This window comes from Amblyraja radiata, chromosome 10, assembly GCF_010909765.2.
Source record: "Amblyraja radiata isolate CabotCenter1 chromosome 10, sAmbRad1.1.pri, whole genome shotgun sequence".
Lineage (NCBI taxonomy): Eukaryota > Metazoa > Chordata > Chondrichthyes > Rajiformes > Rajidae > Amblyraja > Amblyraja radiata.
Window position 1 is genome coordinate 48,840,816 of NC_045965.1, and position 144,179 is coordinate 48,984,994.

The following is a 144,179-nucleotide window of genomic DNA, read 5'->3' on the forward strand; positions in this document are numbered from 1 at the left end:
TGTTTCAATAAGAGAGTCTAACCAACCATTAATTTACACATAGGGTGATAGATGTCTTGAGTGCGCTTCTAGGAGAAGTGGTAGAAGTACACTACATCTTAATTTTAACAGATCTCCTTACAACAGATTTTGGTTATAGCGACTGACCTGCTACTCGCACCATCAACGGTTAGTATCGCCTCTCCTGCTGCTGGAACATCGGCTGCCCGTGCCACCCCCGTCTTGCACCATTTCCAGGCCAGACTGCTTCTGCCACCACTGCTGGCCCACAGTTTCCTTGGCCACTTGCAGGCTGTGCCTGCTGCTGATCCTCACTTGCGTTCCCGCTGCCTGCGGGCCGTGACCATTGACACCACCAATTCTCGCCGCTTACCCTGGCTGCGATTGGGGCCGTCAACTCGCCTAGATTCTAGGTCCAGTTTCGGAACTGAAACTTTACCTACCCATGTTCTTCAGAGATGCTGCCTGACCTGCTGGTTTCATCCAGCACATTGTGTCCTTTGGTTTATTAACCAGCATCTGCAGTCGTTTGTTTCTACTACTCATACAATGATACCTTACTCGGTTGTAGTGGACAACTGGCAATAACAGACACCAATCCCCCCCCCCCCCCCCCCCCCCCCCCCCCCCCCCCAGGTCCATTATAGTGAGGGTTTACTGTAGATGCATTTGGATAATCATGTAAATAGGCAGGAAATAGCGAGATACAGACTACGTGCAGGCAGATGGGATTAGTTAGTTTGACATTATTGGCCGTGCAGACATGGTGTGCCGTTCTATGTTCTGGTTACTCTGACAGCACTTCCCAAACACCTGAATTCTATTATCAAGAAGAACAAAAGCAACATTGTTTTGGCCACCACGTTATCGGAAAGATGTTGCCAAGCTGGAAGAGTGCAGAGATGATATACGAGGATGAACAGGCTAGGACTTTATTCCTTGGAGCGTAGGAGGATGTGTACTTAGTGCCTGTGAATTTCTTCCTGCTTGTGGAATTCTTTGCCACAGAAGGCTGTGGAGGCCAAGTCAATGGATATTTTTAAGGCAGAGAATGACAGATTCTTGATTAGTAAGGGTGTCGGGTTGTGGGGCAAAGGCAGGAGAATGGGGTTGAGAGGGAAAGATAATCACTACATTTAAATAGCAGAGTAGACAATGAGCCGAATGGCCCAATTCTGCTCCTATCACATGAACTAGGAGCATAGATTTCAAAGTATTCAAAGGTTTTTATTAGTCACATTCACATACACTGAGGTGTAATGAAGTGAAATGCTTTTTGCCATTTTGCAGCACACAAAAAAAGAATACAGACATAACACCAATGAGAGTCTTAAACACAAAGAACATCCCCCCACAATGGCTCCCACCATGAGGGAAGGCACAAAGTCCAGTCCCCAACCCCAGTTCACCCATAGTCGGGCCTATTGAGGCCCGATGTTCCTGGCCGTTCTTGCCGGGTGGTGGTGCTCCAGCGTCGGGAGAGTCCTCACAGCGGCATGGGAACCCTGGAACGGCCGCCTCCGTACTGGAGGTCGCGGCTTCCGAAGCCGACAAGGGCCGCGCCGGATGGAGCTCCACAACTGGCGATCTCGTCACGAGATCCCAGGCTCCCGGTGTAAAGTTCGGCGCCGCCGCCCGCAGCTGGCCGCTCCACAGTCTCGCAGCTCCGCGATGTTGTTCCCGGTGGTCTCAGCTCACCGGAGCTCCAGCGCGGCGACCCAGGCAAGGCATCGCCCGCTCCACGATAGCGCTCCAGCGCTGTGTCGCCGCCGAAGCCGAGGTTCTGGGCGGTCCGCGACAGGAAACGCCGCTCCAGGCCCGCTGGTAGGCCGCGAGGACGGGTCGAAGCTGCAGCCCAGAGAAAAGCTGCCTCTCCGACCAGGTAGGGACCCTGAAAGGCAGTTTCCCCTTCCCCCCCCACACAAAAAAGTCTAGACCTCCAAACAAAACACTTTAACTAACTAAAAATAAAAATAAAATGGTGAAAAGACAGACAACTGCTGGCAGTTGTTTAAAGTGATTAATAATATTTGTTTCCCCTAGCTGTGGGACTCAACTCCCTTAAAAGGAGACAGTGGTGTGATATAAATCTAGTTTCCCTTTATATTCTCATTTCACCAGCCACTTGTGTAAGTGTTGTGACCCAGAAGCGCACTCGCCTGCAGTACTTCCTGCCTGGGAATACGGTCTTTCAGAGCATATTCAGGTTCACTCCAACCTCATCTGTAGTATCTGTTGTTGCAGATATGGACGTTTAGACATCAGCGAGACCAAACGTAGACTGGGCAATCGTTTTCCTGACAGACCTCTGCTCAGTCCGCCTGGGCCTAAGTGTGCTCTCGGTTGCCAAATACTTAACTCCCCTTCCCACACTGATCTTTCTGTCCTGGGCCTCCTCCATTGTCAGAGTGAGGCCAAATGCAAATTGGAGGAACAGTACCTCATATTTCACTTGGGCAGTTATGAATATTGATTTCTCTAACTTCAAGTAACCCTTGCCTCTCTCCCTCGTTCTCCAACCATTCTGACTGTTCTGAGTACAGAAGTTGGGATGTAATGTTAAAATTGTACAAGGCATTGATAGATAGATCCTTTATTGTCATTCAGACCTTTCGGTCTGAACGAAATTATGATGAGGCCAACTCTGGAGTATGGTGTACAATTTTGGTCGCCTAATTATAGGAAGGATGTCAACAGAATAGAGAGAGTACAGAGGAGATTTACTAGAATGTTGCCTGGGTTTCAGCAACTAAGTTACAGAGAAAGGTTGATCAAGTTAGGTCTTTATTCTTTGGAGCGCAGAAGGTTAAGGGGGGACTTGATAGAGGTCTTTAAAATGATTTGAGGGATGGACAGAGTTGACGTGGATAAGCTTTTTCCACTGAGAGTAGGAAAGATTCAAACAAGAGGACATGACTTGAGAATTAAGGGACAGAAGTTTAGGGGTAACATGAGGGGGAACTTCTTTACTCAGAGAGTGGTAGCTGTGTGGAATGAGCTTCCAGTGGAGGTGGTGGAGGCAGGTTCGATTTTATAATTTAAAAATAAATTGGATAGTTATATGGACGGGAAAGGAATGGAGGGTTATGGTCTGAGTGCAGGTAGATGGGACTAGGGGAGAATAAGTGTTCGGCACGGACTAGAAGGGCAGAGATGCCCTGTTATATGGTTATATGGTTCCCCTGATTTAATGTTATATCTGTATGCTTCATTGTCGTTTTCTCCTCGTTAACCATGATCTATTTTACTTTTTCCTTGGCCACATCCTCTTTGATGTCTCGTTTTCACACCTAACACTTCCTTCTCTCTGTGTACTTCTCCCCTGAGTCTGAAGAAGGGTGTCGTCTCGAAACGTCACCCATTCTTTCTCCCCCAGAGACGCTGCCAGTCCCGCTGATTTACACCAGCATTTTGTGTCTACCCACTCTGTGACATAAATCCGGTTTCCAATTGAATATTCTCATTTCACCACCCGCTTGTGCTAGTGCTGTGACCCGGAAGCGCACTCGCCCGCAGTACTTCCTGTCCGGGAATACGGTCTATTCGGAGCGCGATCATCCGGGGGCCTTGAAGGAGGTCGGCGGTGCGGGCACGTTGCGCAGGCGCAGTGGCGTTGCCGAGGGTCGGAGCCATGGGTGTGGAGAACAGAGAGATGGTGAACAACGGAGAGCCCGAGGTGAGGCTGCCCCAGGGCGGGTGGGCGGGCAGGAGAGGTGGCGGGCGGGGGGAGACAGGGGAACGACCACCTGGCGGGGATGGAGGCCTGTTGTCAACCCCCCCGGCCGTGTCGCCGAGGCTGGGCCTGGGCGGAGAACCAAGGGCAAACCAAGGCCGCCAGCTCGGCGCCGCGGCGGGACTGAGGAGGAGGACGCGGGGGAGGGAGATGGTGGACGAGGAGGGGGAATAGAGACGAGGAGAAGGTGTAGGAGGGAGAGGGACGAGGAGGAGGTCAGACGGGGGTCGACCAGCTGTAGTGTGGGCAACGCCGGTTAAAGGGAGAAGGGCGAGAGGGTTTAATCTGACCGTTAGTGCTCCACATTTTCCCCATAAGGTCATTCCACTCCAAGGAGACTGCGTTCCTCCCAGGTACACAAAAATGCCGGAGAAACTCAGCGGGTGCAGCAGCATCTATGGAGCGAAGGAAATAACCCTTCTTCAGACTGCGTTCCTCCCATCCTCACCATGCTGAGTGACCCACACACAACAAAAGTGCCGGAGTAACAGCGGCTCGGGCAACATCTGTGGGGGTCAGGGATAGGCATCGTTTTGTTGTACTCCAGCCCTTTGTGGGGTTTTTTTTATTGTCAACCAGTTGTTCTTTGTGTCAACGTTCTGAATGACCTGCCTTCAGTATTGAGCGTCGCAGTTTCCACCTTCCACCAAACCTGTACTTGCTAAGCGTTGCTCAGCGTCTTGTGCCAACAAACGACATTTTCAAATTATGATCTGCTTTCAGTTGTCGTACGATGCTTCTGCGATGTGAACACGCCAGTCAAAATTAGAGGGTTCCATCCCAAATCTTAAAACAATAGGATTAATACGACACCGAGATTGCTGGGTTCGCTGACTGGCTGTTAAATGTTAAAAGTATACGGTGGGATAGCGATCAGCTACGGAAATGGATAGAGAAATGCAGATGGAGTTAAATCCAAGCAAGCGTGAGGTGTTGCACTTTTGGAGGTCAGATTAAAATGGAAAAACATAGAATTGATGGCACGATTCTTAACAGAATTGATGTACAGAGAGAATCATAGGGTTCAAGTCCACAACTCCTTTAAAGTGCCACCATGAGCAGAGAAAGTGGTAAGTGGTCGAAGTAAAGGTCAGGAAGTCACGATGCGGCTTTATTGAACTTTGGGTAGGCTGTATTTGGAGTTTTGCCTGCAGTTCTGGTTGCCCCATTACAGGTATAATGTGGAGACTTTTGAAAGTATGCAGAAGAAGTTTACCAGAATTATGCCTGGGTTTGGGGCTTTTTTCCCAGTGTGGAAAATCAAATACTGGAGTGCATAGCTTTAAGGTGAGAGGGGCAAACTTTAAAGGAGGTGTGAGGGACAAGTTTTTATTTACCCAGTATTGTTAGTGGCTGGAATGTGCCGCCTGGGGTGGTGCTTAAGGCAGAGGTGGTAGTGGCTTTTAAAAGACTTGGATAGACATATGGATATCCAGGGAATGGAGAGAAATGAATTGTGTACAAGCAGGTAAGAATTAGTCTTGGCATCATGGGCAGTGCAAACATTGTGGGCTGAGAGGTCTGTTCTAGTGTTGACTATGTTCCATGCACAGTTAATTGAAAGAGGCAGGACAGGCTAAGAAAGTAGTTTAAAATGCACATAGAACCCTAGATTTTATAAAGAGAGACATAGAATACAAGAGCAAGGAAATAACAATGAACTATTATGAAACCATAATTTGGCCTCAGTTGGAAATTTCTCTTATTCTGAAAACATGCTTTCAAAAAGAGGTATGGACTTTAGAGGTGTCGTGGAAGTCCAGGGATGAGAGAAGTTATGTGAATAGACTTAATAAACCAGGATATCTATTTATTTTATCGTACACGTGAGTTAATATGTTCCTTTGAGCCAGACCCACACTGGCTCATGAGGACTTGTGCAGAATTTTCACCATTTTGGTACCTATTCGATTAGCTTAATTACCTGTGGTGAATAAAGTTTTACCTTGAAAATATGAACTTGCCCATTATGGAAAGCTGCGGCTCCTGCACTTCATTTAGTTCTTATCCAAGTGTTTAAATTCCTCCAAGTTTGAACTTCTCAGTTCCTCCACTGTTGAATGTCCTTTCCCTAAATTTCTGCTTTGGTCAATTGCCCACCATTTTAAGCCACGCATGTAATAGCTCAGGCACAATTTGAAGGGACTTAAATATAAGGCATTCACTTGCAGAATTTATCCATCTCTGGATGTCACATTTTGTTTGTGTCCATGTTTTCTTGGTGAAACTTGCTCCTTGGTGAGATTTGCTACATGAATGCAAATAACAATACTGAATCAATTTCTTGCATTTCTTATTTATACTTGCTAATCCAAGTTTTTTCTCTACTTAGGAGGAAGAGGAGGAGGAGGAAGATGTGGTGGTAAGGCTTTCAGCGTAAATTATAGATAGATGGAAGCTTTCATTTGGTTTTTATTTTGAGGTGGTGTCTTTATTTATTGGATATCTGCTTTATTAGACTGAAATGCTTGCTCCTTTACATGTTGCCGTTCCTCTGCTGCAGTTGCTCCAGCAATTTGTGTTTTTCTTATGTGCACCCTGAATCTTGTTCAATATGAGGAATTGGGAGGTTAACCTGTTTTGTTAAGTGCCAAACCTCTGCCAAATCTTCCAAATATGGGAGATATTATGACTAACCCCAGTTATTTTTTTGTCACTTGTGGCCCTGGATGTTCATAGCAGAGGACTTGACGTGACCTAATTATTCCATCATATGACAATTTATTACTTCTTCATCGGGTGAGATAAGTGTAAAATGCTTTTTCTCCAGTTGCCAACTTTTGGTCTTATTGCTTTTTAATCAATCTATCTGCTGTGCTGCGAATGAACCAAAGTATAATAAGTAAATGCAATTTTTTTCTGCTGTCATCTCGGTATTTTCATTTTTCTGCTTGATCACCACAAGGCAAATTTAACAATATTACAAAGCAGTGATCTGATACTTCATTAAAATGACAACATAACTGAATTGAATATTACCATTGGTATTGGGGGCAATTGGAGAATATAGATTTGGTCTGATTGCAATCTGATTCTGGCTTAGTGAAAACAGCTTTGTGCTAAATCTTATTTTCCTTTTGCTACCCTCACAAACATTGTAAACTACTGTCAGTGCATACAAGAAAGGTTTTCGGGCATCTACCTTTGCTGATATTGTGCTCTCAAGTTAAGTGTAAAATCTAAGATTGTAAGTGGCAAATGCTTATTAATGTTAAAACATCTCTGTGTGCTATTGACGTGCATTTTGATTATTTTAAACATTTGACTTGATGTAGGATCCTATGATAGACATCAGAGAGCAATGTGAGCAGAATGAAAAGTGTATGCAACTGCGGTCACGCCTGGACGAGTGCACAGACCGAGTGAACTCGAGATCGCAAACAGAAGAGACATGCACCGAGGAGCTGTTTGACTTCCTGCATGCCCGTGACCACTGTGTAAGCACTTAATTCTTCACATTGGGGTCCAAAAAGAGATCCAATTTACTCATTGAGTGTTGTTCACCCTCTTGTGTTTTTGTTTTGGGAAAAGTGTCCCTGTGGCTGGCTCAACTCTAATGTTCCTACTTGTAGTACTAGTCAGTAATGCTTTCTCTTTTATTCTTCCTAAAAAAATCCTCCTCGAATCCATTTTGGAGTTCATCAAGCAAATGTTTCCTCTTTTATTGGACGTTACTATAAATACCAGAATTTTGCTGTTTTTAATGGCCAGTGCTTATGTTGAAGAAGGACAAATTATAACAAAACTGCTAGTAATTTCAGAGATTAGGATTGAACATCTGGGGAAATTACATGGTCTGAATACATTCTAAAGAGTTAGCATTTTGTTTTCTAGATCTGGTGTCAACAAAATAAAACATTACAAAGGGAGTTTGACTGTCCTGTCTGTCAGATCTTGAATAACTGAGCAATGTTGTCTGTTACAATCTTTTTAAAGAACAGTTAATAAATGCACATGTTTCACAACTATAACAGCATATTGAATAAAGCGTAATTTTTTTTTTTTCCCCAGGTGGCTGAAAAAATCTTCAGTAAGTTGAAGTGAAATCCAATTCCGAAGAAAGTGCTGGGATTCGTACTAGTTGTGAATTGAGTTTATTCACTGATTTCTGATTGTATATACAGCATAATAATCTTGTGGTCCACTGCACAGTGATTCGGGTATTGCTTTTATGTATTTACAATTGAGTTTGGTGCCACCAACTGTTGGTCGTTAATAAATTTATTGAACTTGAATATGTGTCATTTGTTTTTCATTTCATATATATTTCAACTGTTCACGATTGTGATGGTTCATCCCTCTGCAAATGAATTATTTTACCTTTGCCCTTTTAAAATTGTTAATTTACAAAATTAGGATTCCTTTATATGTCTTTGGATTTTGACTGATTTATATCAACTTAATTTAACTGTCTTTGTTACATTCCATTTTTAACATCAGGAAAGGAAAATTATGTAGTTCAATCTGCTGAGCATTTTTATCCATTCAAGTTAAACAAGTGTATTAAAACACTGCATAAACCTCCAAATAGTACAATGATTTATTTGTTACCGTTTATTTAAATGTCAGTTGTTTAAGGCAGCAACATAATTTCTGTGACATTGGTATTTAGTATGCATAATGACTCTCCTGCAAATCAGGTTATAACATAAATACACACGATTAGAATGTTGCTGCTTAAGTTGCATTACGCTGCTCCCTGCTGTTTCTGCTTTTGTCAAATTTGCTTTGAATTGGTATTGTGTTACTTGGAGTCCAACTGGGCCACATTTTCACAGCCAACTGGCTCATCATCCAGATTTGGTTCATCTCGAGTCAGGAACATTTGATCTCAATGATCACTGGTTAAAATTAGTGATTTTAAACATCTGAACACACATTGGTTTAACAAACCTCTACAATGGTTCCTGTCTCGATCTGTGTGATCCTGACTCACTAGGTAAGCATTCTTGCATCATTATTTTATTTGAAACTATTCTCTCTAATTAGTGTCATAATTACTTCAACGTCCATTATCAGGTGATGTATAGGAATTGATGAACCTATTTTGATCCTGAGAAACCACACCTGCAATAGGTGTCCGCTGCTCAAAGAATTTTCGCTCAAAATTGATGAGCTTGGTGTCCAAGCCTCAGAAAAGGGGAAAGTTGCCCTGTACCAGACAGGCAGATATTATCTTTAAGTTGAGTGCTAGAATTAGTTAGGCTAGAGGATCAGATAATTATTGTTTTAGGCAGGTATGGGATACAGAAGGTACCTTTACTGGCATATCTAACCCTCTAGCCTTGTCTAACAAATACAAGGTGCTGGCGACGCAAGAAAATGCAAATGCTGGTTTACAAATAACTGGAGTAACTTAGCAAGTCTGGCAACATCTCTGGAGAACTTGAATAGGTGAATCAGTCTGAAGAAGGCCCGAAACATCGCCTATTTCCTTCGCTCCATAGATGCTGCTGCACCCGCTGAGTTTCTCCAGCATTTTTGTGTACCTTTGAATAGGTGACGTTCGGTTTGGAACCCTTCTTCAGATTGATTAAGTGCAAGGTTATTGTAGCCAGTGTGGATAAGAGTGGAGACTGTACCATGGAATAGGAAGTGTAAAGGAACAGAGTGGTAGTACTGGTCACTGTATAGCTAGGACAGACATTCTCACGGATGCGAGTGAGACTGGATTGTCTGCCCAGTAAGTACCAAGTTAAAGGAAATCACAGGATTATGGAGTGTGATTAAACAAGGGAAACAATGACATGGAACAAATCAGGGTCTGGTGAAGGAATATAATTTGCGTACAAAGTAGAAAGAACAGATGTCATGGACAGCCACATTGAATTTATAGCCAAGAAAGTACACCATTGCATTTATCTCAAGGCAAATGAAGCTCGCCATAGCTCCAACGACTCTCGCCATTTTCTCCAGAAGGACTGCAGAACGCATCCTAAAGGGATATGAAGAAGGGTCTCGACCCGAAACGTCACCCATTCCTTCTCTCCAGAGATGCTGCCTGTCCCGCGGAGTTACTCCAGCATTTTGTGTCTACCTTCGATTTAAACCAGCATCTGCAGTTCTTTCCTACACCAAATGGATACATCGCAGCTTGGTTTAGCAACAGCTTTGCCCGAGACTAAGAAATTGAGTAGAGTGTTGGATGTCGCACAGCCATTCACACCAACGAGTCTCTTCCCCTCTCCGCTCTCATTACATCAACCAGCCTCTTCCCCTCGCTTTCTTACTTTAACTCAGAGGGACAAGCAGCATCTCTGCAGAGAAGGAATGGGATCACAATGATCATTGGAACAATAACAACAGACAGTTATGTCCTCAAGCATAGTTTCAGTAGCTTGTACTTTGCTATGGTTTACTGACTGCGAAACCACAACTATACCAGTCACTTGTACACAAACTCTAGCATTCTTGAATCTTTTCTATTGACACGGCAAAATGTGTTCATATTATCTGTCCATCCACAAATCTTGAGTCACTGAAAATTCAAAGTTGCCGCCTGCCTTCACTTTCGAGCGGCGGCGGAACGTTTGCGGTGGGAGCGAGTTTCTTGCGGACCGATGTGGGCGGCGCTCAGGAATGGCGGCACTCAGGGGTTGCAGTCTCCGCCTGAAGACTTTATGCGAGCGGCTGGGCGAATGGCGGCGGCCGCCCCGGAGAGACGCTCACAAGAAGAAATGGGTGAGTGTGTTTGAGCGCTGGGGCGACCGGTTGAAGCGGGCACCCGATTGATGGCGTGAAGGAGGGAACTGCAGATGCTGGTGGTTTACACCGAAGATACAAAAAGCTGGAGTAACTCAGCGGGACAGGCAGCATCTCTGGAGAGAAGGAATCGGTGACGTTTCGGGTCGAAACCCATATTCAGACTGGAAATCAAGGGTGGGGGGGAGGGGTGGGGGGGGGGAAGGGAGACACAGATATAAGGTAAAGATGTGAGAACGAGACATCAAAGGGTGTGGAGATCAAGGAAAATGTAGAATAGATAATTATTAGCTGGGAGAAGAATACAACAAAGCAAACAGATAAAATGGAATCAGGGTGGTCGGAGAACTGGGAAGGGAGAGGGATGGAGAGAGAGGGAAAGCAAGGATTACTTGCAGTTAGAGAAGTCAGCGCGTCGTCAACAGAGCGGAGAGGATCATCGGGACAGAGCTACCAGCCTTGGAGGGCATCTACCACACGCGGTGCCTCAGGAAGGCCCTCAGCATCCATAAGGACTCATCACACCCCTGCCACGGTCTGTTTCAACTACTTCCCTCCGGCAGACGTTACAAGGCCTTCTACACCCGAACCTCTAGACTCAGCAACAGTTTTATCCCAAGAGCTATAGCGGCTCTGAACCGGCCCTAATGAGTGTCCCCCACCCACTCCCTTTGGACAGTCTCCCTCGGATGGTCACGTCAATCAATTCAGCTTGCTTATTTATGTATTGTATTTATTTACCTTTCTTGTACATCAGTGGAGCTGCACACTAAATCTCGTTGCACTGACGTGCAATGACAATAAAAGATATATTATTATTATTATTATTATTCATACTGGTGGGGTGTAAGCTGCCCAAGCGAGATATAACATGCTGTTCCTCCAGTTTGCTCTGGGCGTCACTCTGACAATGGAGGAGGCCCAGGAAAGAAAGGTCAGTGTGGGAATGGGAGGGGGAATTAAAGTGTTTAGCAACCGGGAGATCAGGTAGGTTTAGGCGGACTGAGCGGAGGTGTCAATTGATGGTGTCTTCTTTCTGCCCGAAGGCTTCGTTCCGGCCCAGTGTCCGTGGCGCTGAGCTGGCACTGCAGAACCTGGACATGAGCTGCGGCCCGCAGCTCGGCGACCTCTGGCCCTCCGTCCGCGTTGGCCTCCTCTGTGAGCAGAAGTACGGGGCTCTGCTCAATGGTTTCGAGGACGTGGAAAAGGTGATCCGACAGATGGAACTGCAGCAGGCCAAAGACTTTGTGTACGGCGGCGGGGACAGCCAGGGGCCGGGCAGCACGCCGAAGGCAGGCTGCAAACCATGCGAAATCCAGGATTTACCTCAAGACTTGCAAATGCCTGAATCTCAAGATTTGCAAACGTCTGAATCTTGTCCTGATTTTTTGCTGGCTGGTGGTGACTCGGGACGAGAATCCCCATCTTCCCTGGAAACGAAACAGTGTCTATCCGTTAGCCCAAACCTTAAATGTTTCACATTTCCAAGAGGAGACACCACACGTTTTAAACCTGCAAGGTATTTTAATGACTACCTATCTAGGTTCTCCAGGGCTACCTGACCTACTAAGTTACTCCAGCACATTGTCATTTTTTTGTAAACCAACATCTGCAGTTCCTTGTATCCAAATTAATGGCTAGTCCATGGAACACTTGTGGCCCAATTGTTGAATGCAACAGGATTAAGAGATGGAGGCACAGTGATTGTAATGAAGGAATGATCTCCGTTTTGAGGCACGCTACGTTGAAGCCAGCACTTCTCTGGAGGGCATTTAGTGGAAAAATATGATTGTTTCCATCCAGTCTTTTATGGTCCCTTATAATGTGGATATAGAATTACTGCAGTTACTTCCTAAACATTACTCCAGGCGTCTGTGCAAACATTGCTATGCCTTTTCCAATATTATTGGTTCCTCTCCAAAACATTTGTTTGGTTATTTTTCTTTTTAAACTTGACCCAGTTATATTTCCTGAAGCTAGGGAGACAACTGATAACTTGCCAGTCCTTGCATTATTGCACCTATGTGTAAACTGCATGCTCCTAATCGGTTAGTTGTTACAACATGAAACAAATTCATCATTACTCTTCGTTGAAGTGCCATCCTCCTTGTATAGTCAGAACTGATGGGCAGATCCAGGGTATAGAGTTCACTGCACAGATTCAACCTCTTCCTGTGGATTGTCAACCAATTCACATTTTCTGCTCCATCCTGCACATATTTATAGCGTCCACATTCTTTGGAAAAAGATTGCTGTAAACTGTACAACCCCCGTATGTTCAAGATGTACGATTCCTGTTCTAAAATGTAGCAGTTCCTTTAAACGGAAAAGCATACTGATAAATACTTACCCGGTGCAGATTTCTGATACCTTTACTTCATGCATCAGTGATTGGGCTCCAACTACTTTAGTATACACCATTTTCAATTCTGAACTTAATAAATCAATTGGATTAGTTGTGCAGACTTAAACCTCTCTCAACTTTCCTCTATCCCAAGCATCAATCATCTTCTGCCAGTAGATACCCACTCCTGTCAGAATATCACCCAGTCATTCTTTTGGCTCAAATTTTATGTTATGTTGAAATGTTTCAAAATACAGGTAATGGAGGGTAGAATGTCAGATGTGGTGTTAGGAATTGTCAATTCCTGGATTTTTTTTAAATGGTGAAGATGAATACCAAATAAAACAGAAGACTTGTTTAAAATTAGCCATTGGCCTGAAAGCTTTACATCAGTTTTGAAAATGTTAGAAATGGAATCTTCCTTTCCTCTCCCTTATAGAAAGGCGATTTTAAAAATTGATTGGCATTATATATTTTCAATGTTATATTGTTTCATTTCAGACAAGGAAGCTTAAGAATGCTTGAATATTATCTAATGGATGCTGCATCACTCCTTCCTGTACTCATTCTGAATGTTCAGCCAGGTCACACTGTCCTCGACCTCTGCGCAGCACCTGGTGGGAAGACTTTGGCACTGTTGCAGACTGAATGCTGTCGTAAGTTATCATTTTCACTGGTAATCATTGTAAGACTTTAAACACAGTATAATAAAAGTATATTCTCCAATAAATTGGAGAAACAAGGAACTGCAAATGTTGGTCTGCAAAAAACCCCCCAAAGTGCTGGAGTAACTTAGAGGTCAGGCAGCATCTCTGAAGAACATGGATAGGTGACGTTTCGGGTCAAGATCCTTCTTTAGACTTGCACTTTAGGTTGGGACCCTTCCTCAAAATGAAGAAGGATCCCGATCTGAAAAGTACCACCTATCCTTGTTCTCCAGAGGTACTCAGCCTGACCTGCTGAGTTTCTCCAACATTTTGTGTAATATTTATTGGGCTATTAAGATATATACAAAGTAAGACGGAAGGAATTAACATTTTAAATTAGTCATTAGCCTTAAAGCAATGCATCAGTTTTGAAGTTTGATAGTTGGGTCATTGTCCAGAAGGATGGATGGATGAAGATGTGTTTAAGTGCTGATATTTGGCCACTGCATAAACAAGAGTCAGATTTTCAGTATCTGCTGCTTTAATTTTCTTACTGTTAAATGTTGCTGTTGTTCTTGTCTTTTGGAGCAGGACATCTTGCTATCAATGATATATCCTCATCTCGCCTAAGTCGGTTACGTAAAATTCTTCACAATTATGTCCCAAAGAATCTTTGTACGGAAGATAGACTACGCATCACGTCATTTGATGGCAGGCTCTGTGGAGAAATAGAGAGGGATACCTTTGATAGGGTGAGTACATTATTACATGGCAAGTCTCATGAAAAAAGTGCTTCAATTACCATACACCATATGCCATATTTCCTCACAACACAGAAGGAAATAAAATATATAAAATTCTGAGGTAAGGTGGATAGTCAGTCTTTATCCAAGGGTGAAAATGTCAAATACAAGAGTGCACAGCTTTAAGGTGAGAGGGGGAAAGCTTAAAGAAGACTCAATTGGCATTTATTTTTACACAGAGAGTGGTAGGTGCCTGGAATGTGCAGCTTAGATTCCATTTCTAACATTTTCAAAAATGGTGGAAACAGATATGATAGTAATGTGTAAAATATATTTATGCAGACATATAAACAAGCAGGGAATGGAGATCTATAACCCATGTACAGATCGAATTAGCATTATGGTCCGCAAGATTGTGGACCAAAGCTGTACTGTTCTATGAACCCATTTTGTCTCATTGAGTCCATGCCATCTTACAGAGCATTCCCATTCCCCACTAACCTATTCTCCCCACATTTCTATCATCCCCTCCCAGATTTTACCACTCACCTGCACATAAAGGATAATTAACCTGTGTTGAACAAAGGAGGAAGAGAGTGTGGAAAAGTTTATTGCCATCCATCCATCCAAACTTTCTAGTAATAAAAATATCAATAATAAAGTTGTTTATATTGATTGTCATTGCAGGTGTTGGTTGATGCTCCTTGTACAACAGATAGGCATTCAGTACTTGAAGAAGACAACAACATCTTCAGCCGGTTGCGGATCAAAGAACGGCAAATGCTGCCTCTATTACAGATCCAGCTATTGGTGTGAGTATTTTAATCATTTCACTCTATTTGCCACCCAAACTGATCATCCTTCTCCCCCCCCACCACCCTCCCCCTCCTCTTTATTGCGAAAATTGATTTTTATTTTCTACGTTGCCTCTCTGCACCCTCCCTGTGGTGATATGTTCCTTGTCCAATCCAAAATTACTAGAGGTGAGCGGCAATCTATATTATTAGATGTGGGTATGATATTCACAGGTAACTGCTTATTTAGTATGAAAGTTGTGAATATAGTAGAGGAGCCAGAAAATCAGTTTGAAATAAAAAAAGATGAAAGATCAAAGGGAATCTAAACACTGTTTCTCTTATTACAAATGACAAATGCTGCCTTAACTGATAAATATTTGTAGCATATTCTATTATTTCTGTATTCCAGCATTTCTACGATTATACTTTTGCAACAGAGCGAGTTAATTTGCTATAGAAATCGTTTGAGTTCCATCCCTGAATTGTTCTGAGTTTATTGGTCTTGGTTTATGCAAGAATTGTACTATTAGTTTGCTTCCCCTCTCTCCCCCACCCCCTAAAGATGGGCATAGTTAAGAAGAATCAGTTACATTTTTGTTACCGGTCATTATCCAAAATTGCAAAATGACATATGCCTGTGGGAACATCAGGTGAACTCAATATTAGGTTTTTATTAAATATTTTGTCTTTCCCCACTCATTCAAAGAACAAAACAAAGAGCTGGGGGAACTCAGCAGGCCAGGCAACATCTATGGAGGGAAATTGACTGACAATGTATCTACCCATTTCCCTCAATAGATGCTCCTGGGACTACTGTGTTCCACTGGTAGATATTTCAATCCTACTTTGGTAATAAACAATAATAAAATGCCTGGCTATTTGACCCCCCCCTTTGTTTTCTACCAATGTGTCAGATTATCCAATTTCATTTCAAGATTAATGACAAACAATATTGCCAGAGAATTGTTTGTTGATTTTTTTCCTTCTCTTTCCCAGTTCTGGTATTCTTGCCACAAAGCCTGGTGGGTCTATTGTGTACTCAACATGTAGCTTATCCCAGTTGCAAAATGAGTGTGTGGTGGAGAGGGCTGTACAAATGGCAGAGACAGAACATGGTATGGAGCTGCATCCGGAGGACCTGACTGACGTCCGGACACACTATAGAGAGACATTTAATTTCTACGGTCGCTGTAGAGTTGGTGAATTAGTTCTTCCACATCTTACTGCAAATTACGGGCCAATGTATTTCTGTAAGCTGCACAAAATACATTAAAAGTGTTTATTATTTAATTTTGTGGAAGAGTGGCTGGTTTTATTTTCCTTTTGGGAATGTAACTTGAATTTCAGTTGCTGCTGTCTTGATCAAGTGACCTATCCTTTGATATCTTTTGGCAAGTTACTACTTTCATCTTCAATGTAGAGTATGTTATTTCAGAAAATAAAGATGTGGGTAGAGTCAAATAGCATCATGAGACAAAAGTGTTGGTGGGAGTTATCCACAGGCTTACAAACAGTACTGGTGAAGCAGGGGGTACCATCAAAGAGGAAATTAGAAATGCATGCAGCAAGGGTGCTGCAGTAAACATAAGTGATCTTTACATTTGCATACATTCCAGATTAACTAAATCAGGAGGAAGAAATCCTGGAGTATTTTTATGGATTTTATTTTGTTTTGGACCAGTATGTTGGGCAGCTGACCATAGAACACACTATCCTGGACTAGTAGGGTTGCCAACTTTCTAACTCCCAAATAAGGGACAAAAGAACAAAATAAGGGACAAAATCCAGACGGCAATTCGTTGACCGACTCGGCCGTGGCTGGGTGAATGATGAGTTGGCACGGTGCTGGCCTGCACACAAAGCCCAGCTGGCGGGCCATCTGAGGACTTGTGCCTCAGAACTCCTCAGCTGGCCTGCCGGCTGGGCTTTGTGTTCTGCTGCACGCAAAGTCCAGCACCCCATCCAACTCATGAACCGATGATCGGCCATAAGAAGGAGGGGTGGTGGTGTCGACGGTAAGCGAAGGTCCGAAGTTCGGACAGCTGGCCAGGCGGCCGATCGACAGGGCCACCGGCGAGGCGCTACTGCTGTACTCCATGGGCTGCACTTCGACCGGGACGGGTGAGGCGGGGCCGGATGCATCGCTCCGACCCGACAGTCCCCTCGACCCGAGTAGTAGCAGTCAAATACGGGACAAGAGCGGTCCCGTATGGGACAAACCAATTTAGCCCAATATATGGGATATCCCGGCTAATACGGGACAGTTGGCAACCCTCTGGACTAGGCATGTGGCAATTAACAAGCAATATTTGAGAAAAGTGAGGAGGTAAAGGAAATTAGTATTAGTACGGAAATAGAGCTGGTGAAGTCAATGGCATTGAAAGCCAATAAATCCCCAGGGCCTGATAATTTGCAAACCAGTGTCCTTAAGGTGCTAGCAATGGACACGGCTGTGCTGCTGAACATACAATCTAATTAGAACGAAAGCAACTACTTCTAATATTTTTAAAGATGTCACGGGAGTACTGAATTGAATTGAGAACACACTCCCTTTTGATTGCTCCAAGATAAACTGCTAAAACCATCAGTGCCATTCATACACCGTGATTGAACACTGAATGAAACGATCAGTCATCAAGGTACTTTTTAGTAACCATCTCTAAATATGCCCACTTGATGTGTTTTTGGTTTTGCAGCACAGCAATAGCTAGGGACCTGGCTATCACTGGCAAGGCCAACATGTATTGCTATTAACTAACTGACTTGAGATTGTGGTAGTGAGCCTTGAAACTGCTGGAGTCCTCTTCGCCAAGATACTTGGGTGAGATGTTCCAGAATTTACAATGAAGAACAGGCAATTGTATTTCCACATCAGTGTAGGACTTGGAGAAGAACCTACAGGTGCTAATGATTTGATTTGGCAGTTTCTCCTTTGTTGTCTGGATGGTAGAAGCTGTAGATTTTTGGATGTGCTGTTGGAGAGGCCTGGGTGTAGGTATGTTACAATACTTACCTTCAGCGACGCTGCAGTTCTGCCACTGGCCGTGTGCGCGATTTTTGCCCCTTTGAGGGGGGGGGGCGGGGTTAAAATGCGGGTTTCTCCTACCTTGTCCTGGATTATATTTAGTTGGAGTGCAAGCTTTTGCTGAAGAAGCGTTCCGACGGGCGTTCTGTGTATTTCTTTTTAAAAATCTTCCGACAAGTTCAGCGTGGAGTAATTTTAAAATCAGCTTCGAAACGCCGGGGAAAGATTTCACGTACGGAACAGGTAAAGGAAAGACGTTTATTTTATGTATAAAAGTGTTCCTTAAGATGCCTTTAATTCACAACTTACGTTGCGAAACGGTGATTTTTTCCACATACGAACCGGCAGTATTTTTCCTGCCGATATGCGGTTTAAATTCACCGCAACCGCAACGTTCCAAATGATCGCGTTCCAGAAAAACCCACCCGCAAGATGATTTAAATGGCCATTAATTTACAGGTATTAAACATTAAATTACTTCCATTTGGCCTATAAATCCATGTCAATGAGATTTTAAAATTATGTTATATTGTGAATTCTTGTGTGAATGTTATTTGGACACTTAGGCTATTTAAAAATGTTAATCTTCTTAAGAAATTGATAGATGTTTAGATCTAGTAATTTTGTAACTAGCTACAATTAGGTAACTAACTAATTATGTGCTTTAATTTCAAGTCATCTAAGTAAGATTGTTTCATATTTGTTTCAGAATGCTTCAATCTACAATAACTGAACATTTCTTTCAGTTCTCTTAATTTTTAAGAAAGTTATGGGCTTTTGACTGTCCTCGATCACAGCTTTTGAGTTAAGTCAATGGAAAAGCAATAGGGAACATGATGCTAATTTCCGAGTATGATAATGGCCATAACTTTTTTAATACTGAAGTTATGAAAGTGAATTAGGTGTCAAATTAAACTTCCTTTTGTGCTTTATCTGATGGGATAAATTGCAGACTTGATTTTTTAAATCTCAAAATGTTGTAACATTGCTACTGGGTGGGTAACTACCATGCATTCTGCAGATAGTTCACCCTGATGTCACACTCAGTCAACTGTGCTCCAGTAATGGGGGGGAAATGGATGTTTAAGGTGGTAGAGTAGTTTCAACCACCTGAATTCAACCTGGACACCAGCCCTCCAAGATGGAAAGAGGTAGAGAACACTGTCCGGCGAGCAAGAGCAGCATCAGCTCCGGGGCCAAATGGAGTACCATACAAGCTCTACAAGAACGCACCGGATGTGTTACGCTTTCTATGGAAGCTCATGAGGGTGGTGTGGAAGAAGCAAACAATACCTAAGGCGTGGCGAAGGGCCGGCGGCGTGCTAATACCTAAAGAAAAGGATGCGTCAGACATCAGCCAATTCCGGCCAATATGTCTCCTCAACGTCGAGGGAAAAATCTTTTTCAGCATTGTATCACAAAGGCTGTCCACCTATCTGGTAACAAACAAGTACATTGATACATCTGTACAGAAAGCAGGAATTCCAGGATTTTCGGGCTGCTTGGAGCATACAAGCATGATCTGGCACCAGATCCAAGCAGCTAAGAAGGAGAAGAGAGACCTACATGTGATCTTCCTCGATCTGGCCAATGCATTTGGTTCAGTTCCCCATGAACTCCTTTGGGAATCTTTTGCCTTTTTCCATGTACCAGAGCTCATCACCACACTGGTCAAGAGCTATTTCCAAGACCTGCAGCTGTGCTTCACAACAGCTGACTTCAGTACAACATGGCAGCGCTTGGAAGTAGGCATCATGGCAGGCTGCACAGTCTCACCCTTGGCCTTTACAATGGCCATGGAAGTCATCATCAGGGCCTCAAAATGGGTGGTGGGCGGTGAACGAACCAGGGCTGGGCTCCGTCTGCCACCCATCAGGGCATACATGGACGACATGACCACACTAACCACTACTGCAGCATGCACCAAGCGGCTACTTGGAAAGCTGCAGGAGAACATCAAGTGGGCCCGAATGAAAATCAAACCAAGTAAATCTCGAAGCATCTCCATAGTCAAGGGGGTGCTTAGAGACACAAGGTTCTGTATCGGTGACGACCCAATACCAACAGTGTCTGAACAGCCAGTTAAAAGCCTGGGCAGATGGTACAACGCAAGTCTCAAGGACAAAGAGCAGGTGCAACAACTAAGGCAAGAAATTGTCAACGGCCTGGAGAACATCAATCAGACCCTACTGCCTGGGAAACTGAAGCTCTGGTGCCTACAGTTTGGACTCCTTCCTCGGACAATGTGGCCACTGACCATTTATGAAGCCCCAATAACAACTGTGGAGAAGATGGAGCGAACCATAACTTCATACGCGAAGAAATGGCTCGGGGTCCCACGATGTCTAACTAACATCGGCCTATATGGCAAAGGGGTCCTGGAACTACCTCTCACTAGTCTAACAGAGGAATACAAGTGTTCTAAAGTAAGACTTCAGATGACACTGAGGGACTCTAGAGACAAGACCATCAGTGCTGTTGCGCCGCCTCTAGTAACTGGCCGGAAGTGGACACCATCTGATGCAGTACAGCAAGCTTCATCAGCCCTGAGACACAAAGACATCGTGGGGCAAGTCCAGCAGGGAAGAGGAGGCTTTGGCCTTACGACAAGTAAACCAACTTGGCGAAAGGCCACAACATCAGAGCGGAGGACATTGGTGGTCGAGGAGGTGCGGCGACAAGAGGAGGCCGCAAGAAGTGCAAAGGCGGTCTCTCTTGCCAAACAGGGGCAATGGATGCAGTGGGAAGGTGTGGAGCGGAGGAAGATCAGCTGGAAAGAACTATGGGAAATGGAAGCAAGCAAGATCAGCTTCATCATCAGAGCGACTTATGACGTGCTTCACCAAAGAACCTCCATCAGTGGTACGGCGAGGATCCAACCTGTGCCCTCTGCCCAACTCCAGCGACCCTCAAACACATCATGGTAGGCTGCAAGACCAGCCTCACGCAAGGGAGATACACGTGGCGGCATAATCAGGTACTAAAAAGCCTGGCATCAGCCCTTGAGAACAGGCGGTGTGTGACCAACTCCTTGCCTCCGAGAGCAAGCAACAACCTTTGTCCGAGAAGGACAGAAAACATCTAAACATCCTTCCACCAGATCAGAAGAAGGAAACCTATGCAGGGCCCGCGACTGGAGGATGCTGGCGGACATCGGCCGACAACTAGTTTTTCCACCTGAAATTGCTTCCACCAACCTCAGGCCAGACTTGGTGTTCTGGTCCCCTCCACAGAAGACTGCTTACATCATAGAGCTCACAGTTCCATGGGAGAACTCTGTTGAGGAGGCCTATGAGCGTAAGAAGCTGCGTTACGCAGAGCTTGCAGCAGAGGCAACGCAGCGTGGCTGGAACACCAAAGTCTATCCAGTTGAAGTGGGATGCAGAGGATTTGTTGCGTCATCTACCATCAGACTGCTGAAGGAGCTTGGAATCCACGGTCAGGCTCTGCGGAAGACCATAAGATCACTCTCAGAGGCGGCTGAAAGAAGCAGCCGGTGGATTTGGCTCAAGCGGAAAGACCCATGCTGGGCCCCAAGTATTTCAGGGTGAATCTTTGGGACGGTTTGACACGGGACACGCGCTGAGGGCTGATCATCCTGCAGCGGGCCGCCCTTGTGGAGGGTGTATAGTGTTAAAAGGCCGAAACACCCAGTGATGCAAGGGTACACTACTGATGATGTGTCCTGTGCCCAACTGTCCTGAAGGTTACCCAGGCCAAGATATACGTATCCACTCCCCCCCCCCCCCCCCCCCCCGCCCCCCCACCGATGTTGAGCGTCTACCACTCTCAACAATCAACGAATGTCGTGAAATGCTCCCCACCTATTGGCACAAGGGACTTCTTAACATCTTGTCCTGTGTATTTGATTCAGTTGGGCAGTGCTATCATGTCAAGATTCTTAAAGGTTTTGGAGCTACCAGGCATGCGCAGGGCATTCCATGACACATCGGATATGTGCTATGTAGATGTGAGAAGGTATTGGGAGCATCAGAATCTACGCATAAGCAGTTTTAGACGAGTAGCACCATTGGTGATGGCTTCCATCACTATTGGTTGCGAGTTGACCGATTGGGCAGGTAATCAATCTGATTGGATTGGTTATGCTTTTTGTGGCAACATTGCACTTTGTTACATGGATGTCAGTGTTGTAAACATTGAAACAAACTGTCTAGGGGCACTCACAGGTAGACACAAAATGCTGGAGTAACTCAGCGGGGACAGGCAATATCTCTGGAGGAAGGAATGGGTGATGTTTCGGGTCAAGACCCTTCTTCAGACTGATTCTAGAGGCACTGTCAGTTCTGTGTACAGCTTTTCAGGACTGTAATGCTGTTTTGTCACTGCTGTGTCCTGTTTTGTCAACCGTTTAATGATACCAAATAGAGTGAATCAAATTAGCTGGAGACTGTTGTGGGTACATGGGAGCAAGTGAAGGTGAATCATCTACTCCGCAGTTCTGGCAGAATGTCATTTTATAATATTAAAATTATGTGCACGGGTCTGATTATGTTGAGGTGCCAGTGAGCAATGAAGTTGAGCCATAGTTTTCGTGCATTTACAAGGTAAATGATTCATTGTTCATCCAGATGTGTCTTCAGATGAGACAAGGCCATGCAGGCAGCTCAAGCCCTAAATGGGTCATTCAAGACTGGATCAGAATCGAGGCCTTAGCATTATTAAACATTTCTAATGAAGAACGGACTGCAACTGAACACAACCTACCTGCTTCAACAAAGATTTCTCGAGGAACGTCGTGGGAACATTTTACCGGCCCAATGGCGCAAATATTGCCATGTTTTAGACAAAGAAACCAGTCAGTTGGAAGTTTGGAACATTGGTGTTTGAAGCAGTTGGGTTCTAGAACACAATATAAAGGTACAAAAAGTTGAGAATGTGGCAGTTTAGACTGTTGAAATTGTGCAATCGGCAATAAAATCTAGAGAGAGGAGAAGCAGAAGTGGCAGAAATGTTGCTAGGCAAATCGAGAAGGTAACAAGAGCTAAACTGGTAAGAAGTAAGATAACACCCACAGAATAAGCAAAAGAAAATCAAAAGAAAGTGGATATAACAGGATTTTTTATGAAAATTAAGATCCATAAAACTGTCAAGATAGAGGTGAGTTATTAAACCTCCAGAAATACTAACACGTAGATTTAATACCATAAAAATTAAGAATATGTGTAGGTGAATAGAAAAATATATTTAATACAACCAACAAACAATGCCTGATGCAGGTGGCAAATATGGCTGCCTCTGATCCTCTCGATGTGGCCTACTCTACAATGGTGAGATGAAGAGTAGACCAGTCCATCACTTTGCAAAACATTTGTGATTTGTCCACCAGAGCCTATTGGAGATCCTGGTTACAAGCCACTTTAATTTCCCTTCCCTTTCCCATAACAACCTGTCTTTGTTTGGACTCCTCCACTGCCATAGTGAGGTCACCTGCAAACTGGAAGAAAAGCACCTCATATTCCTCTTTGACAGCTTACAACCCAACAGCATGAGCATTGAATTTTCCAATTTCATGTAGACGCCGACCCTCCCCAAATCTTCTCACCTATCCAGCTCTGCCCATCGCACACATCATTCTTTCCACGTAATGAGCACCATTTCGCAGATGGAAAATATGTGGATTAGTCTGTTAATTGTTGTGATTCAATCATGCCTGTGCATTTGAATTACAATCTAATTCTTTCTCTTGAGCCAATTTGAAGTGTGGAAGTTCTGATCAAAGGTTGAAAGATAAAAATATAAAAATTGGTCAACAAAGGTTGCAAAAATATTGAATATATGTTTCAGTATATGTTTCATTTTGTGAGATGTTGCCAAGTTCAGCTAGTCCACGGTTTCTTCTATAATTGATGGACAATATTGAATAGTCATTGATAGAGTATTGCTGATGTGTGGGAAAAAGAATGGAAATATTAACAACCGTCTTAGTTTCAGAGTAATTTTATTTCCCTCTAGGTCATCTCTATTATTGTCATCTCCATTGTCCTATCTTTGAAGTTGATGAGATGGCTGGAGAAAAGGCACTATCATCAAGTGATTTTGAAAGTTCGCTCGAAGAGGGAAAAATCATTAAATGACATGAAACAGGTTATGGATGTGATTAAAACGATGGTAAGTGCTAGGACTTCCTGCTTCTTTCAACTGGATGCTAGCAAAAAAATTCTGTTTGGATTTGGGCATTTTCCCATGTGTATACTATAAAACCTAATGCTTAACCCAGCATTTCCTGAGCTGAACTTTTGAATAATAGTGGAAGAGGATCCAAAAATACAGTTTTTCAACTGAGTCTGTGGATTGATTACCAAGGTGTGGAGTAAACCGATTTTGGGATGGAACTCTTGCACTTTGTCTCCCAGCCACTTGGAGTGTGCTGGGATTTCATGACGTTTTAGAAGAAGGTGAAGCTTTAGTTTCTCCTTCCCGTCTCATGATGACGTTGACAATAACTTTGCCTTTATTTGGCAGGATTACTCTGGAATGTTATATATTTATAAGGGGTCACAGTTTAAGGATAAGGGGGAAATCTTTTAGGACCGAGATGAGAAAAACATTTTTCACACAGAGAGTGGTGAATCTCTGGAATTCTCTGCCACTGAAGGTAGTTGAGGCCAGTTCATTGGCTATATTTAAGAGGGAGTTAGATGTGGCCCTTGTGGCTAAAGGGATCAGGGGGTATGGAGAGAAGGCAGGTACAGGATATTGAGTTGGATGATCAGCCATGATCATATTGAATGGAGGTGCAGGCTCGAAGGGCCGAATGGCCTACTCCTGCTCCTATTTTCTATGTTTCTATATTTGCATGGAGTGGATATTATAACACTAGTCAGGACTAATCCCAAATCCAAATGCTGAAAGATCAACATTTATCAAATTACCAAAATTTAGTGGGAAAAAAAGGGTTTTATATTAGATTGCTTCAATATCCATACTACCGAGCAGCTATGCAAAGTATATAATTATTTGTTTAGAGATACAAAGTGGAAACAGGCCCTTCGGTCTACCGAGTCCGCACCGACCAACGATTCCCGCACACTAAACACTATCCTACGCACATAAGGGGCAATTTACACTTCTACCAAGTATACAAACCCAAGCCAATTAACCTACAAACCTGTACGTATTTGGAGTGTGGGAGGAAACTGAAGATCTCGGGGAAAACCCACGCAGTCACGGGGAGAACGTACAAACTCCGTACAGACAGGACCCGTAGTCGGGATCGAACCCAGGTCTCCGGCGCTGCAGGCACTGTAAGGCAGCAACTCTACCGCTGTGCCGCCCTGATTATGATCACTTTAAACCATGGAGTCGCTGCTCCCAGTTACCTCCACAGTGTTGTTCTTGAAGTTGAAATCACTCGCTGTGTGGAAATGTCCCTGAGCACAAAGAAATGCCAGGGAGCATTAACACCATTTATTCTAAAAAGCAAATCGCCAACAATTCCTACTAAACTCCTGAACTCCATTATTGCCATGGTTAGGGTTTAGCGTATCTTTGATTTTATAAATTTATAGACATATAAAAGTAGCTTTATTACTCAAAAAATAAATAATTAGCTTTTTGCAATTGCTAAATGCTTAGCAAACAATGAACATATAACCAAACTGGTTACTGTCAGTTCTGACAACATGGACAACATAATTGTTCGGCGCAGACTTGTAGGGCGTTTCCGTGCTGTAATTGTTATATGGTTATATGGTTATATGGTCAATGGAATTGCGACCAAAGGAGAGTTTTGTTCCTACATCTAAATCTGATTTCCGTTTTATTAATTGACCGGAGCTATATGTGGTACAGGGTAATGTGCTTGAAATGATTAGAGTTGCGTGAAACAACTTTCTTTGGTAAATTACAATACTGAGGCATGAACTCATTGCGGGCTAGCTGGTGCCAATTTGTTGATATGCTAGCACTTGAGCCAGAAGGTTATGGGCTCAGCTCTAACTCCAGATACTTAAGCAGGTGAAATCAAGACCTTTCTGCTGACTCAAGTGGACACCACAATATGCCATTCTGAAGGTTCATGGAAACATAGAAAATCGGTGCAGGAGTAGGCCATTCGGCCCTTCAAGCCAAGTTCAATATGATCATGGCTGATAATCCAAAATCAGTACTCCGTTCCTGCTTTTTCCCTATATCCCTTGATTCCGTTAGCACTGAGAGCTAAATCTAACTCTCTCTTGAAAACATCTGATATTTTTCAGCATGTATGTTTTTTTCTTTATGATCTAGTGCATTAATTCTGAGAATTGTTGGATCAGTTTCATAATGTTGCCGGTACTGTACAGCACCTCTAACCCTGTTTCTGCACCTTCAGTCTATCACTTGTCCTTCTGAGGATAAAAGAGAGTGATGGAAAATGGTTACAAATTACCTGAATTTTTGTTTGTACTATAACCAATGTTATTCTCTCCTCTCTTTAGGGCACTTTTCAAACAAAAATTGACCATGAACTCCTTCTCTCACTCCGTGACCTCTGTAAATCAATAAAGAATGGGGATGTGTCAGCAAGTTACATACTGCATGCCTACATGGACAAAGTAAGAGAACAGCCACGTTTCATTCTAGGTTACATGTTATGGAGCCCCACTCCATTCCGACGGTATTCGCCTTGTCTCTCTTAAAGTGACTGGCAGCCACTGCACATGTGATCCTTTCAAGTACTTTCATGTATTATACAGATGGTGAAGGTTTCCTCGAAAGATTTATCGACCTACAGAGCCGGCAGCAATTTAATTATCGAACAGAGATGCAACAACTCTCCTTATACCTCCTTCCTCGACTCCATCCAGGGACCCTGGCGGTCCTTTCAGATGCGGCGGAGGTTGACTGGCACCTCCTCCAACCTCATCTACTGTATCCGTTGCTCCCGATGTGGGCTCTTGTATATATTAGTGAGACCAAGCTTTGACTGGGCGATCATTCAGTCCGCCTTGTCCCACACAATCTCCTGGTTGCCAAACATTTTAACTCCCCCTCCCACTCCCATATTAACCTTTTTGTGCTGGGTGAGGCCACATGCAAATTGGAAGAACAGCACCTCATATTTCACTTGGGCAGTTTACAACCCAAAGGTGAATGAATGATGATTTCCCTAATTTCAAGTCATTCCTACATTCCCAACCTTCCCCCCCCCCCCCCCCCCCCCCCCCCCCGTTCACCCCCCCTCCTCCACTCCTCCACTCTAGTCATCCTACCATTGTGTCCACATCTTTGTATCCCTCTTGTTAGCACGTCTTCCCCAGTCAACAATGGGCCATTATGGACTCTACCATTCCTGAGGTCGGCTGTTGCTAACCCTGATTTGCTCTGGCCTTATCTCCCCACCAGTTCTCCCCCACCCCATACCTCTATCTTTCAGTCTGAAGAAGTGTTACCTATTCCTTTTCTTCAGAGATGAAACATTACCTATTGCTGTTTGACCCGCTGAGTCATTCCAGGATTAGCATTCTGGCTAATAAAGTTACAAAGTATCCCATGCCAGGTCCTCCTTTGTTCAGTGGGCGAATCGAGCACCAGAGGACATAGGTTTAAGGTGAAGGGTTAAGAAAAGATTTAATAGGGATCTGTGGGGTAACTTTTTCACACAAAGGGTGATGGGTGTATGGAACAAGCTGCCAGAGGAGGTAGTTGAAGCAGGGACTATCTCAACATTTAAGAATCACTTAGACCAGTACATTGGTAAGACAGGTTTGGAGGGATATGGAGCAAATGCGGGAAGGTGGGACGAGTGTAGCTGGGACTTGTTGGCCGAATGTGGGCAAGTTGGGCCGAACGGCCAGTTTCCACACTATGATTCCCTGACTCCATTCAATTCTGCGCCAGTTTAGTAAGGGCATGAACTGATGTATGACCTGCAGGAAGATGGTGAAGCAGCTCACCATCCACCATGCTGAATGATCTGTATAATCAAGAACATCACATAATATGGTAAAATAGTTTAAAAAAAGAAACAATTTAAAACAGTTACCTTCTGGGACATGCAAACTGCAGTTTGGTCAGTAACGTTTCATCCAAGAACTGCATGAAGTTTTACATGTTGCCAACGCTAATTTACAATCACTGTCCTCAGTTTATTTTTTGATATTACTTTCCTCACAGGCTTTGGAAGCCACCAAAAAATTCAACTGCATCACAGAATTTCTTCCAGAATGCCAAATGGGGCTTTTAAAACTGCATCCAATGAATAAGGGCCTACTGTATGGGATCCCCATCAGCATCAAGGATAACATTAACTGCAAGGTAGAACATTTTGTCAAAAATGCATTATGATAGATATTAAGTGCTGTAGATTCTTTGGAATTGGTTGAGATTTTGCATGAATAATTTACTTTGATTTAAGTTTTAAATGTTCGGAGGCCCTTTAAAATTAAAGAGAACAATCACAATTCATCTCTTTGTCAATGCTATTTGTCGATTTTATTTTCTGTTTTTCACCATGAAGATACACGAGGATGTTGCCAAGACACGGGCACCTAAGGTTTGGGGACTAGGGCTTTGGAACATAGGACGCTCAGGGGTAATCTGATAGAGGTGTATAAAATCATGAGGGGAATAGATAGACTGAATCCACAGAATCTTTTTCCCAGAGTAGAGGACTAAAGAGGTTTTATAGGAACTATAGGGGATTAACGTGAAAAGGGAAAGATTTAATAGGAACATCAGGGGCAACGTTTTCACTCAATTTTATCCAGAAAGCCAAGGTAGAGCAAGCCTATATTTTACATTTTAATCAATGATCAATGTAAACCAATGACAGCAAACTAAATCGAAAGTAGACAAAATGCTGGAAAAACTCAGTGGGTGAGGCAGCATCTAAGGAGCGAATAGGTGACGTTTTGGGTAGAGACCCTTCTTCAATCTGAAAAAAAGTCTCGACCCGAAAAGCCACCTATTCCTTCGCTCCATAGATGCTGCCTCACCCGCTGAGTTTCTGCAGCATTTTTGTCTATGCTCGATTTTTCCTGCATCTGCAGTTCTTTCTTAAACAGCAAACTAAATAAAAGGTTGTAAAATTATTTTAATGCAGGGCCATGCTTCAACTTGTGGACTGAAGAAATTTCTAAATAAGATTGTCGATGAAGACTGTGTAATAGTTCAGGTATTGAAGAAACAAGGAGCAATTCCATTTGTGAAAACCAATGTTCCTCAGACATTATTCAGGTACTTTTAAATAAATTGCAATTGGAAAAAATGTTGGCATGTTCTTCAAGGGCTAAGAAAACTTTGTGGATTGTGTTGCGAGCAGAAAATTGGGTGAATATTGGACCAAAGAGTTAACCTTACCTTTTTCTTCTTCTTAGGAACAGTCCTTGTAAAAGAGATAATGGTGAATGCAGAATGTTCTGGGTTTCATCCTGCAGCCCAGGTTTAGTCCTGTTGTCTGTGTGGAGTTTGTATGTGTTCTTTGTGACCACATCTGTTTATCCCGGGCGCACTGGCCCTATTTCCCTCACATTTGAAAAATTGAACTATTTTACATCCAAATTGATCCAAATACAATTTGGATGTATGTAAGAAGGGTCTCAAACCGAAACGTCACCCATTCGTTCTCTCCAGAGATGTCGCCTGTCCTGCTGAGTTACTCCAGCTTTTTGTGCCTATCTACAATTTGGATGTATCCAAATTACATCCAAAGCTTGTGTACTCTCTCAGCGTAATCTACTATTCCTTCACTCTTGTTCATAAGTATGTGGCAGTCCCTTTGAATGGGGTGAGAAAGTTTTTTTCAGGTTTTCCATCAACTGACCATCCACACGGGAATGCTTTATTTCTCGCTACAGCTATGAGTGCAGTAATCCCATTTATGGTCAAACTGTCAACCCACTCGACACCAAGCGGACATGTGGAGGGTCATCTGGTGGGGAGGCTGCCCTGATCGCAGCGGGCGGCTCCATCCTTGGCATCGGGACAGATGTGGGTGGCAGCATACGCTTTCCAGCTGCCTTCTGTGGAATCTGTGGCTTCAAGCCAACGGCAAGCCGATTGAGGTGAGATATTATATTTACATGATATATAAGTTGTTTAAATGAGTTGGGCAAGACAACTCAGAGTATTTTAGGAGGTTAGCCTTCGAAGATAATTTACCAGATTGCTGAGGAAATAATTTGATGGAGGCAAAGAGATTGGTTAAGCTATGAATATTTATGATGAAACTTTCATAGAAATGTAGAAACATAGAAAATAGGTGCAGGAGTAGGCCATTCGGCCCTTCGAGCCTGCACCGCCATTCGATATGATCATGGCTGATCATCCAACTCGGTATCCCATCCCTGCCTTCTCTCCATACCCCCTGATCCCTTTAGCCACAAGGGCCACATCTAACTCCCTCTTAAATATAGCCAATGAACTGGCCTCAACTACCTTCTGTGGCAGAGAATTCCACAGATTCACCACCCTCTGTGTAAAAAATGAGTTTCTCATCTCGGTCCTAAAAGACTTCCCTCTTATCAAACTGTAACTCCTAGTTCTGGACTTCCCCAACATCGGGAATAATCTTCCTGCACCTAGCCTGTCCAACCCCTTAAGAATTTTGTAAGTTTCTATAAGATCCCCCCTCAATCTTCTAAATTCTAGCGTGTACAAGCCGAGTTTATCCAGTCTTTCTTCATATGAAAGTCCTGCCATCCGAGGAATCAGTCTGGTGAACCTTCTCTGTACTCCCTCTATGGCAAGAATGTCTTTCCTCAGATTAGGAGACCAAAACTGTACGCAATACTCCAGGTGTGGTCTTACCAAGACCCTGTGCAACTGCAGTAGAACCTCCCTGCTCTTATACTCAAATCCTTTTGCGATGAATGCTAACATACCATTTGCTTTCTTCACTGCCTACTGCACCTGCATTCCTACTTTCAATGACTGGTGTACCATGACACCCAGGTCTCGTTGCATCTCCCCTTTTCCTAATCGGCCACCATTCAGATAATAGTCTACTTTCCTGTTTTTGCCACCAAAGTGGATAACCTCACATTTATCCACATTATACTGCATCTGCCATGCATTTGCCCACTCACCTAACCTATCCAAGTCACCTTGCAGCCTCCTAGCATCCTCCTCACAGCTAACACTGCCCCCCAGCTTCGTGTCATCCGCAAACTTGGAGATGTTGCATTCAATTCCCTCATCCAGATCATTAATATATATTGTAAATAGCTGGGGTCCCAGCACTGAGCCTTGCGGTACCCCACTAGTCACTGCCTGCCATTCTGAAAAGGACCCGTTTACTCCTAATCTTTGCTTCCTGTCTGCCAGCCAGTTCCCTATCCACATCAGTACTGAACCCCCAATACCGTCTGCTTTAAGTTTGTATTCTAATCTCTTATGTCCATTATATACATTCATCATTTGAAGAAATAATATATTTTTTCTTTCATGCAGCAAAAAGGGGTTGACAGTTAATACAACTGGACAGAGAACAGGTGAGTTTTTTCTCTGCATGAATACTCTACAATTAGAACTATGTGCCAAATTTAACCAGTTATTCTTAAGATTGGGATTCCACACACAAAGCTTTCTATCAAACCAAGCTTCTTCAAACAACAACCAACATAATCCCAAAGTCCTTGTAAATATTGAAAGTAACACCTATCCATTATATACATTCATCATTTATTCAAAGGACACGGGGTTCAGATACACGATGTTGCTTCAGAACAGAAAAGTAATTTTTACTTGGTCTCTTGCTAGAAAACACATGACAGCAATCAGCAGTGTGTTTCATTTCAGTGTAAAGATACAAAGATATCCAGATTACAAAGGCTCTGAAAAAGCATGAAAAGTTTGTGGTTTTCTCCACAGAACATTTAAAGTTAAGGGGAGATTTACAGTGCCATTCAGAACCATGAAGGAATGGATTACACAGGGAGAATTTGTTTGGGGTGGTTGAAGTGTCATTAGCCTGGAGGCATATATTTCTGATTTGTAACCAAATCTATGACATATTTTGCTTTGCATGTTTTGATCTGGATCTTAGCCTTTGGTCGAGAATGCAAGGCTAAAAGGATAGGGCATAGATTTAGACTAACCTCCAAACCTTTTCTTGAAGGGGAAACATTTTCAGGAGCATGAGTAAAGATCCAGGGAACAGGACTATTTGGAAATCTCTTTCAAATTTGAAGCACAGGCAGTTGGCATCTTGTGTGTGTCCTTCCATTATTATATAATGTATGTGTTCATTCACGTTCATGATACTAGCAGGTTGTAGCTGACTGTTAATCTCTTTCATATTATCTAGTTTAAAATGTAGCCACAGTCTCTTGTCATTTGCATCATAAATTGTAATTGAGTGGTATTATTTCCATAAATTTCTTATATTTTTAGTCCTGGCCACTCAATAATTTTAAGGGAGAAACTTTCATCTTTGTTTCAATGTTGATGAAAAGCTGTTGAGTTAAAGCACTTTCTATCACTGACATAATGGTCATTCTAATAACTTTGTTCCTTAAAAGTTGGTTTTTCTGAAGTTCAGCTGTGAGAATCTCACGGATATGTGGGGACATGTGGGAAGTCGTTTAAAATGAGACTGATTACTGTGCAAAAAGTTAACTGGCATTGCAAACTTCCATTGCTTCCAGTGGATTGGTTTATTATCATATACACCTAGACGCAATGAAATTCCTTCTTCACATGAAACTCACAGAGCAAAGAGTATACATACTGTATCGTAATGTTAAGTACAACAGTAAAAACAATGAGTGCAAAACCAGCAGAATAGTGCAAGGCAGGAATGGTGCAAGGCAATCCAAAGTAGAAATTCAACATATTTCCAATGACTGACCATTTTCAACAGATGGACCATAGAAAGCAAACTATCTGGATGCATTACAGTTGGTTTTGGCAATGGCTCTGCCCAAGATTACGTGAAACTGCAGAGAGTTGTGGAACAAGCCCAGTCCATCATGCAAACCAGCATGTCCCACCAGATAAACTAAACTGTAAATTAAACTGTGATTCAAGAACAGCTTTAGCCCTTCTGTAATCAGACTCTTGTACAATCGTCCCATATGATCATAAGGTCATGTGATAGGAGCAGAATTAGGCCAGTTGGCCCATCAAGCCTACTCTGCCATGGCTGATCTATCTCTCCCTCCTAACTGCATTCTCCTGCCTTCTCCCCATAACCCCTGACACCCATACCAATCAAGAATCTATCCATCTCTGCCTTAAAAATCTCCATTGATATGTAAAATATCTATAATAAGGATGAATTCTTGAACTCCAGTCTACCTTGTAGCGGCCCTTGCGCTTTTTAAAAATCTGTACGTTCTCTATAGCTGTAAACCTATATTCTCTCTTTGCACTACCTTTGTGCTCATGTATGGTTTGATTGCACACATGTATGTTATGATTTTCTCGGATAGCATGCAAAACAAAATTTTTCACCATAACTTGGCATGTGTGACAATAGATAATGGTGTTAGTTTTTAACTGTCAGGTGCTATACAGCAAAATCACACTCTACATGAGTACAATTAAACCATACACAAGTACGATAGGTTGTACAAAGAGAAAAATAACACTGTGTAATATGGGGTTACAGTTACAGAGAAATTGCAGATCAAAATAAAAGTGCAAGGGCCACTATATGTTGGTTGGGTGATCGGGACTACAGCCTTGGTTTATCAAAGACTGTTCAGTAGTCTGATAACAGCGGGAAAGAAGCTGTTCCTGAGTCTGGTGGTAAATGCTTTCAAGCTTTTGTATCTTCTGCCTGGTTGGAGAGGGGAGAAGAGGGAATGAGCAAGATGGAAATGATCCTTGATTATGTCGGATGCTTTCCTGATGCATGCAGCATGAAGTGCTGATGGAGTCGGTGGTGGAGAAGCTGGGTCTGGGTGATGGACTGGTCTTCATTCACAACTCTTTTCTTCCACGTATCATGAAGTGTTTGCAAGATGGAGATGGATTTCTATGAGCAGCCAAATCTTTCATTCCCACTGTACATACTCCTTTCGTGATTTGATTTGATTGAGTTGATCTGGGACAACTGAGGGTTTGTTGGACAGTGGGAAGTTAAAATGCACTTTATAACAATCTCCATGGAGTAGTTAATTACTGTTCACTATCTATTCACTTTGAATCAACATTTACCCCATGTTGTACAACTGCATTAATGAAATGTTAATTTACACTATATATTCATTAAGTGGTGAGTTCATGGTTCAGGAAGCCATGTTCATGATTTTCATTTGTATCATAAAGAGTGTATTCAATGTTTTCTGAAAGTTAATAATCCTTCATCTCCGGAACCATTTGATAAACCCATTGGATGTCATCTCTAATGTTCCTCTACAAGCGTTTGATAATATGATCATGCACCAAGTGTGGTCTCATGAAGATTTCCCTCTGTCTCCATCCCGTCCCCCTTCCCAATTCTCCCACCAGTCTTACCGTCTCCAACTACATTCTCTCTCTGTCCTGCCCACTCCCCTGACTTCAACCCGAAGCGTCACCCATTCCTTCTCTCCAGAGATGCCGCCTGACCCGCTGAATTACTCCAGCATTTTATGTCAACCCTCATGTAGATAAATATAGATTTGAATTCATCTTCAGCTTTTCCATTTGATCCCTTTGGAAATTAACTCCATTAGTTGTTGAAGTTATTTCTTATTGCTTTAACATGCTGAAATGCTCCCTTTGGTTATTTCTGTATCCACCTCCACAAATGTCTCTCTTTTTCGTCATCATTTAGACAATTATTTACCAACAAGTGTAATGCTTCCTTATTTATCTTGCTAAAAATTATTACCTCGCATTTAACAATACTCAAAACATGTCCATTCTGCATTTACTAATTACTTCTTTTATTTGTTGCCTGCATTAACATCATAGTCTCTTGGCATTCCAATTCCTGTTACCACTCACAGTGCACTGGTCATCCAAGATTACTGATGAAATACTTAAATCCACACTTGCACATACTTACTGCAAGATGAAAGATACCTTTCTTCTCTGTAAAGCACTTTGGCTTCAACGTGATTTGATTTAAAAGTGCTATATAAATAAAAATTACTTACTTACTTACTATACCTCATTCAATGTTTCCGTTTATTTAACAATCAATGCTGTTTTTGGGTGGTTTATATTTTCTAGTTGAATCATCTGTTGGTCCACTTGCCAGAGACGTGGACAGCTTGGCTTATTGCATGAAAGCTCTACTGTGTGAAGAAATGTTCGAGTTGGATCCTAATGTGCCACCTATGCCCTTCGATGATATGGTAACATACAATGCAATAACTGTTATCATTGACATTGTCCTTTCCAAGTATTACATACTGCAAGGTGTTTCAAATAAAAGATTCTGCGAAGAATTGAGTGAAGAGGGATGACTGAAAGCAGGGTTGAACATGCAGATTCCAAGGAAACTTTTGAAAGTATGTCACGCAAAATGGTGAGGTATACAGGAATCTTTTGATAAGGGGCAGCATGGTGGCACAGTGGTAGAGTCGCTGTGTTACAGCGGCAGAGACTCGGGTTCGATCCTAACTATGAGCGCGCTGTCTGTACGGAGTTTGTATGTTCTCCTTGTGACCGTTTGAGTTTTCTCTGGGCGCTCTGGTTTCTTACCACACTCCAAAGACATACTGGTTTGTAGGTTAATTAGTTTCGGTAAAATTTTAAATTGTCCCTAGTGTGTAAGATAGTGGGGGTGTACGGGGATCACTGGTCGGTGCGGACCCGGTGGGCCGAAGGGCCTATTTCTGCGCTGCATCTCCACAATAAAAGCTAAACTAAACATCAAAGAGCAAAGTATTGGTTGTTTGGCAAGGGGTGATGTTTCAGGGTATGTGGGATATTAATGAAGATGGAATGAATTAGAAAATATGAGCAATAAGGGACTGGAGATTTCTCTTGAATTGGAATTTATACAGTTTGGGAAAAATGCAAAAGGCAAAGCTGACAGGCCAAGGTTTCCCTGGCAATTGCAATGTAAATCATCTGTTAAGAAAAAGGACACAGAGTACTCCATTAACAGCAGTTCAGGCAGTATCTCTGGAGAACATGGATAGATGATGTTTCAGGTAGGGAGCCCTCTTCTGACTCTTTATTTTAATTTAGGAAATTAACTGGCAAGGGCCAGTTAGTGCATTCAAGCGCATTAACCTTTCCAGGGTCCTACCATCAGTTTACATTTTTATGAAACAACCCGAATAATCACAAACAAAACACAATACAGACAAGTTATAATCCAAACTACCGGCATTTCATATTACCCTGAGATTCTTTCCAAAGAAGGAATGAAAACAATATATTGTATAAAGAAGTCTGAAGAAGGGTATCGACCCGAAGTGTCACCTATCCCTTCCCTCCATAGATGCTGCCTCACCCGCTGAGTTTCTCCAGCAATTTGTCATCCTTTGTATCAAGAATACTCGTTAATAAAGTAAGCATGCAGGTACAGCAGGCAGTGAAGAAAGCGAATGGCATGTTGGCCTTTAGAACAAGAGGAATCGAATATAGGAGCAAAGAGGTCCTCTGCAGTTGTACAGAGCCCTAGTGAGACCACACCTGGAGTATTGTGTGCAGTTTTGGTCCCCTAATTTGAGGAAGGACATTCTTGCTATTGAGGGAGTGCAGTGTAGGTATACAAGGTTAATTCCCCGGATGGCGGGACTGTCATATACTGAGAGAATGGAGCAGCTGGGCTTGTACACTCTGGAGTTTAGAAGGATGAGAAGGGATCTCATTGAAACATATAAGATTGTTAAGGGTTTGGACAAGCTAGAGGCAGGAAACATGTTCCCGATGTTGGGGGAGTCCAGAACCAGGGGCCACAGTTTAAGAATAAGGAGTAAGCCATTTAGAACGGAGACGAGGAAACACTTTTTCTCACAGAGAGTTGTGAGTCTGGAATTCTCTGCCTCAGAGGGCGCTGGAGGCAGGTTCACTGGAGCTAGATAGGGCTCTTAAAAATAGCGGAGTCAGGGGATATGGGGAGAAGGCGGTAATGGGGTACTGATTGGGGATGATCAGCCATGATCACATTGAATGGCAGTGCTGGCTCGAAGGGCCGAATGGCCTACTCCAGCACCTATTGTCTATTGTCTATTGTCTGAGACAAATTAATCCATTATTTAGTAAAGTGTAACCATGACTGAATCTTGAAAAAACTTCTCATGTTGATAAGCAATTTTCTGAGTTTATTTATCTAACGATTCATCTACCAATGTTATATGTAGAGAAAATACTGAACACATATGCTTTTTTAAAATTGCAAACTTTAGACTCATAGTAAAAAAGATCTCATGAAGAATTGTATCTTAACATATACTTTTTGAAAATTATCTTGAAGATCTATACTGCCATCAAGCCGATGAAGATAGGCTACTTTGAAAATGATAGCTACTGGATCCCATCGCCAAGCATGAAACGTGCAGTATTGGAAACAAAACAACTGCTGACGGATGCCGGACACACGGTGTGCTTACTGATGCTCAAGGGGAATGGAGAAATACCTAGAGCCTGAGGGAAGTTGGGGAGGGAAAATACTGAGAGTCCAATTGAAGGAGGGACCATATTGGATCTTGTATTTGGAAACAAGCCTAAATGGCAGAGCAGACCCGATTAGGCCAAATGAGCCTAATTCTGCTCCTATAACTTATAAACTTATGAAAGTACTACAGGGCATAGATTTAAAGTAAAGCAAAGACAAGATTTAAAGGGGAACGTTTAAAGGAGATGTGCAGGAAAGTTTTTTTTTACAAAGTGAGTAGTAGGTACCTGGGTCACACTGCCAGGGATGGTGGTGTAAGCAAATATGATAGTGCCATTTGTGACTTTTAGTTAGGCCCATAAAATTGAAGGGGAATGGAATGATATAGATTATATGCAGACAGAGAGGATTAATTAAAGTTAGCATCATGTTCAGCACATATATAATGGGCCATAGGACCTGTCTCTGTGCTGTACTGTTCTATGTTCTAGGATTAAGATATTATTTACTTTTTAATCATTCACATAAGACTCTTAATTCATCAACATTCTTCCCCCATCACCCCACCACTTCCTCAACCAATACATCCCAAAGGAAATCTAAAAACGTGTATCAAAGCCTGAAACATTTGTTTTGTTTTATTGATATAATATTACATGGTGTATGTGTAAATTTGTTAAATTGATCAGTTAGCGAGTAAAATAGGAACCTATGAAAATGGTATCTCGGTAATGTTTTTAACAGATTTTAATATCTAAATATCCTTGCAGAAATATATTCTTTTTAACATTCCTAATTCTTACATAAATCTTTCTATCATCTGCAAATTCACTAACCATCTCTAGCAACTAATCCGTGGGCCTTATAATGGGAGTATTTACATGCTGAATATATCTTGCATCATAGAAAGAAGGTAAGGGCAGAAATTAATTGTATATCATTCTCCTGGATCTTGCTTCAATGCATTTCAAAGGAGAAAAGAGAGTTAAAGATCAAAGGAGAATTGTGCAGAGTCCTTTCCTGAACTCAACTTTGTCAGTTGTCCTGAAACAACTTTTCATGCAGTTGTTGCATTTCCAGTTTATCCAGTTTATTCATTTCCTTACGGTGCATTATTTAGATGATCTATGCTCTGTCATATCAATTATTAATGGATATAAATTCAAACGACTATCATAACACAAAGTGGTGAACAAGACAGCCCCTTTGTGTAATAAATAATTAAAACTGCGAAATAGGCTTTATCTCAGTGCCCTGAAGAAAAATAAGTAGATTTTATGAGGAGCTGGATAGAGTACATAGGAAAGACCCTCTCAGTTGAAGGGTTAAAAAACACAATTTACACATTTAAATGAATTAAAGGATTAGACAGAGGTAAGGAAAATATTTTCACATAGAGGACCTGAAATAGTTGTTGAGGTGGGAATACTCATCGCATTTAATCAAGTGCCTGGATGTGGACCTTCAGTGTTGTAACCCATATGCTAGGATTTCTTTGAGTAGCTGTTCTTTGCCAGCACAGGCATGATGGACTGAATGACTTCTTTCTGCACCATAAAATATATATGATTCCATGATTGATTCTACACTGATATGAATCTCTGGTTAGAAACCATGTTGTGGACTGGATTCAGTTCCACCTTCCACAATGCAGGAACGAAAGATTGCTCTTGGACTGATGTATGGTTGAGATGTTTAATGCTAACTGACATCACCCTAAATGACCAACCAGTCATCTGATCCGAACAACTCAAACAACCAATTACATCTAAATCGTCTAACTTGGAAATTGTTAAGGAAGAAATTAATAAGTCATTCAGTTTAATGGGGTGCACAAATCTAAACCATATGGGAGCAGGAATAAACTGAAAGCTATACACTTCTTATTCTCGAGCTTCTGAAATGCATTGGGGCAGCACAGTGGCGCAGCAGTGGAGTTGCTATCTTACAGCACCAGAGATCCAGGTTGTATCCTGACTACGAACGCTGTCTGTATGGAGCTGGTATGTTCTCTGTGACCATGTGGGTTTTCTCCAGGTGCTCTGGTTTCCAAAGACAGCCAAAGACTTATAGATTTGTAGGTTAATTGGCTTTGGTAAAATTGTAAATTGTCCCTAGTGCGAGTGTATGGAATGTTTGCTGGTCGGCGCAGACTCAGTGTGCCGAAGGGCCTGGTTCTGCACTGCATCTCTAAAGTCTAAAGATGGATTGGGGGTGTCAAACATCTCAGTTCCACCTAGTTGCACTCCCAGAGGAATGGGAAATACGACTGTTTAATTAGAGCTTTATGAATATGGCAGTAATGTGCGAATAGACCCAAATTTGAGAAGTTGTGTATCACAGTTGAGGACTCCAGATCCTGGTTGGTTATCTCATAGGGTGCTTGCAAAATGAGATGATTTGTAAATCTAAGATCCTTTCCTTGCCCAGTTACTTTGCAGATTGAGAATTCTGCATTTGTCATTTCCCGGAACGCTATTTCTATGGCCATTTATAAGTTATCATTTGGGAAAGGATGAACAGATTTCCTTTGGGACAAAGGTGTAATATTATCTTACAGCAAACACAATTGAGTCTCTTAATTATCCTTAGAGCAAGGATTGAAAAGTGCTCCCTGTAACTTTCAAGAGTTTATTGCAACCTAACTATTTTCACTATGCGTTTTTTTGTTTATATAAAATAGGTGGAAACCAGCAAGCTTTCTTTTTTCCCTTTTTATCAAATCAATTACGTTATAAGTGAATCTGAACCTTTTTTTCAGGGGCGTTTGCATGCTAGGACCATTTAAAAGGCTTCATGGGTATTTGCATGTTAGGGTAATTTAAAAGGCTAGGAACTGAACAGAATTACTTGGAAAATGACAAATGAACCATTTCACCCTGTTGATACCCTGTACAACCCATGCCCCATCAGCCATGCTGAAAAGCATATTCTTATAATCATTACTGATCCACGTTATCTTGCTTCACTCAACCATAATTTTGTGACTTCACTTTCTAACTGTCTGTTTCTCACTGATTTGCTAATTTCTTTTGGAGAAATGCGTAGTTTTTATGGTATAAGCTTCAGGGTCTTGAAGAGGGATTTGTCCGGTATAACGTGTGGTGCAAATGTTTATTTTCATCTATTGATTAGTCTGATTGTGTTTTATTTTCAATATATCAAACATTTACTTTTTGTTTCTCCCACTTTTAGTTGATATCATTCACGCCACCAAAAATGTTCTATGCTATGAATGAAATAATATTTCAGGGACTTCTTGCAGACAGTGGTTCGACATTCCTGGAAAACCTGTAGGTAACCTCAGTGGACTTGAATTTACAATATTGAAACATATTAATTCATGAATTGCTTTTATTACAATTTTTATGCAATGGGTTTATTTTTGGTACCGGTGGGGAAGGCAGGGGCAAAGCCCTCAAACTGAATTGGGTGTGTTAATGAAAGTCAGAAAATAATTGTAAAAGGATATATGGTAGTAGTTTCCACTCCAGACTTATATACTCAAGAGTTTGGTTTCATAAGGATTTGTATATCTTTAATATGCCATCTAATTTTCAGCTTCCTCATATCTTAACAATAATCTACTTCATCCAAAACCAAAAAATGCTGGAAATACTCACCCGGTCAAGCTGGCACCCATGGATAAAGAAACCATGTCAACATTTTAGGTCAGATACCATTTGTGAGAACTGAAAAGTAAACAAAAGAAGATTGTAAATTTCACGTTCACAAGTTATAGGAGTAGAATTAGGCCATTCGGCCCATCGAGTCTACTCCGCCATTCAATCATGGCTGATCTCTGCCTCCAAATTCCTATTTCCTGCCGTCTCCCCATAACCCTTGTGATGCTGGGAGGTCCCACTTAGTCTAATATAATCATATATATGTGACAATAATAAACCAATGCCAATCCCAATACTGACAGAAAGAGGAGCTGAGTTACAATTTCAGGTTACATTTACCTGAAACTTAAGCATTGTTCTCCATGAATAATGGGCCAAGTTCTAATGGAGACACAAAGAACAAAGCTGGTTTACAAAAAAAAGAAATTAAGTGTTGGAGTAACTCTGCAGGCCAGGCATCATCTCTGGAGAATGTGGATAGGTGACATTTTGGGTCGGGACCGTTCTTTGGACTGATTGTACTAAGTACTAAGTTGGGGAATGATATTGCAAAACTACTCTTTTAGAATTATTTGGTTAATGCAAATGCAACCTCAAAGCTGAAATAACATTATTCAAAGTGATTTAAAGTTCGTGTAAATTTCCTTACAGAAATCTGTAAACCTTCCACAACATAAGCTGATTCCGTTGTTTGCTTTAGGTTTTATTCTTTATTCAATAACAGGCTGAAGTAGTATAAATAGCTTACGTTTCATTCAGTACATGTCCTACTGAACATAAGAACATGAGAAACTGGAGTGTGAGAAGTTCAGTCAGCTCCTCCAACACACTTTGCCACTCAATAAGATTTGGGCTGATTCAATCTCACCCTCACATGACTTTCCAGTTCTCTCCTCATTCAGGCCTACTCCCGTGGTTCAAAGTAATGTCAATGTCTCCCTTGACTATATCTTCATCACTCTCCATGGTGAAGAATTCCAAGGAGACACAGCTTATGTTGTGGAAGTTTTACAAATTTCTGAAAGGAGATGACCTGAATTTTAAATTGCTTGGATGTGGAGAGGATGTTTCCACTAGTCGGAGAGTCGAGGACCAAAGGCCATAGCCTCAGAATAAAAGGACGTACTTTTAGAAGGGAGATGAGGAGGAATTTCTTTAGTCAGAGGGTGATGAATCTGTGGAATTCATTACCACAGAAGGCTGTGGAGGCCAAGTCAATAGATATTTTTAAGGTGGAGATTCATAGATTCTTGACTAGTATTGGGTGCCAGGGGTTATGAGGAGAATGCGGGTGAATGGGGTTGAGAGAGAGAGAGAGAGATAGATTGACCATGATTGAACGGCGGAGTAGACTTGATGGGTCGAATGGCTTAATTCTGCTCCTATCACATGAACTTATGAACCTTCGGGAGAGCAAATTCCTTCTCCTCTCCATTATTAAAGGACAACTAATTCTGAAAATATGTCGTCTAGTTCTCTATGTTTCCACTATGGGAAGTATCTTTTCAGTATCATCCCTGGTTATTCCCTTCAGAATCTTGCACCTTTCAAAAGAGTCAATTCTCATTCTACTACAATGAGTATGGGCTCAACCTGCTCAATCTTTCAAGCACAGCACTTAATTGCTTGTTGTTCACAAGCCTTTGGTTTATAAACCTACAATAAAAGAAAAGGGTCAGACTTTCAAGATTTGAACCACAAAACCAATTAAAATCTCATTTGCAGAGGAAGCAAAACCTAATTTAGTCAGTCAGTCGCCATAAATACTTAATCACAGTATGTGGGCATCTAGCTCAGCATAGGGAAGTTGGGCCGAAGGGCCTGTTTCCATGCTCGATGACCATGACTCTGACACAGATCCATTTTTATGTTCATTGTTTTTTTGCTGTCAGAATTCTTTTAATATCCTCAGTGTTTTTGTCTTTAAATAGTGATCTATTCTTAGTGAATACACTACAACTAAAGTCACAAAAAAATTGTATTTTCCAGTAAAGGCGACATTATCGATCCTCACATAAGCGCTCAGGTATCTGCATATGCTCTGCCCAGAGTAATGAAAAAGCTCTTGTATTTAATTTTGAAGCCTTTTGTAAGTATAATTCCCTCATTGCTGGGTTGGGATGGGGAGATGGGTGGTGGCTGGGTATGTACTCCCTGCATTGGCCTGAAGGCACTGAGGCTCCAAGATCATTGCTAAGATGTATGACTAAGAACGCTGCCTCGGCAAGACCAGCAGCATAATCAAGGATGAGTCGCACCCTGGCCACTTCCACTTCTCCACTCTCCAATCGGGCAAAAGGTATAGAAGTGTGAAAGCGCACACTTCCAGATTCAGGGACAGATTCTTCCCAGCTGTTATCGGGCAACTGAACCATCTTACCGTTACCAGACAGTAATCCTGAACTACTATCTACCTCAAAGGGGACCCTCGGGCTATGTTTGATCGGACCTTACTGGCTTTACCTTGCACTAAACGTTATTCCCTTGTCATGTATCTGTACATTGTGAATGGCTCGATTGTAATCATGTATTCTGTTTCCACTGGCTGGTTAGCACGCAACAAAAGCTTTTCACCTCGGTACATGTGACAATAAACTAAATTGAAACTGAAGATTGTAAAAAGTAAAGTTTATTTTTTTTTAACATTTGGCCATCTGAATATCTACTACCGAAACGGATTCATCTTTTATTTCCCAACTTGCAACCACTGGGGATGCATTTTGTTGAAGTACCGGGCAACAAGCAAATAGGCACAAAAATAAATAAGCACAAAATACAGACACAAGGGGCTGCCCAAAGGTTAGCATTAGGGCTAATTATTGCTATTAACTGATACATTAATTATTCAAGTGATTTTAAATGTTTTCTGCATCTGGTATTAGTATTAATATGTACAGTGAATGCATGGCCCACCTTTACACAAAGTGTGGCAGGTGCCTGGGATGTGCTGCCAGGGCTAGTGGTGGAAACAGGTATGATAGTGGATTAGAAGAGGCTTTTATGTAGGCACATGAATACGCAGAGAATGGAGGCAGAAGGGTTTAACCTGTTCACTGCCAAGATTTCTTTTCACTATTGGCCATGATCTGAGTCTAATCGGGGGTGACACCAAACAGGTTAATTTAGCATCATATTCAGCATGGACATTGTGGGCTGAAGGGCCTGTTCCTGTGCTGTACTGTTCTATGAAAGGGGGCAATCTGATGGTTTAATAAATATGGTAATGGCAAGGGTTGCAGGATGCTCTGGAATATTCTTGCACGATCTGCTGACAAGGAATTCCGACTGCTAAAGGCATAATTAATCAGCATGCTCCTTCTCTCTTGCCTTTTCATGTTATTGATCTTCCATCATCTACAATATTGTCAAGTCAAGAGTCGAGAGGCAAGAGAATTTATTGTCATGTGTTCCAGATAGGACAATGAAATTCTTGCAGGTACACAAAATTGCTGGGGAAACTCAGCGGGTGCAGCAGCATCTATGGAGCGAAGGAAATAGGCGACGTTTCGGGCCGAAACCCTTCTTCTGCACAACAGGATATTGTAGTCATAAATACAGATGAGATCAGTGTGTCCATATACCAATATAAATATCATAAATATATATATATATATATATATATATATATATATATATATATATATATATATATATATATATATATAAGTAAACAGATCGTGCAATAGGTTGTTATCTATATTACTAAAAGTCTGATCTTGACCACTTCCTGTTGTTCTGTATATTGATTTTAGAAAAAAACGCTGCCACTTATGGCTGTGATTTTTGGCCATCTTACTCAGAGTCCCCCTCCACTGTGCAGGACAAGAGGATTTTTCCTCATCAATAAAAAAGAAAAAAGTTATTAGTGTTTAAAAAAAATTGAGATTCTCTCTCCTGAAGGCCACGCCCCTTCTGGAGGGACTATAAAACCTGGAAGTGTTGAGTGCCTCAGTCAGTTTCTGCAAGATGGTGGAGCGAGAGGGTCACGTCTCTCAGTCTCAGTGCCTTGAGTGCCCTTAATGAATGAAAATGTGGTTGGTTTGAAATAAAGCACTACAAATGGTTGTTGGTTTGAAATTGTGGTTGGTTTGAAATAAAGTACTGCAAATGGTTGTTGGTGGTACTTGGTTCGAAATGGCAAATGATTAAAAGTCTAAAATTGACAACTGTAGTCTGAAGAAGGGTTTCGGCCCGAAACGTTGCCTATTTCCTTCGCTCCATAGATGCTGCTGCACCCGCTGAGTTTCTCCAGCACTTTTGTCTACCTTTGATTTTCCAGCATCTGCAGTTCCTTCTTAAACTTGACAACTTCCTGTTTGCACTGTATATTGATTTTAGAGAAAATGCTACCACTTGCAGCAGTGATTTTTGGCCATCTTACTCAGTTCCCCTCCACTCATAAGGTGCAGAGGGTTATCCCCATCAATGAAAAATAAAAGTGTTATTAGTGTTTAAATGTTGAGAATTTATCTCCTGTCAATCACACCATGAAGGCCACGCCCCTTCAGGTGGGAGGGATTATAAAATCCGGAAGTGTGGGTGTGGCTCAGTCTCTGCAAGATGGGGAAGGGAGAGGTCACGACTGTCTGAGCTGTGAATCAACTGAACACACTGAATGTCCACTGAACTGTGAGTGTGGTGTTTTGGGGTGTTTTGTGTGTTTTCATGGTGGTTTTATGGTGGTTTCACCCTGCTTGAAAGGGCATGAAACTGCATTTGAATTTGGTGGCCTTGCACCCTGCATGAAATGGTATGAAACTGTATTTGAATTTGGTGGCCTTGCACCCTGCTTGAAATGGTATGAAACTGCACTTGCATTTGGTGGCCTTGCACCCTGCTTGAAATGGAATTTCAAGGAATAGCTGTGAGTCAATTGCCAGCCCACCATCCATGAGTGAGCTGCCAGCACATCAGGCTTGAGTGACTGAGCTGCCCCCTCCCCCTTCCCCCCACTGGCCACCAATATTGGAATTGGCGGAGATGTGGAATATTGCTTTGGGGGACAAGTCCTCCTGGGTGAACATGGGACCCAACGGGTCCCACTTAGTCTAGTAGTTCATAGTTTGTTTGAAGTTGTGTTTAATAGTCTGATGGCTGTGGGGAAGAAGCTGTTCCTGAATCTGGATGTTGCAGATTTCAGGCTCCTGTACCTTCTACCCGATGGGGAGTCGCCTTCCAGAAGGAACTGATTCAAAGAGTTTGTGGCCAGGGTGAGAGGGGTCAGAGATGATCTTGCCCGCTCGCTTCTGGCCCTTGCAGTGTATGGTTCATCAATGGAAGGAAGGTTGCAGCCAATAACCTTCTCTGCTGATTGGACGATTCGCTGCAGTCTCCAGGTTTTGTGCTTGGTGGCTGAGCCAAACCAGACCATGATGGAGAAAGTGAGAACAGACTCTACGATGGCCGTGTAGAATTGGACCATCATTGCCTGTGGCAGATTGTGCTTCCTCAGCTGCCGTAGGAAGTACATCCTCTGTTGTGCCTTTTTGACTGTGGAGTCGATGGTGGCCCCCCACTTAAGGTCCTTGGAGATGATGGTTAACTTAATGACTCCACAGATGTGACCGAGTGATGGTGAGTGGGGTGAGGGGAGGAGGAGCTCTCCTAAAGTCTACAATCAATTCCACTAGCGCTTTGTAACTAGAATTATCTTTTTATCTTTGAATTCTTTGGGTTTGGCAATGCTACCACTTACCTCCTGTTTGAAGACATTTAGCAGAACTCCATGGATCATAAAGCCTGGTGAAAGACAACAGTTTAAGAGCCACCCAACATTTCCAGCACTGTAACATTTTCCTATGGTTGTGGTCTAATTTCTGGTCCTTTACAATATAACATATAAAGCAGACATTGACTTTTCCATAAATGCACAACAGGTTATGATGTAGCATTGTGGTGCAGCTGGTAGAGCGGCTGCCTTACAGCTCCAGAGATCCAGGTTTGATTCTGACCTCGGGTGCTCTCTGTGTGGTGTTTGCATGTTCACCCTGTGACTGCATGGGTTTCCTCCAGGTGCTCCGGTTTTCTTCCACATCCCAAAGGTGAGATTGTAGGTTAATTAGCCTCTTGCATTGCCCCTGGTATGTAGAGACTAGATGCAAAAGTGGGATAACAAGGGACCAGTGTGAAAGGGTAGGGTGACCCATAGTCCAAATCTGAGGAAGGACATTATTGCCATAGAGGGAGTGCAGAGAAGGTTCACCAGACTGATTCCTGGGATGTCAGGACTGTCTTATGAAGACTGGATAGATTTGGTTTATACTCTCTAGAATTTAGGAGATTGAGAGGGGATCTTATAGAAACTTACAAAATTCTTAAGGGGTTGGACAGGCTAGATGCAGGAAGATTGCTCCCGATGTTGGGGAAGTCCAGGACAAGGGGTCACAGCTTAAGGATAAGGGGGAAATCCTTTAAAACCGAGATGAGAAGAACTTTTTTCACACAGAGAGTGGTGAATCTCTGGAACTCCCTGCCACAGAGGGTAGTCGAGGCCAGTTCATTGGCTATATTTAAGAGGGAGTTAGATGTGGCCCTTGTGGCTAAGGGGATCAGAGGGTATGGAGAGAAGGCAGGTACGGGATACTGAGTGGATGATCAGCCATGATCATATTGAATGGCGGTGCAGGCTCGAAGGGCCTAATGGCCTACTCCTGCACCTAATTTCTATGTTTCTATGTTTCTATAGTCAGCATGGTGGGCTGAATGGCCTGTTTTCATGCTGAGTCTCCAAACTAAACTAAACAACCAATCTTTTCAATTATGTCATGGCTTTTAATTAATTTTATTTTCCTTTTCTCCAGAGTCCCAGAGTTGCTGCGGGATTTAAGGCAATATTAGGAATAGGGTGAGTGTAAGTTAAGAAGGAGATTGAAAAGGTATGCATATGTGCAAGTTCTTGTTCAGGTTTTGGCCGATGTTTTTCCTTGTTAGAATTGATCCTTGAAAGGTTTCAAAGGGTGAAGTTCTCAGGAGAACAAGATCAAGTAAAGAACTTGGACAAGTGAAGTAACATTTTTAAAGAAAATAGCTAGAAACAGAATTTTTCTGTTGTGAGACAGAAGTTGAACAATATTATCAGTCCCTCCCAACCTCCATAGAGTGATAGAGTGATACAGCGTGGAAACAGGTCGTTCGGCCCAACTTGCCCCCACCGGCCAACATGACCCAGCTACACTAGTCCCAACTACCTGCATTTGGTCCATATCCCTCCAAACCTGTACTATCCATGTACCTGTCCAACTGTTTCTTGAATGTTGGGATAGTCCATGCCTCAACTACCTCTTCTGGCAGCTTGTTCCATACACCCACCACCCTTTGCGTCATGAAAAGTTGTAACTCCTCATATTTCTCTGAAAACTCCTCTCTTCCAATACCACATTCCTTTCTCCTCCATTTCTGTGTGATTGGGGTGTAATGTGTTACAATTCAAGAAAATTGTTTCTAACTATTTTTGATGTTATTATTTCCATATTTTTAAGGTCAGTTAAGGAACTGTGGAAGCATCACATTGCAGTTATGGTAAGGTCAAACACAGATGACCATACGATTCTGATTTGTATATAAACTGAAAATGTTTGACACTCCAGTATTTTACATTGATCTGATAAAAATAGAATAAATGTTAACTAACATAAAAAACAATATCTATCTAACCACTATCTACCTCTGATTCCCTCGGACTATCCTTGACTGGACTTTGCTGGCTTTAAACATTATTCCCTAATCATGTATCTATACACTGTAAATGGATTGATTGTAATCATGTATTGTCTTTCTGCTGACTGGTCAGCACGCAACAAAAATCTTTTCACTGTACCTCGGTACACGTGACAATAAACTAAACTGAACTGAGCTCTATATTCACTTCAGGATTATCATTAAAATCAAGTAAAATGTCCTTGTGCTTAAATTGCAGCTTTCTAGTACCATTCCCAATATTTCACTACTTCTGTTTTATGAAATATAGAATTGGCATAGAAGAGTTGTAGAACAGAATGATACGACCCAAGAATTTGTTCCATGTTTCAAATGGAGAGTTAAACCATTTCCTTTTCTCTCTTCTGCATTCTGGGAGAAGACACAGGAACTTAAAAGCTCACAGGTCCAGACTTAAGAACAGCTTCTTCCTTATTGCTGTCTGAAGAAGGGTTTCGGCCCGAAAAGTTCTCCATAGATGCTGTTGAACCCGCTGAGTTTCTCCAGCATTTTTGTCTATCTTCCTTATTGCTATTTGATTCCTGAACCAATCACCTCTCTCATCCTCTGTCCCAGAGCTGTTGTCATGTACTAACTCTTTACATCATTGAGGTGTAGGTACCACATACCTGCACCACCAATATTAAAGAATATTTAAGTACATATTCTGTCAAAGTACATGCAGTAATGATAAATACAACAGTACATACAAGGAAAGGTGCTAAACAAGATAGTAAATATTGCAATGAAAAATAAGTATTAAAGAATATTAAAGTACTTTGATGGAATATGTACTTTATTATTCTTTAGTACCATTATTTTTCATTGCAATCTTGTACCGTCTTGTTTTGCACGTCCTTGTATTTACTGTTGTATCGATCATTACTGCATGTATACTGTTTACATTGTGAGCTTCATATGAATTAGGAATTTCATTGCACCATCGTGTTTATGACAACAAACTAATCTATCTAGCCTCTATGTACTGCTCAAGATACCAGCACCTGCAGTCTCTTAAATCTCTATCTAACTGCCATATTTCTTTATAGGGCTTCCTCAACAATATTAATTATCTTTTTTTTGGACAATGCATAAAGAGCTAATAATTGTAAGGCCACAGAATGGTGAGACTCTCAGAGATCCACACAGAGTGGGGGAACTCAGCCTTTGATACTTTGTGGCCATGGTGTCTTGTTTGCTGAAACCTGGGGAAACCTGGGGGATACCTGTTGCACTGCTGTCTCATAGCTTGGTTCAGTCCTGATCTTGGATTTGTCAGTGAGGAGTCTGCATGTTTTCCTCATGTGATCTCTCTATGCCCCAAATTCCTCCCAAAAAAACAAGGAATATGTAGGTTAATCACCCTTCGGTGCAGGCAAATGGCAAAGAAAGAATCAAAGAGGATTTAATGGGCACGTGAAAGAATAATTTCTAGAGCACAGGGGAAAAAAGAGAAAGAATAGGACAAGGTGATTTTTATTTTGCTGGGAGCTGATATAGATGTGATGGGTCAAATGGCATCCTTCTGACATAGTATGAATTGAATCTGAAGAAGTGTCCCAACCCAAAACATCACCTGTCCATGTTCTCCAGAGATGCTGCAAAACCCGCTGAGTTCAGTTTAGTTTAGATTAGAGATACAGCATGGAAACAAGCCCTTCAACCCACCAAGTCTATGCCAACCAGCAATCACTTGTACACTAGTTCTATCCTATATACTAGGGACAATTTACAAAAGCCAATGAACCTACAAAACTGTGCATCTTTGAAATCTGTGACGAAACCAGAGCACCTGCAGAAAACCCACTTGGTCACAGGGAGTATGTACGAACTCAGTACAGACAGCATCCGTAGTCAATATCGAACCTGGGTCTCTAGCGCCGTTAGGCAGCAACTCGGCTACTATGCCACTCTACTGCCCACTGTGCCACCTACTTTTACTCCAGCTCTTTGTGTCCATTTGTGTGAACCAGCATTTGCTTTTCCTTGTTTCTACTTAGTAAGAACTAGGTTGCTCATTGTTTCTTGATTAGTTACTTTCAGGGTAAAAAAGACTGCAGAGAGAAATGGGGGTGAATTATTGTGCTTTGTCTAGGCATACCGTGATGAATATATGAATGCATGGAAACATCAGCAGATTGAAGTTTTACTCTGTCCATCAATAGGACCTGCATTCAAGATTGGATATGCAGGAAAATTGTCAGGTATGCAACACATTAAGATAAACTTCTTTAGAAATGCCCCAGAAAGTAGAACTATCAAAGAAATAACAATAGTCATAGTCATAGAGTCATACAGTGTGGAAACAGGCCCTTTGGTCCAACTTGCCCACACCGGCCAACATGTCTCAGCTGTACTAGTTCCACCTGCGTGTATTTAGTCCATAATCCCTCCAAGCCTGTCCTATCCATGTACCTGTCTAACTGTTTCTTAAATGTTGGGATAGTACCTGTCTCAAAGACCTCCTCTGGCAGCTTGTTCCATACACCCACCACACTTTGTGTGAAAAAGTTACCCCTCAGATTCCTATTAAATCTTTTCTTAACCCTTCACCTTAAACCTATGTCCTCTGGTCATCGATTCGCCTACTCTGGGCAAGAGACTCTGTGCATCTAAGATACGATATGATACAACTTCATTTATCCCATGAGGGAAATTGATCGGGCAACAGTAATAGAACACACGATACATGAAACATGACATTAAAGTTACGAGTGGAAAGGATTAGGGATGTGCAAAGATCTGGGGAGGGGGAGGGGGTGGGGAGTCAGTTCATCCCGCAACAGAAGGGAGAGGAGTTGTACAGTTTGATAGCCACAGGGAAGAAGGATCTCCTGTGGCATTCTGTACTGCATCTTGGTGGAACCAGTCTGTTGCTGAAGGTAGGAACCAGTCTGTTGCCTCAACTACCTCCTCTGGCAGCTTGTTCCATACACCCACCACCCTTTGTGTAACAAAGGTTACCCCTCAGATTCCTATTAAATCTTTTCCCCTTCACCTTAAACCTACGTCCTCAATTCACCTACACTGGGCAAGAAACTCTGTGCATCTATTCCTCTCACCTTTATAAGATCACCACCCATCCTCCTGCGCTCCAAGGAATAGAGTCCCAGCCTATTCAACCTCTCCCTATAGGTCAGACCCTCTAGTCCTGGCAACATCCTCGTAAATCTTCTCTATATCCTTTCCAGCTTGACAACATCTTTCCTATAACACGATACCCAGAACTGAACATCTATCTATCTATCTATCATCTATCTATCTATCTATCTATCTATCTATCTATTCTATCTAATATATAAAAGTCTGTGCCTGTCGCCTGCGGTCCGTCCGGCTGCCTTTCTGCCTTTTGATTCGTTTCCATCGTGTGATGTCACAATGCCCAATGCTCGCAGATGTCCTATCGCAATGCCCAATGCTCGCAGATGTCCAATCGGAATGGATCCATTTACATGTACGGCTTCCGGCTGCATTTCTTCCTTTGATTCACTGCAACTCCGAAACCAGACGAAGAATCGCCGACATCTTTTCCATTTCGGTAGAGATTTCACTTTTCTTTCTAAGTATCCGCTCCTCATTACATTTCGTCGTGTTTAAGTACACGTTTTAAATCAAATCCTTCCCCCCCCCCCCCCCCCAATATTTCAAAATAAACTGGCTTCTCACCCATAGAATCAGCACCAGCCCCAGCCCATGGTGAACGTTCCATCGTGTGATGTCACAATGCCTGATGCTCACAGATGTCCAATCGGAATGGATTCATTTACATATGCCTTTGCAGGAGCCCCAGCACATGGTGAACGTTCCATTGTGTGATGTCACAATGCCCAATGTTTACATATGTCCAATCGGAATGGATTCATTTACATATGCCTTTGCAGGAGCACAAGCACTTGGTGAACGTTCCATCGTGTGATGTCACAATGCCCAATGCTCAAATACATTGTTGCCATAGAGGGAGTACAGAGAAGGTTCACCAGACTGATTCCTGGAATGTCAGGATTTTCAAATGAAGAAAGACTGGATAGACTCGCCTTGTACTCGCTAGATTTTAGAAGATTGAGGGGGTATCTTATAGAAACGTATAACATTCTTAAGGGGTTGGACAGGCTAGATGCAGGAAGATTGTTCCGGATGTTGGGGAAGACCAGAACAAGGGGTCACAGTTTAAGGATAAGGGAGAAATCCTTTAGGACAGAGATGAGAAAAACATTTTTCACACAGAGAGTGGTGAATCTCTGGAATTCTCTGCCACAGAAGGTAGTTGAGGTCAGTCATTGTCTATATTTAAGAGGGAGTTAGATGTGGCCCTTGTGGCTAAAGGGATCAGGGGGTATGGAGAGAAGGCAGGTACAGGATACTGAGTTGGATGATCAGCCATGATCATATTGAATGGTGGTGCAGGCTAGAAGGGCCGAATGGCCTACTCCTGCACTTAATTTCTATGTTTCTATGTTTCCCTCTTCTCACCCCTCTCCCTCTCCCACCCATCCCTCTCTCCCCCACCCCCCTTCCCTCTCTACCACCACCCCCTTACCCCTACCCCTCTGTCCCTCTTTCACCACTCCCCCTACCCCTCCCTCCCCACTCTTCCACGTCTATCCCCTTACCCGACGCCTCTCCCTCCCCCACCCCACTCTCTTCCGCTCCCTTCCCCTTTCTCCCCCACCCCTTCCCCTCTGTCCCTCTTCCACCACTCCCCCGTCCCTCTTCTACCACTCCCGCTACCCCTCTACCCCTCCCTCCCTCCCCTCCCTCCCCACTCTTCCACTTCTCTCCCACTCTCTCCTCACCCTCTCCCATTCCTCTCTCCCCCACCCCCGTTCCCTCTCTCTCACCCCCTTCCCTCTCTCCCCCCCACCCCCTTCCCCCTATCCCTCTGTCCCTCTTCCATCACTCCCGCTACCCCTCTCCTCCTCCCTCCCCACTCTTCCACTTCTCTCCCCCTTCCCCTCCACTCTCCCTCCCCACTCTTTCCCCTCTCTCCCCCCACCCCCCTCCCCATCCCTCCCTCCTCCCCTCCCTCCCCATCCCCCCTCCCCCACATCTCTCTCCCCATCTCTCACCCCCTACCCTGCTCTCCTTTCCCTCCCAAATCTATCCCGTTTCCTCCTCCTCCTCTCCCCTCCCTCTCCTCACCTCTCTCCCTCTCCCACCCATCACTCTCTCCCCCACCCACCTTCCCTCTCTACCCCACCCCCTTCCCTCTATATCCCACCCCCTTCCCTCTCTCCCCCCGCCCCTTCCCCTACCCCTCTGTCCCTCTTCCACCACTCCCTCTACCCCTCCCTCCCCACTCTTCCACTTCTCTCCCCTTACCCCACCCCTCTCCCTCCCTCACCCCTCTCTCTTCCCCTCCCTGTCCCACCCCTTCACCTACCCCTCTGTCCCTCTTCCACCACTCCCCCGTCCCTCTTCCACCACTCCCGCTACCCCTCCCTCCCTCCCCACTCTTCCACTTCTCTCCCCCTTCTCTCCTCCCCTCTCCCTCTCCTCACCCCTCTTCCATCCCTCTCTCCCCCACCCCTTCCCTCTCTCACCCGCCCCCTTCCCCTCTGTCCCTCTTCCAACACTCCCCCTACCCCCCCCTCTCCCACTTCTCTCCCCTTACCCCACCCCTCTCCCTCCTCCACCCCTGTTTTCCCCTCTCTCCCCCACCCCTTCCCCTACCCCTCTGTCCCTCTTCCACCACTCCTGCTACCCCTCTCCCCCTCCCTCCCTCCCTCCCTCCCTCCCCACTCTTCCACTTCTCTCTCCCCCTCCCCCCCCAACACTCTTTCCCCTCTCTCCCCCCCACCCCTCTCCCCCTCCCATCCCACTCTCCCCCTCCCTCCACACTCTTCCCCCTCTCCCTCCTCATTCCCTTACCGTGCACAGTCTCTGTCTTTAAGAAGGAACTACAGATGCTGGCAGCATCTATGGAGCGAATTGAATGGTCAACGTTTTTGGCCGACACCCGGAAGAAGGGTTTCGGCCAAAAACGTTGCCCTTTTCCTTCGGTCCATAGATGCTGCTGCACCCGCTGAGTTTATCCAGCTTTTTTGTTGTTATACCAGCCTCTCTCTCTCTCTCTGCCCTTTTCTCTTCTCTCGACTCATGCACGCCCGCTCCAACCCCTCCCCCCCCCCTTCACCTCTCTCCCCCATCCTCTCCTCCCCCTTTTCTCCACCCACACCCCACCCTCTCCCCCTCTCCCTCGCCACCCTCCTCCTCCCCTTCCTCACAAAATATTTTTTGTGGGGGAGGGTCCTCAGTGTGTGTGACTGTTTGTGGAGGCGGCCACGCGCTCTCCATTCAAGAAGACGCTCATCTGTTTGTGGAGGCGCGTGCTTAGTATGTGACCAAAGATCTTATAGCGGAGCTCTCCGCTACAAGATCTTTGTGTGTGACGACACACGCTCCCCCCCCCCCTTTGGTGCAGGAGGCGCGCGCAGCATCTGAACGCTCAGCGATTATTCGATTTCTTCACTAACCGTCATTCTGACTTTGCTTGTGAAGAGAAAAGTCCTGAATTACATTTGTCTGATGCAGGAAGATTGTTCCCGATGTTGGGGAAGTCCAGGACAAGCGGGTCACAGTTTAAGGATAAAGGGGAAATCCTTTAGTACTGAGATGAGGAAAACATTTTTCACACAGATAGTGGTGAGTCTCTGGAACTCTCTGCCACAGAAGGTAGTTGAGGCCAGTTCATTGGCCATATTTAAGAGGGAGTTAGATGTGGCCCTTGTGACTAAAGGGATCAGGGGGTATGGAGAGAAGGCAGGTATAGGATACTGAGTTGGATGATCAGCCATGATCATATTGAATGGTGGTGCAAGCTCGAAGGGCCGAATGGCCTACTCCTGCACTTAATTTCTATGCTTCTATGTTTCCCTCTTCTCACCCCTCTCCCTCTCCCACCCATCCCTCTCTCCCCCACCCCCCTTCCCTCTCTACCACCACCCCCTTCCCCCTACCCCTCTGTCCCTCTTTCAGCACGCCCCCTACCCTTCCCTCCCCACTCTTCCACTTCTAACCCCTTACCCACGCCTCTCCCACCCCCACCCCTCTCTCTTCCTCTCCCTTCCCCTCTCTCCCCCACCCCTTCCCCTACCCCTCTGTCCCACTTCCACCACTCCCCCGCCTCTCTTCCACCACTCCCGCTACCCCTCCCTCCCTCCCCAACTCTTCCACTTCTCTCCCCCTTCTCTCCTCCTCCTCTCCCTCTCCTCATCCCTCTCCCTCTCCCATCCCTCTCACCCCCACCCCTTCCCTCTCTACCCCACCCCCTTCCCTCTCCCCCCCACCCCCTCCCCCTATCTCTCTGTCCCTCTTCCATCACTCCCCCTACCCCTCTCCTCCTCCCTCCCCACTCTTCCACTTCTCTCCCCCTTCCCCTCCACTCTCCCTCCCCACTCTTTCCCCTCTCTCCCCCACCCCTCTCCCCCTCCCTCCCTCCTCCCCATCTTCCCCATCCCCCCTCCCCCACATTTCTCTCCCCATCTCTCACCCCCTACCCCGCCCTCCTTTCCCTCCAAAATTTATCCCGTCTCCTCCTCCTCCTCCTCTCCCCTCCCTCCCCTATTCCCCCCCTTCTCACCCCCCCCCCCCCCGCAAACGCCATTGGGGAAACAGACCCAACGGGTCTGCACTTGGTCTAGTTATATATTAAAACTGTGTGCCTGCTGCCTGCCTGTCACAATGCCCAATGTTCACATATGTCCAATGGGAATGGATTCATTTACATATGCCTTTGCAGGAGCCCCAGCCCATGGTGAACGTTCCATTGTGTGATGTCACAATGCCCAATGCTCAAAGACATTCTTGCCATAGAGGGAGTACAGAGAAGGTTCACCAGACTGATTCCTGAGATGTCAGGACTTTCATATGAAGAAAGACTGGATAGACTCGGCTTGTACTCGCTAGATTTTAGAAGATTGAGGGGGGATCTTATAGAAACCGATGTTGGGGAAGTCCAGAACAGTTTAAGGATAAGGGGGAAATCTTCTAGGACCGAGATGAGAAAAACGTTTTTCACACAGAGAGTGGTGAATCTCTGGAATTCACTGCCACAGAAGGTAGTTGAGGCCTGTTCATTGGCTATATTTAAGAAGGAGTTAGATGTGGCCCTTGTGGCTAAAGGGATCAGGGGGTGTGGAGAGAAGGCAGGTACAGGATACTGAGTTGGATGATCAGCCATGATCATATTGACTGGAGGTGCAGGCTCGAAGGGCCGAATGGCCTACTCCTGCACCTGATTTCTATGTTTCTAAGTTTCCCTCTTCTCACCCCTCTCCCTCTCCCACCCATCCCTCTCTCCCCACCCCCCCTTCACTCTCTACCCTATCCCCTTCCCTCTCTCCCCCGCCCCCTTCTTCCTACCCCTCTGTCCCTCTTCCACCACTCCCCCTACCCCTCCCTCCCCACTCTTCCACTTCTCTCCCTCACCCCACCACTTTCCCTCCCCCACCCCTCTCTCTCCCCCTCCCTTCCCCCCTCCCTCCCCTCTCCCCCCACACCCCTTCCCCCTACCCCTCTGACCCTCCCCACTCTTCCACCTCTCCCCCCTCCCACTATCCCTCCCCACTCTTTCCTCCATCACCCCCCACCTCTCTCCCCCTCCCTCCACACTCTCCCCCTCCCTCCACACTCTCCCCCCTCCCTTCACACTCTTACCCCCCCAACGGGTCAGCACTTGGTCTAGTGATTATATAAAACTCTGTGGTTGCCGCCTGCCGTCAGGCTGCCTTTCTGCCTTTCGATTCGTTCCATCGTGTGATGTCACAATGCCCAATACTCGCAGATGTCCAATCGGAATGGCCGATGCTCGCAGATGTCCAATCGGAATGGATCCATTTACATGTACGGCTGCCGGCTGCATTTCTTCCTTTGATTCCTTGCCACGCCGAATCCAGACGCACAATCGCCGAGATCTTTTCCATTTCGGTAGACATTTCACTTTTCATTCCAACTATCCACTCCTCATTAGATTTCGTTATGTTTATGTCCACATTTTTCATTAAACCCCCCCCACTCACTCATTTTGTCGCCTCCTGCTGGCCAGCGACCATAACGGCTGCTGGCGCCTGCATCTCACCTCAAAGACGCCATTTAAAACCAGCCGCACTGCTCATTCCTGAGCCGCTTGAGTTGGAGGACCACGTCTCCCGTGGGGGCTACGGGTAGGGAACGGCTGCGTTGGGGGAGCAGACCCAACCGGTCTGCCCTTGGTCTAGTAATACTATAAATGCGACCTCACCAACGTCTTATACGACTGCAACATGGCCTCCCAACTTCTATACTCAATATTCTGACTGGTTAGGCCAATGTGCCAAATGCCTTTTTGACTAACCAATCTGCGACTCCACCTTCAAGGAACCCTGCACCTGCACTCCTAGATCCCTCTGCTCTACAACACTCCCCAGAGCCCTACCATTCACTGTGTAAGTTTTGCCCATGTTGGACTTCCCAAAATGCAACACCTCACATTTCTCTGTATTAAATTCCATCAACCATTTCTCAGTCCACCTGGCCAATCGATTATGATCCTGCTGCAATTTTTCATAACAAACTTCACTATCTGGTTTCAAAGTTCAATGATACGTGATTCACGTAAGTGGTTATCAGATGAGTTGTATATATATCTCTACTAGATGATTGTGAATTAATTTAAGATATGGGTGCAATCTTAAATCTAATTTTTGTTAATTAGGACACTTGGTCCACAGGTGTGTGCTCATGTGAGTGTGCCATTTGTCAGAATAAACTCCCATGCAAACTGGCTAGAGAATACTTGGTGTATGGGGTTGAACTGTGTTAGATTTGTGATGCTTTATATTTTATAATGTTTAGATAATTCTGCTCATTTTGAGCAAGGCCACCTCGTCCATTTTTTGCGAATCATGTTGTGATGTTCCCATCTTCCCTCAATGACCGCAGATTTCTCGCTTTGCGTCAGGACATTATCCAGTGTCCTTAGTTATTATTACAAGAGGCAGGTGAAACCCTGGATAATAAGGCGACAGATAAATTGTTTTTATAGATATTTCCCTTTCAGCTGCATCCAGTGGCATGATTATTTTCAACCTGTTAAATTTCCCTGCGGGCGTCGTGCCGGTGACCAGAGTAACGGAGGATGATGAGAGACAGCTGATGAATTATACCGGTTACATTAATGATATCTGGGACAGAACTTTCAAGGAGGTCAGTGTGACAGAATTTGATTCAGTTTTGTCAATGTTCTATTATTTTATTGATTTTCTGTTTTTAGTACAGTGCATCCGGGAGTAAAACCCATCTTCAGTTCAGTTTGGAGATTCAGCATGGAAACAGGACCTTCGGCCCACCGAGTCCACGCCGACCAACAATCACCTATACACTAGTTCGATCCTTCACATTAGGGGCAATTTACTAGATGGCAGACTCCATGATGGTGCTCAAGCCAGGCGCCTCTTTGTGTGCTGGTCACAGAAGTGGATCTGCAATCACGTATTACCATTTCCAGAAACCAATTAACCTACAAACCTACACGTCTTTGGAATGAGGGAAGAAACCGGGGATAACCCATACGGTCACGGGGAGAACGTACAAACGCCATATAGACAGCACCCGTAGTTGGGATCAAACAGGTCTCTGGCGCTGTGAGGCAGCAACTCTACCACTACAGCATTGTGTCGCCCATACAATATTAATTATCAGAACGTCTTTAATGTGCATTACTTTAGAATATTGATATCAGCTTGGAAATTTTCAATATACGAAGCATAATAATCTTGCTAGACCATTTACCACGGCAACACTTTTCAATATTTTGGTGGCAATGCAATTCTAGTTATTTGTAATGTCATGATAGTATACTATGATTACATTTTCTGTTGTGCTGCTGCATGTAAGAATTTCATTGTTCTATCTGGGACATATGACAACAAGACACTCTTGACTTGACTCTTGATTGCGACATGCTAAAATTAACCCCTATATAGAATTCATTAGAATCTTAGAAGGGTTTCGGCCCGAAACGTTGCCTATTTCCTTCGCTCCATAGATGCTGCCGCACCCGCTGAGTTTCTCCAGCACTTTTGTCTACCTTCATTAGAATCTTAGCACATTTGGTCTGTGAGGTTATTATGTTTCTCTTGAAGAAGAGATCAGAGATGTTGAGTATAGTTTAGAGATCCTCTTGATGTGGCCTCCTCTACATCGGCGAGACCAAACATAGGCCAGCGGAATACTTGCCCTCTATCCACCCGGGCTCCCAGCTGCTAGCCATTTTAATTCCCGTACTCATTCCCATACTGACCTTTCTGTCCCCGGCCTTCTCCACTGCCTTTCATTGTCCACTTGTCTATGGTCACGTTATGAACATTGATTTCTCTAATTTCCAGTACCCACCCCCCCCCCCCCCCACCATGTCTTATCTCCCCCTGTTCATCCCCCTCTCTCGATATGCTCACCTTTCTCTCAGTTCCCTTGCTCCTGTTACCCAGTTGCTTTCCCCTTCCTCCGGCCCACAACCCTTTGACTAAGAGGCATGTGTGCTACAAATTAAAATGGCTGTGGCATTAGCTGTGCAGTAGATAAATTAACAGCTGAACCATTTTGTTGCATTTTTTCACATCTGAATTTGCTAGTTAATGTTTAGTCAAGTGTAAAGATCAATGATTGCAGTGACAATTCAGCAAATAGTGGTGAGCTTTGTACCTTGGGTATGGTTAGTTGGAGGGAGCCATGACATTGAGAACTGGATCAGCTGCTTGCTTTGTAGTCCCGACAGAAGCACCACATTTTGCATTGAGTAAGAGATTTAATGCCAGGAGCTAACCATTAATATTAATAAAATGATTTCCGTTTTGTTGATTGACTTGAAAGGACGTTGTTGTTCTTGGTGGTTAGATTGTGGTATTTCAGTGTGCCCACTCGCATATCTTATCAAATCCGAGCGCATTATAAAACAATGAATCGTGTTAGTGTGTCAAATACTAAACTGCTGGGAGAAGGGAGTTGTTTTACATTTAATAATGATGTGAATATGATCAACAACAGCATGCTAGAGCTAGCAAAGTTATTGAGGGAGGAATTTTCAGCAGATCCTGTCAAGGACTGATAGGACATAGTTCTGGTTCTAATTTCCTCTGTGCCCATTTGAGTTGTTGCCTCGAGGGCGAACATATGACCATACATGCAAACTAGGAAGATGCATGAATATCAAAATGATGACAGGTCTGATTGTAACCGTGACTCTGCAGTACTGCCTTCCCCCATATAATCTTTATTGTTTTTTACTCAAAGCACCCAGATTAGTAGTCTATCAGATGGTAAAGCAAATATGGAGATTAGAGCAAGCAAGTCCCATAGACAGAATAGCCAGGGGCAAGACAGGGAACATGAAGATCTGATACAAGAATATTTTAATACAAGAAGACTGACAGGGAAGGTGGATGTGTTTACAGCAGGGATTGCCACATAGACTTGTGATGTAATAGTTATTACAAAACATGTTTAAGGGATTGGCATCGCTGGCAACTCAAAGTAGTAGGGTATCAATGTTTCTGGCATGACAAGGGTGGGTGTAGGGGAGATGGGGAGTTGCGTTATTGGTTGGGGAGAACATTGCAGCAATATGATGTCAGAACATACTGTTACTTGACCATGTAGAATGGATCATCATTTAGGATATCCCCTCCAAATGGATATCCAGTTAGAGAGGATATCCTGGAGAGAACATCTAGCGAGACCATATGGATAGAAGTAAATATGAAAGGGGGGATCACTTTGGTGGGATGGTACCATAAGCCCCTCAGTAGGTATTGGGAATTAGAGGAAAAAATATAGAGAGAAATCGCAGATAGTTGTTAGAATAATGTTGCAATAATAAGTGGTTTCAACTTCCCTAATGCTTCATGCAAGAAAGGATTTTCATTGCCCTTGGTGTATTTGACAATAAACAACTCTGAATCTGAATCAGTTGAATGGGACTGCTTTAGTGCTGAGGGATTTATTTGGGCAGAATTTGTTAAGTGTATGCAGGAAAGTTTTGTGAAGCAATGTGTAGATGGCCTTCTCCCCACAAATCTCCCCACAAGGATATTGGTCTCCCTCCAGTTAAAACGCACCCGCTCCCATTTATACGTCACATCCGTCCCAGAAGAGATTCCAATGGTGCAATTTGCTGAAATCCTCCAGCCTGCACCAACTCTTTAGTCATTTGGTCTATTTATGCCATTAGGAAATTTAATAATTGTATCCTTAGAGCCTTCATCCAAATCACTTACAAAAATTGGAAAAGGTTGAAGATTCTGCACTGATCCCGCTTACCAACTACTTTATGTCTACTCTCTGTTTCCTGTCAGACAGGTGATCTTGATCCATGGCATTATTTACCTCCTTACACCATGAGCTTTTATTTTCTGCAATGACCTTTGTTGTAGTCCCTCATAAAATGCTTTCTGAAAATCCAAGTACAGTAGACTTTAGACTTTTGAGATAAAGCTCGGAAACAGCCCTTTGGCCCACCAAGCCTTTTGGCCAACGAGCGATCACCCCGTACACTAGCACAATCGTATTCACTAGGGACAATTTACAATTTACAGAAGCCAAATAACCTACAAACCTGTACGTCTTTGGAGTGTGGAAGGAAAACAGAGCACCCGGAGAAAACCCACGTAGTCACAGGGAGAATGAACAAACTCCGTCAGCCAGCAACCGTAGTCAGGATCGAACCCGGGTCTCTGGCACCGTAAGGCAATAACTCTACCGCTGCACCATAACGGGTCAAGCAGGTCCCCGTTAATGTACAACATATATTATTTATTTTTTTAAACTCCATTGGGCCATGTATGATTTCCTTTTCACAAAACTCTGCTGACTAGCTAATCAACTGGATCTTTTCTAAGTGCCTTGCTTTAACATCTTTATTAGTAACTTCTCACGTTTTTCTTATGATACATGTTGACTTGACCGATTTGCAACTTTCTGCTTTCCATCTCAGAATCTCAATCTTATTGTCACAGGAAATAGTTGAGGCAAGTAAAGGTATTGATTACAGGATGAAAGATAAGGATTATCAAGTGAGACATAAAGGATTAATGAATTATGCTGATAGGTTTAGTTGTATCAAATGGTGTATAAATATCAGAAACACACATTGGACTGAATGGCATGTTCCTCTAGACACAAATTAGAATGAAAACAATATGTAGCAATAAGAGAGAAACATGGTGCAACATTTTGATGATTATCATTTTAGCCCTCAGCAGGATAATAAAAATGCATTCCACGGGAGACATGTCTACAGATTTAAATGTGAATATAAGTAGAATCTTAGTACTTAACTACTTCCTCAAATAAAGTTATATCATATTGTATCGTATAGTCTATATGTCACCTCTTCATGAGCTCCAGAGATTCTGCCTGACCCGCTGAGTTGCTCCAGCATTTTCTGTATCGTTTGAGTCCCTTCGGTCTACTCCTTGTACTAATACGTTTGATTTCCTTGTATTTCAGGCTGTGACAGGAGGTGTTGATCTTCCTATATCTGTGCAGTGTGTGGCCTTACCCTGGCAAGATGAACTCTGTCTTCGTTTCATGAAGGAAGTGGAAAGACTCGTTAATTTAAAGAAAATTACATAGCTACTTCTGGAACAGAGCAAAACAAAATGGTAGAATAATCTCGGTGACATAGAGCGAGACTTGCTCTGAGGATGATTTTAAAGAATCAGTCTCTTAATGTCAATGAGCTTGATTAGCTCTTACATTTACAATTGTACATTTCTTCTTGTAGGACATTTTCATGGATGATAATGAGGTGATTATCTCCTTGTATTCATCTCAGAGTTACTCACAATCAGTTTGTTGGATGATAATGTAGCACTCAATGTTTAAGCAAAGTAATTCAAAAACTTGAGCCGAAATATATCAAATAAAAATATTCAAATTGTAATAGTGAATGGTTGTTTTTTTCCAAACTGCTAGTTAATGGACTGCAAATAAATTCAAGGGCATTTTTGTTATTGTAATTTACAGGATGCGACAGGTATGGTTTTCCATTGGGAAAAAAACTGTTCAAGATAATTGAGGTGAAGCCAGAGGCCTAGAAATTCTTCAGTGGGTGAAAATACACAACAATCTGGTGTTGCACAAGGGATATCACTATTGCCGCTCACAGTTTCACTGCGACAATATTCAGTGCACAAAAGAATGCAAGTGGTTGAGCATACAGTCCAGGGTCTTGTGTACGGAAACCATATTGATCTAGGACTGCCCCATGGTTTCACCAGGATCCCCTTGGGACAGATTTGGGAATGGGCAACACATGATTGTGATTGCCATTGGCTCTTTGGTGATTGGAGATTGGCCCCAGGAGAACGGTTCTGACCCAAAACGTCACCTATTCCCTTTCTCCAGAGATGCTGCCTGACCCACTGAGTTACTCCAGCATTTTGTGTCTGCCCCCAGGACAAAGATGGTGGTCACTGGAGCACCCCAGATGCGTAAAGAAAAAAACAGGAGCTTATATTTAGGAAGAACAAAACATCCTGATTCATTCTTCATTATAAGACTGCCAGCAGCGGCTCTGATACAGTTTGTTCCTTTAAGTAATGCAGGAAGCAGGCATTTACCTTCTGGTTAGTCGCATAACCACACTTACAGAGGAAAATTATTACAGTACAACACTGGCCACAGACTGACATTTTTCAAACATGTGCCATAGCTTTCTTGTGCAAAGGTTTCATAGAATGGAGAACACTACAGCACAGGAACAGGCCGAATATTTGTGCCGAACATGCTGCCTAGTGATGACAACTGATCTCATCTGCCTGTACATAATCCATATCCTTTTATTCCCGCACTTCCGTGTTCCTATCTAAAGCCACTTTCGTATCTGCTTTCACCACCACCCATGGCAATGCATTCCAGGCCCCCACCACTCTCTGTGGAAAACAACTTGCCCTGCACACCTCCATTAAACTTTCCTCCTCTCATCTTATAACTATGGCCTCTAGTGTTGGACATTTCTACCCTTGCATGTGGTTCTGACTATCTACCCTATCTATTCCTCTCATGATTTTATATACTATCAAATCTCTCCTCAACTTCTGACGTTCCAGAGAAAACAACCCAGGTCTATCCAATCTCTCCCTGTCGCTGAAACTCTCTAATCCAGGCAGCATTTTGGTTTACCACCTCCGCGCCCTCTCCAAAGCCACCACATTTGCCTGTAATGGGGCCACCAGAATTACATGCAGTACTGCAAATGCAATAGACAATAGACGATAGACAATAGGTGCAGGAGTAGGCCATTTGTCCCTTCGAGCCAGCACCGCCATTCAATGTGATCGTGGCTGATCATCCCCAATCAGTACCCCGTTCCTGCCTTCTCCCCATATCCCCTGACTCCGCTATTTTTAAGAGCTCTATCTAGCTCTCTCTTGAAAGCATCCAGAGAACCTGCCTCCACCGCCCTCTGAGGCAGAGAATTCCACAGACTCACCACTGTCTGTGAGAAAAAGTGTTTCCTCGTCTCCATTCTAAATGGCTTACTCCTTATTCTTAAACTGTGGCCCCTGGTTCTGGACTCCCCCAACATCGGGAACATGTTTCCTGCCTCAAGCGTGTCCAAGCCCTTAACAATCTTATATGTTTCAATGAGATACCCTCTCATCCTACTAAACTAGGTTATATGTTTCAATGAGATACCCTCTCATTCCTGCCTCAAGCGGTAACAAGCCCAGCTGCTCCATTCTCTCAGCATATGACAGTCCCGCCATCCCGGGAATTAACCTTGTAAACCTACGCTGCACTCCCTCAAATGTCCTTCCTCAAATTAGGGGACCAAAACTGCACACAATACTCCAGGTGTGGTCTCACTAGGGCTCTGTACAACTGCAGAAGGACCTCTTTGCTCCTATATTCGATTCCTCTTGTTATAAAGGCCAACATGCCATTCGCTTACTTCACTGCCTGCTGTACCTGCATACTTACTTTCATAGACTGATGTACAAGGACCCCCAGATCCTGTTGTACTTCCCCTTTTCCTAACTTGACGCCATTTAGATAGTAATCTGCCTTCCTGTTTTTGCTACCAAAGTGGATAACCTCACATTTATCCGCATTAAACTTCATCTGTGGGAGTGGCGGCGCCTAACAGCATGGCTCGACTACAGTCGTCTGTCTTTTTTTCTTTTTTGTCTTGTTAAATGTATGTCTTTGAGTCAGTTTTTATTATTTTGTTTAGCTGTGTATATGTGGGGGATGGTGGGGGGGGGCTGTGGGGGAAACCGTTAATCTCTTCCCTGTGCGGGGACCCGACTATTCCCTGTCGGGTCTTGGATGTCGTTGGGCCTAACATCGTGGAGCCGGCGGCGACCTCCGGCCGGGACTAACCTGAGGGCTCCAGTTGCAGAGCCTGCGGAACTGACATCGTGGAGCTGGCCAACTTCGGAGCGGGAAGAGCTGTGGTGGCGCGCGGCTGCGACCCGACTTTTGGAGTTCGGAGGCACCGGCCGCAGACCCGGTGGACGGGAACATCGGGAGCTCGCAGGTCCCTGGTGGGAGACCGCTTTTCCGAGCTCCGCAACGGCGACTTCTCCTGCTGGAATCGCGGGTTTGAAGGACATGGAGCCGGGGCCTAACATCACCCGGCGTGGCTTAAACGGCCTCAGGACTTACCATCGCCCGCCGGGGGCTTTAACATCGGAGCCCCAGTTCGCCTCGACACTGCAGTTGGACTGCTGGACCACGGGAGAAGGAACAAAGGGAAGAGATAAAGACTTTGCCTTCCATCACAGTGAGGAGATGTTGGAGACTCACTGTGATGGATGTTTATGTAAACTGTGTTAAGTGTGGGTCTTGGATTGTGTTTGTAATGTAAAAAAACTGTAGAAATGGAATTTCGTTCAAACCCAGGTTTGAACGACAATAAATAGCATTCTATTCTATTCTATTCTATTCTATTCTATCTGCCATGCATCTGCCCACTCCCCCAACCTGTCCAAGTCACCCTGCATTCTCAAAGCATCCTCCTCACAGTTCACACTGCCACCCAGCTTTGTGTCATCTGCAAATTTGTTAATGTTACTTTGAATCCCTTCATCCAAATCATTAATGTATATTGTAAATAGCTGCGGTCCCAGCACCGAGCCTTGCAGTACCCCACTAGTCACTGCCTGCCATTCTGAAAGGGACCTGTTAATACCTACTCTTTGTTTCTTGTCTGCCAACCACTTCTCTATCCATGTCAGCACTCTACCCCCAATACCATGTGCCCTATTTTTGCCCATTAATCTCCTATGTGGGACCTTGTCAAATGCTTTCTGAAAGTCCAGGTAGACTACATCCACTGGCTCTCCCTTGTCCATTTTCCTTGTAACGTCTTTAAAAAATTGCAGAAGATTAGTCAAGCATGATTTCCCCTTCGTAAATCCATGCTGACTCGAACCGATCCTGTTATTGCTATCCAAATGTTCGGCTATCTCATCTTTTATAATTGACTCCAGCATCTTCCCCACCACGGATGTCAGGCTAACTGGTTTATAATTCCCCGTTTACTCTCTCCCGCCTTTCTTAAAAAGCTACCCACCAATCTACAGGAACTGATCCTGAGTCTATAGAACATTGGAAAATTATCACCAATGCATCCACAATTTTTAGAGCCACTTCCTTAAGTACCCTGGGATGCATACCATCAAGCCCTGGGGATTTATCAACCTTCAGTCCCATCAGTCCATCCAACACCATTTCCTGCTTAATGTGGATTTCCTTCAGTTCCTCCGTCACCCCAGATCCTCTGGCCACTACTATATCAGGAAGTTTGTTTGTGTCCTCCTTCGTGAAGATAGATCCAAAGTACCTGTTCAACTCATCTGCCATTTCCTTGTTCCCCATAATAAATTCACCTTTTTCGGTCTTCAAGGGTCCAACTTTGGTCTTAACTAATTTTTTCCTCTTCACATACCTAAAGAAGCTTTTATTATCCTGCTTTATATTCTTGGCTAGCTTACCTTCGTACCTCATCTTTTCTCCCCGTATTGTCTTTTCAGTTATCTTCTGTTTTTCTTTAAACATTACCCAATCCTCATGCTTCCCGCTCATCTTTGCTACGTTGTACTTCTTTGCTTTAATTTTTATACTGTCCCTGACGTCCCTTGTCAGCCATGGTCGTCCCTTTCTCCCCTTGGAATCTTTCTTCCTCCAAGGAATGAACTGATCCTGCACCTTCTGTATTATTCCTAAAAACACCTGCCATTTTTGTTCCACTGTCATCCCTGCTAGTGTATCTTTCCAGTCAACTTTGGCCAGCTCCTCCCTCATGGCTCCATAGTCTCCTTTATTCAACTGCAACACTGACACCTCTGAGCTACTCTTCTCCCTCTCCAATTGTAGATTAAACCTGACCATGTTATGGTCATTGCCTCCTAATGGCTCATTAACCTCGAGTTCCTTTATCAAATCCGGTTCATTACATAACACTAAATCCAGAATTGCCTTCTCCCTGGTAGGCTCCAATACAAGCTGTTCAAAGAATCCATCACGAAGGCACACTATTCTTGAGTGCAAATTCTTATAGAGCTGCATAATGATATTCGGACTCTTATATTCAATGCCCCTAGCAATGAAGGCAAGCATATCATATATCTTCTATATTAAGACTATAATGGAATGAGAGGTATAATAGTTCAGGCAATCGAGGCAGTACTCCTCCATAGACGCATGAAATAATGCAGATCTAGCTTGCAGTTGGCTTCTCCCTGGCAGTGGAGAAGGGCGAAGACATAAGTAAGTGTAGAAATTGGATAGGGAAATTAAAATGGCTAGTAACTTTGAAATGCAAATGGCCATAGCAGATAAAACACGAGTATTCTGCAAAGCAGTCACTTTGGTCTGCATTTAGCCTCACTGATGTAGAAATGTTATATCAAGACCAAGTTTTTTTATTGGTGGGTGGGTGGGTGCAGAGAGAGCTGCTTCAAATTCCTGCTGGTTAACATATCAGCTAATATGATCGATTAACATGTCGGTTAATATGATCAGTCCTGGTACTAGCACATAGATACATTCACCAAGATGGTTCAGCAGTGCCCTTGTTTTTTTTAGAAGTTTGAAGAGGTTCGGAGGTTCAGTTTTTTCTCAAAGTACTATAGAAAGTATGCTGACTGGTAGCATCATGACCAGGTAGGGCAATTCCAACATGCAGGAATGCAAGAGGCTGCAGAGAGTGTTGGACTCGGCCACCATGTGCACAGCCCTCCCTTTCAATGAAAGCATCTACATGATGCACTGCCTTAAGAAGATGGTATAAGTAGTTCAATCAAGAGTCCAATCAAGGATTGCATAGATTTGGTTGCAAGAACGACAGGACTGGCAGCTTAATGTTCTTGGGCTTCAATGTTTCAGACAAGATAGAATGGGAGGTAAAATAGGTGGAAGAGATGCTTTACTAATCAGGGAGAATGTCACAGTGGCCCTCGGATAGGACATACTGGTAGGTTAATCTACAGAGGCAATATGGGTAGAGCACAAACATCAGAAAGGTTCAGTCACTCTAATGGACCTCCTAATAGCCAGCGGGAGATAGAGGAACCGATATGTGGACAGATTGCGGAAATATGCAAATGCCTTAGGGTTGCAGTAGTGTGAGACTTTAAACTCTCTAATATTGACTGGGTACAAAAGGCTTAGATGGGACAGATTTGTTAGGTGCATTCAAGTGGGTTTTCTGTCACAGTATCAACTTGAGGAGGGACCATAATGGACGTTGTATTGGGAAATGAGGCTGGCCAGGTGACAAATGTTTCAGTGGTAGAGCTTTTTGGGAACAATGATCACAACTCCATCAGTTTTGAGATGTATATCAATATGGATAAGTCTGATGGACGGAGGTACTAAATTAAGGTAAGGCTGATTATACCATGATTAGGGAGGAGCCAGGGAGAGTAAATTTAGATCAGTTGGTATTTGGTAAATTCACATCTGACAAGGGAGTCGTTTGTTTTTTTGCCAGCTGATCAAAGTTCAGGTCTGGCATATTCCAGCAAGGATTAAGGATAAGGGTGGCAAGCTAATGGATACATGGATCACCAAATACTGTACATTGTCCAAGTCCATAGCTCCTTGAAAGTAGCAACATAGAACAGTAAAAAAGGCATTTTGTATGTTAGCCTTCATCAGCCAAGGCATTGAGTATGTCAGAAAGTCGTGTTTTAGTTTAATAAAACTTTTTGCATACCCTTATAAAATGTTATGTGCAATATACATATAATTGACAGCATCTCTGGGGAAAAGGAATGGGTGAGGTTTAGGGTCAATACCCTTTATCTGACTGTCCAAAATATACTAAGATGATTGTCTATTTGCACTATTATTGTTTGTTTGTTTTTATGTGTGTGTGCGTGTGTGTGTGTGTGTGTGTGCGTGCGTGTGTGTGTGTGTGTGTGTGTGTGTGTGTGTATGTATATATATATATAAAATAGACACAAAAGCTGGAGTAACACAGCGGGGCAGGCAGCATCTCTGGAGGAAAGGAATGAGTGATGTTTCTGGTCGACAGTTTGAAGAAGGGTCTCGACCCGAAACATCACCCATTCCTTCTCTCCAGAGACGCTGCCTGTCCCGCTGAGTTACTCCAGCATTTTTGTGTCTATCTTCTTCAGACATATATATATACGCACACACAAATCAATTATTATTCACGTTTATTATATTGTTTATAGAGTACTATGTTTCCATGTTTTGTTGTGCTGCTGCAAGTAAGAATTTCATTGTTCTGGCTGGGATATATGACAATAAAACACTCTTGATTCACATTGCAATCCAATCCAATTGTCGTGGGGCTCCACTCCAGGTTTTGGGCTCAGCCGTGCTGGGAGTTGTGTGTCAGCACTGCTGAAGGGAGTGAGTTGAGCGGGCATTGACGCCAGTGTTTAGCCAGAGGGAGCGTGCGCTTGCAATGACTTGGATGCGGGATGAGTTTTTCCAGATGCCCTGGCTTTACGAAGCGATCGTTGGGTCAGTGTGTAGCGCGGCCGCGTTGCTGCTGACGCTGAGATGGCTGGAGAGAAGGAGGTGCCTGGCGGACTTCAGGAAAGCGCGATCATGCAGGGAGAAAGCCCTGGGAGAGATGGAGAGGGCTGTGTCCCAGTTAGAGGAGTCGGTGAGTGTTGGAACAACCGGGGGGGAGTGAGTGGGCGGCGAGATCCAACACGTAGAGTGTTGGGTTTGCAGTGGGACAGGTGGCAAACTCCAGTTAACAGCATCCAGTCACTGAACAAAAATGGCAGCGGGGATAAGTTTGGAGGGACATGCGCCAAACGCGGGCAAGTGGGACTGGTACAGATGTTGCATCTTGGGCGATGGGTCTATTACCGTGCTGGATGACTCTATGAAGATCTCCGAGTCCACAGCACCTCAATTTTTCCCCTTGAGATCTACTCACCATTGCGGCCCTGTGTTAGCCCTGCGGCTGTCACCCGGGATGAGCCAGGCTGCTTCATTGTGCAGGGAGGAACTGCAGATTGTTGCTTTAAACCGGAGACAGACACAACAAGCTGGAGTAACTCAGCGGGACAGGCAGACAGACAGGGAATGGGTGACATTTCGGGTCGAGACCCTTCTTCAAACTCACTCCAGTCTGAAGAAGAGTCTCGACCCGAAACGTCACCCATTCCCTGTCTGTCTGCCTGTCCCGATGAGTTACTCCAGCATTTTGTGTCTATCATTTGTGTTCATGTTTCAAATGTGTTTTGGGTGTTCTGTTGCTTTTTATTTGTATGACTCACTTGGCAAATGAAATTCCTCGTATGTTGAAAAACATACTGGGCAAATCCAGCATCTGCAGTTCTTTCCTACACAATTTGAAATTACTGGGTCCGTTCAATATCACCATGCCTGGATTATTAACCATATAACCATATAACAATTACAGCACGGAAACAGGCCATCTCGACCCTTCTAGTCCGTGCCAGAGTGTCGTTCAGACCATAGTTTTGTTGTAATCTCGGATCAATCTAATGAGATAATTGTTGAGTATCACAATATACAAGGACAATTTAAGATCAAGAGGTGTTTCTTGCAAAGCATTAAGGTAGACAAATCCCCAGGGTTTGATGGGATCTATCCAGACTATCCTGAGAATAGAGAGTACAGGGGCCTTGACAAAGATCTTGGTATCCACTCTAGCTACAGGTGAGGCCTCGGGTGGGGGCGCTGGAGAGTAGTCAATATTGTTCCTTTATTTAAGGAGGAGATCTTGGAATTTGCAGACTGGTGAGCCCATTGTCAATTGTTCAGGAAACTAGTTGAGAAGATTCTTTGGGATAGGATTTACTCACATTTAGGTTTAGGTTTATTATTGTCACATGTACCAAGGTTCAATGAAAAGTGTTGTTTTGCATGTTATGCAAACATCTGTCTGTTAATGCCCATGTATTTGCAGCTGCCAACTCTTGCTTCCACCGACCCGCAAATGTAAACTGGCACGTGGTCTCCAAACCATCCCTTTTTGAGTTAATGATTCGTTCTTTGGTCTCATTGACATTGAGCGAGAGGTCGTTCTTGCGACACCACTCAACCAGGAGTTCTATCTCCCTCCTGAGTGCTAACCCATTAGAACCCGTCATTCCGTCAACCACAGTGGTGTCAGCTAGTTTATAAATGGCATTGGAGCTGTGCTTGGCTGCACCGTCTTAGGCGTAAAGAGAGTAGTGCAGGGGGCTAAGCACGCAGCCTTGAGGTGCAGTTGCATTGATGGTCAGTGAGGAGGAGATATTTGAGGTCTGCCATTGAGGAAGTCAAGATTGTAATCAAAAAGGGTGATAGAGGCCCAGGTCTTGGAGCTTGGTGATAAGTTTGGGAGGTATAATAACTGTAGTCACTGAACAGCAGCCTGTGTATGTGACCCTCATGTCCAGAGGGTCCAGAGCAGAGTGGAGAGCCAGTGAGATAGTATCTGCTGTTGATCTATCGTGGCAATAGGCAAATTGAAGCAGATCCTGGTCATTTCTGTCCTATTTTGTCCCATCCCTTCTCTCCAGAGATCCTGCCTGTCCCGCTGAGTTACTAGTTCATCCAAGAGCTTCTGGATAGGGACCACTCAGATGGTCTCGTGTTGGAAAGAACTGCAGATGCTGATTTACACCGGAAATAGATGCAAACTGCTGGAGTAACTCAGCGGGACAGGCAGCATCTCTGGAGAGAAGAAATGTGTGACGTTTCGGGTCGAGACCCTTCTTAGAGAGACAGATGGTCTTGCTAGGAACACACTCCACATATTTCATTAAGTCGGTAACTTATGAAGTGGGTCGACACTGGGGCGCAGCAGTGGGGCTGCTGCCTAACAGTGCCAGAGGCCCGGGTTCGATCCTGACTCCAGCTGCTGTCTGTACGGAGTTCGTACATTCTCCCTGGGACCAGCATGGGTTTTCTCCAGGTGCTCAGGTTTACTCCCACATTCCAAAGATGTACTTTTTGTACGTTAATTGGGTTTGGTAAAGTTGTAGATTGTCCCTAGTGTGAGTAGGATAGTGTTAGTATGCGGGGGCTGCTGGTCGGCACGTACTCGGTGGGACGAAGGGCCTGCTTCTGCAATGTATCTCTAAACTAAGCTAAACAAACACGATGTATCAGTTCAGGTTCATTGCCGAGTGCCTGAACATTAGCAGTCTTCCAATTAAAAGCAATCGCATAGTCACTCCTCTGCCTCCTCGACCAGCTCTGTACCATCCTCACTACCGGAGCTGGCATTCTGCTTTTATAGACAATAGACAATAGGTGCAGGAGTAGGCCATTCGGCCCTTCGAGCCAGCACCACCATTCAATGTGATCATGGCTGATCATCCCCAATCAGTACCCCGTTCCTGCCTTCTCCCCATATCCCCTGACTCCGCTATTTTTAAGAGCCCTATCTAGCTCTCTCTCTCTTGAAAGCATCCAGAGAACCTGCCTCCACCACCCTCTGAGGCAGAGAATTCCACAGACTCACCACTCTCTGTGAGAAAAAGTGTTTCCTCGTCTCAGTTCTAAATGGCTTACTCCTTATTCTTAAACTGTGGCCCCTGGTTTTTCAGTCTATCTCCTTGAATTCATCACACAAGAACTTGTGATTTTCTTTTTACGTGTTGCTGGTACCAATATGTACCAAAAGCATTGGCTTTTTGGGGTCCACTTTCAGCATTTTCTACAGCCATTCTATGGCATCTGTGACCCTAGTGCCAAGGATGCAAGATAGCATCGTGGACACATGTGTCTAGTGATAGAAATGCGTCTCTGTTCCTCTTGCCATGGAATCCCGTATCTCCATAGCCTTCCTTTTTCCTCTCCTTCTGCGTGGTGCCACAAACCTGGCCTCTCAGAGTAAGGTTGTACGAGCCATTTCAATAGTATCCAAAGCAATATATTTGTAGGAGAGGTGGGATGGCCAGAGAGGATTCTTGCACCGCTTGCCTTCCTCTATCTGCCAGGCAGTCACAAATTCTTTTCCTTCCTGCTTGCATGGCCTTTACCTGCAGTGTCACCATCTCACTATACATATTATCCATGTACAATCTCAGCACCACATATGCCACACATTGAATCCATCTGTAGTTTCCTCTCCATAGAGTGCTAGCTACCGGCTGCAGTTGGATATAGTTCCTGCATTTATGGCCACTGTGGACACTGGACTATCCATTACTTCCCATGTTATAAAGGACGAACATTCCACGTCCATGCTCTCCTGTCGTAAATTACCCTTAAATTAAGCTTCTCGGATACTCCCCTTAATTAAAGAATACTATATACGCTAGGGATTTTATTCCACCCCAAATTGTAATTAATGTAATTTCCTTTTACTTAAGCTAGTGAATTGCAGAAGTAGTGAAAAATGTGTACAAATACTCAGCTGACTAAATTTACCAATTAACAACATTCCTGCCACGTGTCACTTTTAGTAGAAACAAGGAACTGCAAATAATGGTTTCCACAAAAAGACAATAAGTGCAGGAGTAATTTAGCGGGTCAGGCAACATCTCTGGAGAACATGGATAGGTGACAATTCGGGCCGTGACTTAGTCAAGTCAACTTTATTTGTCACATACACATACAAGATGAGCAGTGAAATGAAAGTGGCAATGCCTGCAGATTGTGCAAAAAACTACAGAACAGAATAGAACCGAATCAGTATTTACATGTTACATAGAAACATAGAAACATAGAAAATAGGTGCAGGAGTAGGCCATTCGGCCCTTTGAGCCTGCACCGCCATTCAATATGATCATGGCTGATCATCCAACTCAGTATCCTGTACCTGCCTTCTCTCCATAACCCCTGAAATCATTAGCCACAAGGGCCACATGTTAGAAAATATATTTTTACAAAAGACACAACACAACAGTAAATTACTGCAGTAAATGAGTCCCTGGTGAGATAAGAGTTTACAGTCCTGATGGCCGTGAGAAGAAACTCCGTCTCATCCTCTCTGTTTTCACAGCATGCCAGCGGAGGCGTTTGCCTGACCGTAGAAGCTGGAACAGTCCGTTGCTGGGGTGGTAGGGGTCCCCCATAATGTTGCTGGCTCTGGATCTGCACCTCCTGGTGTATAGGTCCTGCAGGGAGGTGAGTGTAGTTCCCATAGTGTGTTCGGCCGAACACACTACTCTCTGCAGAGATTCCTGTCCTGTGCAGAGCTGTTCCCAAAACAGTTTGTGATGTTGCCAAACATAGAATAGAATAGAATAGAATTACCTTTATTGTCATTCAGACCTTATGGTCTGAACGAAATTTCGTGCCTGCAGTCATACATACAATAATACAATAATAAACAACAATAAACACAAATTAACATCCACCACAGTGAGTCCTCCAAGCACCTCCTCACTGTGGTGGAGGCAAAAATCTTAGGGCTGCAAGATGCTTTCTACAGCCCCTGGCCGAATCGCACCCTGGCCACTCCCTCCTCTCCCCTCTCCCATCAGGCAAAAGGTATAGAAGTGTGAAAACGCACACCGCCCGATTCAGGGACAGTTTCTTCCCAGCTATAATCAGGCAACTGAATCATCTTACCACAACCAGAGAGCAGTGCTGAGCCACTATCTACCTCTTTGATGATCCTCGGACTATCCTTGATCAGACTTTGCTAGCTTTACCTTGCACTAAACGTTATTCCCTTATCATTTATCTATACACTGTAAATGGATTGATTGCAATCATGTATTGTCTTTCTGCTGCCTAGTTAGCACGCAACAAAAGCTCTTTACTGTACCTTGGTACATGTGACAATAAACAAAAGTGAAATGAACTGAACTCTCAGTATCCTGGCACTATTTGAACAATGTGTAGGAAATCGGAGATGTCCTCATTGTTTAGGAAAAGGGGGTTCTCATCTTCCATTATAGATGAGGCTCTCACTAGGTTCTCCCCGATATCCCGCAGCTCCGCTCTTGCGTCCCCTCCCCCCATTCGTAACAAGGACAGAGTCCCGCTTGTCCTCACCTTCCACTCCATCAGCCGTCGCATACAGCATATGATCCTCCAACATTTTCGCCACCTCCAACGGGATCCCAGTACTGGCCACATCCTCCCATCTCCACCCCTTTCTGCTTTCCGCCGAGACCGTTCCCTCCGCAACTCCCTGGTCAACTCAGCCCTTCCCACCCAAACCACCCCATCCCCACCCAAACCACCCCCTCCCCAGGTACTTTCCCATGCAACCGCAGGAGATGCAACACCTGTCCCTTTACCTCCCCCCTCGACTCCATCCAAGGACCCCGACAGCCTTTGCAGTGAACTTGCACCTCCTCTAACCTCATCTACTGTAAACCTGCTTTTCCAGGTGTCAACTCCTTTACATCGGCGAGACCAAGCGCAGGCGTGGCGATTGTTTCACTGAACGCGCAGTCCACCTTAATCTACCTGATCTCCTGGTTACTCAACTCCCTCTCCCATTCCCAATCTGATCTTTCTGTCGTGGGCATCCTCCATTGTCTGAATGAGGTCCAGCGCAAATTGGAGGAACAGCACCTCATATTATATTACCTTACACGTCAGCGGTATGAACATTGACTTCTCTAACTTCAATTAGCCCTTGCTTTCCCTCTCTCTCCATCCGCACCCCTCTCCAGTTCTCCCACCAGTGTTACTGTCTCCCACTACATTCTATCTCTGTCCCGCCCACTCCCCTGACATCAGTCTGAATATTTTTTGCTGTTTAACGCAAAATACACAATGCATCTTCCATTACACGTGCCAACTCACTCCCTTTCCAAATACCTATCCGTTGTACCGAGCTGTACGTTACAGCTCAGATCCTAGTGCACTATCCAAGAACGTTTTTTTAGAATCTCCAATCTCGTTGTTTTTTTATGTTTTTCTTTAAAAAGTAACCAAAAGTTCTTCTTTTTTTCAGAAGCGGTCTGGAGACAGTGAATCGATTCTGTCCCTGTCACTTCATGAACTTCATGAAAAGTTGCAGAGTGGATTTCTCACTCCTGATAGTGTACTGCATGCCTACATGGATAAGGTATGAGGTAGGGTTATGTTGTGCTTGAAAGAGAGTGGTGGGATCATGGTGGGGAGACTGGTAGCTTTTCTCTTGTGGAGGGAATGAATATGATTATGATAAAGTTGACAATCTTTCACCCACCCACCTACCCTCAACTGTAGCCCTAAAAAAGGGTCGGAATATTCCATTTGTCTTTAAAAGAAGTGTGCTGTGTAGAAGGTTATTTTGCAGTGTAGGTTAATTGTTGAAAATCCCAGGTACAATTGTGAGGGTCGCTTTATTCAAGTTATTTTTGATAAGGTAACAGATTTACAAATCCTACATACAATGTTGCTTCATTGAGAATTGTAGCCATTGATCTTACTACTGTGATATAGTCATAAGATCATAAGAGAAAGGTGTAGAATTAGGCTATTCGGCCCCTCAAGTCTACTCCGCCATTCAATCATGGCTGATCTATCTCTCCCTCCTAACCCCATTCTCCTGCCTTCTCTCCATAACCTTTGACACCTGTACTAATCAAGAATCTATCTATCTCTACCTTAAATATATCCACTAACTTTGCCACCACAGCCTTCTGTGGCAAAGAATTCCACAGATTCACTATCCCTCTGCCTAAAGAAATTACTCCTCATCTCCTTCCTAAAAGAACGGCCTTTGATTCTGAGGCTATGACCTTTAGTCCTAGACTCTTCTGCTAGTGGAACCATCCTCTCCACATGCACTCCATCCAATTCACTATTCTGTACATTTCAATGAGGTTCCCGCCTCATTCTTCTAAACTCCAGCGAATATAAGCCCAGTGCCGACAAACGCTCCGTAGAACCTTTTGTAATCCTTGAAAACTGTTTATTTCAAAGTTTGAATCTCATGATAAAATCTAATCGTTTTGCCTATATTTTTAAAAAAAACCTATGTTCTAGTAAGTTCTTCACTAGATTTCTACATTTCTTCTATTAAGGCCTTGGAAGTAAACAAAGAGCTGAACTGCCTCACGGATTTTCTTCCTGATTGTCAAAACCAACTTCAGAGTTTCAAGGAGAAAAAGAAGGGACTTCTTTATGGGATCCCCATCAGCATTAAGGACAACATTGACTGCAAGGTATATATTCACCAGCGAGCAGAGATACCTGACAACGAATGTTTACTGCAAAAATGATAAGATAATGTTGGCGAATGAATCACAGTAAATTTATGACAAATCGTGTCTGAAGAAGGGTGTCGAGCCGAAACGTCACCCATTCTTCTCTCCAGAGATGCTGCTTGTCCCACTTAGTTACTCCAGCATTTTGTGTCTATCTTCCATTGAGTCCATTGCCTGTGTAGTTATCCGGTCTAAACCCATCTCCTGCATTAAGTCTGTAGCTCATGGCTCTTCAATATCAGTTGACATGGTCACTCAGCTCTATGAATGTAATGCTTTCCCTTCTGCATTATCTGACCAGCCACACTATTCTCTTATCTTTCACCTCACTTGCATGTCATGCTGAGAGTAATGTGGCCATTATATTTGTTTTTATCCCTGTACATTAGACACAATGAAGGGAAACACCATACATTGTATTAAGTAGTTTAGAATGTAACAATTAAACACCTAGGCTTAAAATGAAAGGTGGTGGGGGAGGGAGAATGGAAAATGAGATTTAACTTGCAAGTGACATGAATAGAGAGTTAAAAAAAGCTTCTTTAGATTACCAAAGAGAAAAAGATTGATGAAGACCTTAGAGTCAATTCCTGACATCCTGCAACGTCTAAGAAATATTTAGACAGGTGGATGGATAGGATAGGTTTAGAAGGATATGGGCCAAACACAGGCAGGTGGGACTAGTGTAGATGGGACATGTTGGTTTAGTTATGGGCAAGTTGGGCCGAAGGGCAGAGAAGGTGGGGTAGCTCTGTTGGTGAGGGATGAAATTCAGTCCCTTGCGAGGGATGACATAGGGACTGAGGTTGTACAGTCGCTGTGGATAGAATTGAGGAATTTTAAAGGTAAGAAGACCTTGGAGGGTAGCTAATGTTATCCCATTTTTCAAGAAAGGAGCGAGAGAGAAAACAGGGAATTATAGAGCAGTTAGCCTGACATCGGCGGTGGGGAAAATGCTGGAGTCAATTATTAAAGAAGTAATAATGGCGCATTTGGATAACAGTAAAAGGATTGGTCCGAGTGAGCATGGATTTATGAAGGGGAAATCATGGTTGACTAATCTTCTGGAATTTTTTGAGGACGTGACAAGTGAAATGGATGAAGGAGAGCCAGTGGATGTAGTGTATCTGGACTTTCAGGAAGCCTTTGATAAAGTCCCACACAGGAGATTTGTGGGCAAAATTAGAGCACATGGTATTGGGGTTAGGGTATTGACATGGATAGAGAATTGGTCGGCGGACAGGAAACAAAGAGTAGGAATAAACGGGTCCCTATCAGAATGGCAGGCAGTGGCGAGTGCAGTGCCGCAAGGCTCGGTGCTGGGGCCGCAACTATTTACAATATATATTAATGATTTAGATGATGAAATTAAAAGTAACGCTAGCAAATTTGCAGATGACACAAAGCTGGGTAGCAGTGTGAATTGCGAAGAGGATGCTAGGGGGTTGCAGGGTGACTTGGACAGTTGAGTGAGTGGGCAGATGCATGGCAGATGCAGTATAATGTGGATAAATGTGAGGTTATCCACTTTGGCGGCTAGAACAAGGAGGCATATTATTATCTCAATGGTGTCAGATTAGGAAAAAGGGAAGTGCAACGAGACCTGGGTGTCCTGGTACACCAGTCACTGAAATTAAACATGAAGGTACAGAAGGCAGTGACGAAAGCTAATGGCACGTTGGCCTTCATAACGAGAGGATTTGAGTATAGAAGCAAAGAGTACCTTCTGCAGTTGTATAGGGCCCTGGTGAGACCACATCTGGAGTATTGTGTGCAGTTTTGGTCTCCTAATTTGAGGAAGGACATCCTTGCTATTGAGGGAGTGCAGCGTTAGTTCACGAGGTTAATCCCCGGGATGGCGGCAGTCATATGATGAAAGATTGGAAAGACTGGGCTTGTATTCACTTGAATTTAGAAGGATGAGAGGGAATCTTACAGAAACATATAAAATTATAAAAGGACTGGACAAGCTAGGTGCTTGAAAAATGTTCCTAATATCGGGTGAGTCCAGAATCAGGGGCCACAGTCTAAGAATAAAGGGGAGGCCATTTAAAACTGAGATGAGAAAAAAAAATTTCACCCAGAGAGTTGTGAATTTGTGGAATTCTCTGCCACAGAAGGCAGTGGAGGCCAATTCACTGGATGAATTTAAAAGATAGTTATATAGAGCTCTTGGGGCTAGTGGAATCACGGGGTATGGGGAGAAGGCAGGCACGGGTTACTGATTGTGGATAAACAACCATGATCACAATGAATGGCGATGCTGGCTCGAAGGGCCGAATGGCCTCCTCCTGCACCTATTTTCTATATTTCTATTTCTCCAGCAATAAATTGCTTGCTGGACATGTGTGCTAGTCTTTTGAGAATTGTACACTATTCTGTGGCCCCTCTGTATTTCTGTAATATCTCACAATACATTATTGGATTCTTGTTCCTGCCCGTGTGGATAGGTTTACATTTTCCTATGTTCTATTTCATTCACCAGAAGTTTGCTCAATACCTTAACATATCTTTCACAAACCACATTGATATTCCTGATGGTACACAAAATTGCTGGAGAAACTCAGCGGGTGCAGCAGCATCTATGGAGCGAAGGAAATAGGCGATGTTTCGGGCCGAAACCCTTCTTCAGACTGATGGGGGGTGGGGGGGGGGGGGAGAAGGAAGGAAAAAGGGGAATAGGAGGAGGAGCCCGAGGGCGGGCGGATGGGAGGGTGGGAGGAGACAGCTAGAGGGTTAAGGAAGGGGAGGAGACAGCAAGGGCTAGCAAAATTAGGAGAATTCAATGTTAATGCCATCCGGACGCAAGGTCCCCAGGCGGAATATGAGGTGCTGTTCCTCCAATTTCCACTGTTGCTCACTCTGGCAATGGAGGAGACCCAGGACAGAGAGGTCGGATTGGGAATGGGAGGGGGAGTTGAAGTGCTGAGCCACCGGGAGTTCAGGTAGGTTATTGCGGAATGAGCGGAGCTGTTCGGCGAAACGATCGCCCAACCTCCGCTTAGTCTCCCCGATGTAAATCAGCTGACATCTAGAGCAGCGGACGCAGTAGATGAGGTTGGAGGAGATACAGGTGATTCCTGATTATTTAGAATATTTTTAAATGTCCTATTTTCTTTAATAATAATTCAAGCATCTTCTCCATGTTAAATGTGTAATTGTAAATGTTAAATATGGCCTGTAGTTTCCTATTTTGAGTCTCACTCACGTGGAGTAAAGGATGTACATTGCCATTTTACAATATAACCAAACCTTCCTTGAAAATAGGGAAATTTGAAAAATTAAAACTGGCATATCATATATAGAAATGTTAATGGCTGCAAGTTCATGGAGGTTTTTTTTAATACTCATTTGAATGTATCTAGTAGCCCTCAAAAATGTGTAGCTGCATACTGCCAGCAAAAGGATATGTTTGTGAAAAATACTTGCATGACTGTGAGGCTTGGAGAAATTGGTGATCTTCTACCAAAACGTCAATTAAATGAAGTGACCATGCTCTGTGCACTGTGAGAACACAGCAAAGGCTCAAAATGCAATATACAGGTTGCACAATGGATTGAGGCAAGCATTGTTTTATAACCTATATTCCAACAGTTGTGCCTAGCAAACAGGTTGCCTGGGTTACAGATGGTCTGTAAGCAAAGTCTCCCATACATTTTTAAAGCAATTTTCATAGTAATAATAACAACATATTTTGTGTTTATTAACGACTGGATTATATATAAATATATATTCTGTTAGTTTAATTGTGGATAGTGTTAGGGTGAATATTTGATGAAATGAAAGAATTAAAGCAAGTGTACAGTATGTAGAGCAGTGAAATATCGATGGCTATTGAAATTGGGCATTTGTTTCTTATGGGGAAATTAGCTTGCCTCTACCACTAATTCATAACTGAATTGAATTGAATTGAATCCTTTATTTGTCATTCAGACCTTTCGGTCTGAATGAAATGTCGTTGCCTGCAGCCATACATGTAATAATAAACAACACACAATAAACACAAATTAACATCCACCACAGTGAGTTCACCAAGCACCTCCTCACTGTGACGGAGGCAAAAGTCTTAGGGTTACTGTCTCTTCCCTCCTCTTCTCCCTCTGCGCTAAGGCGATACCCCACCGGGCGATGGTAAGTCAGTCCCGCAGTTCAAGCTCCGCGGCCCGGGGGTGGTCGAAGCTGCCGCCCTCCAGTCCAGCGGACGCAGCTGTTGCCACGGGAGCTCCGGAAAACAGGCCTCAACCTGTGACCTGCGAGCTCCCGACGATGTCGTCCACTGGCCCGCGGCCGAGCCCTGGATTCAGGTCGCCGCCGCCAGAACTCCGCCTCAGCCACCGGAGCACCGTCTCCGCCCCGCACCGGGCCGCCCACACGGGAGCGCCATTCCAGCCCCGCACCGGGCTGCCCACACGGGAGCGCCTTCCAGCCGGGAGCCGGGCCGCCCCCACGGGAGCGCTTTCCAGCCGCGAGCCGGGCCGCCCTCACAGGAGTGTCTCAGCCCCGCGCCATCCGCCCTCACCGGAGCGCCGAGTCGTGCCACTGCCCGAACGCCGCCGCAGCTCGAAGACGGCCAGCCTCGCGTTGGTAAGTCCTGGCTGGCTCTACCTCCGGAGCCTCGTGGTCGGTCGCAGGTTGGAGGCCGCCAGCTCCGCCATTAGGCCGCAGCTCAGACGGGGGAAGAGAAGGGGGATACAACAAGAAAGTCGCATTCCCCCGAAGGGAGAGACAGAAAGCCCTGTTTCAGCCCCCCCCCCACACATAACACAACCTAATAACCAAAAGTTTAACTGAACAAGACAAAAAAAAACAACACAAAAAAAGTAAAAACAGACAGACTGCAGGCGAGCCGCAGCCGCAGCCGTTTCACAGCGCCGCCACAGTGTTGCATAATTCTTGTGGACATGATGTTGCCACATTGAAGAGCATTCAGACATTGTATATAAGTAATACAGTAATAGGTCTGGGGCCACAAATAGTGATTGCTAGTTGCAATATTTGAAGAGCGAAACAGAGTTCACATTTCAGGCAAATTATCTAAATAGTCGCCTCTCTTTCTCCCGACACAAATTCTGTCCAACCTGGTAAACATCATTTTTTTGGGCATTTTCTTCTTTTAATTATAGAAAATGTAGAAAGGTTTCTTGTGGATTTTTGGGGACAGCACTGCAGAGATTTTGCCTTTTGATTGCATGATGTGCCGAGTCCCTGTAGTTTTAATTTTTACCTTCTCTCGTTGATTGAGATTATCCTCGGCAGCTTCACATCCCTTCTCACCTACAAACTTCCGTTTTCTACTGTGGTGCAAGTACAATAGGAAAATATGTTTTTTTTGTTTAAACACAGGGCCATGATTCAACTTGTGGACTTAGAACATTTTTGAACCAGCCGGCTACTAAAGACAGTGTCATCGTCCAAGTGCTGAAGAAACAAGGAGCTATTCCTTTTGTGAAAACTAATGTCCCTCAGTCCTTGCTAAGGTACTAAGTTTACTGCTGAGCTACATCTAATAGATGATGGCTAATAGATGAAGGTCTTTTAACAATTGTTTTTGATGTATTTCAAAGGATGCTCTGAATGAACTGGATTAATATTTTTTCTCTCTCAGTTCACCTGATTATATGTATTCATACGGCTGAATACTTGGATGGAATATTCTGGATAATAGGATCCAATGGAGTAATGATTCCTATTCAGACCTATCTTAACATAGAACAGTACAGCGCAGGAATAGGCACTTTGGCCCACAATGTTTGTGCTGAACATGATGCCCAGTTAAACTGATCTCATCTGCCTGTACATGATCCATATCCTCTATTTCCTGCACTTCCATGTGCCTATCTGAAAGCTTCTTAAAAGCCGCTATCATATTTGCTTCCACCACCACCCCTGGCAAAGCCTATTGAGTCTGCGCTGACCAGCGATCCCTGTACACTAGTACTATCCTACACACACTAGGCACAATTTACAATCTTTTACCGAAGCCAATTAACCTTTTAACCTGTATGTCTTTGGAGTGTGGGAGAAAACCCACGAGGCCACGGAGAGAACATACAAACTCCGTACAGACAGCACCCGTAGTCAGGATCGAACCTGGGTCTCTGGCGCTGTAAAGTGCCTGTCCCACTTGGGCGTCATTTGCGCGTCACGCAAGTGGTGCGCGAGGATTTTGAGAATCCCCAAATCCTGGGGCGCCGTGCGCTACCGCACGTTACTGGCTACGCTACCACGTCTCACCACGCGCCATGCGCATGTAATGCACACCATGCGCGCGTGCGTCGTGACGCGTAAATGATGTTGCGTAAATGACGCCCAAATAACGCCCAAATGGGACAGGCTCTTAAGGCAGCAACTCTACCGCTGTGCCACTGTGTCAACCTGTTCTCTGTCTGTTCTCTTTCTGCTTCTGTTCATTAAATAACTTTAGTGCAACCTAGGAAGGACCACTTGTGGAGGATCGATATAAAAGAACAAAGTGGGGCAAGTTCAGGCAAATATCGAACACCTTGTGATAATGATTTGTTCTTTCTCAAAGCTATGAGTGCTGTAATCCCATTTTTGGGCAGACAGTCAACCCACACAACACCAAGCGGACATCCGGAGGGTCATCTGGTGGTGAGGCATCCCTGATTGCAGCGGGCGGTTCCATCCTTGGCATTGGAAGTGATATTGGCGGCAGCATCCGGGTACCAGCTTCATTCTGTGGAATCTGTGGATTCAAAGCAACTGGCAAACGACTAAGGTAAAACAACATAGAACTTAAAATGGATTAAGAAGACATGCTGTGACGGTTCTCTATTACAAGTGGGGGCATAGTTATTTAACTTCAGCCATTATGTTTCTCTGATAAAAGTAATGGTGAATAAGAAGTTTGCTACGCATTTTTATCCCTTCAAATCTGGAGTTTATGGAGTTTTCTTCACTCAGTGGAATGCAGTTATCTGCTATTTTGTTCCTTGACTTAATGTCAGTGTTCAGCTCTATCTTATGAACTTATGAATTATCTGTTCTGATCTGCAGGCAAATACCGAGAAGTGCAAGAACAGTATGAGTTGATACTGCATGATATTTTTCTCCCCAATAGGAAGTACCGCTATACACATGGTACTTTTTAGCTGAAAAATAACAGAGTTTGTGCATAGTGCAGTGTAAGATCGCACAGTCATCAGTCTAGGGTGGAATGTATTGGAACACCAATGCATGGTCTTTTGTGCTTCTTTCCATCTATTCTATGTGGCTATAGGTGGAGAGAGGCTCTATTTTAATTTAGAAAGTAGAAACAAGGAGCTGCAGATGCTGGTTTACAAAAAAGGACGCAAATGATCAGACAGGTCCTGACCCGAAATGTCACCTATTCATGTTCTAGAGATGCTACCTGACCCCCTGAGTTACTCCAGCAATTTGTGACCTATTTTTAAAATTTGCTCGCCTGTTTTTATATTTGCTGCATTCACTGTTTTAAAAGAAGTGTTGTCTTCAGATCTATCATTTAAAAACGAAATCTGAGGTGGTAATGTAGGAATTGTTTTTCCAATGTGTAAGAATGGGAACTTTATACATTTTACAGATTATTTTTCAAACACAGCATTCTTGCAATGCAGCTGGTCAAATTGTTACTTATATACATGAGGTTTATGGAGTTTTCTTCACTCAGTGGAATGCAGATATCTGCTAATGATTATTTAGATTTACTATTTCGGATAATATAAGATTTTTACAAAACACATTTGCTTTGAAATTAATTTGCAACTTGCTACAATCCAACTGAAAGGAAGACTGTAATTGTGAAGCAGAATGTGGTTCTTTTGGTAACATTTTGGTCAATATGTTATACAGCACTATTGGATTCAGAGCATCAGTGCCTGGACAGAAAGCAAGTGAGTATCAGCAATTTTTTCCCCCTAAGCAAGAATACTAATTTAAGTTCAAGTTCAAGTTTACATTTATTGTCACTGCACGAATTGGTACAGTAAAATTTGGGTTGCCATACAGCCATAAGAATGAGTATGATCAATGATTGGAGCATGACATTGCAATTCCCACTTGCCCAGCAACAAACACACACAAACACGCAAACCTGTAAACACACAAATATGCAAACACACACAGATTCCAAAAGAATGTAATCTTCCCAATTGGCCGTTATACTGTTGATTTAAAATATTGATGCTACTTAACATTGGGACTGTTGACTTCTACCACATGCACACTTGCAATGCCATTTCTATAATCATCTACATAAGCCTCAGTGGCTTCAAAACCTCTCGAGTAAACCCCCCCCCCCCCCGCCCCCAAAGCAGCACCAATTGCCAAAATGCTTTTAAAAAAAGTATAAGGGCAAGGTTAACACAGACGTAAAATGGAATTAGTCTGGGATTCAAGGCTATTGGTAAAAGCAGACCAGTGGACATATTTTGGGATAGGTACAAGGCCTGGGGCAGGAATGGACACTGGGTTTGGAATTTGCTTAGTATGGAGGCAGCTCAGACACAATAAGCTGAATGGGCATCTTTGGAGAGACACGGGGAGCGGCAGGGCCATGGGAGACATGTACACTATACAGGAATGGAGTGGGAGGGGAGTGATGGCTCACAGAGAAAAGTGGAGGAGGTTGTTCTTCTTAGAAGTTGAATGACAGAACATGTTCTAAAACACTTATCCTATGCAGTTTTACAATCTGCTCCAGGAAATGATTAGTTGGCCCTACAGTTTAGGTCCATCTATATGCAACATTTGCAGGAGATGATTTGAGTGAAGCAATCTTTATTTCTCCTAGTCACAGCAGGCATTGGCCCACTGGCCAGAGATGTGGACAGCTTGGCCTTTTGCATGAAAGCCTTGTTATGTGAAGACTTATTTCGTTTGGATCCCACAGTGCCACCAATTCCCTTCAATGATGAGGTAAAGTGTGGTTGTCTTTTATCTCCTATTTGATTTCCAAAGTCTCTTCATCCTCAGTAATTATATAAAGTTGTTTACCTTGAGAAGTACCATATTTGAAATGTCTTCTGCCATTTATTCCATAAAATCAAACTTGGATACAAGGCATTTGTGGTCCCAAACAGGAACATTATGCACTTGGTGATATTTATTTGGAGCTTAGACTAGTACTTCTCATGACTTTTTAAAAATGATGGGATTCAAACTAAACAGACCAAGCTTCTGTCTTGATTCTAATCCAGTAACATAACTACTGTGCTCCATTGCTTCCAGCTTTCCTGCGTAGAAAGTCAAGAATGCTTTCTTAATACCTTTTATATATGTTTCCACTCCAATTTTTTTTTGCAATTTAAACTTTCCTTTTAAACTTTCCTCGCATATTACATTTTCTTCACACACTTAGCCAAAGTGCTTTGTGGTGTATCTCCAATTGTTTCTCACTCTTGGACTTCCTTGTGCATCCAGAGGGGCAGCACAGTGGCGCTGCGTTAGAGCTGTTGTCTTACAGCGCCAGAGACCCAGGTTCGATCCTGACTACGGGTGCTGTCTGTACGGAGTTTGTATGTTCTCCCCGTGACTGCGTGGGTTTACCCCGGGTGCTCCGACACTCCAAACACATACAGGTTTGTAGGTTAAGTGGCTTCAGTAAAGATTGCAAATTGTCCTTAGTGTGTAGGATAGTGTAGTGTACAGGGATTGCTGGTCGGCGTGGAGTCAGTAGGCCGAAGGGCCTGTTTCCGCGTTCTATCTCTAAATTATAGTGAGTGTGTTTACCAACTGGAGCCAAGTACAGATTGTTTAGTGCTGTCATGTAAGTGCAGTTAAAAGGAATTGATTGGATACAAACCCAACCTCCTTTCGATTTTTCTGTCAATGAATGCAGGAAACGTATTTGTAAAGGGTGATGATGTGTGAAAGGGGGCAAAAAGGATTTTCATTACATTAATTTTGTTGGATTCCAGAGCTGAAAGGAGTTTGCATCTACGTCAACCAATTGTCTGGACAATGAATTTGCGTTGAGTTCCAACTCTATTTTGCAGTTGTGATTCACTGAAAATAAATTCTTCAATCCCTAAATTTTCAGGGAAAATACTTTGAACTGGAGATCACAATGTCTGTGATTGAATGGTTAGATCATCTCTTTGGTCTCCCCAACTCTTCCCCCTTCTCTGCAATTTTAAGCTAACTTTCCTCAATCTGATGAAAAGCCATTGACCTGAAATGTTAACTTTTTATTTAGACAGATGATTTGTTGAGTGTTTCTGGCATTTTATGTCGGATTTCCAGCTGTTTTTGGCTCTTGTCTTGCTGACTGTCAAAATCATCCCAGCAGTTTATGGTCAATTCTTTTAAGAGTCAGAAAGTTTTGCAAATTGGATTTGCCTTGCTGTAACCAACCTCATTGGTCACCTAGAGAAAAGCTTTTGAGTCACCTACATATGTTCGCAATGATGTACAAACTCTGGGTCATTAAAAACTGATTCGGGAGAGGAAAGATTTATGGAAAACATTTAGAAATCAAATTGATTCTTATTTCTGCCCAAACTTACACTGACACGTGGGCCAAAATACCCTTTGGCATTTGTGTCTTCTATCAGCAGTAAGGTAAATTTGTCTATTAGACTGTTTTCACACACCCGCCTTTGAGTTTAGGTGTTTTGTGGAAATGGGTTAGATAATTATACGATACGATACGATATTACTTTATTGTCAGAGCAAGTCTGAAATTTGTTTTTGCCATACAGCCATCCATTTAGCATGTATCAGTCAGCTAGGCATTTAACAGCAGGTGGAATGTTGCTCAGTAACTTGCAGTGTCAGTTTTAAGACAAGACTGGAGAGAAGCCAGTTTTAAGACAAGATTTTAAGCCAGCATAACCGCAGTACAAGGGGTGAAGTTGGAGCAGGAGGAGGACATTTCCTGTTTTATTATGTTGGGTGGCTAACCAAGAATTGATGAACATTTGGGGATGAGGTGATGTGTCATCAGCTGCAGTGAAATGCAGCTGTGCAATTGCCTGGAGGTTAATCCAAGAGCCAGTTGTCTGCAGTTTAATTTACATCAACAGAAATGATTACACATAACCTGTGGGCTGTTAACCCAAGAGGCAAGTTTGGGGCGAAAGCTGATAAATATTGTACATTATTAAACTGCAGCAAAACTGATCTAAAATGTTAACTTTGAAACGGCTAGCTGCCGTTTCCTCATTTTCTCTCTATCAATGCCTTCCTCGGGATTCGCATTTCTTGATTCCTATTCCAGCAAAAGTTATTTCACAAGGGGATTTTTAAAACCCTGCCCATCCCGGGGTAATTCCACTCGTCATATGAATTTCAATCTTATCCTGTTTGTTGCTCTCCAGGTGTATTCCAGCTCTAAGCCGCTGAGGATAGGCTATTATGATAGTGATGGGTACTGGCTCCCCTCAGCCAGTATGAAGCGAGCAGTGATGGAAACCAAACAGCTGCTGGAGCAAGCCGGCCACAAGGTGGGTGTACAGGCTTATGGTGGAGAGAAACACCCTAAGCACAATCGTTTACCTAATGGTTTAAAAATCAATCAAAGACAATTCTACCTCATGAGATTTGGTTCTTGAAGGAAACCTCCCATGAGGGTGGCACAGTTAGTAGAGCCGCTGCCTCATAGCACCAGAGACCTAGGATTGACCCTGACCTCGGAAGCTTCTATGTGGAGTTTGCACATTCTTCCTGTGACTGCGTTGATTTTCCTTGGATGCTCTGGTTTCCACCCAAACCCCAAAGATTAATTGGCCTCTGTAAAAATTACCTCTAGTGTATATCGGAGTGGATGACAAAGTGTGATAACATAGATCTAGTGCGAATGGGTGATCGGTGGACTCAGTGGGTCAGAGGGCCTATTTCTCTAAACTAAACTAAACTAAACTGAACTAGTATCTTTTTGATTTGAGTAAAGAGTTGTGCTTAATGCTTTCAAGAGCCAAGAATATCAGTCTTGTATTTTGAAATGTGTTGCATTGTTTCTTTGTATTGGCTTCAATCTGTATAGTTATAGCATTTCATAACACAGCTTGGGATGGGACAAAGAATTGTAGCAACGGCAATGAGGGAAAACTCATGATTGCTTCCTGACTGGCTGAAAGTGAAGCAGAATCGGTGTACAAGTGCGATTCAGATTTCTTTAAGAACTGCCTTGCAGATCAAATAAGTCCTTTTATTGTACATGTCAGGTCAGGACTACTTGTTTATGTACAATTAGTTCACTTAATAAATATGTCTCTAATAATGGAGTTTACTTCCCAAGTGACTATGGAGCTCATTTCAAGAATTCCCAATTGATGGACTTTGATGGACTTTGATGGGCAGGTGAGCGGACTTGCAAATGCACCCCAATGGATTGGATTATTAAATAAGCGCTAAACCACATAGACTTGGGGGCATTTGTCTTTTTGCACTATTATTATTCGTTTGGCTGTCTTATATATGTGTGTGTATGTGTACTTTTGTGAACTTTTTATGAAAAGTGTGAACTTTTTTTCGTTTATTATATTGTCTACAGAGTACTATGTTTACATATTCTGCTGCAAGTAAGAATGTCATTGTTCTGTTTGGGACATATGATAATAAAACATTGTTAACTCTTGACTCTATTACACTTGAGTTCGGTTGACCACACACTAAATTTTTGATTTATTTTTTCTCTCCAGCTGATTCCTTTTGCTCCTTTGAAAACATCATATGCAATGAAGGAACTTGTTTTAAAGGGCATTTCAGCGGATCAAGCCACTACAATCCTAGAAAGAATGTAAGCCTAATTTTAGTGAATGGTTTTCAGACAATTCATTATGTTTTTTGTCACTTTAAATATTAATGTGGTTAGTAGTACTCTAAATTTTAAGAAATTTGATTTTGCTGCTGATCTTGATTGTATTTTTCCATTGACATTCCAAGTAGCTATGAATTCAGAGCACCCTACTGTCCTTGATAAATGTTCTCGGGGTATCTAAATCTCAATTTTATTAGTTGTTTAAGTTATGACATCGGATGGAAGCTGCATACCAAATCTCGTTGCACATATGTGCAATGGCAATAAAATATATTATTATTATTATTATTATTAAAATAAGGTGTTAGTTTTGGCATAATTTGAGTTGTTGCTAAACTACCTGAACATTTATTATAAATATGTAACATTCCACAATTTAGGATTGGAAATGTACTGTTGTCCCTTCATAGTCACCATGTCTAAACAGAGATATTTTAAATATGGAAGGTAGACTCATAATGCTGGAATAACTCAGCAGGACAGGCAACATCTCTTGTCCCTCCTGATGTTCTTTCACACTTTTTTGTTGCATGTTGTACTACTTTTGGGCTAATGCCTTTTCAGCTCTTGTTCTTGAGTTGTTCACTATCTCCTTTAGCTTTCTCCTCTGTTGGATTGTGTTGAGGGTTTCTGGAGTTATCCACTCTTTGTGCTTTTGGGTCCTTCTCCCTAGGGCCTCCTCACAGGTTGAGCTCCAAGCAGCTTTTAGGTGTTCCCAAAGATGTGAGGGATTGTAGGTCAATTGCCTTCTATAAATTGCCCTCTCGTGTGCAAGGAGCAGATGAAAAAGTGAACTAACATAGAACTAGTGTAAATGGGTGACCAATGACCATTGTGGACTCGGTGTGTCGAAGGGTCTTCTTTCATGCTGTATCTTTAAGAACTAAGTAAGTAAGGAAGCTCTTTATAGGAGGTATCTTTTCTCAGACCTATTGTAGGGTCTTGACCTAAAAATCTTAAACCATTCTTCTGCTTTCACGGATGCTGCCTGATCTAGTGAGTTTCTCCAGCTGTTTGTTTTTACCTCCCAAGATATATTCATATGAGAGCAGTTGGATGTCAGAGCTCCGCTTACCTGTCAGCATCCACTGCCACCTGTGTTTGGCCACTTGAACACATTGTTGGGGTTTTATAAATCATTGGTGCAGTGTAGATCTGAAAAAACATACAGGGATTAGGTGGCAAATTATGAATAGAGTCATGCAGCATAGAAATACTGTAGGCCCTTCGGGGCAACTTGCCCACGCCAACCAACGTGCCCCATCTACACTAATCCCACCTGCCTATATCCCTCTAAACCTATCTTATCCATGTATCTGTCTATGTGTCCTTTAAATACTGTGTTGTACCTGCCTCAACTACCTCCTCCGGAAGCTCGTTCCATATACCTACCACCCTTTGTGTAAAAAAGGTTGCCCCTCGGGTTCTTATTAAATCTTCCCCTCCCCTTACCTTAATCCTATGTCGTCTGGATCTTGCTTCCAATTCTTTGGGTAAAAGACTGTGCATTACCCAATCTATTCCTCTCATGACCTTGTACACCTCTGTAAGATGACCTCTCACCTTCCTAGCGCTCCTAGGAATAAAGTCCTAGCCTGCTCAACCTCTCCTGATAGTTCATGCCCTCAACATCTTTTCTATAACATTTCTCCGAGATCTTCGGTTTCCTCCCACACTGCAAAGACGTACAGGAGTGTAGGTAAATTGGCTTGGTATAGGTGTAAATTGTCCTTATTGTGTGTAGGATCGCTGGTCGGTGCGGACTCGTGGGCTGAAGGGTCTGTTTCCGCGCTGTATCTCTAAACTAAAACTAAATAACTCAAGAGAAACTAGTTATATTTAACTAGCAGAATTAAATTGCTTGTTTTTACTTGAGGCTGTTTTTGCTTGTACATTGTTTGAAATATCTGATGTTGCGAACAAAACTAGAGCTTCAAATATCTGACGTCAACAAAACTAGGATTTCTGTTTTTAACATTGGATGTTTTTACTACCCTCATAAACAGAAGAATGCAGCTAACTATTATTTTTTTTGCATATTCTAGAAAAGGAGACATCATTGATCCTCGCCTGAAAGACCTCTTTTATGTACAAATGATTCCTCTAATAGTAAAAAAGATCTTGTATTTCCTCATGAAGCCTTTTGTAAGTTAAAAGCCATTCAAATATATGAATAAGTTTTTTAGATATAAAATAAAGCCTGACACAAAATGTAAATACAAATCCCCTCCGGCATTTAAAAAAGAACAATTGAGATCACATTTTTGGGAACATTAAAAATGATTGCATTGTATTTGCATAAAATTCTTTCTTTGCCAGCTTATCGGTCGGTATAAAATGAATGATAACTCCTGAACCTGAAGTGAGTGGTGAATATAGTCCACCTCATTACTTCCTTCCATCCAATCCACCTTCACACTGAGTTGGGTCAGGAAGCTGGAAGAATCATCAAGGATGCCTGCCACCTCGGCCATTACCTTTCCTCTCTCTGACCTTCCGGGAGAAGATATAAAAACTCAAAAGTCCGTGCATCAAGACTTTAAGAGCAGCTTCTTCCCCGCGGCTATCTGACTCCTGAACCAATCACCTCTTCCACAAACCCTTCCCCGGTGCCTCCCTGTACTCTCACTCTTAGTTCGATCTCATTCAGTTATTCCGACAATGCACTTTAGTTTTTTTCTTTGCATTACTTCAGATTTCATAACAATCTTTGCACCATTCTGCAACTTTGTGTTTGTTGGTGCATTTGTTGTATCTATCATTACCGTACACTGTTTACCCTACGAGCTTTATGGGAAGACGGAATTTAATTGCAGTTTGATACATAAGACAATAAAATAATATTGTCTGGATCTGAATGTGGCCTCTACCTGGTCAACTCAAGGCCATCAGTCTGGAGAAGAATCCCGACCTGAAACATCACCTATCCATGTTCTCCAGAGATGCTGCCTGACTTGTATCTTGATGCCAGTCTGCCTAACAAATATTAGTTAGTAGTGATGTTTGTGTGAATAGGTACTGTCAGTTACCATGCTTAATTCCTGTTGTTACTTTTCCAAAAATAATCTTTCCTGATATTTTCCTTTCCCTTCCCTGTTTTAGAATCCAAGAATGGCAGATATCCTCAGGAGCCTTTGTGGAGTAGGGCAAGTCATTTACTACTTTGATTTATTTCCTCCTGAATATGTTTAGAATGTGCCTTTTAAAAAGAATAATAATTAATAATCAATAATTAAACTAGTAAACACCACCTTCCTGCAAGCTGATGCTCTAGTACAGTATTAACTCGCAATTTTCTAAACTTCAGGGGCGAGCTGCACTGCTCTCAAATAGGCTCTTTGGCGGGAAAAGAATCAGAAAATAAATTGGTTGTCTGGGCATTGGGGAAACAGGGGCATGTTTATAAGCAAGGACAGTTAAATGAATGACATTCTCACTGTTTCTGGGGCAGAACAAACAGAGTGGATGGAACTCTAAAAATGCATATTCCTTAATCAACCAAGGGTGATAGATTGTAGAGTTTATTGATGGACCAGGAGAAAAGCTAAATGGCTAGATATTTAAATGGTATGCAAACAAAATATGGATGAATGACATTTTGGCTTTTGCCAACAAGTGAAAGTGTTGGATTTCCATAAAGTGCATCAGGGTTTTCCAAGATGAGGTGACAAACCATACTCAGAAGTTATCAGGGTGGCAGTTGGGACAGCAATTCCGTTTTAAATGATTTGCAGCCCTTTATTATGCAGGTCAGAATCTGTGTGTCCAAGGAACTGATCCATTTTTGGATACATCATGGAGTACTGGTCTGGGTTCTCCTTGTCTGATAATACAGGTAGCCTCCGCTAGCAGATTATTAGTTCTTCTGTCTAATTTTAAAGAGATTTTTACTAACGGTACTGTGGATATCCAAAACATTTAGTTACAAGAGCTATTCAGTTATAATGTGGAATATTGTTGGTTCTAAATGTATCGCCTCATTTAAAATGAAGTCGAATTTTGTTCACATGTTTGTGCTGTTGGACTGTTTCAAAATTGAAATGAATGCAGTTAATCTAAGCCACTTATTTTTCTACAGTGGCTAAGGTTTTCCATTTATGTCCTTACAGATCCATAAGTGATCTATGGAAGCAACATACTGCTAGAGAGGTGAGATCATTATTGAATCTTTTGGAAAGAGGCCAATCTCCATTCCATTGTGTTAAAAAAAAATCGAAAACAGTAAGAAACTCACAAAGACTGGCGACTTTATGTAGCGATGCACACCACTACATGCGGTTCTGTAAATATAATCTGTTCTGTGGTGTGATTAACATGGTTATCCCGCTCCATAATAAGCCAGAGAACTGATGTAATGGACACGAGATTCCGGTTCATTGGTGAATGGGGGAATTTAAATTAACTGAATTGAATTAAAATGGTTTGAAAAGTAGGTTGCAGTAATAATGAATTACTTAATCGTAATAGCCCATTTGCTCATTTATGTTGTCAAGGGAATTTTTTTTTTTTTTTAACCCTGTCTGGACTTTACAGGACTAGTAATGCTCTTATTTTGTATTAGTGTGTTGGTTTTAGCAACTGAGAAATTTTCCAGGTCATTTCAGAGAGGATTGAAGAGTCAACCATTTTGACTGCATGCGGAAGCATAAAGCACCTGCAACACAAACCCTGTCACCAGTAAAGAAATTGAGTATATGTATTTTGCTTAGGCTTACTGTGAGGAGTACATCAGCCTGTGGAAAAGCCAGAACCTTGATGTCCTGCTCTGCCCAGCACTGGGTCCTGCTTTCCTTGCTGGATTCGCTGGAAAGCTAACAGGTAGGCAAAACGTAGGGTAAACTCTCAATTATGAAATGTTTCACTGTAATTTCATATTGCGTCATTGTCCCATTTAACCATTGTGAGATATCCTACTTGGTACTGATCTCTACCCACTTCCTATTTAGACTTTAGGATCTAGAGGTACAACGTGGAAACAGGCCCTTAGGTCCACCGAGTCCACGCAGACCAGTGATCACCCCGTACACTAGCAGTATCCTACACACTAGTGACAATTTACAATTTCCAGAAACCAATTAACCCCACAAATCTGTACGTCTTTGGAGTGTGGGAGGACCTGCGGAAAACCCACGCCGTCACGGGGAGAATGTACTAACTCCATACAGATAGCACCCATGGTCAGGATCGAACCCAGGTCTTTGGCGCTGCAAGGCAACAACTCTACCGCTGCGCCACCGTGCCGCCCTTTGGTTCCATCAAAGATTCCTTGACTTTCTTTGGCAGTGGAAACCTTGGGTTTCTTTTAAACATGGTGCTCAAGTGACACTGAATGCCAAAGTTTACACAACAAAAACTGAGTTTCACATGGACAGAAAAAAAGAGAAAGCTAAGAACACTCAACAGGTCAGGCAGCATTTGTGGAAAGATCTTACCATTTCAAGTGATTTACCATACAGTTATTTCATTCATTAAAAATAGCACATGATGCAGTGGATAGAGTACTTCCCACAGCTCATGGCCTGTTGTGGTGATGTACAGTTTTGTGGATGTAGATTATTTCCGATATAATAGTGTAAACAGATATGGAAATTGAAATGCAGTTGGTTTGGCAGCCTGGACTTGACTGACAATCTGAAATATTCCTGCAGGCTTTCCCATGAAAATCTGTTTTATTTTAATCATGCATCGTAGTAATAATGTTTTAGTTACATGTGCGAAGAAACAAATAGCATTCCTTGGTAAAGTTTGATGTTATTTTCAATTTGTTAAAGTTAATAACTTCTCCATTTTACATATTAGATTGAATTCTGATAATGAACCAAATGGCAACTCCATTGCTGCCTAAACACTGCCTATTGCTAGTCTTCTGTTGACTTCCTCATTGCCCCAAGCTGTTATTTTCCCAATTTGCCCACAATCTCTACCTTCCAGGCTTTTTACCTAGAAATTTTGAATCATTCCTTTGACTGCGGAAGATATTTGCAATTGAATGGTCAAATCAAAAATGAATGATAGGGCACTATAGATCTGAGGTAGATCATGCACTGTGACCGCGGTTTCGCAGTACTATTCAAATGCAAACCTGTTCTGCTAACCAGTCAACATGGGACCAGTAACCCTGATGGTCTTGGTCCACCATGGCAGTGTGCTGGAGGACTGATCCTCATTACAGTCCTTGTCCTCTCGTATTTCCTCGTAAATGTTACAATATAAAAAAATATTGCAATCAGTACTGATACTTAATACCACGTTTTTTTGCGGATTTAAGAAAGCCTGCTTTTCCTTTACAGTTACCGCCAGTTACAAGCTGATTTTTAACCTGTTAAATTTCCCAGCTGGTGTAGTGCCAGTTGGTAAAGTGATTGAGAAGGACGAAGACGAGCTGAAGGACTATGTAGGTTACTACAATGATTTTTGGGAGAGGACTTTCAAAAAGGTAGGCGCATCTAATTGAAAAATGCAGACATTTCTGCGAGGAAAGATTGATTTAAATACCATTAAGGATGTGAGATCAACTTGAGTGCTCGAATCAGCTCGTTCACATTTATTTTTATTCTCTCCTTACTATTTGGAAATCACATGCTACTCATTTATAACATAATTTTCAAAGAGCATGATTTTAATATTATCTGGTGCTAGTTTTTAATTACAACTGTTTTTAATTTACAATACAATATTTATTGTCATTTGAACCTCAGTGAGGCTCAAACAAAACTTTTGTTTGTTTCTAGGAGTGAAATAGCACCCACAGGTGCTGACATTTTAGGTGCTGTCTGCTACAGAGTGGGGGAATTAAAGATGTGTTTGGTCTTAGCCACTTGGTCTTTGGGCCTGTGCTGTTGCACAGTGCAAGTGTTATTCTTTTATCCTGAAGCATCCGCTTTCTTCTCTCTTCCGACCTGTAGCCCAGTTGGCAGGGAGTCAGCACAATACATCTTTTTGTACGTCCGCAGGTGCATTTTAATAGGGAAACCACTTTGGCTGTCACTTGTCCTCTTGTGCCAGGACATTAGCATCAACACACGTGCACCTGAGTTAGAAGGCTGTGACTTCAGTTACTGCAAGAATCAGACTGCGCACATACCCAGAATGGCACTCCGGATTAGAGTCATGGAGTCATAGAGTCATACAGCGTGGAAATAGGCCCTTCGGCCCCCAACTTGCCCACGGCGAACAACGTGCTCCATCTACATTAGTCCCGCCTGCCCGTGCTTGGCCCATATCCCTCTATAGCTACCCTATCCATGAACGTGTTCAAATGTTTAGGATCGAGGAAGTAATGCATCTTTAGAAATGCTGGGGTGCCACATGTGTTCGATGCACAATACAGTAGCAAATCCATACTTTGCTTTTGAAATTTGATTCTGCTGGCTTCTGTCAGAAGTCATGAGCACTTCTTTTTATGTAACAGAGGGCTAGTGGTTTAGTGGGTAACATCATTTTAGAGACCAAGGGTTAAGTAAAGGGTGGTTACTTGAAAACTGGCATCTGTGACGAGATGGCTCGCAATTGAAATGAAATCCAGATGCAGCCTTGTAATGGATCATACAATCGTTGAATTACCATGGCACAAAAGAGGCCATTCGGGTCTTCAAATCTATATTAGCTTGCAGTGGAGCAATCCTGGCCATTTCTTGTTCTTTTCCCTCATTATCTCTTAGTGCCTGATCACATGATCACGCTAGTCCATGGTGGCAACAGAGTGAATTTCCATTGTGGCATGGAGACATTGCATGGACACTGCATGCACTGCGATACAGTGATCAAACACCACGTCAAATCTGGGTCCTCAGGTATCGGAAATGAGTTGTCACTTCTTTCACACAGGAAAGGAGGAGGACTGCTCTATGTATAGTCCAGCATCAGGCTGGTGCTGTACTTTGCAATAATCCTCAGCATTAAATGCAGACTTCCCTGTAAACTGCATTGCCCACACCACTGAGCCTCCTTCTATAGAATGGCCCATCAGCAAAACCTGAGTATGAACTCTCCAAGGATATGGGAGTTGAATTTGTCTTCTGTTGGTTGGAAGCTACTCTCCAGCGGTGACACGACATGCTGATCCATATTTAAACTCTGCTCTAATCTGTGGGGAAGGGCCGTATCTGAGCTAGTGATTGCAATGCATTGACAATGTAACCAATGAAACCTAATAACTAATTTTAACATTTGCCATCTCATTTGCGCAAGAGCTTATTTTGCCATTTGTTTTTTTTCCTCCTGTTTCAGAATGTGTCTGATGCAATTGGTCTCCCAATAGCTGTGCAATGTGTGGCGTTACCTTGGCAGGATGAACTTTGCCTACGTTTTATGAAAGAGGTGGAAAGAGTTACCCAAAAGAACAGGGCCATTTAACTACATTAGAGTGGAATGTCCTTTTAAGTCGGTGTTGTCAGGTGTGTTTTCCATACAGATGGTGCTTGTCTCAGAATTTGGCAACTATATTTGCTATCCTATGGCACATAATTGAGCTACCTGATGAATAATTTGGATTAAGAACCTGGAAAATGGCAGCATTATCAGGACAGGTACATAAATATCTCCATTCTTCCGCCTGGATACATTTTTCCACAGTAAACCATGCTAGAAGGGTCCCGCCCCGAAACACCACCCATTCCTTCTCTCCAGAGATGCTGCCTGAATTACTGCTGGGTTACTCCACCATTTTGTGTCTATCTTTTGTTTATTAACAGTTTAGAAAGTCCATCAGGTGGTCCATCAAACGATAAGGTTGGACATATGAAGGAAAAATATTGCAGACAAGTGTAGTGTAATAAGCAAACAGGCTTTAAGAAACAATAATGTCAGACATTGTTTGCCTTTTCTAGTTGCACTTTATCTTTCAGTTGGCAACAACAAATGTTCACTGCCCCATCCCTATTGTAAGCTATGATCTCATTAGCATTGGTGGTTATGCAGCACGGTAGTTATGTTACCAGCCTACATTTTGATGATGTTATGATCAATGGAAATGAATCCAGAATATAAATTCAGCAGCAGGAGACCAATAGTTTGTTGTACAACCACAACTTGCTGTACAAATATCCTGGATGGAACTGCAGATGCTGCTTTAAACCGAAGATAGACACAAAATGCTGGAATAACTCAACGAGACAGGCAGCATTTCTGGAGAGAAGGAAAGGGTGACGCTTCGGGTTGAGATTGAAGAAGGGTCTCAACCGGGAACGTCACCCATTCCTTCTTGCAGGAGATGCTGCCTGTCCCGCTGAGTTATTCCAACATTTTGTGTCTATCTTCGCGACAAATGTTCTTCTCTGTTACTTCATGAAAGAATTAACAGCAATACAATCGGCAAATCATTTGCCGCAACTTGCTGCAACCTAACTGGACCAAATACACGCAGACGGCAGCTCAAGAACAGGTCAGGGATTGAGCTTACCTTGGTGACTGAATCTCTACCTGAGTTCGTCAAAAGTTTATCCACCATCTCCAATGGAATAATCTTTATTTGCCTGGATGAGATGCAGCTTGACACCACCCAGGACAAAACACCATCTCAACTCGCATCTCGCTCTTCTTTGTAACATGGCTACGGGCATGAAACATTTATAAGATGCACTGCCACAACTTGTAACCATTAAACCTCAAGATGGATAGAAACATAGAAAGTAGGTGCGAGAGTAGACCACCAGGTCCGTCGAGCCCGCACCGCCATTCGCTCATGGCTGAACACTAAACAGACACACTTACCCACAAACAGTAGACACAAGACACAGAACACAAGACACTACCCTCCCCTTTATACCACTATCACCCCTCTCCACCCCAAGAACCTCGTGATCTCCTGGGGGAGGCAAAAAAACGGATAAAAACCCAGGTCCAATTCGGGAAAAAAATCCGGGAAATTCCTCTCCGACCCCAATCCAGGCGATCGACACTTGTCCAGGAGATCACTCAGGTCTTACTATACTAACCATACCTAGGTCCATATCCCTGCCCTCTCCGCGTAGCCCCTTATCCCCTTGGCAGCTAAAAAACCATCTATTTTAGTCTTAAATATATTTAAAGTTTCTGCTTCCACTGCTCCCTGGGGCAGTGAATTCCATAAATTAACCACCCTCTGGGTGAAGAAGTTCTTCCTCATCTCAGTTTTAAAAGAGCCCCCCCTTATTCTGCAACTATGTCCTCTAGTTCTAGTTTCCCCGATCATTGGGAACATCCTCGGTGCATCCACCCGATCAAGGCCCCTCACGATCTTATATGTTTCAATGAGATCGCCTCTCATTCTTCTAAACTCCAAAGAGTAGAGTTCCAGCCTACTTAACCTTTCCTCATATGTCAATCCCCTCATTGCAGGAATTAATCTTGTAAACCTTCGCTGCACTGCCTCCAGGGCTAGTACATCCTTTCTTAAGTATGGACCCCAGAACTGTACACAGTATTCCAAATGTGGTCTCACTAATACTGTGTACAGCTGCAGCAAGACCTCCGTGTTTTTATACTCAATCCCCCTAGCAATAAAGGCCAAAACTCCATTGGCCTTCCTGATTGCTTGCTGCACCTGCATACTAACTTTTAGTGATTCATGTACTAATACCCCTAGATCCCTTTGCGTTGCATTACAACGCAGCTCCTCCTCATTTAGAAAATAACTTGCCCTATCATTTTTTTTCCCAAAGTGAATGACTTCGCATTTATTAGTATTAAATTTCATCTGCCAAGTTGTTGCCTGGATGAGATGCAGCTTGACACCACCCAGGACAAAACACCATCTCAACTCGCATCTCGCTCTTCTTTGTAACATGGCTACGGGCATGAAACATTTACAAGATGCACTGCCACAACTTGTAACCATTAAACCTCAAGATGGATAAAGGCATCGGATGCATGGGAGAATCATCTCCCAAAGATGCTCCCTGGGTCACACACACTTCTGAAACTGGAAATTATTGGTGCTCCTTCACAGTCAATGAAGGTTCGAATCCTACAGCAAGAAATTATATTTGTGGCACAAAGTCACCCTGAGCATCTGTGCAACATCTGGCATGTTTTCAAAATGGTGGACATTTGTTTACGGTTCATAAGGATATTTGATTATATCTTTTTAATGAAGTTTGCTGCAATAATTGGTTATTCTATAGTTGACATAACACGGGCATTATTTCCTCTCCCCTTCCTCCTTTTTGATTGATAATGTACAAAACCTGCATTATGTTTTTAATTTATTTGCTTAAGGTAAATTATTATTGAGCATCAATCCTGTTTTGCTCCGTCTACATTTTCTTTCCAACAAGTCTGGAGAAACTTTATTGTAATGTTTGCCTTCATCAAATAAAACAATTGGCTTTACCTCTGGTTGCTGCCTTTTTTCTAATCAGTCCTTAAAAGAGTGAAGATAGTCTCCACTTTGAACATTATTGCATCACAAGCTTTAGGTTTAGAACTATGGTCTTTGGATCAGGAAATAAAATTATAAGCACAGAATTTTCACTTGCAAATTTTATTGGAGGATGATAGTAACTGACAACATGTAGCAATGCAAAGTATATATATCAAAGGTTTCAAAGGTCTTTTATTGTCACATGTACCAATTAAGGTACAGTGATATACGATTTACCATGGTGTCACTGTTAAATTCAGTGTTGTGACTTTAGACCCTGGGATTAACTTCTACAACAATCACCTCATCTTTAAATCCCTGTTTATGGTCTTCATGCTTATTTGATGCCAACTTGTATTAATGTACCGTTCCATAGTATGGGTCTCAAAAGCTACTGTAATGTCAAAGCCGAGATATTGGACGTCAAATTGCATGTAAACTGTGTTTAGTGCCTAGGTCATCCCTGTTGAAAGGTTTTCCATCAGGGATTTGGACCAGACACTTCCAAGTGTGATTTTTATTAATTTTTCTCCCTCAAATGTTATAGAATATTGTAAGTGATGTAATGACATAATTCATATGCACAATGCTTTTGCCTTGAGGTAAACACAAAATGCTGGAGAAATTCAGTGGGACAGGCAGCATCTCTGGAGAAAAGGAATGGGTGACGTTTTGAGGCTCTTCTTTAGATTAGTCAGGGGGAAAGGAAACGATAGATCTAGAAAGTGATAATAGACAATAGGTGCAGGAGTAGGCCATTCGGCCCTTCGAGCCAGCACTGCCATTCAATATGATCATGGCTGATCATCCCCAATCAGTACCCTGTTCCTGCCTTCTCCCCATATCCCCTGACTCTGCTATCTTTAAGAGCCATATCTAGCTCTCTCTTGAAAGTATCCAGAGAACCGGCCTCCACCGCCCTCTGAGCCACAGAATTCCACAGACTCACAACCCTCTGTGAGAAAAAGTGTTTCCTCGTCTCCATTCTAAATGGCTTACCCCTTATTCTTAAACTGTGGCCTCTGGTTCTGGACTTCCCCTACGTCGGGAACATGTTTCCTGCCTCTAGCTTGTCCAAACCCTTAATAATCATATATGTTTCAATAAGATTCCCTGTCATCCTTCTAAACTCTAGAGTATACAAGCCCAGCCGCTCAGCATATGACAGTCCAGCCATCCCGGGAATTAATCTTGTGAACCTACGCTGCACTCCCTCAATAGCGAGAATGCCCTTCCTCAAATTAGGGGACCAAAATTGCACACAATACTCCTGGTGTGGTCTCATTAGGGCTCTGTACAACTGCAGAAGGACCTCTTTGCTCCAATACTCAACTCCTCTTGTTATAAAGGCCAACATGTAATTTGCTTTCTTAACTGCCTGCTGTACCTGCATGCTTACTTTCATCTGATGTAGAGATATATAGAACAAATGGATGAAAGATATCCTGTATGCAAAAAATGTAATGATGAGAAAGGAAACAGGCCATTGTTAGCTGTTTGCTACGTGAGACCGGGAACCTGTGGGGTGTCTTGGGTGGGGGAGGGATGGAGATAGTGCAGGGGTTACTTGAAGTTAGATAAATCAATATTCATACCAATGGATTGTAAGCTGCCCAAGCAAAATATGAGATGCTGTTTCTCCAATTTACGATTAGCCTTACTTTTTGAGAATGGAGGAGGCCTAGGACAGAAAGGTCAGTGTGGGAAGGGGAATTAAAATGTATTGCAATGGGGAGATCAGGTAGGTCCAGGCAAACTGAACAAAGGTGTTCAGCGAAACGATCGCCCAGTCTACGTTTGGTCTCGCCGATGTATAAGAGTCCACATCTTGAACAATGGATACAGTACATGAGGTTGGAGAAGGTGCAAGTCAACCTCTGCCTAACCTGAAAGGACTGTTCGGGCCCCTGGACAGTCGAGGGAGGAGGTATAGTGACAGGTGTTGCATCTCCTGTGGTTGCAGAGGGAAGGGATTTAACCACGGAGTTTCGGAGGGAACAGTCTCTGCGGAAGGCGGAAAGGGGTGGAGATGGGAAGATGTGACTCGTGGTGGGATCCCGCTGGAGGTGGCAAAAATGTCGGAGGATTATGGGATGTATGCAAAGGCTGATGGGGTGAAAGGTAAGGACCAGGGGGACTCTGTTCCTGTTGTGACTCGGGGGAGGGGGAGCAAGGGCAGAGCTGCGGGGTACCGAGGAGGCTCGTGTGAGGGCCTCGTGTGTAGAGTGACTTCATAAAATTTGCGTGGTCGGATTTCCATTAGCCACATCTTCCGTAACCTGGGAACCCTTGTACCTTGCTTCCAAACAAATGAAACTTTGGTCTTATTAGAGGAAAGATCCTACTAGTGGTGCCTCTGCAATATCACATCAATTCAGTAGATGGATGTGAACCAAGTCAGAGTGTTCTCCCAGGGCAAGATCCCCGGTACAAGATCCCCAGTACACTCAGTCAGCCTGAGTGGACATGCCGTGGTATTTGCATGTTTGATACCAGAAAAACAGACACATTCTTTTGAGCTCTGTCAGGGGAAGAGATTAATAAGCAGGCTGAAGAAAAGATGCAAGGATGTGCTCAAAGCCTCTTGGGATGTCAAGTGTAAAAGGGAGAAGGCAGGAGAATGGAGCTGAGAGGGAAAGATAGATCAGCCATGATGGAATGGTGGAGTAGGCTCGATGGGCCAAATGGCCTACTTCCTTTCATAGATGAAAAAATAATGTCAATATCCCTTCTTACTCTTAGCCTGGGCCATGAAAGCGGAGGAGCATATGGTATGATATCACAAATCTTGAGTCTATGCAATGGGAGTACCCAGACCCTGCTTACATAGTGGAAGGTACATACCACCTCAGAAATAGCCATACGCAAGTATAGTAGGTTCCTCCTGGCCCATCTAAGAGATTTTGCATTTTCCACGCTGGTCTCTTTAGTCACCCCAAAACTTAAGAAACAACCAACAAACTAATCAGCCCTCACAGATATTGGGGAATAAAATGGCTGGCAACATCCGACAATGAAAATGCACTATTCAATAACTTTGATGTCCCTGGCACCCTCTCTCTGCAAGCTCTTTTACTTCACTGTTAAACTCAGCAATGAAATCCATATTCAGGGCAGAAAGTTGCTACACACCCATTATAAACCCAAAAGAAAATGATTAAATTTAATTCAAAATGCTGCAAAAATTTAAATGAAAACAGAAAAAGCTGGAATTAGTCAGGAGGTAAGGCAGCATCTTTGGAAAACGTAACAGTTAATGTTTACGATTAGAAGACAGGGAAGAAATGCTAGTAAATATCACTAGCAACATCCTAGACGAGCCATAGTGAAGCTATGGCCAAGTAAGCTTACTAACGCCTCTATTTCCTTAGAAGGCTTAGGAAGTTCAGCATGTCCCCAACAACTCACCAACTTCATAGAAAGCATTTTCTCGGGATGCATCGCAGCATGGCTTGGGAACAACTCCATCCAAGACCACAAGAAATTTCAGAGAGTTGTGGACGCAGCGCAGATCATCATGCAAACCAACCTCTCTTCCATTGACAATATCTACACTTCACGCTCCCTTGGCAAGACCACCAGCATAATCAAGGATGAGTCTCAACCTGGTCACTCTTTTCGTCCCTCTCCCTTCAGGCCAGAAGGACAGAAGTTTGAGAACGCATACCTCCATATTCAGGAGCAGTTTCTTCCCAGCTGTTATCAGGCAACTGCACCATCCTTTCACCAAGTAGAGAGCAGTTCTGACCTACCATCTACCTCATTGAAGATCCTCAGACTATCTTTAATTGGACTTTACCTTGCACTGAACTGAGTTGGATGATCAGCCATGATCATATCGAAGGGCTGAATGGCCTACTCCTGCACCTATTTTCTATTCCCATTATCCTGTATCAGTACACTGGGCAGCTTCATTATAATCTTGTATAGTCTTTCCACTGACTGGAAAGCGTGCAACAAAAAAGCTTTTCATGGTGTCTCGGAACACGCGACAATAAACTGAAATAAAATAAACAGAAACAAAACAAAACTAAACTAAACTGAATAATACCTCTACCACTGAAAATTAAATTTCACAAACAATCATTGGAGATTTTCCAAAAGCATTCTGATTGATATTTTAGGGTTAAACTCCATTGAATTTCAATAGGAATAACTCGATTGAATTTCAATAGGAATAAACTGATGGGTAATGAATTGATCTCCCAGTTACCAAACACATTAACTCTCCTTCTCATTCCCATACTGACCTCTCTGTCCAAGGCCTCCTCCATTATCAGAGTGAGATTAAACCTAAATTAAAACTCAGCGGTATAACTACTGATTTTTCTAACTTCAAGTAACTATTGCATCCCCCCTCTCTATCTCTGTGTCTCTCCTCCACCCTAGTCGTCCGACTAGTTTTACAGTCATCCTGTTGAGTTCCGCTGTATTAACTCGTTATCACCTACCCCACAGCCAACAATGGACCATTGTGGACTCCACATTTCCTTGATTATCGTTGCATTCTGCATTTCTTCCATTCATTTGTGCTAGGTACTGTCTATATCTGTCTTCGGTTTAAACCAGCATCTCCAGTTCCTCCCTACACAATTAATTTTGGTGTTGTGTTCAGTGATGCCACAGAAATCCTCTTGAGGGCGCCACCTTGCTGCAGCTCCCTGAACACCCTGGTGATGAGTCAAAGAGTGATGAACGCTCAGCAATGCAAACTCACCACTTAAATTCACAAACATTCAAAAGCCATTCAAAATTAAACAGAATACTACATTTTCATTACACGAATAAACAAAAAACTGAATTATCACCAGAAAATACCAAGAAACAAAGAACTGCTTTTAAATTAATTAATTTAAATTTAAAAGGTGTAAATGATCAGACCCAGATTATATTGGTGCACAGTACATCACAGGAACATTAGGAATAGTGCATGTGGCCATTTTAGTTGTGCAGCCACTGCTACACACTCCAGCTGCGCCTAAGACTTGGCCTTCCATCAGTATTCAACACACTTTACAGGAGGCACATTAGAGCTGCTGCCTCACATCGCCAGAAAACTGGGTTTGATTCTGAACTTGGCTGTTGACCCCATGGAGTTTGCAAGTTCTCACAGTAACTGCATTGGTTTCTTTTGAGTGCCCTGGTTTCCTCCAACTTCCCAAAGATACGCAGGTCTGTAGGTTAATGAGCCTCTTTACACTGCCCCGAATGGATGAGAAAGCAGGATAACATAGAACTATGTGAATGGGTGATCGATGATCGGCATGGGTTAGGTGGGCCGGAGGACATGTTTCCATGCTGTATCTCCAAACTAAGCTTAAACCAACGTTCCTTGCTGAGCATGAATATGGCATCTGGTTAATGTTCTGGAGTTGGAGGGAATTCAGAAGGAAGTGAGGAACTGGTATCAAGGAGCTGATCAGCAGCCGAGTCTGGGGCATTGAGGTAGGTTGCTCGACAATGATAGCTTGTGAAGGTATCACGGTAATGACTGTGGAATCGGAGGGGAATAGGGGAAAAGATAGTTGGCCCATCCTAGAGTTGGGAGAATGGAGAGGTGTAAAGGAAGAAAGTAAGTGATGGGATATAAAATCAGACAATGCTGATCAGCATTGATTCAGGTCAGGCAGCACTGATTGAAAGGGAAACAGTTAATGTTTCAGGTTTGATGAAGGGTCCCAAACCTGAAATGTTATTTATTTATTTTTTCACACGTTTACGTTATAGGAGTAGAATTAGGCCATTCGGCCCATCAAGTCTACTCCGTCATTCAATCATGGCTGATCTCTGCCTCCTAATCCCATTTTCTCTCCATCACCCTTGAAACCTGTGGAACTGCTTGAAAAGTGCTGGAAGCAGACACTCTTCCCAACTCTAGTGTCACAATGGCAACGAGGTGGAGTCTCGGGAACTTTGAGACTTGTGGGCTCAGGGTGGCTTGCACAGGAGCCTGATTGGTTCTCACATTTATATAGGGAAATTAATATGAGTTATACAAGGAACTGCAGTGTTTCACAGGAAAGCCTCAGCCATTGGGAAGTCACAGCAATTGTTTCTTATGCCCCTGTCCCACTTAGAAAACCTGAACGGAAACCTCTGGAGACTTTGCGCCCCACCCAAGGTTTCCGTGCGGTTCCCGGAGGTTTTTGTCAGTCTCCCTACCTGCTTCCACTACCTGCAACCACCTGCAACCTCCGGGAACCGCACGGAAACCTTGGGTGGGGCGCAAAGTCTCCAAAGGTTTCCGTTCAGGTTTCCTAAGTGGGACAGGGGCTTTAGATGCTGCTCCAAAATAATTCACCTTTTCTTTCCAAATACAGAGCAATCTCAGAACTTCACCACCCTTCATGTTTCTTTCAGTGCTGAGTGTAATTATCAGTCGATACATTTTTGAAAGGACAGGACATGGAGGACTATGTGGAATTGGCACAGAAAAGTAAGTGAGGCCAGAAGCAGATCAGCCAGGATGGTCGGGTAGGGTTGAGGGGTTGAGTATCCATAAGTCCATAAGATGGAGGAGCAGAATTAGACCATTCGTCCCATCATATCTGCTCTGCCATCTGATCATGGCTGATCTACTTTCTCCTCTCAACCCAATTCTCCCGCCTTCTCCCTGTAACCTTTGATGCCGTAACAAATCAAGAACTTATCAATCTTAAAAAGTGTCATATTCTTGCTTCTATTTTTTTATGCACCTAAGACCCAGACCATGCTAGGGGGAAAACAATCTTGCCGACATGATTGATTGCAGAAGTAACTGTAACATTTTATTTTAGTTAGGACCTGGCGTCAACCTAATCAGTGAATTGAAAAAGGAACTGGATACCTTTCTGACATGATAGTCATGGTCAGAGAATTAGGAGAAATGTCAGTGACACCATTCATTCCTTATGAGTAGATTCCCACTTTGTCAGCACTTGATAAAACATACAATATAAAATGTGTAACCTAGCCATGGTACGGTCTGCTGTGGCTCAGTGAATATAATTATATTAATGTATGTGAATGATTACTGTACCTATTATAGTAATAGACTGTGGTATGGACCTCTGAAGAATTAATGACACATGAAACTATTTGGGTTTTTACTACGCTGAGATGGCTGGATTGAAATGTGTAAATATTCTTGATTTTTTTTTCATATTATATGCATTTAACACCAGCGTTCTCCTTATCATTTTAACCTGTACTTTAGGGGGAAAGAAAGAAAAAAAAACAACTTATGTTAATTTAAACAATAACATTCTCTTGTCCTGCATCAATCCCCAAAGTAAGGAAGTGCTCAGATAATGAAGAAAGGTGGTGATAATTTCAGAGCTGGAAATAGTGAGGCGAAAAAAGAAATGGACACATTTTCGAGCCTTTCCGAAATACATTTGTGGAGCACTTATAGCAAGCATTACCTTGGAAAAGTAAATTGAGACCATGAAAAGAAAGGTTGTATATATTGAATGGAAGGAATAGACTTAATATGGCCAATGCCTTTTCTTATTCCTTTCTCTCTTAAGGATAAATAGTTTGACGATGCACTTCTAATTTCATATTAAAAGATAGTAAGCATTCATCCCCACGTTCATGGCAGACAGTGAAGGTTTGGCAAGATTGTAATTTATTATTTCATTATTATATAGTTGCAGTTAGAAGTGAAAGGTCAGACATGAAAGCGATCGAATATGGGCCACGCTTCATCCCTGTTTTATTTTGGAGCATCCCCATCCAAGCAGGAACATCCTTGGAATATTATCCATATAATAAACAAGGTACTTCACTTTAATCGTGAGTGAATAATTTCTGCATTGAATGATATTTATTTTCTAGTGATACCTGGTTCATCATACTTGGGGACTCAGTCATTACCCGTTCCATATTTCACGTCAAGTGGGAAGGAACTTGTTTAAACCGAAAATGGACACAAAATGCCGATATAATTCAGCGGGCCTGGGCAGCATCTGTGGAAAAAAGGAAGAGGTGGCGTTTTGGGTCGAGACCCTTCTTCAGACTTAAAGATAGAGAAGCCAGAATAAAACAGGGTGTCCTTTTAAAGCAACTGGTGAGCTGCGGCTAGATGCCTAAAGAATAAAAAAAGAGCCTTTTCTCCAGAGATGCTGCCTGACCCGCTGAGTTACTCCAGCATTTTATGTCTATCTTCTCCATTACCTTCCCTGAGCTAGTTTTGATACAAACGGATTGCTTGAATTCTGTATTAACAATTACAAACTAAGTGATGGGAAGACTGACGGTTGGCAAATTGCAAGTCCGCTGATGAGTCTGATACCATAAATTCAAATCAAATCAAGTCTATCTTGACAAAGGAACTGATCTCGATGAGTCCTGGTATCAATAACATTTTGTACCTGTGTTCCCTCCCGTCACCGTTCCAACAGGCAGGAGAGATTTTTTGCCTCACTGTTTTCCAGTTTTCAAGGAATGAAGTCTAATTTAATTTGGCATTTACTATTTTTTTTCAGCAGTTCAGATGCTTGAATGCTTTTCAGTCCTTATTTTGGGATAGGAGAGTGAAATATGCAAGTGTTTTTTTTAGAAAAGGAAGCGGTATTGTTCTAAAGCTCTATTAAGCGTAAGGAAATGTCACTTGTGGATTAGTTAAAAGAAAAATTATTAATCTGTTTTTTTGTGTGATTTAAAAAAAAATGATTGTCCCAAAATTTGTGGTAATATTGACAGAAAAGTTATTGGCGACCATCATTGTTACACTGTTAAAATAACGTCTACAGTGGGATTTCCACATGAGTACAGTTTAATGCAGAAGATCTGAAGAATCTTTTTCCATTAGCCATGTTCCATTCCCCACCAGAATCAAAAGTCAGCACTTGAATTGTCATTCAATCTTGCTGTGAATTGCCCTAATCTGTTAAATTGCCCTAATCTGTTACACTTTGTTATTATGAAAATATAATGCCAATGCTTCATCTGGCTGAATCCAGGATCTCCCCACCCAACAGCACTTTGGGAGTATGTTCACCAGAAGAACTGCAGTGGTACAAAAAGGTGGCTCACCACCATCTTCCCGAGTGCAGTCAGATATTATGCTGTTCTTGCCGACCACACTAAGCTGCCAGGAAATGAAGTAACAACAAACAGCCCAGAGTACATTTTTGTTGGCATGGTTAGTTATCATTATTACTCTTAAAACTTCCTGAGCATAAAGACCAAACTCTGGTCTGTTATGGCATGTTGGATAAGCTAGATAGTCAAAGAAGCAGTGTACCTGTTTGAGTCATACAGCGTGGAAACAGGCCCTTCAGCCCAACTTGCAAACATGTCAATGGCAATAAGCATTTCACTACACCTAGTGTGTATGTGACTAATAAAATACCTTTGACCTTTGACCTTTGATGTCCCAGCCACACTAGTCCCACCTGTCTGTATTTGCTCCATATCACTCTAAACCTGTCCTATCCATGTACTGTACCTGTCTAATTGTTTCTTGAACGTTGTGATAGACCCTGCCTCAACTACCTCTGGCAGCTCGTTCCATACACCCACCACCCTTTGTGAGTCCATTGTTGCAAATGTCTGTGAGGAAGGGAGGTGAGGACGGTGAGGGGAAGAACGAGAGACAATGGTTGTGACTGCAGTAAGGCTCTAAGTTTGGATCAGCGATCAGGTGCGATCTTCAGAAGGGTCCAGATAAACATGATAACAAAGGCACACAAAATTGCTGGGGAAACTCAGCGGGTGCAGCAGCATCTATGGAGCGAAGGAAATAGGCGACGTTTCGGGCCGAAACCCTTCTTCAGAAGAAGGGTCCCGACCCAAAACATCGCCTGTCCGTTTCCTCCACAGATGCAACCTGACCCATTGAGTTCTTCCAGCACTATGAGTTTTGCTCCAGATTCCAGCATTTGACGTTTCTTGTGTCTCCTCAGTGTGAGCTCGTGCTGGACACAAGGGGGCGCTAGCCACCTTCCTTCAACATCTTAAACCAATCCTAATTTGTAAGGGTGGCTGATCAGATGTTTTTCGACAGGAGCAGTTAAATATATAGTCTGGAGTGTGTTCACGTTTAAACACTTGTGAAGATGTTTATCTTTGGCCTGGGTTTAATCCCAGAGAGTAATGATGATAGAGGTGTCATGTATTTAGAATGAACTCCTGGGGAGCCCTGTGATTAAATGGACTGAAGGTTAATTTCCATTTTGTTCAATTCAGTTCATTGCGACGCTTTAGTGGAAATGAAGTTTCTCATTACCACATAGTCCCAAATTGAGTAAAACCCATTATTTGTGATCTAAATAAATCAGGAATCAATCAATCTTCTGAAAATATCTCTCATGGAAGAGCAGCAACTGAATAATCTAATTATTAGAATTAGGATTCTATATTTGTCATTTCCCTGTAATTAATTGCAAATAAGTCTTTGATAAACTCTAGACATAGAAAGAAAGAGAAGAATAAAACCTAGGCCACTTCCAGGCTGGAGAATTAATAAAGGCGAATAGGAAAATGACAAGCATTCTAATCAGATATGTTGTTTGTGGTAGAAGAAGCTTAAAGCATCCCAATGATATTGGAAAAAGCATTGGCAAAAGTGAGGGAAGGAACTTATAATACCCACCGATGCAAAAACATTTCTTTCGTCGACAATTCGTTTCCCTCCACAGATGCTGCCCAGACTGCTCTGTTCTTCCAGCAGAATGTTTATTGCTGCTTTTGAAATATCCTTGGGTGCAGGCCACATCCGATGATCTTCTCAGCGTTATCTCCGTAGGCACCGTTTCTCTATCAAACATGATATTATAAGTCCCTTCCTTAACTGAAAAGAAGGGTCTCATCCCGAAACATCATCCATTCCCTTGCTCCAGCGATGTTGCCTGTCCCATTGAGTTACTCCAGCATTTTGTGTCTATCTTCTCGAGTAACTCATCGGGTCAGGCAGCATCTCTGGAGAAAAGGAATAGGTGACGCTTAGGGTTGGAACCCTTCTTCGGACTGAGAACCCTTCTTCAGACTGCCTAAAGAATTTTTAAAAAGCATGCCTTTGTAGTCTGGCAAGCTGACCTCTCCCGGGCGGAGAACAGACGCCTAAAGAATTTTTTTAAAGTCTGAAGAAGCCGCCGCCACACGAGCGCTGGAGTGCCGCTCCCTCCCACAGTGTCCCGTCCTGCTTTGCGAGTGTCACTCGTTTTTTTTTCCGAAATGGGTGAGTTTTCGGTCTGTTTTTAAAACTTTAAACAATTAAAAAAAGTCCGGAAATATAGATGGGAATGCGACGGGAAGATGATTATTACCTCGACGAGAAAAATGTGAGTAGGATTTATGAAAATGGGAAAGCTGTGGCCTAGCGTTTGGAAGAAAATAGCGGAAAATTAACCAGATTGAGACACACACACACAGTCACAAAACAAGATGAAGAGTTTTAGTATTATAGAGATATTGATTCTGGGGAGGGGGGGCTGTTTAATGTTGTTAAGGATGAGATTGAATCAGCTATGTTTACCAAACGGTGGAGCGATCTGGAAGGGCCAGATGGCCTACTTCTGCTCTTATTTGAATTTATATGCCATCTTATTTATTGAAGATATAGGAACCCATCTCCCCAATTCTCAAATGTATTTAATTTTGGGTAAACAAAAATAGTTTGGAGTTCCAAAATAAATGACTTCAGATTCTGGTAATCGGAAATATGAATAGAAAATGTTGGAAATAGAAGCTTGGAAAATAGGTGCAGGAGTAGGCCATTCAGCCCTTCGAACCAGCACCGCCATTCAATATGATCATGGCTGATCATCCAAAATCAGTACATTGCTCCGGCTTTTTCCCCATATTCCTTGATTCCGTTAGCCCTAAGAGCTAACTATTTAGTAGGTCACTCAGCATAGGCAAAGAGATAAACGGACAATGTTTCAAGTCATAGATGTTTCATCTCAACTGTGAAAACTTAGAGGTAAAATATGCTGTGGCGTCAGGGATGACACCAGGCTCGCCAGTGATCACACCGACACTCGCCGTAGGGTGAATTCTCCTGTGTATTCTATGTACAGTGGTAATAAAGAAAGTGTTACCAATGCCGATGAAGATTTGCCTATCAGCCTGTGATAGGGGTCAGAGTGGCATCACTGCTGTTCTTATCTCTGGCCTTTGTTTCAATCATCTGACTTTCAAAGGCACAGCGCGGAGTGGTAGAGTTAATTGTCTGGGGTAAAATTGTAATTTGGCCCTAGGGTGCCGGATAGTGCGAGTGTACGAGGATTGCAGATCGACACGGACTCGGTGGGCCGAAGGGCCTGTTCTTACGCTGTACCTCTAAAGTCTAAAAAAACCTTGCTGGCCAAGTCAACCTATTCCGTGCCACGCCTTGCTCTGCCTCTCCCCTTTTCCAGCTCAACCCCCCACCCCACACCCCTACAATCAGTCTGAAGAAGGGTATAGATCTGAAACATTGTATACCCATGTTCGTAGGAGTTGCTGCCTTTCTCCAGCACTCTGTGTCCTTTTGTGTATTAACCAGCAGCTGCAGTTCTTTGTTTTACACTGTTGTGCTTTCTTGATCACCACATCAGTGTGAATGGAATAAGGGTGAGGTTGCTGCTGATATGAACTTGAAGTTATCGACCATCTCCATTGCAGCTCCATTGATGAGGTCATGGTTGAGTTCATCGCTTCTACTGAGCCTTGGTAAGTGGCTTCAAATCCATTACAACTCCACAAGACCACCAGATAATAGCCTGTTCATAAAGATGTCTTTCCATCCTAAATGCACAAGTTATTTTTTAAATGTAAATATGCCTCAAGACTTCCAGTGAATCAATGGTACTCACTGACATCAAGAATCGTCCATGCAAATGTTTACCAGTCTCTATGGGAGATATTTTCAGTGACGGTGGTTGTTAGGAGTTACTTCATAAGGATCCCTGGTGTTCAGCAACTGTGTTGTCTTCAGGTTGACTGAACAGCCTTCATATTAAAATCCAGGATGATTTTGCTTATTAACTCAAGGTTACTGTACCATTTTTACTTGGATTCTTGCTGAACTGTGTAGTAACTCATTTAAACCTTTATTTAGCCACATATCACTCACAACCCCTCCAAACTAAAGTCTGTTAATCTCAGAAACCAAACATTTATTTTGGAAAATAGTGACATTTCCAGATTTCGATTGGGCTCTCTGTGAAAAAGTGATTCCATATTTAATTTGTGTGTGGTCCACCACTAATGTGTCACCATTCATTAACTTGATTTCAATACAACAACCAGCTCATAAGTTCTCAGGCACATTTGAGGTGACCACAATCACCTTTAGGGGAGGCACTCACCACCATTAACTGAATGGAGCAGTACTGTGGGTCTCTTTTTAGTTGATAATTTGTCCATCTATGTAAGAAGATCAAAGGTAAATTTTGAATAGAAGTTGCTCACTCCCACTAAATTATCTCCAGTCTTATTCGTGTGTTTTTATTGTAAGGGATTAATGTGCCGATAACAAAGGTGCCTGAAACCTGATGAAAGTAAATGCCTGAATTTCCTTTATTGCAATGCTTCACGTGAAAGCTTAAAAAAATGGGCTGGCTCAGGGTGATTAGAATCTCCCCAGCAGTGTACGGATTAAATGCTTTTGCTGGTCATTTGTTCCACATACCTGTCACCCTGTGATGGGGGATAGGGAGGGGTGGCGGGGGTGGGGAAAGACTTGTTTGAGGTTTCTTAATCTTGTTCTTGTATTTCTCAAGTTAAGCTCGCAGTTAAACGCGGTGGTTCGGTTTGCAGTAGCTGTAACTGTTGGTGGTTTAAAATACCTGAATTGTCTCTCTCTTAACTTTCTTTTGTTTATAGAAACATAGAAACATAGAAAATAGGTGCAGGAGTAGGCCATTCGGCCCTTTGAGCCAGAACCGCCATTCAATATGATCATGGCTGATCATCCAAAATTAGAACCAACGTTCCTGCTTTATCCCCATATCCCTTGAGTCCATTAGCCCTAAGAGCTATATCTAACTCTCTCTGGAAAACATCCAGTGAATTGGCCTTTACTGTCTTCTATGGCAGATAATTCCACAGATTAACAACTCTCTGGGTGAAAAGGTTTGTCCTCATCTCAGTCCTAATTGGCCAACCCTTTATTCTTAAACTGTAACCCCTGGTTCTGGACTCCCCCAACATGGGAACCATTTTTCCTGCATCTTGCCTGTCCAATCACTTAAGAATTTTATATGTTTCTATAAGATGCCCTTTCATCCTTCTAAATTCCAGTGAATACAAGTCCAGTCGACCCATTCTCTCATCATATAGAACAAGGTTTGCTTATTTGTTTCTCTCCAGAACAGTTTCTTCTCTTGGAATCAACAGTGCTGTTCTCCTCAAGGGCATATACAAAACATCAATGTCATGTTGGAGGGGGTGCCCTGAATTATGCACTGTTTTCTGAATGCTGCCTGTCAAGTTATTTATCCTTGAGTCAAAATAATTGATTTGATTTCAATTTAAAATCTCCAAAAAGCACCATGATATCTAATTATTGAAATTATGGTTTCATTCTTTTCAGGTTTCTTCATTGTTATAAGAAAATGAAAATCAAACGAAAAAATTCCAGATGCTGGAAATCTGAAACAAAACAAAAAATTATGGAAACACTCAGCAGGTCAGACAGTACATGTGGAGATAGAAACTTAATGTTGCATTTTGAAGAGGCTTCATCAGAACCAGGTATTTCATTGTAGGGCTAATTGTTCAAGACCTCAATTTAATTTAAATTCATGCATGTTACTCATCTCACTGAAGATAGACACAAAAAGCTGGAGTATCTCAGCTGGCAGTATCTCTGGAGGGAAGGAATAGGTGACATTTCAGTGAAGAAGGGTCTCGACCCAAAACGTCACCCATTCCAACTCTCCAGAGATGCTGCCTGGCCTGCTGAGTTACTCCAGCTTTTTGTATCTATCTTTAGTTTAAAACCAGCATCTGCAGTTCTTTCTTACACATTACTCATCTCTCTGTCAGTTTTACTCGGAGATACAAGAAGTGCCATCAACCAATGATACAGTCATGCTAAGCTCAGACTCTTCCAATTCATGAATGAACATGTTAGCAGCAGGATGTTATAGTAATGGATACACACAAGTTAATGTCCCAAGCATATACACATTCTGGTCATTTGCAGCCTCACAGGAGAGTTGGTCACCTTACTTTTGGTATATTATCTGGATTGTCTGAATTAATATAAACTTGATAACATGTTAAAATTGATAATAATGTCTTGAAATTTGTTCTTGGTATATTTTATATTCTTTATAACTTTTTATCTTTTACTTTAGAACATTATTTCCACATAGAAAAATCATATTTGAATGAGTACCAAATACATTAGAGCAATATACTGTACATGGGATTCTATAGAATATAGGACATAGAAGTAAGCTATTTGGCACAAAAAGCACATGCCAACATTTACATTCTATTCAAGCTGTATCCTGACTTGCATCTTCTAAATCTATCGACATAATGTTTTGCTCTTCCTTACTGGTCTAGCTACCCTAATGAATCTGCATTATTCACTTCAACCATTCCCAAATTGTCCACCACCTTTTGTGGATAAAGTGTCTTCTGCTGAATTCTCTCTGGATTTCTTGGTGATTTTCCTTTATTCTCAGCTTTATCCTTTCTGTATCCACCCTATCAATGTGTTTCATTATTTCAAAGGCAACTACTAGCCCAGCCTTTTCTCAAGAAAAGACACAGTCAGTTAATCCTTTCCTGATAAGTTTGATCTCGCATGCTTTGTGTAGTGGCCATTTGGCTTTATTTAGTGTGTCATTAATTATGGCATTTGTCTTTAAATTTTAATGTGTCCGTAATTATGTGGGTGGGATTTATTGCGTAATCAATGGTGTGTTTGCTGCTGGGCTTCTTGCGCAGAAGCTGTTTGGCAGTTAGTTTAGTTCGGAGGACCGTGGCAGAGGGTCTAACTTTTTGACCATGGGAAGTTTTCTACCATTTCTAAGCAATAAGCTGAAGTTTGACGAAGTTTAAAATGTACGAGCAAAGAAGCCGGTCGGATGAATATCTTACTGTTTTTTCTTCAACAATAAATAAACTATTAATCAAAAGACTGTGTTATGAAGATTTCTTTTGAGAAGCTTTGAGCTGAAAAACGTGGAGAAGCTTGCATGCGTATCAAAACAACATACTCCTAAAGCCATGTGCTCTCCAGAGTGGCTAGAAAGATAACGGAGCGATCTCTTGAGCAATATAATAATCTGCCGCTGCATAAGAGTCAAAAAGCTTCCTCTGATAGGAGGCGTGAGCTACATCGAGTCGAAGGGAACCTCTAACAGTAGGTGTGCCAGGTTCTAAAGAAGAGGGACAGAAGAGTTGGCTAGAATCTCGATAGAGGTTTTGGCTAGAAGACCGGTTCCAGAAGAAGAACTAAAGACAATATATCTCAGCCAGGTATTGGCTTTGAGGTTCATCGACAGCGACACGACTTATTTGAAGATTGAAGACATTATCACGGAACCATGAGTAGAAATCGACTATTATACTTTTGAATTTTGAAGCTGGAAAGCTTTGATTTTGAATGGTTTCTGTAAGGTGAAATGAATGCTAGTTCTGCTAGCTTGGAAGAAAGCCAACAACTTGTTTTTCTACTGTCTGGAGAAATCTAGATGTCCGACCTTGAGTTGTTTTGAAGACAAGATAAGACACATTCCTTTTGAACTAATGTCATTATTAAGTTCGTAGATGTTAAGGGATGTTGTCTGAAAATCCAATTTGTTATTGTTCTTGGGAAATTGTTTTCTATACTGCCACCCGATGTTTATCAACAAGACTAAAGTAAATTGAAGAAGTCCTTGTTCGTTCAATTTCAAGATTTGGCAATTTTTCAAGACCTGTTTTAAATCCATGGAACGAAGATAAAGAAATAAGTGCGTCAGAGGAACCACAAGGTGGCAGAGCCAGGCAAAAGTTTGGAGAAGATGCAGATAATACCCAAGCTGCCTACCTGAAAGAAACCGAAAAGGAGAGAAACAAGTTATGGAAACAGGTTACCAAATTAATTGAGAAACAGAAGAAACTAATGGAATCAGATAAGAATGCAATCAAAGTGGAATCTAATATGAGCCAACTACTTAACCTCTGCCAGGAGGTTCAAAAGAAACAAAATGCACTGATGGACTCAGAGCCATCTCTGAAAGAACGCGAAAGACACACCCAGTGGTATGCAGTAAAGGTGAAATTATTTAATGATTACATGGATGAGGCAGAGAAGTGGTTATCTGAAATTATACCACAACTTGCGCACTCAACAGCTGGAAGTGCGATGCAACAAGGTGCTGGAATGGAAGATGAGATTACACCACGAGATAGTATCTCGAACATACCTACACGAAGATCAGGGCATAAATCTGGTTCTATAGCCAGTCGGCATCAAGGGCTTCTGTTCGATTGGGAGTTGAAGCTGATCTAGCTGCTCTCTCAATAGAAGTGGATGCCTTGAAGAAGAAACATTAGATTGAGCAAGAAGAAGAACAGATGAAAGTAAACGCGACAAAAGGAAGAGATGATGTGACAAAAGGAAGAGATGACACGACAAGAGGAACAGATGACGGAACAGATGAGGCGACGAAAAGAACAGCTGGAGCTAGACACAGAGATGGCGGTGGTCAAATCAAAGAAGGAGATATTGGAAAGTGAGGGTTCAAGGTGCAGCTCTAAAGCATCGAAGACGATGAACTCTGGTTTGAGAGGAAAAACTGCTCCAAGTGAGTCAGCAGTTGGATCAATTCCACAATCGAGGACCACTGGATTTCACGGCTTTGAACACCCACAGGAGAGGAAGATGGGTAAAACTTCATCTCAGCAAATGGGTGCTAGACCGAAACAAACTATTTATGCGGCCACTGGAGATGCTCGGGACAAAGCAATAGCGGACTACGCTTTTCCGAAGCTTGAGAAAGAGGCTTGAACAAGCCAGTATGAGCTTACCAGTACGACTGTTTATTTTCCGTTGGCGCCAAGCCAAGGTTATCAGGATGGATTATTGGCATTGGTGAATAGTCAAGCTGAATTCATAGCTCGACAAATTTCCTCTCTCATTCTACCACCAGTAGAAATTCCTATGTATGATGGAGATCCTTTGCAGTATGAAGCTTTTATAAGGGCATTAGAAGAAGTATTAGAAACTAAAATTATGGATGAAAAGGAGTGCTTGCGATTTCTGGTGAAGTACACAAGCGGAAGTGTTAAGGTACTTGTAGAAAGTTGTCAAAATGAACCTGACAGCCAAGACTATAAAGTGGCAAGAAGGTTACTTAAAGAACATTTTGGTAATGAACAGAGGATTGCTAATGCATACATGGAGAAGGCCCATGCTTGGAAAGATATCAAGCCAGAAGATGGGGAGGCATTGAGTAATTATACAATATTTCATAGAGGTTGTTGCAGCTCGATGAAAAATCTCGGCCACATGGAGGAAATGAATCTTGCAAGTAATACTAGAGTCATCACTAGTAAGTTGCCCAGAAGACTGAGAGAAAAATGGAGAGATGAAGCAGGTGGAATATTGGATGAGAGAAGCGAGTAGCCAAGCTACCAGACCTGGTGGATTTCTTGGACAAGCAAGTACGGTACATGTTAGAGCCACACCACGGGACTATTGAAGATCATAAACCAATTGCAACTAACAAAGGTTCTACCTTTACCAAAACTGAAGAAAGATCAGGACCTAAGAGAAGCAGTTTTGCTACCACTATGATACCTGTGGAAACAATAGCTGGAATGAAAGGGGATGTATCTACTAGCAAGCAAATAGGATTTTGTTTGTTATGTGATGAAGTTGGTCACACCATAAGATAGATGCAAGAAGAAAGAATATAAAGAAAAGATGGATTTCTTGATAGAGAATGGAATCTGTTTTGGATGTTTGAAAAAAGGAACCACATGGTGAGAGACTGTAGGAGTCCTATAATTTGTTATAAGTGCAAGCAATATCATCCTGAAGCACTTCACACTGTAAAGAAGCCACCGGAGCAAATAGAAGACGAGGAACTGGAACAAATAGAAGAAAAGCTATCAGAGCAAATAGAGGAGAAGGAGCCAGAGCAAACAGAACAGAAGGAGAAGCCGGCTACTAGTGATGCTGTCACCTTGCCTCAAGTAACTGGCCATATTGGGGCCAGGGTTGAAGCCTGTATCTTCTCTATCTTACCAGTACAGGTAAGGAATAGCAAGACCAATACAGTGTTGCAAACATATGCATTTTTGGATCATGGAAGATCGACTACCTTTTGCACAGAAAACCTGACAAGAAGATTGAATATCAGAGGAGAAGAGACTAAGGTTCGATTGTGTACCATGAATGAAGATAAAGAGAGCATGAGTCATAACATTACAAGTACGGAGATATCCAGTCTGGGTGAAGATAATTTTATACCAATATCTGAAGTGTTTACACATGAAACCATGCCTGTTGATCATCAAAATATACCCAGATGTGAAGACTTGAAACAATGGCCTTACCTGAACGATGTCAAAATATCTAAAATAAATTCTAGCGTTGACCTACTTATTGGAATGAATGTTTTGAACCTATACAGATTGTGAGGAGCCAAGGTGATGGTCCGTATGCTGCGAAAACCCGACTTGGATGGGTTATCGATGGCTCCTTGAGAAGGAACAACGAAAGTGGGAGCCAGAAGTACTACCCTGCCATTGCTGTTAATCAAATGGTAACTTAGAAAAGCTGGTGATGAAGCAACACAATCATGACTTCAATAAAAGTACCAATAAGGAATCTGAAGAAACATCCAGAGAAGAGTCAAAGGTTATGAATATTATGAACTACTCAGTAAAGATTGACGGACACTATTGTCTGGACTTACCTTTTAAACAAGAAAGTGTTAGTCTGAAAAATAATCATCGTAAGGCAGAGCAACGCACCCAGGATTTGAAAAGCAAATTTGGGAAGTGTACTAAATTTCATGAAGTAATAATCACTTTGAAAAATAATTTCTACATGGATGATTGCTTAAAATCCATGTCTACTGAGCAGGAAGCAACTCAAATGGTAAAACATCTGACTTCCCTCTGCAATAAGGGAGGATTCACGCTTTCCAAGAGGATCAGCAACAATCGTGTTGTATTAGAAATCATTCCACCGGACGATAAAGCCAATTGGGGTACTGATTGGGGATGATCAGCCATGATCACATTGAATGGCGGTGCTGGCTCGAAGGGCCGATTGGCCTACTCCTGCACCTATTGTCTATTGTCTATTGTCTGTTGTCTATTGTTTATTGTCTGTTGGCAAAGAAACCAGAGAGTTGGATTTGGACAGAGACAATTTGCCAATGGAAAGAGCATTGAGAGCCACTAATGTTGCACGATTTAAATATGTTAACACAAAAGAAAATCCTGCAGATGAAGCTGCTGGAGAACTGACAGTAAGTGATAAGAGTTGGATCAATGAACTAGAGTCTCTCTGTAAGCCAGACAGAGAATGGCCAAAGCTGGAGCTGGGATTTGAAATCTCTACTCCGGAAATTAAATCAAACCTAACAGCGAACGTTATTGCTAAAAATCCTGTTATTCTCTCGAAGGGTTTTCACACTTCAACATTACTGTTAGAATGAGTTGATCGGACATGGAGGATGAAGTTTCATGCTATCAAAACTTTGGACTTTTGTGTTTTGGACTGTATACTGGGTACCATGCCTGATGTTAAGGGTTTGGTGCGCACGGTACGACTTCAAACTAAAAACAATGTTTTAATAAGACCAATAACCACGTTATGCTTGCTTTTTGAAGACGATGGTGAAGATGGAAGAGTCGCTGAATGCGGATATATAACGCATACTATTTTTTGCTTTTGTTATATGTTAAGCCTTCATGGCTGCTTATTTTATGTTTATTAGTAATTGCCTCGTTATATACTTGGAACAATTAGGGGCCGGTATGAAGTGGCCATTTGGCTTTATTTTGTGTGTCATTAATTATGGTATTTGTCTTTAAATTTTAATCTGTCCGTAATTATGTGGGTGGGATTTATGACGTAAACAGTTGCATGTTTGCTGCTGGGCTTCTTGCGCAGAAGCTGTTTGGCAGTTAGTTTAGTTCGGAGGACAGTGGCGGAGGGTATAACCTTTTGACCATGGGAAGTTTTCTAATGTTTCTAAACGATAAACTGAAGTTTGACGAAGTTTAAAATGTGCGAGCAAAGAAACCGGTCGGATGAATATCTTACTGTTTTTCTTCAACAATAAAGAAACTATTAATCAAAAGACTGTGTAATGAAGATTTATCTTTTGAGAAGCTTTGAGCTGAAGGATGTGGAGAAGCTTGCATGCGTATCGAAACGACAAACTCCTAAAGCCATGTGCTCTCCAGAGTAGTGAGAGAGATAACGGAGTGATCTCTTGAACGATATAATAATCTGCTGCTACACTTGTATCATTGAAATACATCTTTCTTGGACCTTTTTTATTGCCTCTATATTCTTGTTGCATTATGGAAAACAGAACTGTAAGGAGTACTGGCTTAACAGATCTTTCTTCTTTTCTAACTCTATCCAAAAGGACACCTTAGTGTTTGGCTTTCTTTCTTTATGGCCTTGTTCACTCTGTGATTGGTGTTGATGTAATCCAAAATGCATTTCTTCCTCTGCTCAATTAATAATTGACTTCCAAATTACTTTTCCCAAACTGAACTACCATGCATTTATTTTGTTGAGCAACACTTGGCAATAATTTGCCTGTTCTGTAAATTTAATCAGGTCTTCTTGTAATTTATTGCAGCAGGGCAAGGAATAAAGTCCTAACCTGCTCAACCGCTCCCTATAGCTCAGGCCCTTGAGTCCTGGCAACATCCTCGTAAATCTCTCTGCACCCTTTCCAGCTTGACACCATCTTTCCTATCACATGGTACCCAAAACTGAACACAATACTCCAAATGTGGCCTCACCAACTGCAACATGACCGCCCTCCCCTCCAACATCTATACTCAATACTCAGACTGATGCAGACCAAAGTGCCAAATGTCTTTTTACAATACAATACAATACGATACGATGCGATACGATAGGACTATATTTATTCCAGGAGGAAATTGATCTGCCAACAGTCATAAAAACACAAAATACATGAAACGTGAAATTAAAGTGATGAGTGGATAGAATTGGGGATGTGCAAAGATTGGGGGGAGGGGAGTCAGTCTACCCCACGACAGAAGGGGGAGGAGTTCTACAGTTTGCTATCCACAGGGAAGAAGGATCTCCTGTGGCGTTCTGTCCCGCAGCTCGGTGAACCCAGTCCACCATTTGATCACCCTATCTACCTGCAACATCACTTTCAAGGAACAAAATATTCCTGCACTCCTAGATCCCTCTGCTCCTCAACACTCCCCAGAGCCCTACCAATCATTGTGTAGATCCCCAGGTCATGACATGAGTTCCGTTCCTGAACTGTTCATAAGTTGGAAATGAACAAAGACTGTTTGTGAGAAAGGATTACAGAAACAGCTGTGATGGGAGAGTGAACAGACGCGGGAGGAGCTCCTCACTAACTCGGTGAGTGAGAGTGAGCTCTGCTTAGCTCAACCTGCTCCATGGCTGCTGTGGCTTGGGGTGGGAGGATGATGGGGAGAGTCGACACATGGAAATGCCCCGCTCCCACCCGGCAGAAGATACCTGCAGCCTCACAATAGCCAACAAGTTCATCCATGCTGTTGGTCTCTCAAATATATTTATCTTTGGGATGGTCCATAAATCGGTCGTACATAATGTTGGGGAGGACACTGTGTTGAATACAAAAGCAGGTAGGTTATGCCTCAGTTGTTATCAGGCAACTGAACCATTCTACCAAAAACTATAGAGCAGTCCTGAGACTCACTGGAGACACTCGGACTATCTTTAATTGGACTTTACTGGACTTTATCTCGCACTACATGTTATTCCCTTCATCATGAATCTGTACACACCGTGGATGGCTCAATTGTAATCATGTATAGTCTTTCCGATGACTAGTTCGCTCACTACAAAATGCTTTTTACTATATCTTGGTAGGCATGACAATAAACTGAATTAAATTTGTACGAAGCATTGGTGAAACTATATCTTGAATACAGTGTATAGTTTGGGTTTTCGTGTTTAATAAACAATATTAATGAGTTCGAACTAGTTCAGGCAAGGTTTAGTGAATTAATGGAGATACAAGAGACTGCAGATGCTGGAATCTTGAGCAAAACATAATCTGCTGGAGGAACTCAACATGTCAGGCAGCATCTGTGGAAAGTAGTGGACAGATAATGTTTTGCATCAAGACCCTTTATCCCGACGCAAAACCAATTTCTTTCCATTTCTCTCTAAGATGCTATCTGATCTGCAGAGTTCCTACAGGCAGCACATGTAGTCGAGATCGATCCAGGGTCTCTGTTGCTGATGGTGCTGTAAGGCAGCAACTCCACCGCAGCGCCACCGTGCCGCCCCTGACTTGATTGAGGTATTAATGATTCTGAGGGATCTTGACAGGGAATATGGAGAAGATACAAAGTTCAGATTTGAAATAGCAGCTTGAAAATAAGAAGCCATCTATTTAAGATGGAATAAATTGGTTTTTCAAGATGCATTAGTGGGTTGTCAGTCTTTGGAACTCTTTGTCAAAGAATGGTCGAAGTAGAGTTCATGTATGTTGTTGATGCAGAGGTAGTTATATTTTTGATAAGCAAGAATGAAATCTAACCATGGGTGATTGAGAATGGAGGGTGTAGATTTTACTTCAGACTTTAAATTTTGGAGGTAGAGCAAGGAAACAGGCCCTTCAGCCCACCGAGTCCACGCGGGCTGGCGATTCCTGTCCACTGACACTATCCTGCACACTAGGGTCCATTTTACAATTTTACAAAAGCCAGTTAACCTACTAATCTGCACGTCTTTGGAGTGTGTGACGAAACCAGAGCATCCGGAGCAAATCAGAGCACGCGGTCACAGGGAGAACATACAAACTCCGCACAGACAGCACTCGCAGTCAGGATCGAACCCGGGTCTCTGGCGCTGTAAGTCAGTAACTCTACTGTTGCACAACTGTGCTGCCCGCAAAGACACAACAGACACATAACTTACAATCAGATCTAGGCATGGTTACAAAATGGTGCAGAGAGCTTGAGGAGATGAGTGTTCTTGTTCCCAGTTTGTATGTTTAAAAGAGAAGAGTTCAAGATAGGGGAGACCAAACACTTTATTTTTTGGGTCTGGACCAGCACAACTGGCTCTCCAGCTCCCCCTGAATAAAGCTGAAGGCACTACAGTGATCTGTCAGCAATCCATTCGGCTTCTTGAGAAGCAGATAAGAAAATTGCAAATGTTCAAATTCTGAAGTCAGAACAGATATCAGAAATACTCAGCAAGTCAGTCAGGATCTGCAGATCTGCAGAGGAAAAAAAATGCAGAGATAACTTTGCAAATTAGTACCCGAAGAAGGGCCATGGATCTGCAATGTTAATTCTGTTTCATTTCCAACACTCTGTGAGAACAGTTTCTTGCAACCTTACTCTTGACAGGAGGCTGAAAACAAATTTGATGGCTTGGCTGATAAAAATGACGATGAGCAGATATGAGCAGATGGCAAAGATACGAGTGTACGGGGATCGCTGGTCGGCATAGCCTGTTTCCGTGCTGTATCTCTAAACTAAACTACGATCTTGCCTGCCACCATTCAGTGGGCATTTAAAAAACTTGTCTATAAACCCTTGTATGGAATCTTCCAAGATATGTAACTAATACTATTTGAAACAGTCACTTCTCTATGTTGAGCTGTTTGGGCAAAGTTAAAATGCCATAACTAACATTCGGATTTAATTTTAGATTTTATTTAGTTTAGGATTTAAAGTCTCCAGCCCTTGGAGGGCACTTTAATCTTATCCTTCCATATAGTTAGTTCTGGTCTCTGGATTACTAAATCCAGTAATACAACGGCCCACCGTGCCACTTTAGTCTTAATGGGAAGGTTGCTGAGTATTTTCCTCTCCCACACAGGACAGGATGATAGCAGAGAAAAAGCTGAGATAGTGCATCGAGGGTTAATTCTGCACACGCGTCAGTTCAGCCAGGCATGCTGGTCATCATTACAAGCCGTGAGGTGCTCACTGGGCTGTAGGAAACACCTCGGGGCTGGTAATGACCATAATGATTGAACAGACTCGTGTTTTCTCTATTAGAATACATCTACTATAGTCAGCATTATATAAACAGATAAAAAAGCACATCGCAGATCCCTGTCCTATATTATCTTCTGCCTACTGCTGGAATTCTTCAGATCAGGGATTAATACGCTTTCTCCTGCAGGGGACTTCACTCTATTAGTTGATCATTATTTTTAATTCAGATTGTTGCAACTTTAAGATATGCATTAAAAAATATATATGTCATCATAATGAGATAGAAACTGCTGGAGTATCTCAGTGGGTCAGGCAGTATCTCTGGAGAACATGGATAGGTGATATTTCAGATTGGGAATCTTCAGGCTGATTGGAGAGGGAGGAGTGAAACCATCTGTTTATCAAAACCACTCTTCACCTATATCCATCTTTCACTTGCCAGGCTTTGTCCTGACCCTCGAATCTACCAGCCCTTTGCCCCCTCCCGTCCCCCCCCCCCCCCCCCCCCCCCCCCCTGCCCCCCCACCAGAATCAATCTGATGAAGGATCCCAACATGTACCATCAGCTATTCATGTTCTTCAGGGATGCTACCTGACCTGATGAGTCACTCCAGCACTTTTTGTCTTGTGATGATAGATTCCCTATTTTCCATTGTGAATGAGTTGAGATACATTCCAATGACCCCCATGTCTGTACTTACCTTGTGTGGTTGTGTTCTGAGTGCATGGAAAGGGGATAGATCAATGGGCATCATTGAAGTATCGGACGTTGGCACCGAGGGGCATGTTCTGACTGTTAAATGATGGCCTTCCATACTAGTGGTCTAACGTAAAACATGTAGGCAGTTAAACAACATGGTGCATTGTTTTACTTGGTGGGCTCGGAGGTGATTGTTAGCACAGTACTAGTCTCACCTCCTGCTTCGACTCCTGATCACTGCCTGTTGCCCTGATAACCTCAGGTGACCATTAGTGAGAAATGGTTCCGAGATGGGAGAAAAGCAAAGGAGACAAAAATGGAGAAAGATGAAAATTGAATAAATAGTTAAGGCAAACCTCCAACTGTTTACTGCGTGCAATGAGTACAGGTGGTCACTGGGCGAATTAAAGACCAAGATCCAATAGAGATCTTCACAGAGGATTGTAAACTGTGGGAGATGATACTGCACTTTGACAAATAGCAACTGGACCATGGTTGCTTGTTAGTAATTAACTTTCAGTGCTATCAGTAAAAGATATAGTAGGTATACCACAATAAAGAGGCAAATGGGTGCTAAGAACAAATTATAGATGTTTGCTTGAAATTTATTAAGTCTAAATGTGGACCTCTAACACAACAAATGAAAGAATAACTCCATAAGAATGTAATCATAGAGACATAGAGAGTTATACAGTGTGGAAACAAGCCCTTCGGCCCAACTTCGCCCGCACCGGCCAACATGTCCCAGCTACACTAGTCCCACCTGCTAGCATTTGGTCCATATCCCTCCAAACCTGTCCTATCCATGTGGCTGTCTAACTGCTTCTTAAATGTTGGAGTAGTCCCTGCCTCAACTACCTCCTCTGGTAGCTTGTTCCATCCATCCACCACTGTTTGTGTGAAAAAGTCACTCTTCAGATTCCTATTAAATCTTTTCCCCTTCACCTTAAACCTATGACCTCTGGTCCTCGATGCACCTACTCTGGGCGATTCACCTAATCATTATCAGTATATGCTGATGAAGCGTAAAGGTCCTTTAGCATGTTGTGTGAGAGCACGAGGAGTGCATGACTGGATTCTACCCGTGCTGATGTGGTGATGCAAACTGGTTGGAACTAGACTCCTGGAATGTGACAGAATAAGCCAGCTCTCAATATCGAGCTCTTTCTATCACCTCATTTCATCCATTCGCGCCTTATTAAATCCTCATAAACTTGTCAGTGAGGACAGTTAGCATTTGAGCTTAGCCCATTAACTCGGTGAAATAACAAGACACAAGACATATGTCCTGACGGTAGGCACTTCTTAAACTGGTGGATACTCATGAAGTAAATGCCATGTAGAATCATGTTAATTCTTGTCTTACTTTTTAAAATATCCAGTGAGATTCCTAGAACAATGATTCAAAAGTACACTGGATGGTGCAGGTGTCGAAGATTACAACAGGATCTAGATCAACTGAGAAAGAGAGTAATTCTGCACTCTATTTTCTTTGTTGACCTGATGTAGTCATATGTTGTATGATTTGCCCAGATAGCATGCAAAATGAAGATGTTCCCTGCATCTCTACACAGGTTACAATAATAAATTGAACCAAACCAAGGGAATGGCAGATAGAATTTAACTCAGACGAGTGCGAATGGATGCTTGTTGAGAAGGTAACCCAGGTCAGGACTTATGCAGTTAATGGCAGGGCTCTGGGAGTGCTGTGGAATAGCAAGACCTTGGGCTACAAGTACAAAGTTACCTCAAACTGGTTGTACAGATAATCAGGGTGGTAAAGAAGGTATTATTGCCTTGAATAGGTGAGGCATTGAGTATAATACTGTTGAGTATATGGAATGACCAGCCAGGGCATGTGTAAAGGCAGGTACACTTACAACATTTGAAAAAAAACATTTGGTCCGAAGAAGGGTCTCGAAGAAACATCACCCATTCCTTCTCTCCAGAGATGCTGCCTGTCCCGCTGAGTTACTCCACTACCTTTGGACAGGCACATGGAGAGGAAAGGTTTAGAGAAATATGGGCCAAATAGGATTAGCGTACATCGGTATCTTGGTTGGCATCGACGTGTTGGCCCAAATACAGTGAATAGTGTTTTGGCAGAGCTTGTCTTCCTGGCACAAAACTAGGTTAGATGTAGGCTGATTAAAGATTGAACGTCGGGGAACACTGGGCAAAATGGCTCAGTACTTCATTAAATATATTTTAACAATAATGGGGGCACTGTCGCGTAGTGGTAGAGTCGCTGCCTTACAGCACCAGAGGCCCGGTTTCGATCCTGACCTCAGGTGCTGTCTGTTTGCACGTTCTCCCTGCGACTGCGTGGGTTTTCTCAAGGGATTTCTTCCCACATCCCAAAGGCTTGCATGTTTGTTGGTTAATTGACTTCTGTAAATTGTCCCTAGTGTGTAGGATAGAACTAGTGTATGTGTGATTCTTGGTCGGCACAGACTGGGTGGGCTGAAGGGCCTGTTTAAATCCTGTATCTTGAAACTAAACTAAGCTAATAGCAAATACCTCATACAATTTCTTCTTGGCTTGTTGTAATTTGCCCATGTGAGCAAAGGTACGTTTTAGATTGCTTGTGGAAATGGCTAAGTTGGTGATGACAAGAATTGTCAGTACTTTTGTTGTTTTGGTGAGGCTGCGGTCAGACCGGGTCGAACTTAGATTATATTTTGGTTTCATATCTGAACGCAGAAATAGTTAGCCGATAGAACGTAAAGTTTCATTCAGCAATCGCCCAGTAGTAGTGCGCACTTATCAGTCTGTGGGACTCTATAACCAATTTAGAGGCTGAATATTTATGACTCAAGGATTTTGCTTATTCCGGCTAAATCTTTGCAGAAATACTAAAGAGATAATATAATGCACTGAGTCTGCAATGCACGGATGGGTTTAGCTGAATGAAGCATTTTGTTGTATTGCAATCCATTTATTACTGCTAAGGTTACTATTTATCTAAACCCTCGCTTAAGGCGACTCCTAACTGAGCAGAAAATCATGTAGATGCATCAATTAACCCTCTCACCACTGCACTGAATGTAATGTCTTGCACAATTCTTTCTGTACTTCACGGAAGCAACTTATAATTAGCTTCCCTCAAGCTTGGGGTGAATTGTTTAAACGAGGACTGTTTGTCAATAGTTGTCACCTTCATGAGGATAAATCTCTTTAAGTGAAGCATGTGCTTTTGGTGATTGGAAATGTCCCAGCCTCTGTGTTATACTTGTCTAAAATTTCTGTGGAAGCATATCCATGAGAATACATAATGATGGCTCCTCTGCACTCAGACCACGGCTTAACCCTGCCTTTTCTGCAACTTTTAGACTACACTCTGAAGATGACTGAATAATATTTTCAATTTGTTGTTGGCAAGTGGATGGATGGCAGATTGGGCAGCATTCCAGGTGTATTACTAATAGAAACAAAGTTTCTTCCCAGGCAACTGAACCATCCTACCAGCAACTAGAGAGCAGTCCTGAGCTACCATCTACCTCATTGGAGACCCTGGGACTATCTTTGATCGGATTTTACTGGACTCTATCGTGTACTAAATGTGATGCCCTTTATTGTGTATCTGCACACTGTGGACGGCTCGATTGTAATCATGTATTGTCTTTCCACTGACTGGATAGCACGCATCAAAAGCTTTTCACTGTACCTCGGTACACGTGACAATAAACCAAACTCTAACGCAAACTAGATGTCCTGCTGAAGTTCAAATGGGTAGAGGCACTAAGAGGAAGCCAGGTTGAATGTTCGTAGAACAGAAAGAGGTGGAGAGAACTGAAGGTAGAAATTTTGCAATCTTGGGTTGGGAGAAGGAATTATGTTTTAGAAATGGATGAGGCGTTAGCGCATGAGACGTTTCTCTGGAGAGGGTGGGAGCTTTGAAAGTTGCGATCTGTAAATAAAGGATAGACAATGGTTTCAATGGCAGCAATACACGGGGAAGCTTTCAGGATCAGACTATTATAAAATCCTTTGGTTTTAAAGTCATAAGATCATAAGACATTAGACCATTCATCCGATCGAGTCTACTCTGCATTCGATCATGGCTGATCTATTTTTCCCTGTCAAGAGTCATAGAGTCATACAGCATGGAAACAGGCCCTTCGACCCAACTTGCCCACGCTGACCCACATGCCCCATCTACACTAGTCCCACCTGCATGTGCTTGGCCCCAAACACCCTAAACCTATCCCATCCATGTACCTGCCTCTCAACCTGTTCCCCCTTCCTTCTCCCCATAACCTTTGACACCTTTCCTAATCAAGAACCTACCAATCTCTGCCTTAAAAATACCCCAAGTCTTGGCCTCCACAGCCATCTGTGGCAATGAATTCCACAGAATGGCTACCCCATGGCTAAATAAATTCTTCCTCATCTCTATTTTGGAGGTACGTCCTTTTATTCTGAAGCTATGCCCTCTGGTCCTAGATTCTACTATACTGGAAATATCCTTTCTATGTCAACTCTATCTAGGCTTTTCATTACCTGGTAGTTCTCAATGAGATCCTCCCTCTTCCTTCTAAACTTCAGCGAGTACAGGCCCAGAGCCTTCAAACACTTCTCATATGTTAACCCAATCTCAGATCATTCTCAGAATAGCATCTATATTTCTTAAAAAGCAGACTCCCAAGATGATAATTTCACTCTAGAGGGTAGACGATGCTACCTTTAAATAATTTATCATTGAAGCCAGTTCCCAGTTTTTTGTGCAGCCTCTGATGGACTATTGGGTATTTGTAGCTAGCTCCAAGTAACATTCATTAAGCAGTTTTATCAAAAATCCATTGTAACTGTGCTCTACCTAGCATTACTGCAAGGTTCCAACTAGTGTAGATGGGGCATGTTGGTTAGCATGATGAAGTTGGGCCGAAGGGACTGTTTCCATGCTATATAAACTCTATGACTATGACTGCTGAGTGCCTGTATAAAAAAAGGACAGCAAACTCAAGTGGCTCAAAGGGGTAGGAAATTCCATCTTTAAAATGGTCACATCATCTCAAAACTATTCCTACTGTACCATTTGTATAAAGTTAGTATGACAAATCTGACGTGCTTGCAGGCTTTGCTGATCTGATGTTGCTTGCTTCCCATTCTTTGCTTCAATTCCACACACACAGCTTTCTGTGTGACTCCTCTTTGTACTGTTCCTCTAAGAAAATACATGTGTAAACCTGCTTCTTCTGTGTCTTAGGAGCTTACATGTCTCTGTGCCCATAGATCATTCCAAATGAATCTTGTGTGTCTGTGTGTGTCTCTGTGAGTACGTGCCTGGGAGCCTAAGCTCATTAATTTGAGAAATGACTTTCTGTGGAAAGGGGACATCATCCACTTTATCATTTGGAGCAGTGTTTATTTTTTACGGGGGATGGAATTCAGGTTTAATATTGCTGGAACTTAGTAAACCACATAGTCATCAAGTTTGACCCAACGATAGGCCCAGTGATAATAAGTCTTCTGACATTTCCATCAAGCATACAGTAGAATGATGTCCGTTGTTGCAGATTGTCCGATAAAATCAAGTAAGGTATTATCATTGAAAAAACAAACAACTGCAGTTGCTGGTTAATACACAAAAGGACACAATCAACAGGTCAGGCAGCATCTCGAGAACATGGATGGTTGATGTTTTGGGTTGAGACACCTCTTCAGACTCTCGGTCCGGAACTGGAACATGGATCCAGGTGAGCAAACGGCCCCGGCCAGCTGGCGGGCGGGGGAGAGACGAGAATCGGCGCAGTGAATAGTCACAACACATGGGTGGACAGAGTGTAGGTGAGGGTCGGTGGTGGCAGACATGGCCTAAAAGCAGCCAAAGAAGCTGTGTGGACCGGCAGTGGTGGCAGAAGGTCCTGCCTGGAAGGGGCACGAATCAGGGGTGGCTCGGCAGGGGAGGTGGCACGAGCCGGCAGCCGAGGCTGGAAGCGACAGAGGAGGTGGTGTGAGTGCTGGAGGTGGCGAGAGCAGCCATAGCTGTAAGTGGCAGGGGAGTCAACCTAAGCCAGGGGTGGTGTGAGCAGCAGTTGGTAGGTCAGTCCCCTATAACCGAAGTCCGTTACATCGAGGTTCGTTAAAACGAGGGTTTACTGAACTTTGCAAGTTCTGCATTTAAAAAAATATATTAATCACAGCATCTGTCTGTCTAATTAGTAATTTCTTTAAAAGAAAAGGAGAAAGTCCCTGGTTCTGGACTCCCCCAACATCGGGAACATGTTTCCTGCGTCTAGCGTGTCCAAACCCTTAATAATCTTACATGTTTCAATAAGATCCCCTCTCATCCTAAATTCCAGAGTATACGAGCCCAGCCGCTCCATTCTCTCAGCATATGACAGTTCCTGCCATCCCGGGGATTAACCTTATGAAACTACGCTGCACTCCCTCAATAGCAAGAATGTCCTTCCTCAAATTTGGAGACCAAAACTGCACACAATACTCCGGGTGTGGTCTCACTAGGTCCCTGTACAACTGCAGAAAACCCTCTTTGCTCCTATACTCAACTCCTCTTGTTATGAAGGCCAACATGCCATTTGCTCTCTTCACTGCCTGCTGTACCTGCATGGTTACTTTCATTAGCCGATGAACAAGGACCCCCAGATCCCATTGTACTTCCCCTTTTCCCAACTTGACACCATTTAGATAATAATTTTCCTTCCTGTTTTTGCTACCAATGTGGATAACCTCACATTTATCCACATTAAAATGCCACTGCCATGCATCTGCCCACTCCCCCAACCTGTCCAAGTCACCCTGCATTCTCATAGCATCCTCCTCACAGTTCACTCTGCCACCCAGCTTTTTCTCATCTACAAATTTGCTGATGTTACTTGTAATCCCTTCATCTAAATCATTAATATATCGTTAATAACCTTGAAGATCTGATATGGCCTCTGCCCGACTAAAGTGAATTTTAGAACATAACAAATAGAAGCAGGAATCCCCATTCACTGGTCCACTCAGGGCTAATCCTTCATCTCATATTCTTTCCCATTCAATCTCCAATTCATATCATTCGTCAAAGTACCAAAAACCTATCAATCTCAACCTTGAGTGCAGACAGTGAGTAAGCCTGCCTAGCACTCCAGCACAGAGAATTCCCGATATTTACAAGCCTCTGCAAAAATAACTTATTTCTGCATCTCAATATTATAATGGAGGCATTGTGTATGTGTATTATGTGTATAAATTGATAATGATGTATTTAGGCCTCACAGTGACAGGTAAAGTGAAGGCATTCTAAATACCTGGCGAGATAACACATTCCTGTGTGATCTGAACTAAGCTTAGAATGAATGAAAAGCTCTCAAAGAATAATGTTTATTTTACTTTTCCTTCATCAGATCTAGTCCAGGTATGCTCATCAATGACTTCTTCTCTAACATTAGGGTATCCAGTCATTGTTGGAGATGGAGAGTGTTGGCTGTCAACATTTAGCTTTGGATGTCGCTTTAAAGAGTTAATGAAATAGATAATTTTCATTGCCCTAGGACAGGCACGAGAGAATTATTTGATCCATAAAGGATCACTCTGCTGGAAGCCCTATCAGTCTCTTCAGCGTGAAATTACACAACAGCAGGGGGTTGTTCTCAGTCCTGTAAAACATTACAGAGCCACATTTTCATGTAATGGCTCCAACTCAATGTACCGAACCCCAAGCCTTGCCAATGTAGATAGTGAAGTTACTACAGTATGTGTTAAATCTAATTCACACAACTTCCAAAGTGAATTCAGTGCAAACGTAAGCTATGGGCTGAAGCTGGCAGGTAATTCCCTAAACACCCATTTCATGTCATTAACATACCACCACTTAGCGCTATTTTGAGATTTAATAAATGTTGCATCAAGTGACGTTACTTCCCCAGTCGTTAGTTGATAGAATATCCTCCAACCTTAAATGTTTCTCATTACTTTTTATTTAATATATATTTATTAAAATAAAATAAAATATGGTGGTTCAAACTGATCAGTGCTAAAATGTTGTTTAAAACAATTAGGTCCTATTCAGAAAGGATGTTTTATTTTATTCTATTTGAAATGCTCATTGACTTGATGATAATTTGTTAATCACGTGTGCAGCACTGCAGGGCAAACAATGGAATCACAGCAGAGGTAGTATTGATAATGAGGAGATGCATTCGTAGCACGGGAAGGAAACCTGGATGAATAATAATTAATTTATAATTATAATAATGATACATTTATTTGTATAGCACATTTAAATACAACTCATGTTGACCAAAGTGCTTCACATCAGTGCAGGTACTAATTTGATACATACAACAGTAGACAGACCTAACGATACATACGTAAACTGTTGACAGCGCCCCCTCAGAGGGGCTCAAAAACGCTTGGGTGTAGAAATAGGTTTTGAGTTGTGACTTAAAGGAGTCGATGGTGGGGGCAGTTCTGATGAGGAGCGGGATGCTATTCCACAGTTTAGGTGCTGCAACCGCAAAAGCGCGGTCACCATGTGCTTGAAACAGGTTGGAGCAGTGCCAGTGGCCAGAGAAATGTTGATGATAGAGAGGATACTGGGACTGGCTATTGCAAAGATATCCTTCAGAAGGGCAGTGGGAACAACGTCAAGGGGGCAGGTTGCAGGTTTCATAGTGGAGACAAGCTTTACAAGGGAGGATGGAGTAATGGGTTGGAAACAGTCTAATTTAAAAGAACAGACCAAAGAGACACCTAGGTCACGGGTGGGAGGGGAAATATTAGTTCTGATGTTCTCAACTTTACTGGTGAAAAAAGTAGAGAATTCTTCGCACTTGGCAGAGACCCAGCTAAGCTGGTACTGGGGGCGGGACATATGACAGAGGTAATAGTACTAAATAGGACCTTGGAATTTTGAGCGTTTTTGGAAATAAGGTCGGAAAAGTATTGTGTTCTCGCAGACTTTACTGCTTCCTGGTATTTGAGAAGATTGTTTCTCAGAAGTTCGAAGGAAATTTGAAGCATATCACATTTATACTTCCGTTCTGATTTTCTGCACTCTCTTCTTAGGGCTCTGGTAGTGTCATTGAGCCAAGGCCAACCTTTAGGCTTAGGCTTTTTCATTTTAGGAGGAGCAACAGAATCCAGGATGGAAGAGCAAGTGGTATTGAATAAAAGAATGAGATCATCAGTGCTGAGATGGGGGGGGGGGGGGGGGATCTGTGATCTGACAGACAAGCATCAATAATTTCTATATTACAAATTGGGAGACCAGACGATAGCACCAGGTCCAGTGTATGGCCAAGTTTGTGAGTGGGTCCAGTGGTAAGTAGAGTCAGATTGAAGGACTCAACCAGGTGCATAAATTCACTCACCAGAGGCTTAGTAGAACAGCAGACATGAATGTTAAAATCACCGAGAATCAAGACTCGGTCAAATTTGGGCAAAAGGCTAGAGATAAGATCAGCAAATTGGGTGATAAAGTCCTTATGCATTTTTGGATCTAGATCTACTATAGTTGGTTGCACATCGAAACTAGAGAAGTGATCAGCGTTCAGGAAGCGACAGTTGAAATGTTTCTTAAACACAGTGGCTAGGCCCCCACCGCGTCTGGAGAGCCTGAAGATTCACGAGTGGAGCAAGCTCACCAGGATTAAGCCAGGTTTCTGTGACCAGTAAAAAGTCCAATCCACGGGCGGTGAAGAAGTCGTTGACGATGAAGGTTTTGTTCAATAAGGATCTTGCGGTGATCAGGGCCACTTTAGCAGGGACAGCAGGTGAGTTGTGGTCCGTTAGCGGCTCCCACACCAGCGGGCGGAGGTTCAGGGAGAACACGCCACTGCGTTTCACAGATGGCCTGGCTGGGAGCCCCCGGGCCGACAGACCGGGAACCGGAATAATCGACCGGAGAGAGGCATACCTGGGCTCGAGGTACCGCCGATGGATGGAGCTGTAGGGCCGGCCAGGTCCGACTTCGCAGCTCTGGGCGAGATAGGCTGATTGAGTGAGCACGGGCGAGATTTTTCAGCTTTTCCAGGGCGCCCGCGCATTTACTCCGCCTTCTGGCTTGGTTCGAGCGGCGATAACTGTAAGGCCGGGCCCGCACACCTACCTAAGTATGCAAAGAGTCACCATGTATAGGGCACCGACAGTTACAAAAGTATTCACCACAGTCCCTCCCCCCCACCCTTGTGTCCCTCTTTTCCAAAGCCCCCACACACTGGGCCCTCTTTGTTCTCCTTTGTTCTCTCGATGGCCTCTCACGCCGGGCCCTTCTTTGTTCACAACCTCACAAGCTTTTTAACAAAACCTCACAACCTCAAAAAAATCCTCACAAGGTTTTTCCATGTTAACTAGTAGGTGATTTGCTTCCAGTGCAGAATGGACCATGGGTCGGAGGTTTAGGTGGTGGAGACTGGTGGCAAGGTTAAGATTAGTGCATCAGAAGAATGCTAGGGCAGGATCTTAAGCATGTAAATGCTGCCGTTTAAAATTGTACCTGGTAGTTTTGTGCTGTATATTCCTTTCTGCTTTGACAAGAAGATCATGAAATGGAAACATCAATTCTGTTTCAATCTCTCCAAATACCACCTGAGCCTATGGATTTTTTTCAGGGCTCTGTTTATAACATTTGAGTGCTGTTGGAAATGTAGCACTTTTATTGACCTTGACCATGGAGCAATTAGTTGATAACAGAAGCCGTTTGCCATCTTTGATTGCAGTGGGCATTCTCAGTATAAAAGGCTCTTCTGGAAGCATAGGTAGCTCACCTTCATTTACTACAATGGCTTTTGTTACAGACAAATAGTTTGATGGAGCCAAAAGTGAAGGAAGAAGTTGGCTAGAGGGTTCAATTTCTTATCTGTTGATCTCAAAATCGAATGTTATTGAAAACTTAACTATAGAAACATAGAAAATAGGTGCAGGAGTAGGTCATTCGGCCCTTCGAGCCTGCACTGCCATTCAATATGATCATGGCTGATCATCCAACTCAGTATCCTGTACCTGCCTTCTGTCCATACCCCCTGATACCTTTAGCCACAAGAGCCACATCTAACCAATATAGCCAATGAACTGGCCTCAACTACCTTCTGTGGCAGGGAGTTCCAGAGATTCACCACTCTCTGTGTGAAAAATGTTTTTCTCATCTCGGTCCTAAAAGATTTCCCCCATATCCTTAAACTGTGACCCCTTGTTCTGGACTTCCCCAACATCTGGAACAATCTTCCTGCATCTAGCCTGTCCAACCCCTTAAGAAATTTGTAAGTTTCTATAAGATCTTCCCTCAATCTTCTAAATTCTAGCGAGTACAAGCCGAGTCTATCCAGAAGAAAGCAGCAGTCTGTGTAGCATAGATTTATGTAGTCTTTTTCCGACTGTCCAACAGCCTGTTACTGTATGGTGATCCACCTTGTAGCACATCATTCTGACCTGCAGAAACCTCTGGAATGGAGCTGAAGAATCTCTGAAGAGTGACAGGATGGATGCCTTGGATGTCTGATAGCTCTAAATAGGTGTAGGGCTGCTGCTGGGTGACTAACCTGATCTCAGGTGTCTGTAGGCACAAGAGCACTGTTCGTACTGAGATATCCAATTGTAGTGGCAAATATTGTGAATTGTTCTTTGTCAATAAAATGTAACATTCAGGAAGGCTTTTGGAATCTGGACTCTTACCATTCATACTGACGATTAAATTGGTGTCAACTTTGGATCAATGACATTGTTGTTGGCTTTTAGTCAGCAGGTCACAGGTTCAACCTTTAGAGGTGGGACAGGAAGTGCTTGATGAGATGGGCAGGAAGTGCTTGATGTAATGGGCAGGTGGTTCGTTTGAGGGTTTGTGGTCCAATGCATTGGTCAAATAGAAGCAATGTCTATCAGAATTCACCTCCATTTTGAGTGAACACAGGCAAGACATTTTCCTTACTCAATGAAGATGTTTGTTCTTTTTTCCAAGGAGGCTCTGAGCACATCCTTGAAAGATGTTCTGTGATCTCCAGGATATGTCTCATGTTATTGCTCAAGGAAGAGTACAATTCAAAGTTTGGTGGTCTGGTGTCAGACATGGGGTGATGGGGATCATGTGGCAGAGCCTTAATGCTGGTGATACTGGCCCAGGAGAGGACACTGAAATTGATTTGCTTATCCCGCAAATGGATTTGGAAGATTTAACAGACACAACATCGATGGTATCTCTGTAATACTGAGGCGCCTGCTATTGTTGTCCTTGTCTCCAACTCATGCAGCAAGTTTGAGGTGTTGATCTTTGGATACCCTTTTTCTCAGATGGCCAAAGTTCTTAGGTTGATATGTTATAGGAGCAGAATTAGGCCATTCGGCCCATCAAGTCTACTCCGCCATTCAATCATGGCTGATCTATATTTCCCTCTCAACCCCATTCTCCTGCCTTCTCCCTATCTTAACATCCTTACTAATCTAATTCTGTGTTAAATCTCACCATTGATGTATGTGCTCACTAAACCATTGCTCCAAAGTATTGAGAGTGATTCATTTAGACACATGAGACCACAGATGCTGGAATCCTGAGCATAAAACAAAGTGTTGGAGGAACTCAACAGGACAGGCCTATGGAGGGGAAAGGACAGATGATGGGCCAGTCTGAAGAAAGATTCTGACCCTAAATATCGAAAGTGATCCATATGTTCTTTATCTTGTTGCAAACCTCTACTTTCAGGGATAAGGGAATGGTATTGTGCATCGGGCCAGGTTGTTGACCTTCTTCTTTGAGTTTCTCTCTCAGTACTCTCTCAGTACTCAGATAATGGATCAGTAATGACCTGGAGCTCAGGCTGCAAGTGTGTACACACACAAGGATCATCCGCTGTTTGATGACTGAGGTTTGGTGACCTTGGTTCTGGAGTGGAGGTGTTGAAGGTTGAACAGTTTCTGATTCACGTGATAGATTAGCTTCACTTTAGTCACAGCTTATCTGCGATGAAGAAGAGTGACAAGAGGAGTGCGATGAAGGAGTGCCTTGATTGATCCGAGCCTGCACTGGGAAGAGTTTTTGGTAGATTGTTTTATTAGAATTATAGCTTACATGTCATCATATTAGCAGATGTACTATGGAGATAAATTTCTGAGAAAAGCCAAATTTGAGAGGGCTGCTCCACGATCCTTCTCCATTGATGGAGTTAAAGGCTTTTGAGAGTTTAAGAGTCTGATGTTTAGTGGTTGAAGTTGCTCCCTGTATCCTTGTGTAGTGAAGATCATGTCTCTGTATTGCTTCCAAATTAAAATACTGCGGATGCTGTAAATCTGAAATAAAAACCGATTACACTGAGAATATACAGAGCGTGGAAAGAGAAAAGAGTTAATATCTCATGTTGATGACTTCTCATCAAAAGTGGGAGAAGTTGGAAATGAAACAAGTTTAAGTTGGTGAGAAAAAGGGAAAGGGGAGCAAAAGGAACGGCTTATAACAGGATAGAAACCAGGGAACTGCACAAGTGGTCAAAGATAATCAAATAACCAAAGATACAAATGAGTAGTAAATAGGTGGAGGTAAATGAAATATGAAACACCAGGAGAGGAAAGACGGAAAAATGTTGGAAATATTGGATCCAAAATTACAAACAACAGGATCTAGAGGAACTGGGAAAGTGGGCCAAGGAATGGCAGATGGAATTTAACTCGGACAAGTGCGAAGTGTTGTATTTTTTTTTACCTGATAAAAGGAGGATGCTTATTGCCATTGTTATGAGTAATCTAACCAGTGAATGTTGAGACATATTGCACATTTTTACAAATAAAACAAAGGGCGTTAGTGGTGGCAAACCCATCAGGAGCTAACTTGTGAGGGTAGTCAATGCTGACACACAAAATAAGTTTACGGTAGCAGTGAAGTCAAATGCAGACTGTTCGGTTTCGGTTTATTCTCCAACTTCAGGACTAATACAAGAGTTGACAAGCTGCAGCTAATCTATCCCACAATCATAGTATCAATTGGTGCTCCTGGCGTTTAAGTCAACCAGCTGTGTGCAAAGTAATTTATCTTTTTCCGCATTTGTGTAGGCACTTTAAATACTAAAGCACTGTACACTTACTAGCAGACATGAAGGGTTGAAACACTGAAGAAGGGTTCCAACCCGAAAAGTCATCCATTCTTTTTCTCCAGAGGTGCTGCCTGACTCCAGCATTTTGTGTCTATTTCTGGAGAAACATGGAACTGCAGATACACAAAATTGCTGGGGAAACTCAGCGGGTGCAGCAGCATCTATGGAGCGAAGGAAATAGGCGACGTTTCGGGCCGAAACCCCCAGCCCCCACCCAACGGTCTGTCCTCAGCAGAGGTCTTACCTTTGTCCCCCTCCGTCCCCATCTCAATGAGTTCCGCGCCCACCATGACTTGGAGCGCTTCTACCGTCGTCTCCGCCTCACAGCGCACTTCCATGGGAAGGAGTCCTCGCCCCCCAATGATGACCCCTTTTCCCGTAAAAACTTCCCTCCAACTGGAACTGCAGATGCTGGTTTACAAAAACACACACAAAATGATGTACTAGGCAATGCTTTGGTCTGAAGAAGGGCCCTGACTCAAAATTACAGCTATCCATGTCCTCTCAGAGATGCAGCCTGGCCTGCTGAGTTTCTCCAGCACTCTTTATTTTCTGTCAGATATGCATGAGTTTGTTCGCATTCCCCCTCTCCATTATAGCCCACCCACCCTGCCCTCACCATCCTTGTATCCATATGCTGGAAATTATTAATATCAGAGAACTGGGGAGGAAAATCTTGAGTGATGGCACCTGGCCAGTAGAGGGATAAAATTAATGTGTAGGAAGGAACTGCAGATGCTGGTTTAAACCGAAGGTAGACACAAAATGCTGGAGTAACTCAGCGGGACACGCAGCATCTCTGTAGAGAAGGAGTGGGTGACATTTTGGGTCGAGACCCTTCTTCAGATTAGAGTCAGAGAAAAGGGAAACAAATTAATTTGTTTTCCAAGTGATAGTTTGACCACCCTGACCAATTATCACTGTGGAAAGTTGTTGGAGTGTGTAATGGAGTGGAGTGGGTGGTGGTGCGTGATGGTGGAGAGGAGAGGGGAGGATTAAAGTAAACGTAGGACAAGAAAAATAAAATAACTTTTACAAGTTAACAGATGTTGTAATTACTGATCTGAGGGTTTTTTTTTGCCTAGGCCCCATTCTAGTGTAGACAATGTTTATTGCTTGTTTAAATTAAATTAACGGTGCCACTATATTAGGTTACAGTCCTGTATCCTTCTATTTGAAGAAAAGAATTTATCTTGGAGACAGTGGGTCAGTGCAAACACTTACTTAATTCCTATTTCAGTGCTTCACCAGACACAGGTTCTTTTGGCTGACAGGCTTCCTTGTTTTATCTATTGTATGTTTCTAAGCACTCTTTGATGCTTATCAGTGCCGTAATACCATTTGAGGGATTTGGTAAATGACAGGCTGAAGAATGCAGGAGAGAATTGCCACGCTGAATGACAAAAAGGATGTTCGAAACAGGATTAATATCATATTCTTACAGTGGCTGACAGCTGCTGAATAGAGGGGAAATTCTTCAATGGTCTATAGTGGCCAGCTTCCTTTCTTCTCACTTTTCCTGGCTTAAATCCACCGCAAGTACTTTAGAATTTAACCGTGTGGCATCATTATAAAATTGAACATTGAGTACAGTGATTTAAAAAAAAAAATCTGGGTAAGCCATTTTGTGAAATGAAAGCACCGTCATTTCTCTGTTGTTGAAATTTCTAATTCCTTTGTTGCTTCCAGCTTTTTGTTGAAAATTGCTTTCTTTCAAAAACATTCCATCCCAATTAAGCCCAAGAACTTTCTGGTGATTTGAAGAACAATAATTTAATTAGTGATGTCAATCGAGTTGTGCTTTCTGTGCCGAAAAGTTAATTTTTCAATACTATTTATGTGCTCAATGTTAAGGCACATGAATATTACACTGATATCATTCATTACTTCTCTACTTTGTGCTGAACTAATAAAAGTTTAT

At 42.9% G+C, this 144,179-nt stretch overlaps 4 protein-coding genes across 4 annotated transcripts; all 4 read left to right on the forward strand.

The window, feature by feature from the left end:
• The first annotated feature begins 3,546 nt into the window (after window positions 1-3,546).
• Window positions 3,547-7,968, forward strand: LOC116977908 (cytochrome b-c1 complex subunit 6, mitochondrial). Its single transcript, XM_033028786.1, has 4 exons — window positions 3,547-3,676; window positions 6,066-6,095; window positions 7,009-7,170; window positions 7,745-7,968. The coding sequence occupies exons 1-4, from the start codon at window positions 3,632-3,634 to the stop codon at window positions 7,775-7,777; spliced, it is 270 nt and encodes an 89-aa protein (XP_032884677.1). The 5' UTR covers window positions 3,547-3,631; the 3' UTR covers window positions 7,778-7,968.
• A 2,268-nt stretch (window positions 7,969-10,236) lies between these two features.
• nsun4 (NOP2/Sun RNA methyltransferase 4) lies at window positions 10,237-16,260 on the forward strand. Its single transcript, XM_033028787.1, has 6 exons — window positions 10,237-10,414; window positions 11,482-11,954; window positions 13,281-13,435; window positions 14,018-14,178; window positions 14,857-14,981; window positions 15,963-16,260. Exons 1-6 carry the CDS (start codon window positions 10,313-10,315, stop codon window positions 16,237-16,239), a joined length of 1,293 nt encoding a protein of 430 aa, XP_032884678.1. The 5' UTR covers window positions 10,237-10,312; the 3' UTR covers window positions 16,240-16,260.
• A 6,977-nt stretch (window positions 16,261-23,237) lies between these two features.
• On the forward strand, window positions 23,238-63,672 carry LOC116977392 (vitamin D3 hydroxylase-associated protein-like). The gene is made up of 16 exons (XM_033027822.1): window positions 23,238-23,279; window positions 23,965-24,120; window positions 26,430-26,546; window positions 28,108-28,248; window positions 29,036-29,169; window positions 29,790-29,996; window positions 31,384-31,424; window positions 35,098-35,222; window positions 37,298-37,423; window positions 40,634-40,731; window positions 43,054-43,153; window positions 47,856-47,908; window positions 48,543-48,582; window positions 50,855-50,963; window positions 58,796-58,941; window positions 63,241-63,672. Exons 1-16 carry the CDS (start codon window positions 23,238-23,240, stop codon window positions 63,364-63,366), a joined length of 1,761 nt encoding a protein of 586 aa, XP_032883713.1. The 3' UTR covers window positions 63,367-63,672.
• A 6,935-nt stretch (window positions 63,673-70,607) lies between these two features.
• Window positions 70,608-100,701, forward strand: LOC116977910 (vitamin D3 hydroxylase-associated protein-like). The gene is made up of 15 exons (XM_033028788.1): window positions 70,608-70,885; window positions 77,111-77,224; window positions 78,168-78,308; window positions 83,694-83,827; window positions 84,883-85,089; window positions 86,184-86,224; window positions 87,124-87,248; window positions 89,651-89,776; window positions 90,974-91,071; window positions 93,138-93,237; window positions 94,195-94,238; window positions 95,202-95,241; window positions 95,802-95,910; window positions 97,383-97,528; window positions 99,322-100,701. The coding sequence occupies exons 1-15, from the start codon at window positions 70,682-70,684 to the stop codon at window positions 99,445-99,447; spliced, it is 1,755 nt and encodes a 584-aa protein (XP_032884679.1). The 5' UTR covers window positions 70,608-70,681; the 3' UTR covers window positions 99,448-100,701.
• The last annotated feature ends 43,478 nt before the right edge of the window (window positions 100,702-144,179 follow it).

Coding starts and splice junctions, on each gene's coding strand:
- nsun4 (XM_033028787.1), top strand. CDS start 10,313: ATGGCGGCACTCAGGGGTTGCAGTCTCCGCCTGAAGACTTTATGCGAG. Junction 13,436..14,017: donor GTTGCAGACTGAATGCTGTC/GTAAGTTATCAT, acceptor CTTTTGGAGCAG/GACATCTTGCTATCAATGAT. Junction 14,179..14,856: donor AGAGGGATACCTTTGATAGG/GTGAGTACATTA, acceptor TTGTCATTGCAG/GTGTTGGTTGATGCTCCTTG.
- LOC116977392 (XM_033027822.1), top strand. CDS start 23,238: ATGGCTGCCTCTGATCCTCTCGATGTGGCCTACTCTACAATG. Junction 26,547..28,107: donor TGCATGCCTACATGGACAAA/GTAAGAGAACAG, acceptor CTTTCCTCACAG/GCTTTGGAAGCCACCAAAAA. Junction 31,425..35,097: donor TACAACTGGACAGAGAACAG/GTGAGTTTTTTC, acceptor TATATTTTCTAG/TTGAATCATCTGTTGGTCCA.
- LOC116977910 (XM_033028788.1), top strand. CDS start 70,682: ATGACTTGGATGCGGGATGAGTTTTTCCAGATGCCCTGGCTTTACGAA. Junction 83,828..84,882: donor GTCCCTCAGTCCTTGCTAAG/GTACTAAGTTTA, acceptor TCTTTCTCAAAG/CTATGAGTGCTGTAATCCCA. Junction 85,090..86,183: donor GCAACTGGCAAACGACTAAG/GTAAAACAACAT, acceptor TATGTTATACAG/CACTATTGGATTCAGAGCAT.
- LOC116977908 (XM_033028786.1), top strand. CDS start 3,632: ATGGGTGTGGAGAACAGAGAGATGGTGAACAACGGAGAGCCCGAG. Junction 6,096..7,008: donor AGGAGGAGGAAGATGTGGTG/GTAAGGCTTTCA, acceptor GACTTGATGTAG/GATCCTATGATAGACATCAG. Junction 7,171..7,744: donor TGCATGCCCGTGACCACTGT/GTAAGCACTTAA, acceptor TTTTTTCCCCAG/GTGGCTGAAAAAATCTTCAG.